The sequence below is a fragment of the Buteo buteo genome, chromosome 1, assembly GCF_964188355.1.
Source record: "Buteo buteo chromosome 1, bButBut1.hap1.1, whole genome shotgun sequence".
Classification (NCBI taxonomy): domain Eukaryota; kingdom Metazoa; phylum Chordata; class Aves; order Accipitriformes; family Accipitridae; genus Buteo; species Buteo buteo.
Genome location: NC_134171.1, coordinates 28,642,209 through 28,786,387, shown reverse-complemented (window position 1 = coordinate 28,786,387; position 144,179 = coordinate 28,642,209). Strand labels below are relative to the sequence as shown.

Here is a 144,179-nt window from a genome sequence, read left to right as displayed (position 1 = left end):
ATGCCTTAAAGTGAGATGTTTTTCTACATGGTAATACTTCCTTTCATTGCTGCTTTACCCTAGAAAACAGAAGCACGGTGACGTACAAAGATTGAATATAACAATTTTAGACAGTCAAATAATCCACTACTGAAGTTAATACGAAAGTTTTTTCTTCCATTATAGCTATTTATGCTGATAGAGTTGCCTTGGTAGAATATCATCCTTTTATACATGAATGTCAGATCTGTCTCAGTAATTTCAAAGTTAGTATGTCTGCCAGACAAGAGCGATTAAGCACTTCAGAAGTCTGAGAGCAAACTAAAAGAAATGTTCTTTATATCCTTTCTGATTATAAGGATTAACTGTATGCATCCTTTCCTTTATCTCCTACAGTCATACTGCCTTGATGTGTGTTGTATGGATTAGCAAAACAGCACAGCCTCAGAGGAACTGTGCTTTGCTGGTTAAGTTTTAGGTGAAACGCACTGTGGTCTTTTGCTGTTGGTATCCATCCTCTCATTTGTACTGAGGTGAGCTGAAGCACGCAAGTGGTCTCTGATTGCCTGATGCTGGAAGAGATCACTCCTGCTTCATGCCAGGTGACACCACTGCTTTGGGGAATATGTTTTTGTTGTTGTTGTTCAGTCTGCCTCTGGCTAAAATGGGGAAAACCCAAGTTATGAAACTGCATGCAGCTAGTCCAAAAAGAGCTGTGAGCACATCTGTGGTGAAACACATCACCCTGAGACACTCTTGAACTCTTAAAAAGAGTTGGGCAATGGGAAGTTACACTGGGTAACAATCCATTCTACTTAAAGGAGCTATAGTTATTTATATTGCATAAATAACAGAAAACAAATAATAAATGCAATAGAATATATAGTAAATGTTAATCATGCAGATGGCTGATGAGATTGTTTAAAGAAATAATCAAATATCAATGGTTACATTGGTTAAAAACCACGCAAAGATTCTCTAACATATCTGAGTAATAAAATAGCTTCAGTCAGAGACATAGCTATTATTAAACTTCGATTATAAATAATCATGCAGAGAGTCAAGTAATTCAATAGCCAACCCTATTCTGCAGCAGGGTGATAGCTCCATCATGTATGGTGTGGTAGGTAGGTTACCAGTTGTAGGAAAGGAAGCTGTGAGGCATTATCTACTAAAATTAAGCATTTTCAAATCTCCATGTTTTGACAGCATATACTTGGACCTTTTAAAGGAACTCAGTAAGAGTATTTTTTTTTTATTATTCCAAACTACATTTCTTCAGCCACAAACCCATGAGTATGTTAAAACAATACAGCTGGGTACTATTCCCCTCCCCGCCCCCCAAAAAAACAACCCCCCCAAACCCAACATTCACTAATGCCTGTGACCTGACCAAGAAGAAAAGAAAACATACAATTGCTGAGAATATTATCCCAATCTCCACCAATAGGCCTCCAAGCCAGACAACGTTCCCTTCTCTACTCCTATCTCCATCAAAATCCAGGACATGTAGGCTGAAGTTAGAAACCTCTAGTTTCAAAGAGGCAGGGTCCTTCATACAAGGATAATTCAGTGTTTCAAAAGAGTAGCATTTTGTTTGTACTGGCCTAGATAATTATAGCTTTTTTTTGACTTTAAAATGTGTGGGTTTATGAATTCTAATTCTCCTTCTCTTTTTTTTTTTTTTTGAGGATCCACAGGTAAAATGCGTATTGCACTCAGCATGTTTTTAACATTTTAGCTACATAACAAAACAGTAAGTAGAACTGAATGTCCTGCTTCAGTTGACTCTCCAATGTCAGCTCATTGCCTAGGAGGGTCTGGAGGAATTTACACATTTTATTTATTTACTTATTTACATGAACTTTCAAAATTTGGTCAGATGGCAGGGTAAGTTAGGAAGGTTGTATTCACATTGTTAAATAATAGTGAGAAACCTCTGCTTGGGGTCCTTATATGCTCAGGCTCAGAGCAACTATCACAAGCTTCTAGGAAGCTGACTTCCCTAAGTTTGGCTGGCAGGGGCTTTGTCTTGAATCTGAAGGTAGTGGGGCTTCCATTGATGACTTTTGGATGTCTCGTTATTTCCTTGCCTTAGGCATTGGTCTTGTTTGTTGCCTGAAAAACATCTGTTTTTGTATTCATCTAAGAAGTGTAAAACTTCTGCATAAATCAAATGACAAGGCTCAGTATAGGTGCATCTGCAGGAAATTATGATGATCCATGACAGTGATTACCCAAGTTTTGAACACACACGCATCACTGTGAAGCTTTAGATTTACTTGTACTCTACCATGGAAGTCATAAAGAAATGAAGAATTTGTACATTTCATTATTTAGTAAGCTGTAGATCAGCAGTGATCTGAAGGCGAGACTCCAGATGTAGATAATGTAGCGGCTTCCGCTTTGTTTAAGCTCTGTGAAGATGGTATGAAATTGGAGTTTTCTTTCTGTCTTTTGTTTAGTCACATTTTTATTAGTTGGCTGCTTTCTACCCCTATTTCAGTCTTCTTTATTATCCTCCTTGCCATTGCAAGAGATTTCTGCATAGATAACTAGACTAAAATTGCTATTGGTAAGAAAATTTGCTGCTCGAGGACATTCTTTCAAATGCTCCCATTAATATTCTTAGAGAGCAAAGAAAAGTGACTTCCTGAAACAAATTCATTCAATTTCTTGACATTTTGTAGAAAAAAACAGTACTGAACCATCTTTGATCCTAAGAGCTCTTTTTAACTTAGCTGTAGTGTGTGTGTGGGAAGGCATTGAAAAATATTTATTGCCCGAGAGACAAGAAAATATAGGAAAAGCTGTGATCTAGTGCAAGAGTAGAGAACATGAATCATGGTGGTTTGGTTGTTTGTTTTTTTTTTTTCCCAATCTATATGAGATATGAGAAACCAGACAGTCTTATTGTTAAAGTCTTTGGACAAACTTCTTCTGAGTGCCAGGATTCCAGGTAGTTCTGTAAAAATTACTATGGCTTGAAGGATGTGTGGAAACACTCCATGAGTATTTCTATATCTCATTTGACACAGGATAGAAAGCTATCCCAGAATGACTTCATATCAACTGATGTTTATTGAGACATTGTTCCAGCTAAGAAAGGTGCATACAAAAAAATGAGCTTGTCGTTTTAACAAAATATTGTCCTTTCTCATTACTTTCACTGTTCACTGAAGTATGTTACAGTTATGATTTTTTTTTTCTGTTGAAGGTGGTAGTTGACATACTAAATTATGGAACTGATCTTTAGATGGTGTGATCAAGTGTTTTGTAAAAATAAGTCTGCCAACTGTGTACAAGCTACTTTACCTTGCATGCTTGATTCAGATATATTTTAATCTAGGTCCAGCTAAGTGTGAATGCTTGACTACATAAACTCTAATTGACTGATGCATGTAATTATATTCCTGGATCACTGATCAAGGGCAATTAATTACTAAAACCAAAGTCTTGCCTAATTTGAGTCTGAGACTCTAAAACCTGTTGTGACAGCAAGCCCTGCCCTCTGCTGTGCCTCAGTGTGCAGCTGGAGCTGTCAGGTTTACAGCCAGCGTGCAGGGAGTTGGAGACCCTCAGTAAAGATGTATACTCTAACCAGAAGAGAAACAAATTTTTCAGTCATTTTGGAAGAAAACTAATATAGGAGGAAAGCTAGGACTTGTCTGAAGCAATTTTTTGTCTGTGAAATCTACAGCATACTTGGTGCTTCAGTGGCTTGGGTAGTAAATACTCTTTTTTTTTTTTTTTTTTTTTACTACTGAATAAAGACATCTTTTATGACACCAATACTACTGCCTGTGAGGCTGATGGGAAGGATACCATCGTGGTATCATAGTACAAGAACTGTTTTGGTAATGTTTGATTCAGGACCCTCTATGATTATAGTTCTGATGCAATGATGTTAGTGGTATGAATTTGGTTTTGGGGCTCGTAGATGACTGGAGCCCATTCTGCAGAGAGGTTGTCTTCATGAGGAGACCTCACCTTTGGCAGAATGGTTGCTCCTGTGAACCTCTGCTGAACTCAGGGGAAAAATGGGAGCTTTGCTGTACTGAGCTCCATCAGAAGGTTGCCTGATACTCCACACCAGCAGATTTAGTTTTAATGAAAATGCCTGTTACAAATGTTTATTCACCTTCTCTACTTTTAAGCACCAAAAAAGGAATCCAAAGGAAAAATATGCTAAACTAACATTAAGGGTCTGATTAAACCTGGGAAATGCAGGGGTAAGACTCAACCAAACTATTCTCGTTTTTGTGCTAAAGTATTGTACCTCATTTAGTGTGCAAGATTTCCTTCCTTGATAGACCATAACAGCCGCAATAGCAAACCTTTAATGAGGTAAGGACTGTTTTAGCCTTGACTGTAAATGATTCTTACTTTATGCTCCCCTGCATCAGCTATATCCTTGAGGTGCATCCTTTCATGTAAAAGAGGTTTAGAGAGTAGAATGAAAAAGAACCAACTATAAAATGTACATACTAACAGGACTTTAAATTTCAGCCTCAACTGCTTTGCTAGTATTATGGTTGATGGAAAATAATACTTGAGCACTCTCACTGCAAAAGTGCTTTTTGACTAAACAGAATTTTTGTATGAAAATAGGTGCTTTCCTCAGGAGGAGAGGCTGACCTACAAAGGACAGCTAAAGAATAAAGCACTCAAATTTTCCTGAAAAAGCTACAGCAGTGTTTTCAAACTTTGACCAAAATATCTGGATTTTTTATATTCTCTTCATCCATGTGTATAATCCAACATTTTGTTTATGGTCACCACCTACAAACTGAATTCATAGATTCATTGGAAAACATAAGAATGAAATACAAGAATGCATATACGTCATCAGAAGCTAGGTAGCAATGAATTTCATTGGAAGTGACTGCTGTGCACAATACTTTGTGCATTGCTCAGAGAGGCTGTTGGAGGGCAGATCAGATTTGATAGTGAAAGGCTGGAAATGCTCTGAGTGATGAAGCTATCCATCACCAGGATAAAGTTCTGGGTATGTGTATTGCTCTGATTTAATAAATGGCACCAGACTATGAAACTTGCTCCTGCAGGAGCTGTGATTTGTCGCAGACTTCATTTTGCTTCAGTACAAATGTATGGGGAAATCAGCTCAACCTTTCTTGATAACTCAGGGCTTGTTCATCTTGTTAGATGAGTAAGAAAAGTTAGCACCTCACTGATGTTGTGTTGAATGGGCTCTGACCCAGCAAATCAGCTTTGCTCCAAAGGCCGTTGAACATTGAAATGGGGCTATGCTTAAGCTTATAGTCTGTTGTTTTTGTCTTATCTGTTTTCCCATCAGAGATTTTTCTGGGAATATTTTTTACTCTTCTTGAAGACAGCCCTGACCTTCTGGCATTCTTTTGTAGAAAAGCCAGCAAAAATTTTCTGCAGGAATTTGTCCCTTAGGAATAGTCGTAGTAATGACTTTAAAGATACCAAAATCAAAAGCTGACATTATGCTTAATGACAGTCAGGAATCATGGAATGGCACTGTTGATGTTGTAAAGATAAGTGAAATTTGTTATTTACTGTAATGGCCCACTTTTGCATAATAAGCTTAACAGACAATATTTAAAGCTTACTGAATTAAGGAAAAGACTTCAATTTTTTTCAGAAAAAAAATTTAGCGAGTGGTGTTTGTTCACTGTATATAACTTAAAAATGAAAAGTCACAGACTATGGAGTCATTCTAGTTGAGGGTAAGTGGGGATTTATGTACCTGTGAGAGGTAGATTAATCTAGATGATTTCATGGGGTCTCTTTTACGCCTTCATGTTCACAGTTCCTAGATGCTGACAGTAAAAGCACATTCCATCAGTTGAACATGAAGCTAAGTAAAAAAAAAAACAACTTTTTTTTTTACAATGCATAGGTAACGTCTATCAAGCATTGCCCCAAGATATCATTGCAGACAGATGGTAAACAGGAGTCCAAAAAGTCTTAAACTTTTATACGTGTCTTCACAGTATTTACAGTTGCATTAGAAGTGGGAATTATAGAAGGGTTATAAACATTCATACTTCCACTTGTTTACAAGATGGGAAGACAAAATAAAACTGGTTAGTTCCAAATTTTCTTTTTTTAGAAATCTATATGTTGTCCTGTATGAGACAAATACTCAAGGTTTGTGTGCCAAATTCTGCAATCCTTAATTGAGCGATGGCTTTTGCCTGACAAAGGCTTATGGAATTCAGCCCAGTTAAGTTGTTTTTTTTTTCATGCAGGGCTGTGTGCTGTAAATTGGGATGCAGTAGTACGACAATGCAAGTCCTAAAAAATTCATCTATTTTCATGGGTAGGAAATTATATCTCTCGCCCATCATTAACCAGCAAACAGCCGCTCCCGTTTAGTATTCTAATCACCGCTGAATAGTTTGACACATCTTTAAACAGCCGTTTTAGCATGTTGGGTTTAAAAGACTCTGTGTTGCTGACAGAGCAATTGCACAGCTGGCTGGCTGTACTTTGAGCACTAACGTAGTTGGAGCACAGCTGTGGTGAAGTAAATCATGCAAAAATACTGACTTTTAAGATTAGTCTGGTTTGTGATAGAATGAAGAACATGTTCCCACAAATTTAGGAAGACAGAGATTTGTATTGCTGCAATAGTAAAACAGTACTAGAGTTCATGGAAGATCTACAAAAATTTTCTGTGATGAATGCTTTCAAACAATCTGTTCTGAATGTTGCTGATTTACACTACTGAAACGAACAAATTTAGAGGTGTCTTGTGTATACATTATCCATAGCACATTCGAGTACTGCATATGCTGAGTACCAAATTGCACCAAAAACAACAGTGCATTGCTTTCTTGGTGAGATGCTTTGCATTAAGGTTAACACACACTGCTGAGAGAAGGATTATGGTTGTTGGGAGGAAACGGTGTGGACAAATTGGATGGGGAATAATAGATTTTTAGCCCAGGGCTTATTGTAAAGAAAAAAAGGAGCCAACTGTTTCTTAATGTACTATGTTGTAATAGAATACACAGTATGTTTTAGGCTTAAATAACTTTATATTTTCCAAAGCATGTAATAGGTTTGATGATTGTAATGTGTTCCCAGTGTTTTAGCTAACTAAATTGGTATAATCTTTTCAAATCCCTCAGGGCTATTCCATCAACTTAGTGACTATCCCATGAATCAGTCGGGGAATGTGTGAAAATATATCCAGATTTTGGAACAGAGAGAAGCTCCAACTGTAATTTCAGAAATGCCCTTTGGAACTTGGGAACTGTTCTTGAGTCTAAACAAAGTCCTTCTGGTTTTTTTGCAGTCTCATATCATATTTGGATTTATTTATTTTTTTATTGTGTTGTAGATGACCTAAAAGGAATAGAAATGCAAGGAAGTCTGTTATAGGATGACGTACGCCTCATTGTGCTGAGGACGGCATGCCACTGAAATCTGGTTAGAAAGCAGAAGAGTGCCCCAATGGGCTCTAAACAGGTAATAAAATAAATATTTTTAAAGTGGAAAAAAAGCAAAAGTTTGTGTTGCTCTTTTAAGCTTCCATAGGAGTACTTCAGCTGTAGAAAAAAAATGTCTCAGCTTCTGTGGTTATTAGCCCACAGAGAGCTGTCAATCAGCTTGACTCCTGTGAACTACTCACTGCAGACCCAATTACAGTAGTTGCCAGTGTTGTTGCCTATACTCCGGGGACACAAAAGGGCTTTGGCTTAAAATTAATGTATAGAGTTTTGCAAATTTTTTCAGAAATATTCCCTACTTCCGATTTGGGGTTGGTTGAGAGGAAAGAGGAAAACACTGTGTGCATACAAACACTGGTGTGCAAAGGCCTCCACAAAAGCGTGCCCAGCAAATGCTTCTGTAGCTTTCCATCTGGGGCATTGTCTCTCCTAGTTGTACCAATATAAAATGAAATTATCTTCCACAAATGGAGCAACTGGTTACTGTGAGAGGTTTGGTGAGAGCAGACAGCAGAGGAGAACGGGAAGTTTCAGGAGGGTCAGGAAAGGGGTTCAAAGTAAGGATAAAAAAAAGAGTACCACCAGGGCTGGTATACATTTTAGCTAGTCAACTAAACATTTGGCTTCCTGCTGCTTGATTTCTCACCAATAACACAAAATCCCATGCTCCTGTTGAAGACTGAAGACTCTTTTCCTCAGCCTGTTCAGGCACCCATCCTTCTGCCCGTGGCTTGAAACGCATCAGGCTTGGAAATGCTCCTCTTGCCATGGGGGTACCAAACACGTGGCTCTGGATCCCACTTTTGAAACCTGCTCAAAGAGAAATCCGAGAGAGGCAGGAGACTTGTTTTACTAACTAGCAGTGCAGAAGGCATGGTCATTTATCATTAGCTATTGTAACTACAAAAATTAACTGTAAGAGTCACCAAAACTCTGTCCTTCTGGCTGGAGCAGAAGAAAGCCCTTCTTGGCCTTTTGTAAGAGAACCCCTGTGTGAGATATTGATGGATTTGGCTCATTTGTCCATACCTTCATGCCTTAACAAAGCACTGTGCTATGTTCAGTACTGTTTATAAAGCACTGGGATCCTGGGATGAATGTAGCTGAATAAACATTAAAGGTATTTCTGAAAAAGCCAAGTGTTTCCATTTGAAATGGCTGGTGTTCGGTGCTTTGAAGTCCCTTGAGAACATGACTGTGATAAATATTGGCATCATTAGAGTGTGAGGCACCTTTGACGAGTGAGGCAAGCAACCACCCTAAAAATAACTAAGATTTTCTAAGCTCACATGGTGAAGATATCAGAAGGTGGGATGACATTGACAGTACAGCACCTCTCTGCCTGACTTTGCAGGAGAGATGGTAACCAAAGTGTAGCCAGTGCCTGTATTTACATTCAAATACAAATATTTTTACTTTATTTGTCTTACTTGCTAGTACTTACTAAAAAAGATGTATATATTTAATGAACTTGCTCCACACTTTGTTTCTGTTGATCATCTGTAGGCAAATAAGTCTTCTTTGTAGATGTATGCAGATTAAATAATAAAATTCACAGCATTGAACAATACCTGATGCCAGACAATTTCACTGTTGGAGTTATATATGTATATTAGTACTGATAGTTTGGTGCTATTTGCTTTACTTGCATAAAGAGTCATTTGTACTAAGTAGTAATAATTACAGTATTCAAAGCCTCAATTATTTTTATTAGGAGAGGAGCAGGAAAATGTATCATTAATGTAGATGCTGAGAAGTTAATGCTTGTAGTAGGGCAAGTCTGCACATCTTGCTGAAAAAAGAGTGAAAATTTGTCCCTAGAGATGGAAAACTCCCTAATAACTCCATTCTTTAAATTTGCCATTGACTATGCAAAGTAAATGAAGTAAATCAGGAAGAATTTTCCTGCTATTCAGATGAAATAATGCTCATAACAAAATAAGTGCTTGACACTGAATATCTTGTTCCCAAGTATCTTTTTCTAGTTCGTTATTTCATAAAAACACTCTATTCGACAACAACAACAAAAAGGTATTTGAGCTTAAAATTCTAAGGAGTATTTGTTTTTCATAAAGACGTAATGTTAAAAGACCTATTTTTCTTACAGCATTTAATAATTATTCCAGGCATATGAGACTCTCTTTACAAACAAATGCTTAAAGAGCCTTAGTTAATTATATACACTTGAGTTTTATAATATAAACCCTACTAAAATATATATGCTTTTTTCTAGTTTGAAATTCATCAATGTATCTAAGTGGGCACCTATTTTAAACTAAGGCAACTTGTGCTTGAATACTTTCAGAAACCTAATTAGTTGACTATGTCAAACTATTGAAAGAATTGGCAGAATAAGTGGAGGTAATGATCCCTGTAAATGACCTTGAATTGTGAAGCCATAAATAGACCATAAATGCCATTTCCAAAATATGACATGAAGTTTTATTCTCATTATACAGCATGCATGTAACTCCCAGAAGAAGTGGTTCAAGCAGAGATGATACATCCCTAGCCTATACCAGCTTTACCGTGAGAACAGGATGGGAAATGAATTATAGTTTCTTCAGCTATAATGTCTTAACTAGATATATGTGATGAACTGATTTATATGTGGAAAACTTAAAATGCTGACTTGTTCCACTTATCACTTGAACTGCCAACACTTCATATTTTCACATTTAATGTTTTCACATAAACTAGTAAGGTTTTCAGTAATCCCTACTGAATCTCTTTAATTGCTATATGGAAGAAAAATAAAAATGTTACTTCAGAAAGAGCTGATAAAGCACTACTGTTCCGTTCGGGTTCGAATTTTTCCATCTAGGAACAACAAAATTTGCTTAACGACCATGTAATTGGACTTTGTTCTGGTAACAAACAGTACTTGGCAGGAAAATGCTGCCATTATCCTAGCAATGTGTGGTACTCAAAGGCTGTCCCTTCTTGGCTGCTTTTTGAAGCCCTCAGAAGAGCCATAAGTAGTAACTTTTTTCCTTTTGGTTTTGCTGCCAGGTCTATACAACCTCAGGCCACTGGATATTTCCATGCCCTTTTCTTGTCTTGTCCTAAAATATAAGGTGAAATGAGGTGCTGAATTAGTTGCAACAACTTCACAAAACTCGAGGGACCTCAACAGAAGGCTACAAGGAAGGCTGCATGAGTATGACATGAACAAGAATAGGAGGAAGGGGAGTTTCAGTTGTTTTCTTTCTGGACAGCAAATGTGGTAAGGCAGCCTGATCATGAGATAATTCAAGTGCAGTCTATAGCAGTAATATCATGGAAACCAAGAAAAAGTGCTGGGTTTTGGTGTCTTATTTCCTCAAAAATTACTGAAGATTTTGGGAAACAAGGTATTGCAATTTTATGTGCTTGATTTTTTGTACAGGAATGCGCACACATTCCTTAGCAATTTATTTCTTATATCCTTTCTTGAGTTCAACACTACTGGAATAACTAAGTTTCCTTCAAATATATTATCTCAATTAATGATTTCCTGCTCTATGTAGATACAAATAAAGACTCACTGACAATTATAAGTATGAATTGCCTCAAATCTTAATATAATTCTATTTTAAAATGTGGATTTCAGTACCCAGTAACTTGTTTCCTTACCAACAGTGACTGGGATCTCTCCCTTACAGCTTGTGTGTCTGTGTATAGAAAGACAATATAAGTCTTCAGTAACAAAGCAATGAAGAAATCAAAATGTGGAGAGATGGCTTGAATCGTACTTCACTCTGAGCATAGCTGCAGCAGTCTGCTCTTATGCAGCAGGCTTTGATTATAACTGTAATTCCATCTTCATAGTCTCCATCCTATATTAATGTGTCAATTCAAGTACTCTTTACTCTTGTCCTACATTTGATTAAAAAAGAAAAGAAAAGAAAAAAAAAAGAAACCCAACATCTGGGCTACATAATTTTAGAATAGGCTCCATTAGTAATGGTGACCTTGGTTGACCTTATTTTTTGTTTTAGAAATGTGCATGCCACGTAGTTGAGTGAGCTAAAGACCTATTTTCTGAGAGAACCTAGAAATGAGAAACTAATATTAGTGAAGAGTGAGCCTAATCTGAAATCAGTGTGTAACATGCAGTCATAGAAGAGGGCAGGGAGAACAGGAGGCATGTGTAATCCAGCAGTTGTGCCTAGTGACATGCAATATTCAAAAACTTCTTTGCAAGTAGTATGGATAGATTATCTTCACTTACCCACGTTTCCCCTCACCTTGCAATATATTGCCCACCCAAATTGACGTGTAGCTCAGCGTAATGATGGGGCTGTGTAGGGGAGAATTCAGATGGGAATTGGCTGATATAGTTGCCAAGCCACTCTCCATGATATTTGAAAAGTCATGGCAGTCAGGTGATGTCGCCCGTGACTGGAGAAAGGGAAACATTGCACCCATTTTTAAAAAGGGTAGAAAGGAGGACCCTGGGAACTACCGACCTGTCAGCCTCACCTCTGTGCCTGGGAAGATCATGGAACAGATCCTCTTAGAATCTATGCTAAGGCACATGGAGGACAGCGAGGTGATTTGAGACAGACAGCATGGCTTCACCAACGGCAAGTCCTGCCTGACAAACCTAGTGGCCTTCTAGGATGGAGTTACTACATCAGTAGATGAGGGAAGAGCTACAGATGTCATCTATCTGGACTTCTGTAAGCCTTTGACATGGTCCCCCACAACATCCTGCTCTCTAAATTGGAGAAGGATGGATTTGACAGATGGGCTGTTCAGTGCATGAGGAATTGGTTGGATGGTCAACAGCACAATGTCCAGATGGAGATCAGTGACAAGTGGTGTCCCTCAGGGGTCAGTACTGGGACCAGTACTGTTTAATATCTTCATCAATGACATAGACAGTGGGATTGAGTGCACCCTCAGCAAGTTTGCAGATGGCACCAAGCTGAGTGGTGCGGTTGACGCGCCTGAGGGATGGGATGCCATCCAGAGGGACCCGGACAAGTTTGAGAAGTGGGCCCATGTGAAACTCATGAGGTTCAACAAGGCCAAGTGCAAGGTCCTGCACATGGGTTGGGGCAACCCCTGGTATCAGTACAGGCTGGAGGATGAAGGGATTGAGAGCAGTCCTGTGGAGAAGGGCTTGGGGGTACTAGTGGATGAAAAGCTGGACATGAGCTGGCAATGTGAGTTTGCAGCCCAGAAGACCAACCATGTCCTGGGCTGCATCGAAAGAAGTGTGGCCAGCAGTTCGAGGGAGGTGATTCTGCCCCTTTACTCTGCTCTGGTGAGACCCCACCTGGAGTACTGCATCCAGCTCTGGGGTCCTCAGCACAGGAAAGACGTGGACCTGTTGGAGTGGGTCCAGAGGAGGGCCACAAAAACGATCAGGGGGATGGAGCACCTCTCCTATGAAGACAGGCTGAGAGAGTTGGGGTTGTTCAGCCTGGAGAAGAGAAGGCTCCAGGGATACCTTATTGCAGCCTTTCAGTACTTAAAGGGGGCTTATAAGAAAGATGGGGACAAACTTTTTAGCAGGGCCTGATGCGATAGGACAAGGGGTAATGGTTTTAAACTACAAGAGGGTAGATTCAGACTAGATATAAGGAAGAAATTTTTTACAATGAGGGTGATGAAACACTGGAACAGGCTGCCCAGAGAGGTGGTAGATGCCTCATCGCTGGAAACATTCAAGGTCAGGTGGGACAGGGCTCTGAGCAACCTGATCTAGTTGAAGATGTCCCTACTTATTGCAGGGAGGTTGGACTAGATGACCTGTAAAGGTCCCTTCCAACCCAAACTATTCTATGTTTCTATATGTAAAGTGTGAGCCAAACTTGCGCAACTGTGCTGCTGCAACATGGGAAAAATTGCACTGGGACATACAGTCTGCTCTACATTTTTGTAATTCCTGAATTAGATCCCTGAAATCCTAGGCTTCTCATTCCAGGATGCTAACGATCATAAAAGGTATTTTGTATTCAAATGTAAATGATTGCTTTCCTGGTCCTCAGAAAAGAAATACTATCCCCAGATGTGAAAGTGCGAGGCACGTCTTCAGAAGCTGTGAAACAGATTTTCTCTGGGGATGATTATAGAGGAATGGTTGAGGGTTTTGTTTTTATTTTCCTCCTCAAATGAGTCTAATCAGACTTACAGGACTTGGAAATAAGAGGCAAACATAAAATCCAAAACAAATGCCAGGTCCCAACCTTCCTAAATGTGCAGCTATTGTTTGTGGACTCTTCTAGGTAGCAGGCCACCAAAACAGGCTTCTTTACTGATGTGTGGGAGACCTTCATGCACTGAAAAAGTTCTGCCTTTTTCCTTTTTGAGTAACTTTAACCTTAGCAAGAAATTAGTTCATTAATAAATGAAGAGGAGTGAATTAATTATGAATTGAAAATGGCAAAGATTGAGATTCCCTGCAAAATTTCTTTGTCATATGTGCACACACAAATTAGAAAGAAGGTAAGGTCATACAGAAATGATTTCAGTGGAGGACAAGGGAGCAAGTGAGGAAACACTTGAAGTAGCAGAGCCTGGGGGAGTTGCTGTTCTGGAGAATTTATGGCATGCAATTTTGGGGGGAACCCTTAACCAAATATATGTATCATGAGCTATTTTTGAGGAGCCTTCAGGGACAATTTAAGATGTGGACTGGGCATGAACTGCCCACTTTGATCTCTTCCTCTGCCTCAGTACCTGTGTCTCTTGCATCTTGCTGCAGGAGTGTGCACACCAGGCCTTGCCTGCTTGTGGCACTGGAATCCCAGAGTACGGGAGTGGAAGTGGCTCTGCAGCCAGGAGAAGGTGCAGCAGCCCCTCGCACTCAGTTAAAATGGGAGAAAACACATCTAGCTGTACTGATTCGTGAGTTGGGAGTAGAGAGGAAAGGGCAGGGGGGAAAGATAGTCACTGGACTTTCTTACATTTAACTTCTGCTTTTAGAAGCATAATAGAATAGTAGGGAAAAATGTGTCTCTAAACATATAAAAACACTTGGAGCAGGAAGTATCATGATTCTTATAAAAGTTGTTTTTTTAACAGGCATGTTTTTAATTGTTCTTTTATATTGAAAGTACAGTAGAAAATCAGTGGCTGTACAGACTGCAGCAGATGAAGTGCCTTTGGATTTCATTTCAGAGTTTTATCTCACCCTATGAAATCAGCTGACAAGAATTAATTCACATTTACTTGAACAAAAGTAGTACCACTTGTTCCAAAAAAAGGGCTGAAAGACTACCAGTTGTATTAAAAATAACAATATGTCAAACAAGGTAGGAGATGAGCTATTTTAGGGACTAATAATTTAGCAGCTAATGTAACATATTTCTTATGGAAAAGGTAAAGCATATCCATGAGTTTCAAACAGGCAAAGTAAGTAGCAGAGAAAACATTGATTTAGGGTCAAACGACTGGATGCACAGGCAAAAAAAATATGAGAGTGCTGATGTGGAGAGATGTCTGTTAAAATGGGTGAAATAATTTTGTAGTTACTGTAGACATGGTAAAATATATCTTACTCCTCTCAAGAGTGTCTTTAAAAAGGAATAAAGTGCACAGGAGAATATTGCATAAAAGAAAACCTGTCCAGAAATAGGCTTCTCTATATGCAATTTTGGCCTTAGGGATTGTATATTTATTACGTTAATTCCACAGGATTTAGAGAGCTTTTTCCTAGAAGTGGAATGCTTTGGAAAAATATCTTTAGGGGAAACTGTGAAGTTTTCCTTCTCTGAACTGTCTTGACTAAAGATTTCATCATGGAATCTGTCCTTACGCGGTTACAGATGAATCAGACTTTACTGGAGAGCAAATTACCAGATATATAATTGGCTTACAGGTGAAGAAGAGCAACAGAAATAGAAGGACTGACATATGGAAAAAGATAAAATGGCGTTAAAAAATGCATAGCTTGGCTTCAGAAATGACTTTGGCTGTGATGGGCTTTGACGATAGTTTGCAGCTATTGAAAAAGTGTGAAATAAAAAGGAGGAAAAGAAATTGTGTGATACTTAGAGTATTTTTGTTTACACCAAGATTGAATTCAGCCATATGTTTTCTGTAGAGGTGGCTGTACATTCCTTTCAGCCTATATCCACTAGATCTTTAACCAAACAGCTTGCGCTCTGTGAATAAAGAGGATATACCGACTTAATATTTCATTAGTTCTTTGCCATCCGTATCTCTGTCCAGATCACATCTTTACAGGACACGGAAGATAGTTATCTTCATTTCACAGCTAGGAAGGCTTCTAGTGTGACTGCAGGAGCATGTACGTCTCCCAGGGCAGGCTTGCACATCACCTGCAGGGCCCAGTGGAAAGCCATGCCAAGGCTCTCTGAACCAGGGTCTACTGGAAGGAGCAGACTTGCCTAAAGCAGCTTATAAAAGTTTACTCCAGGAGTGGTAGGGCAGAGAACTGAAACTGCTTGGCTTCTCACATTCCATGCTAATGATATTGTGCCATCCTTCTTTCCTCCTCCTTTTTAGTTAAACATGTGGTTCTCTTCGGGGCTTGGCATGACCAAATGGAAATACTGCCATGGTGTGAAAGGAGTCCTATCCTATGAACAGAAATATCACTCAAATAAGCATTTTTACAAACAGAAGTGGGTAAGCGGTTAGTCAAAGGTGGAAAGTATCCTGTTCTTATGATGGTATCTCATGTTCTCCAGTAGGAACACAGATTTTTCAGCAGCTGGAAATCAGTCCATTTCACTGTGAAAGCTGCATTGCAAATACATGAGGCTGTAGTCAAAATTGAATTAGTTTCAAATAATGTCTGCAGTGTGGCCAAGACCTTCCTGCAGCTTTACCTTCAGGCTTCCTCTCTTGCTGCTTTTTCCACTCAATAATTCTAGCAATTTTGTTGGTATGTGCAACTGGCTGTTGTTTTCTTTTCAGTGGTGCCAGGTGGTCATCTTTCCTTTGTGGTAGTTTTATTCCAAGCAGTTGGCTTCCTGATAGCTGGATGTCTTTTCCCATTAGCTGGCTGTTGCTTCTTAATGATTGAGCTGCTGCTTCTTGTTTACCATTTTCTTTTCACAGCTCTCAGCTTGTTGCTTCAGTTGACATGTCAGTAGACTCCCTGACAACATCAAGTATCTCCTTGTGTTACCTCTCTTCCTCCTGCTGCTTCTCCTTTTTGCTATACTTGGCATTCTGGTTCTTGTTAATCAAGACTGCTGTTTGGAATAAGGATCAGCATTTCCTTGCTGATTTTATTTCTGAGTTTTTGCTGATCTATTACTTTATTTCCCATTGTACTGTTGGCCTCAAGCTCTAGAATTTTACTCAAGACAGTTGGTTTATTTTGAATTCTTGTATTGCATATTTATTGTATGTACTAAGGCAACAGATAATTCTGGGTAGGCCACAGTGGCTGACTTCTGCAAGTTTTATTTGTGCAAAGGCTTTGGTCATTTTTAGAGTTTCTGTTCGTAAGTGGCTTGCTGTGAATCATATTGGGTAGTGGCGTTAACAAAGACTTAAATCTGAGACTGGACTTTATCACCTATTTCAGAAATGCAATATAGGTAACATAATTAAGGTTCTTGTTAAGGAACCAAGTTCTGTTTTTAATTGAAAGATATAGGTTAATTAGCATGGAATGTGGATCAGACACTGAACAGCAAGACCTTTGTTCTTCAAACTCTGTTCTTCAGAAGTCAATGTGTGCTTTTCTATCGACTATGCCAATGAATGGATGGATGGGGTATTTTTCAAAATCAGACTTTAAAGTAGCCTGTTAGCAGTGTTGAATCATTTAGAAAAAATTGAACCCAGAGTATTTACCTCAGTGTAGAGCATTAGTTATGCATTAATGGACTTCTCTAAATTTTTGTACCTGTGTCACACAGTTCCATTTTTTTGTCAGAAAGGGCTCAGACTGAGCACTCTGACTACCCTCTGTGAGAAAGGAGTCACAAAACTATGACTGCTTCATATTTGTTTATAACTATTTCTGTTCAAAGAAGCACATAACAAACATTCTTAGGCCACTAAACATTTTTTGCCTTTACATGCTTTGACCATGTTTGTGAAATGAAATAATTTACAAATAGTAGCACAAGAGAAAATGCTCTGGGGTATAGTGATACCTATTTTTTTAATTTATTTGAATTTCATTAGTATTGTATGTGTGCTTCATTGTATTGCCACTATTTTTTAGTCATGATATGCCAGCAATGGCTGATACTAAGTTATTACAAACCCCAGGTTTACAAGGGGATCTGCAGTAGCAGGTTGATACAGAAGACAGTACAGTCTCCGTTGCCCCTTGCTTTCCCATCACCACCACCTGACTAAAAGGTTTAAGAGCATTAATCATGTGACATGCAACATTCCCAGCCAGTGCAGCTGGTGGGACCTGGGTGACAAAGCCATCTTTGAATGACTGACCCTCAGTCTTCAATTAGCCATTAAGTCAGAATGAGTCTTGTGACTTATGGTGGAAGCCAGAGTGTTTTTTTTATCTTGAGTTGGTGGGTACCAGGCCATGACTTGGGCATTGGATGCTTGTGTCCCTCTCACCTTTTTGTGTCCCTTCTCATGCTTCAGACTGCTTGGCTCTTCCTGTCCTATGAAAAGTAAAATCTCAGCTATTCTTTTGTGCTGTTCCAGAGCTTTACCAGGACGCAGGAGCTGTCAGAGTGGTCCGCAGTCATTTGTGTGGGAGGTGTGTGAGGGGACTTACGCATTAACTGTGCTGAAGTAATTACTGTATTTGACTTGACTAACAATCAAGTGGTATTTGTTGCCAAAAAAAAAAATCCTGGACAGGGGATAGAGGAGTATTTTACTCATTAATGTCTGTACTCAATAATTCCACAAAGATGAAAATATAAAATGCTTTGATGAAAAGAAGCAATTACTTCTAAAAGGCGTAGGAAGCACTATTTATGAAATAGGCACCATTTGTTATGATTTTTTTGTGCAAAATTTAAACTCAGAATACCAAAGTCTTTGGGGAATAAAATGTTAAGTAATTCTGCGGTCTTAATTTTTTTTTGGATGCTGCAGTTTCCCTGTGTTGCCATGGTAACATACTTTCTGTATAATTGCCAGGCTGCCTTACAGTGATGCAAATAAGTAAAGAAGTTGTCATATGGCATGACCCAGGCTTATATTTGAGTGGGGATTTATTGCGCACAGAGCAGCAATAACACCAAAGGTATCTGTCACCTGCAGGATAAGGAATTACTTGTCGCTGAAGTGCTGCAGAAACAAATGGCAGCGAACGGGAAGCGCCAGGCCTAGGTGTTATGCAGGAGGACTAGAAGCCCACCCCCAAGCCTGCTCCTGCTGAGCTTATTTTTACTCATGCTTTACAGGAGTGTAGGATCTGAACTTCTACAGCTAACACCAGCCCTAAGCACGTTCTTTAGGAATTTCATTTGTCTTGGAGGTACAAGAAGTCTGGAGGAAACAGATTTGCAAAGAAAGAGAGTCATAGCTCTGACACTTACCAGCAAAATCTGGCCCCTTCTCCAAGAAGAATTAGTGCTGGGATCCAAAGAATCCCTCTCAAAAAAAAAAAAAAGTGAAAAAAGGGGGAAAAAAATGGGGGGAAAGGGGAAAAAAGGTAAGAGAGACATTAAAGTTTTCCTTAGTTGCTGTTTGATGAAGGCAGCTCTTACATCTTGCACAATTCTTCAGGATATTTTTTATGAGAACCACAAATCTCAGTGGTTCCTGGGAATATCCACTTGCAGGAATCCTTCTCTTGGCCATGCTTTCTCCCCTCAGTCCTCACTGTATTTTGATGTGTTGCTCCATAATGATGAAAGCACCTGGGGTAATTTTTTAGTGATAAGCCCTGGCCATTTCTGATAAGCAACCTGTGAGTGCTCATCAGCACATTCAGTTCAGGCTGAAATAAGTTTGTTGAAATACAAATTTTAGACATAAAAGTCAGAAAAGAAAAAAAACCCTGAACCAATAACCCCCCAAATGCAGTTTTGTGTCAGTTTTGGCACTGCAAGGTTTTCCTAGTTGTTCTAAATTACCCAGTGTGAGGACACAGCAACTAGCTCAGCTGTTGTGTATACGACTTGCTCTGAGGTCTTCCTCTCTTACAGGTCCTCTTTGTTCCTTTGTAAGGATGGATTCTATTAAAGCTCCCTCTTTCACTGCCTCAGCATTTCAGCTAGGATGAGTGCTGGGGATTACCCCATTCTTCCCCATAACACAGTTTTTTATTTGCTTGATTTTTTTTTTTTTTTCCCCCAGCTCTTTCTCTAAGACCTTTTTTGGTCTTTGTTAAAACTATAGTGTCCCTAGGCTAAGTTTCTCTCTGCTCTTGGTAGACTTTCCTTCTTGTTTTTTTTAAAATATGGCTGTGAAGTTACTTCCTCCCTTGTGAGGCTACTTGGACATTTGTAGTAAGCTGGATGGTTTCTCATCCCTTGCTACCAGGAGTTAGGTTTCTTTTCTCCTTCCCTCCAAAATGAGCCTCTAATTAACTAGAATTGAGGTAACCTCACACAGATATTTCCACTGTGTTTCTTAACTAGTTTTTCTGGCTTCTGGCTCTTTCTGCAAATTATTTTAAGACTATAACAGACCTTTATCTTCCTAGATTAGGAGGAGGATTCATTGCTCATGCACAACAGAGGGCTTATGACTTCCAGCTTACCGTTAGCTTCTTTCTCAGAGATCACACGTCACAAAACAGGAAAAATAAAAAATCTGACATTCAGAGTCTTGTTTTTCCAAAGTTACTCTTTCCTGCTTTCTGTCTGTCAGGGAAAGTTCTCGTCATTGCAATATGTAGCACTGTAAATTGTGAGTTAGTATGGACAAATCATGACTGGTTTCTCCATATGAGAAGCACTGTAGAATAAAATAATAAAAGCACAAATTAGGGGAGCTGCTATCCATAAAACTAGAGAATAGATTCAAATTGCATATAGCCCATAGCCTCACAGGAACCATAATAAACTTCTTTTTACTTTTTTTTTGTTTGTTTGGTTGGTTGATTTGTTTTTTTGGGTTTGTTTTTGTTTTTGTTTTTAGAGGAGAAGAGTATGGTAAGTGAGTGGCCATATTTCAAATCATGACTGGATTTCAAGAGTGACTTTTTGCCTTCACAGTATGATTGGTCTTTTTTCTGCCTTTCTTGCAGGAATGGATTATCAGCTGGAATCGCAGGATACAAAAAGCAATGTCTGAGCATATCTGATAGAGAATATTACCCAAGAAAAACTGTTATCCATCACTCCTCTGCAGGAACAGTGAAAGCATCACTGTAAACATCCTGAGCATGCAAGCTGAAGTCCATAGACTTATGCCACTGATACTCATGGCAGGATAATTTAATTTTTAATATTTGGGACACTCAGCTGTATCAAAATCAGATTCTTTCTTTTTACTTGTCCTAGAACTCTCATGCTTACAAAAATGTTACTAATTGCCACTAAATAAAAATGACTATGTCCATATTAATTCTCTACTAAGGTTGCTTTAAAATTCTAGTTATTTTAGATGTAAGAATTAGAAGAAAAAATTGTCATTGAAGTACGTGCCATCATTCAGTCAGGAAAATCACTGCAATTCAGAATGGTTCTCATTATAACATTTTACATATCCCATTAAAAAGAGCATGTAAGTTGTTTGAAAGAGGAATGATTTTGTTGTTGTCTTTATAATGGCATGTTGGTCTATTACTCCCACCCAATGCTAGTAATAAAAATAATAGTCTATAATTGGGATGTCCAATAAAATGCTTTTAAATGGGAGCACATAAAATTATTGTGTGAAGGCAATAACCTTGATAAGGTAGATGAAGACTTGCTTATATGAGTCTGTTGGGGAAAAAAAGGAGAGTATTTTGAATATATGTGATACAGGAATTTGAAATTACAAGCTAAGTTCCTTTTCTCCTTTTTCTGATTATATTCTGCTTCGTCCCTTTTCACAGTCTATTTTGTTTTCCATCCTCTGTTGCTCAAATGAACCACTGATACTTAAAAGCCCAAGGGAAAATATGAGACATTTTCAACTCATGCCAACTCTTGTCTCATCCTCAAAACATAAGCAAACAAATACTCTTCTTTTCTACTATTTCTGAAAATAAAATAATTTGTAGCTTATTTTTTTACTTTGTGAAATCAGCCTAAAATTTCCATTGGTCATAGCACTGAAAATCATGAAGGAAAACTATGGATTTCCAGCCTAACAATTACACCAATATTTTTTTAGGTATCTTTCCATGGGACTTCAGTGTATGTGATCCACCCTTAGGCAACTGAACGCCCAGACACACACTGAAGGTGTGTGTGTGCTTATCTCCCATGTCACTCTGGTTCTGCCACTTTTGACAACATGAATGCAGAACAGAAATCCAGAACCTCAGGAGTTCTTGCCCTGCTGCTCCTATCAAAGTGCTATTTAGTCTTGGGCATATTACAATGACAGCTTGTTTCCAGAATTGTAACCCCTTCTGTAAACCAAGTAGGAGACTATTTCTTACCAAGTCATCTCCCTGGGGTGTCCTAAGGATTAATTGCTGTAAGTGCAGTTCCTGGAACACATAAAGTTCCCTATAAGTATCCATTATTAAATGTTATATCCCCGCAAGTACTTATTCACATTAGTTTTTCTTACTTAAGTAGCCCCAGTGATATCTGTTTCTATTAATTATTTTTGCTGTTTACCACTCGTCTTAAACAGAAGCTAAATGGCTTTGGCTGTGGGAAAGCAAATTCACCAGACAGCTGCTTTCTTCTGTATTTAAAGTATACATAGCACTGTCTTTTTCCATTACTTTATTCACTTATGTTTACCTTTGTCAACAAATTTTTTACTCCAGTGTTTTTCTGACTCTTGTTTTCCCTATTAGGGGAAGTACTTAAGAATATTGGAAGTAAAAAAATGCACAATCCAATAGCAGAGAAATAAAGTAGGAGAGAATCAAGAAGCATCATACATCCTTGCAACTTGCAGAGGTCTCACAATTTCTGTAACAGTCTGAAGAATGAGAAAGGAGGAAGTGGCAATGAAGATTTCAGAAAGCTATGACTTGAGCTGGCATGCAAAAATAGGTATGTTTTTAAAACCAGTTCTGTTAACTTCTAATTAGTTTGGCATCCAGTTAAAAAATTGTTCAGAAGGCTGTTCTTAAAACTCACATTCCTTATCTGTCATTTTTCTGCTCCTTCCGTTCACTGAAGCTGCCTCCTCTCTCCCTGTGTAGTCTTACATATGCAGACATAGAAGATCTCTGTCCTGGAGCCCTGTAGGGGCTGTATTTTCCTGATTTCCTAGTAGCATCCCTAGTGTATTTACGGAAGTGTCTAAACATAGTTAATAAATTTGACAAAAACAAGTCAACCCATCCTCTTCTCTCCACCATCTTTCCACTGAACAAATGTAGTGACTCCCTCCATTAAGTAAACAGAATTTAAACTGCTCATGCAGTTTAATCTGCAAGAAGAAATAGGTGGAGAGACCTAATGTGATGACTTCAATGAATTCTTCACCAGCAGGGAAGTTGCTGCTTCTTTCTGGTGATGTGGCTGAATTCCTCTTAGGGGTTTTCTTGGTTTCATTTTCCTTACCAACTTATTTTGTAGCATTAGTAATGTCAGGGTAACTGCAAATTTAGGAGTCTTGTTCCTCTCCTTATTTAAAATAAATAGGTACATAAATAAGTGTCATCATGAAGCTGGTTAATTACTCAGTACATTCATGGCTAGGCCAAGATAACCCTGGCTGCTGCTGAGTTTGAAACTTTTGAACCAAAGTGCACTCAATATCTCCCTTGCCTTAAAAAGTGCTTAGCAGTATTAGAAACTAATTAAGGCTGAATTCATCATTATGCCTAAGCATGTTCCTTAGCTGGGGGACACAAGCAGTTCTCCTGACTCCATGTTCTTATTTGTTGGCTTAAATTTGAGTGCCTTGCTGAATCAGAACAAATTACGAAGATGGTAAATAGGAAAAAAAATTCATTTGCTCTAAGTGAAAGAATATAAAACACATTTTGATTTCAGAAAAAATATGCAGTCCTCTCCCACTCCGCTGAAAAAACCCAACATATTCCACTTGCCAAGCACCAAAGTGATACTAAGGCCTTACTACTTTCAAATTTAAAATCTATCTTTGATTCATCTTAGTTCAAAACCTTGGAACTGTAATAAATTGTTGAATGCTCTTATCTGGCTTCTGGTATGTCCTTGGCAAGGACATATATAGCAGGGAAATTAAAATCTTGGACTTTTCATAGGAGAACTCTTACGCTGGGATTCTGTAAATAAGAATCTTGTCTAGGAATTTAAACTAGCCTAAACTTATATATCAACCTGTTCATGTGCCAGGTCTGACAAATGTTGACCATATGAATCTGCCCAGAAACCAGCTGAAATTATGGGTGTTTGGTACACCAGTGATCACAACACACACCTTTCTGTACAAGTAGTGATACATAACTATGCAGCCAATGCCCAAAGTTCCATATTATAAAGCAGAAGGAGAACCTCCCCACCCCCAGAAATCACACAAAATAATCAGATTATTTCAGCAGTTTTCCCCACACTCCATCAGCTGCTTAAGACTGTTTTTTACCTGCATTCCCTCCCTTTTTCCATTTAAGAGTATCCCATATTGTAGCAAGGGCAGTCATCATCTGGTTCCGAGTAGTAAAGAATGCAAAGCAGATGGAAGCCAGCAAGTTACCAAGGTCAGCAAGCGTTGGTCTGGGTGAAAATAGGCACAGTGTCTTGTTTACGGCATGGTAAGATGGCTGTGCCAAGAAAGTACTAATTATAGATGTGCAAGATGGAAAAATCTGTGTCCTTCATGCCTTCTGGAAATCTTATGCTTTGCCTTGAGCTGACCATTCTCCTCCCAGACCGACAGCCTTAATGACTCACACAAGACCCTGAAATTAATCTTTCAAATTCATCTGTAATTCTTCCATGAAAGCTTTAAACTTGCCCTATATGTACAATTTTACTGCTCTTAGATCACCTTGTTTGAGTGTGGGTGTGGTTCTCTTGTGGCAGGCTAGAGGTTGATCAAAAGGGCATGCAATTCACAGTTCTTCAATAAAATTTTAAGCTACAGGTTAGTGGCAAATCTGGGATCTCTGGCTAAATTAGATTTTCCAGTAGGAACCTCTATGCATTCCAAATATGTTCATAGATATTAGCAGAGGTGAAAGATGTTGGGTAAAGATTTTAGCATCATGAATTAGAATTGCTACATTATTTTTGAGTTTACTGTTTAAGCCTGTGCTCTTATGCAAATTTATTAAAGAGTATTCTATTGATTTTGAAGAGCACTGTAATAGGGTGATCTGTTCTCTGTACATCTAATGCCATCTGGGACCAGCCAAACTTGCCCAAGACCTGCCATTTCTAAGCAAATGAATTCTGGGAAGGATCAGCAGTCTAGGCTGGGATGGTAGAAGAAAGAGAATACAGGTTTCTTAATGGTGTGATTATCTGGCCATAAAAGACATGTTTTTACAGCAGAAGGTAGTTTAAGATCAGGAGAAAACTTGTGATGAGTTTCCTTTTAAAGTACTTCATGCATAAGCCACAGCAAAGTTGGATTCATAGATGATGAATTATCTGTATTCTGCATAATGTACCTTTCTTTTTTTTTAAAAAAAGTTTTATAAGTCTTGGTATTTGAAACTTCTTTTCCTCTCAGTCTTTATGACTTACTCATCATAGTGGTTCACTAACTGATGACAATGATTGTATGTCACCCTTCAGGCACTGAGCCACTCTGGAAATGTGAATTTCCTGGCTTCTTCTCAAGAGAACAATGTATTAAAAAGGCCAAACAGAGAAGATGGGGTAACAGCTCTTAACAGTATATTTCTTAGGATATCAAGAGGAGACAAATTATGATTGTGATGCTTAAGGTTGGCATTCCAAATAACTTTGTCCTTACAAAGTATTAACTTAGTCTCTGAACATCTGCCTCTGGGGCAGAAAGGACTTGCATTAGGAGTCTTAGATACTTCCATCAACAGCCTGATAGCCTTAACAAGCCCAGTGAACTCAACTGTTGGCATTAACAAGGAAGTACAGACAGATTACACATGATTGCCCATTAGGCTAAAAATTCCTAAAAGCAAGCAAGCAAAAAACCCCAGGTGGCTGATGCTTCTGAATAAATAATAAAGACAGACTGTGGACAATGGTGGTCTGGCTGTGGTCCAACTATTTACTAAGTCTACAAAAAGTGGATGTCATGGTACCCTTGGGGCACACAATCCCTCCTGGAGAATGGACTTTTTTTCTCTCGGGTGCGCTGGAAGGCATTCTATCCTGTGGCTTTTCCTGTGGCAATAGATAAAATAAGCCCTTACTATTCATGGTTTTTTTCCTGGCTTTTGTGTAAGAGTGGATTTGCTGCCTGTATCTTGATATACAGCTTTCCTCAATCTTGGACTCCATTCACAAATGCGTTCCCTGGGCCCAATAAAGCAAACATAGGATAAACAAAGCCAGCAATGAACACATTCAGATTATGAATGAATCCTGTTTCTGCAAGGTATGGAGCCCTTTCCTCAAGCTGCCAGAAGTACATGAGTCAGTGGAAATGCAGGATCTTCCTAGGTGAGGTTCTGTCCTGCTACCAGGCTCTTATCTATCATTCTCAAGAGAAAGTTCACTGTGGCTAGCAATTGGTTAATGAGAAACAAATCCTCCAGATAAAAAGTAAAAAATACGACTTGGTAGGTATGTTCCTTTTTACACAACAGTTTGTGAACACATAATTAAACACTTACTCGACTGTGGGCTTGATTTATGGCAGACCAACTCAGGGATATATAATCAAGTTCCAGTCTTGCCTATTTAATTGATCGATGGGAAAATAACTTGCTGTAATTTAATAAAACTGAAAGCATCAAATGTTTTCAGAGTGTTGTTATTTATCTTGGGAGATTGATCACAAAATATGCAAGATGACCCTCACTACTTGCTGGATCCAAAGGTCCAAGCTGCCTTTTATGCTTGACTTTTTTTTTTTCCCACAGCACATCTAAAAGCCTTGTCTTTCTCTCTTTTTCAACATAAAGGCTTAACATTTTCAGGCCTGAAGTCTTATACATTGTGAGCACTCAAACCGCTTTATTGTTTTTTTTCCCCAAGATTCCCATCACTTTCTCCCTTTCTCCAGAAAAATATAGCTGCTAGTGTCATCTCCCTGCTCTGCCTCTATTAATCTATTGCTATTACTCTTTCCTGGAATCCCCATATCCACTGATCTCCATATCACCATCCATAGCAATTTTTTAATGGAAAAAGTAGCAAGGAGAAAAATCATTACTGTTGTTCATTTCTTAAGATATTTGTAAATATTGACTTAAATCCTTCATGCAAGTATTTTACTATTTATGTATATAAGTAAGGCTATGATGAATGAAGAAGTCATTCGGTCAAAAGAAGCCTCAGAGCAGAAACCATATATCCTCTGGTGACACAAAACTCATCGTGTTTTTTAAGTGAACATAGCACAGTATCATTAGGGCTTTGTTGCAAAATGTTGCTGTATGTTGTTCAGTTATAGAGAAGGAATATAAATATTGTATCTAGAGAGAAGTAGCTGAAGAACATACTCTACTTATGCTTGCTCTTAGAGAAAGGTACAGAGAAATATGTTTGCCACTGTTATTGCCTTTTGAAAGGGATTTGGTGCTGAGCTATTAATTTTACTTTTCAAATTTCCTCCTCAGAACAAATTTCATTGTTAAAAAAACCACGGTGGTAGAGGACAGCCCTTGTGCTGGCAGCTTTCTCAAATCAGAATGGCTGAGTGTGCCTCATATGTCTTGGCAGTGAGGATACCCAGCTATAGATGCTAGCACGCAATGGAAAATTAGCGGCAGCAGCATCTATGGTGGGAGGTGGTAGGAGTGGGAAGGCATGACTAGGGAAATGCAACAACCCAATTTCCAGACGAACTTAAAAAGCCTTTTTAGGGAAAGATCCAAACAAGAGTGACAATAAAATCTCCACCGTGACGGTTGCAAGGATTAGCATTGCCTAACAGCTATTTGTTTTGGCACTATAGAGATATAGGAATTATAGCTGTGTGGTAAACCATGCACAGAAAGCAATTAGTCCTAAAGGATAAAAATAACATAAATCCAAGAAAGGTGGTTGGAATCCAATCTTACTTTAAAAAACTGTTCTTCCTCTAACTAGCTAAATTGAATAAGCTATTAATAATGCAGTGACCTTCTGAGAGATTCAGCCCATAGGTGTGATTTACTCTCGATGTGCCCAGAAAGCAGTGTTCTAAAAGGCTAGGCGAAAGTTTCAGACTACAGAGTGTTTTGCTGCTTATGTACTTGCGGATCCTTCACTGGAAGGGGAGCAGCAGGTGTATGCTGGGATCTTACTTTGATATGAGGTTCAACATAACCCTGGATATACATCAGATCCTGAGAAGCAGAAAGTGCTCCAGTTTCAAATTGATCCATCTGCCTAAGTCTATTTATTAATCATATTTTCAGGTCTTAAGGAATTAATATTGCTCCCCCCTACAGGGCGGAAAAAAAAAAGTATCTGTTCCTGCTTGTATCATGATGTATGTAATAGTAGACCTTGTTAGGTCCAACAAAACTGTTGAATAAAAATCTTCTTGGCTGCAAGTATGGCTGGAAGTACAGCTGAGCCTGTCAAATAGCTTCTGGCTAATACAAAAGCCAGTCCTTCTCCACTTTCTGCCTCTCAGTTAAGCACTTTGCTTTTTGGTTCCAGCACAGGCTCATCATAATGGGGTCCTGTTCAATGGTGAATTTTTTCAGGGAGCTGAGCCAATGGGAGTTAGGGTGCAGTTGTGCTAGTTTAGTGTTTGGGACTGGTTCACTGCAAGTGAGACGAATGATAAGGAAATAGCATAAGGGAAATGGTGGGAGCACTTGACTGCAGCTAGGGGTTAGTTTTCCTTAGCTGCAGTATGAAACTGCATCTTAATTGTACATAAACATATATGCATATACAAAGATACAAATCTACTAACAGACTTTAAGGAAACAGCTGTATCAGTAGAACTGGACATTAGATGGACATAGCTTCTCTGCCTTTATATTTACTGACATCCGCTGTCATTTCACTTTTGCTGTTTTCTTCCTCTTCTCCCCTGTGACTGGCACATTTCCCAGCAGTATGACCCAAACATTAGATTGATGCCCTAAGCCAACTGATCTCTGAAGAGTCTGGGGGAAAAAGAGGGAGTCCTGTGCCATCCACAGCAGAGGTGGCTGTTGCAGAAAGGCAGGCATTTGAAGACGGTGACTTTAGTCATGGTCCTGTGCGGTGGGTGTACGAGAGCAGTCCTATCATGCCTCTGTTTTGCTAAAAAAGAGGCCCAGAGACTGAGATCAAATACTGGTCTCCTGACTATCTGCATTACTCAACAGCTAGCTTGCTAGCTGGCCCTGTTTTGGACCATCCGATCTCACTTTCTGAGGCTATGTCAAAATGTCCTTAGTCATGTGGACACATGCCTGTCTGGCTTTTATTTAGCAATACAGACATAGCTTGTGTGATTCAGAGAAAAATCTCCAGGGAAAATTGCTCTGCATATCCCACAGCCGTAATTTAACCCCAGCCCTTTCAAACAATAACCACCTTTCGTACTCCCTCTGATGAGTCAAGTACTTTGTTCAGTGTGCAGGACTTGGGTGAAGACTCCCTTCCCCACGTCTTGCAACTGATGTGAGTAGGTCTTGCTCCTGCAGGCACGAGGTCTCACCTGTCCATCCATGAAGAGGCTGGGTTCTTGGATGAGGACCCAAGTCACAGCCAAGCCCAATTTATACATGCGGAGAATGGGAATGTTGCTCAGCCAGCAATTAGTTAATACTCCTGATTTTGGCATTCAAATTACATTTACTATCAGGTCTGTGAATCTGGCTGAAGTTTGGGATCAGATCATGGAGTGTGTTTCCATGCTTATTTTTCTTCAGGCGAATCAGCTACTGAAAGAAAAGGGAATTTTATCTAAGTCATTGCTAAATAAACCCTCAGGTCATGTTCTGGAACCCCTGCATACTAGGCACCTCTGTGCTTGTCCAGCAATCCTACTGCAGTTAGATTAGTAATGAGGACATGACCTCAGGAAAAATAAAACCATCTGGGTCCTCATGAGTCTTTGGAAGTGCAGTTCTCTGAGGTAAAGGAGCCACTAAATAGTGAAAGTGCTAAAAACTTTGAAACAGTATTAAAGGTAGTATATTGTCTCTTGTTCCTTTTGTAAACCTCCTGGATAGGATTGAGTGAAGAAGCTAACTTTGGTTTGAGACATAGCAGAAGGCAGTGTTCCTCTGATGTTACTTTAATTACAGCAGAACGAAAAATAGCAATAGCAGAAAGTACTTGAGTAGTAATTTCAGCAGGTGCATCAGCAGTAATAAGAAATCTCATTCTTGCTTATCATTGTCAACAGGGGGGACATTGTTCCTTCAGCCCTTTGCAGCGAATCACCAGATTATCACAAATCAGTCCCTAAGTGCTATTTCAATAGCATGAATTTGGGAGACCAGCAATTTTCTGATGTACTTTCTATCTGTTCATTTAAAAATGGTTCTTTCCAGTAGATAATATGGGAAATTAACTTCTTATGTCCTCCTGGTGCCACCATAGACACATTATTTGTGGGGAGCAATATCTCCCTGACGTACACAGTGCAGTGCTGTTCAACCACTACATGTCACCATGAAGACTATAATGCTAGCCATACTAATTCCTGTGCAATAGTGAATGGGAAACAAGAAACTTGAGATGAATCTAGAGGTCAGAAATATTTATTAATTGTCCACGTTAAAAGGATGATGATTTAGAATGGATAGTAATTGGAGCTGATTGATAGACACATGATAGGACAGTATTTCTTTAAAATTCATTTGTTTATCCATTTTCTTTAAGATGCCAAAGCACATATCCATGATGAGAGGGAGCTCAGACTGGTCACCAGAGCTGAGCATTAAATAATGAGGGCATGCTCCAGGTTGGTACAGGCTTTAACAGCAGCCAAGCACAGCAAAGATACAGGATCAAAATATCTTAGGCGCCTCTTCAGATTCTTTTAAGATTTGAAATTGAAATTTCAAAGGATTGAAGTAATCTTCTTTTCAAGCTCTAAAAAAATGATAAATCTTCTTCCATGAGGAAAAAAAAAAGCTTTGCTATCCTTAAGGGTATCCTCGCAAAACATATAGGGTGTAAACTACTTCAGCCATACACTTACACTTCTGCATAGCATTCCCTATGTCAGAGCTGTCTAAAATTGAAGAAACAATGTTAACAGTTAGAGAGCCCTTAGTTTTTTAAAGTTTTTTAACAACTACAGTGTCTAGTATGATCTCTAAGCACTGGGATCCACTGAAATGAAATGTTTTATCAGAAGTTTCTTTGATAAAGCACTTTCAAGATGAAAAATAATAACTAATGTCAATAATTCAACATTCCTATGTTCCCATCTCTTTTCTGGTGTTGAAGCTAAAATTATATTTTACAGAAAAGGTAGTGCCTTTTGAGTAGGACAATGACAGTAAGCAAGCTGTTGATGCATTTCATAGAGCAGCTGATATTGCTGAAAAAGACAAACTCCTGCTCATACAAATGAATTCCCCTTCCTCCCCTGTCCTGGTGCCCAAACTTTTAATAGACTCAGCTGTAGCTATTGTGAAGTGTCAATCAAAAATGTTAAAATGAGATTATTGCAAATGTTCTTTTAAATCTCTTGAATAACAGTGAGCAAAATAACCCAGGCTATGCTTTTATAACATAGCATAGTAATAAAATTGGATTACACGTAACTCAGATTTCTCTAACCTGTATAACTAGTGTCATCTCTGCACAAAAAGCAGTGATTTATTTGTTCAGTGGTGTCCATGAGATGGAAAGAAATATTACATACCAGGGCTGAAATGTGCAGTCCCTATCACAAGGGTTCACTGGCGAAGATACCCATGAGATGGAATAGCTGTCATTTCTCCTGAAATCAAAGAGAGAAAGATTCCTGTTGGGCCATGATGATTGAATTTACTAAATGACTTTTCAGTCTACTTAAATAAATTAATACTACAGTGACCTTTAAATATTAAGAAAGTCCCTAAATGAACACAATTTGCTAATGTAGCTGGTTTCAAATAAAATCTGACATATTTGTGTCCCTGGCTTGATGAAATTTAAGAGTTGTTTAAAATCTAGCTGTCTGTTTAAGCCTTCATTTGGATTGGAATACTTATTAAAAAGTTCTTATTTCTTTTTCCCTGCCTTAAACATTCTATATCACAAATACATCACAAAAAACTTAGAGGTTAATAGCAGAACTATATATATAAAGTCAGAGCAAAAGGAACACAGCAATTGCTTAGTTTGTCTCTTCCCACACTTATTTTAAAGACTGATTATTTAACACACTAGTTTAACGTTATTAGGCATATTAAAATTTTACATAAAATCATATGCACAGCATCTTAATGTATTAAAATAACAAGGGATAAAATCTGTTTGAAATGGCTGGGGAGACATTTGCTTTATATTCTAAAATGAGTTATTATGAAACTCCTACACGGGAATGAGAAGTTGGGTTAACAGCTCTTTTAAGTACTCTAGTGAACTAGTTTTAAAAACTAGTGCTTACTTTGCAATCACCTCTGCATAGCACAGCTTGCATTTTCATGCAACACCTTCCTGGGTCATGTTGCATAAGCCACTGGATTTTGAACTTTTTCTCCAAAAAATGTTTTGTGTGACTTGGGTATGAGGCACCTTTGGCAATAGGAAGAGAATAGTATTTCCCTGCAGCACAAGAAATTCAAATACAAATGCCTTTATTTTATAGTGTATATTAATTTGAGGTAATGCATTGACTAAAAGGATCTGCATCAATGGGGAATGGAGTCTGTCACATATAGGCAGAAGCTTGGAGGTTAAGTTCAAGTAAGCATTTACAGATTTTGCTGTTTCTACTTTGCTAGCTACTTACACACTTTCTTCTCTGTCAAAAATGGAATAGATGCCGAGCTTTTATGTACAATTGGAGCAACTGTCCTTGAAAATCCACAAAAACCACCCACCACCCTTCATCCAAATTAGACAATTCTGAAGCATATGGGGAAAAAGAAACAGTAACTTAACTATTCTCATAATTTTTTTCTTTTTTTTTTTAAAGCAATTTCTTCAGGAATGTGGGTGAGAATTGCAGAGAATAAAACCTTTTTTTTTTTCTCTCCAGAACACATAGCGTCTGGAAATAACCTGTACAAAGTTTCTTCAGGCTGACATCCGAACCTGTCTTGTTCACAAGGCTCAGGAGCCTTCTCATGATCTCCATCCCCGGTTGGGATCATTCCTTTTGTTTCTACATAATAGTATGGGGTCCTGTAATTGCAGTGGTGTTTGTTCTGTTGTTGTACAGTGATAGACAAGTTTCGCTGGTGTCACATGGAAATAGGACAGTAACTGGGGTGCCATCATGGGAGAGGTGGGTTAGAATGTCTTTGCCAGATAAATAACTGCTTAGAATGTAAGAACCAAGAGCCTTGGTATTTTCTAAAAATAGATTCCAGCTTGATTCTTAAAGTAGTTGTAAGCTCAAGAGAAGATGTGTGTAACTACCAGGTGGCTGTTCTGGACCTTGTTTGAGCTCTGTCTTTCTCCATGCCCTATGTATTGAGCTACCTAACACGGGGTCTAGATTCTGCTTAAGTCCTGTTTTGGATAGAGCCTCAACTGCCTGTCTCAGGACAGTGCACCTAGGACCTGATGACTGTGCACACACCAACAGCAGGAATAATGAGGGACAAGTTGGACCATGACAAGTCCATTTTCCTCCTGGGTGACATATCTGAGGTGACAATTGCACATGCAGAGGGGGAGTTTGCTCACCAGAATACTACTCCTCTGTCCTTAAAGAACGTGCATAGAGTTAAATTGATTTCTTGAGTTTGTTGATACGTTTTCCCTTTCCAGACAGGAACAAAGAGACTCTAGCTGACTGAAGGAAGAATTCTAAAAGGTATATCCCTTTAACATGAATCACCATTGGCAAAGCTCTGATGATGAAATACAGAATTCTATTCAATATATGTAAGCCAATTTTCACCAATTTAACGCTGTTTAAATGGGAATTATATCCTTCTGCCTCCAGGCAGACCTGTTAAAACAAATAGTACAATTAGAGCTACAGGACACATTTGCTGGTTGGTTGCAATCAAGAAATGCTTGGACACTATGGTAGTTTTTAGTTTGCAAAGTCTATGGATTCCTCCCCTAAGGGTCTGAGAAATGGAACCATGAAAAGTATTTTGTTAGTAGGCTTAAATTCACTATATATCTCCACTGGGAGGTTTTTAGAGGTCTGCAAATTGAAAAAAAGGTTGAAACCAAACTGCATTAGGTCATTATATAAAAGGAAGGACAGCAGGATGATAAAAATATGTATTTCAAAGCTTTATTTGGAAATCTGGGCCCTTTATTGGAAGCACAAAAGTGTAGAAGTTAGAAGGATGATCACTGTATTTTCATAGGTATCAGAAGAACTAGTGGTCCAGTCTGCACTTGTTAAATGAAACAGAGAATGCTTAGAAAGGGCCAAGGCTTGCCTGGCGGGTAAGGGAGGTAGAGGAAGTAAGAGGAAGGCTGGCCACTGGCTGATTACTGGTGTCAGCCTACCTACAAACAACCTGAATACTGCTGAGATTTAACTGTATTGTAATTACTGTATAATTAATCAATTTAAGCCTTGGAGAAGTGCCTTTGTAATTTTAAATCTAAAGAAATCCCCTCATCCATTAGGGGAAAATGCAGTATTTTTGGGGTGTGTGTGCATTTTTTGAAAGTGAATCTCCAGGTGGACAGCTTTCGTGCTGCAGTTTAGTATCAAAAGCAAAACTCTCTACCTGGCAGCAGCACTGCCCTGGAGGTGCTTTTTCTGTATAACTAACGCAGCTTCTGCTGGGCAGAGAATGACTCAGACTTCAGCAGTCCCTCTCCTGGCCGAATGTGTGAACAACTATTCCTTGAGCTCCAGGAGACACTTTTATTTTATCCTGATGCTTAATTGCTTTTTGCTGCAGAAAGGCGTATATTCTAGCTTCAAGCTTTATAAATGCTCTACTACATTTATCACCATATTTTCATCTTCAAAATAAGGGTATTGTGTTTTATAAATAAGAGAATAACATTTTGCACAAAATTTTCTGTATTTCTGGTACTTAATTCTGGATAAGGAACTGGAAGTGAGTTGATAGTGGTTGCAAGCTACTCTGTTAACAGCATCCCATGTAAATAACAGCCCAAGGTCATTGCAAACTTTGTTCTCTGTATTTAGTCTTACCTATTTATCTTATTTTAACTAATCAAGCTTGAAAAGAAGGCTGTAGTCTTCTTTGGGGAATACATCCCTTTGTAAGAAAAGAAAGGAGGGGGGATTCCTGACCGTTGAGAATGGCTTTGTCAGATGATCACATATTAGGAAATCTGCAAATGTTAAATCTGGCTTTAATATAGCAAAACAACAATATCCAGCCCAGCTAGTAAAGAAGCTTTTTAAATGAAGTAAGTACTTCTGTCCCTTTTCCACCTTTGTAAAACTGACTTGTCTCTACTAAAAAGCATTTGTGTTCTACATTTTCTTGTTTCAATGACATACAATTCAATGTCCAGGTATCTCTGAACCTCTGGTTTCTACTTTTAGCCTTAGATATCGAAGTTCCTAATTGAATTTGTGAGATAATTTTCTTTCCTTATTATGGTCTTCCATTAACCTTCTCATTTCTCTGAGATTTATTATCTATTCTTTCCTTCCCAGTGGCTGGAATATATTTGCCATTTGCTCTTGAAAGGTCTGCGTATAGGAAGAAGGATATGGATTCTAATCACATTAATTCTTAAATGACTTTGCTAACCTTTTTCATTCATTTTTACTTTCATAATCCCTTTTGGGATGGAAATGAACAATGCATATCTGCTTAATCAAAATCTGGCCTAATCAATCAGTTTTGTAAAGTGTGTATATATGTGTGTGTGTGTATATATACATATAAAAAAAACCATGGCGCGCTCTGATGGAGAAAGAATAAGGGAGTAGTATTTAAAAGAAATTAAAGTGATGTCATAGGACCCATAATTCTTACTATACAGTAAAATTATAATAAGATGCTATATTATTAAAAAAATGTTTTAAAAATGCTTTGGCAGTTTCATAAAAATACTCTCCCATTTGGCAGAAAAGCTCCACACTTGATCTTCACCAATGCATACATTTTCAGGAAACTTGAGAAACTTCATTTACTTCTGATTTATGTAACCACTTCTTTTACCCTTCCAAGGTTTTCAGAATATATATTGTTAGAAAAAGTACAACTGTGTTGTCACTGAATCCATACTGAGCATTAAGGGGAAAATCCTAAGCTTATTAAACAAGGGAATAAGCTGTGGTCTGTTCTCTATGTCTTTTGGGAGAAGTTAGAAATTGTCCCAACCAGCTAAGAAATCTTAAACAAAAAAAAAGAGTCATTCTACATTTGAAAACTCTAGAGTAGACACAGTAAACATTTAGCATAATAAAAATGCTTACCTGACATATTTTAATACTACATCTTTTCCTGAACCATAACCACTGGCAGAGTGAGGTTGCATGGAAAAGAGCAGGTTTCATATGTATGTTTGAGATGGAATCAATATACATTATTTGTTCTACTAAAATACAATTGTCTGCAAAGACAGCTGTGTCCAAAAACTGGACAGAGGTGGTATTTAAATACCTGTGCAATAGAAGTTATCATTGTTGGCAGACTGACATTCATCAAAAGTGTCTATAGGTTCTTATGATAAAGTGTGCTCCTCAGTTTTGTACCATGTTACTACTATCATTAACTAGTTTTTATTTTTATTCTACCACCAAGCAATAGTGCTGAAACATTTAAGATGTATAGAGGTAAACCACTTTGCTCCTGCTTAAAGCTTCCCCAGTCAACACTCTCTTTCAGTAGACCATACCGGTGAAAATGATGAAAGAGGGGTTTCCAGTCAATACTTTCAAAGTTTAAACAAAGAATGAGAAACGTGTCACAAAATAGCAAACATCCAGGAAAAGGAGATCTCTGTTCAAACTGCTCTTTTGCTCCTTTTGCTTACCAACTATTGTGTTTGTCCCTCTCTCAGTCTTCCGTTGCAGCTGTTCCACTTTGCTAGAAACCCTCTAATTTCTTGGGTACATCTATTCAGGACCTGTGGATACTCACTCCTTTTGTCCTTCAGTGGCAATATCTCTTTTTTGGTGTTTTCTAGAGACACGTTATCAGAGTTTCTTTTCTCTCTATGCCCCTCCTTCTTCAGCCTTTGCTATAGTAGGCACAAGAAGACAAGTCTCAACTTCCTTCTGCAATACAAGTAGCCCTGTCATTTCAGTGGCCTTTTTGGACACATGTTCCAAGTTTCAATTCCTCCTTCTGAAACACCAACTTAAAAGCTGATCCTTATTATTCCTGACAGGGTCACACAAGCACCTTATACAGAGGTACCAAAGCTTTATTTCTCCTGCAGAAAACTTCCTCGTGTGTCCTAGGATCACATTTGCTTGACGGTGCCACTTTACATCAGTGATTCAGAACCAACTTTCTTCTCTGTTTCTGATTAATGAACACGGAATTTAGCAACACTATAAAAGGAGCTACCTAACAGACGTGGGACTTGCTGTACACTGAAGACCCTGCCACAGTGGAGCAGACATCAGGCACACCACCTGAGGGGAACGCAGAATGCCTGGACCCCTGCACATGTTCCTTCGACAATCTCACTGCATCCATGGCCCTATTCACAGTGCAGTAGTAGTGGTCACTGAGTAGACTTTGAGGATCTTGAGGAATCTGGCCCTTCTACGAATACAATGAGAGCTCTTCCTTTCTCTTTCCTATCACTTTGTACACACAAATTTATTCCTATTCCTCTTGCCTTTGATGTTTCATGCCTTCTGAAAAGAATACAGTAAATCACAAGGTCTTAACTACTCAAGGCCATAAATGCTGCATTTTAAACTGTTACCCTTAAAGTCTTTGAACTACCCCCAATTCAACATTAATTTTCCTGGGTTACTTGCCTTGAGTTAATTAGTTCTCTGTACTGTCTGCCCACATCTTTGATTTGTTTTAGAGGTTTCCTTACTTGCACAGAAAAAGATTTCTTCTTTCTGCATGTGAGTGAAGTGAAATAATGGTCTTCAGTATTCTGCAAGATTATTAATTCAGGAAGTTGAAAATCATATTGTCATTCTCTATGGGGAAACCTATTATTATATCACCATTAAGTACTGATTAAATATACATTGTCCTTGTATAAATATATTATGCTAATAGTCCTTCCATGATCTTATAATACTTCAGGATTATTCCAAAACCAATATATGTAGAAAATCCTACTTTTTTTAATTGACAATGTATTAATTTTCCTCTACATAGTCCATCAGACAACAGGTATAGAAGAAAGATTGCGGAGCATAGGCAAAACTTTGGATTTGCAGTATGTTTCATAAAAACTGTATGAGCATCATGAAGTTTTTAAGGGGACTCATCTTGATACAGCCAGTATAGAGTAATCTGCAGACAAACCCAAATTAATAGCACTAAAGCCATGGTTAGCTGAAGTTACCTCCCAACATGCCATCTCAAAAGTGCTAATTTTATTAAGCAACTTTTGTTGCTCATGCTGCCAAATTCTACGCTGTTAACAGAATCTGAGCTACTTCAAAGCTTCTTCACATTTCTCTCCCAAATAACTGCAGTATAGGGATGCTCTCACTCAAGCATAACTTCACTCAAATAAATAGGGCACAGGTATTTGGGTGGAATAATGTGCTAGTCCCTGCCATTCTTCTGTGAAATATATCCAAAGGACTCACCTTCAAATCAGTCTCTGAAGTGAAAAGTCTTGGAAAGAATTACGGGCCCTGTGGAAGTCAAGACCATTGGTTGGGATTTTAACACGACAGCTTGGTTTGCTGAATGACTGGAATGCACAGATACATAAGAACTTGAGGAGACATAGTAACGATGTGCAGTTGGATGCATATGATTAAGAGTAACATTTTACAAAGTGCATTTATGAAAGGGTTGAAGTATAAAACATACAAAGTCATGAAAATTGCAAACAAGCAGAGTTTGTTTAAATAATGTGTTGGAATAGTATCCAGGATCAACTTACATTTACTCTTTCATTTTCAGCCAAATTAAACCATGTTGTGTCATTTGAGGAGAATTACATGGCTTTACAAGTAGTGTTCACGCGTTTTGAGACATGTTTTCAACACTGTTGGTGTATTATTTAAGTACAAAATTCTTCATTGCAAGAATATTTTTTCAGTTTCTTTTAAGTGATGGAACACCAAGGACTAAGTATTGAATAACATTTAACTTTGAAATATTCATTTTTCAAATGTATTTATGATGTAACAGAGGAGCAACTTGAAGCCTGCGATTTCTTTTTTAAGATGGAACAGGCTGGTAGAAGATGCAGGAAGCTGAGAAGAAAATCACCCTGAAGAAGGAAGGCAGTTGGGTAAGAGAGACATATTTAAAGAAAAAATTCTTTATGGTCTCTCTGAATAGCTCGATGAATCAGATTTTTGTTTTGCAGGTTGTTTTTTTTTGTTTGGTTGGTTGGTTTTCATACAGGATAAGAATGAATTTGAGGAAACACTCTGTTTATACCTGAATTAAAGTTAGACCTGCTGCTGTGCAGAAAAAATGAATTTAATATCCCCCATTTCCTGAATGTACTCGTGAGGGGCTGGATTAAGCAACATAAAACCAGGGAAGAAAGCTGTTCTCTGCAATCCAAACTACTCCAGTAAAAATGTGTGAAAGCTACAAGTCTGCCAAATTGAGTTGCAGGTACATCTCTAACAGAGTCATATAAACAGTGCACAAAGACTGCTTTGCATATTTTCTTCAATTTTTTTGCATGTAGTCTGTTGCTGGGTTTTGGTAGACTGGTGTCTTAGTTGATTACTTATTATAATGTAGTCTTTAGGCTCAGAGCAATAGAAAGGTCCTTATGCAAACAGAGCTCCCTGCTAGTCCTTTAAAATTTCAAAAATTAAATAAGACTCCATTCAGCTACAATTTTTTCTTTGAAGAGGAACTGCGGTTGGGAATCGTAAAAGCCATCCACACTTCTCTGTGGAAGTAATCCTGCTGGGCAAATGCATAATTCAAAAAAGCCACAAATAGTCAAGGATATGATGATATGAGGTTCCTGATGAACTGTTCCCTGTAATAAATGGGAAGCAAAACAGAGGAGTGGGAATTCTGTGAAGAGTGTGGAGTTGGAGGTTGGAGATGTGTGACTTCGCAAATTAGATTAAAAGAAGACTTTTTTTCTCTGTGTCTCTCTGGTCTCTTGCATCCCAGATCACTGCACCTCTGTCTCTGGTGTTTGTGAGAACAGATTTGGGCTTTTAGGGAGGGCCAGCACTGGGAAGGATCTCGCCCTGGCTAACAGGCGTGTTTGTGACTTCTGGCCGTGCTCATGCCTGCTTTTCCATACAGTGGCAATTCAACACAAACAGTGGCTAAAAGCTTCCTTCATCAGATGTGGTACTGCATTCCCCAGGAAGGGGAAGAGGGGGAGGAGCTGCCTCTATGTCCCCACAGCATCCCTCAGAGCTTCCCAGGGAAAAAAAGGGACTTGGAATGCACGAGATCAAGCCCCTGAAGCCAGATGGCGCAGTGAGAAAATTGCATGGAGGGCCACCAGGGAAGAGGGGAGAGCCTGTCGCCACGTTCCCAAAATGTGGCACACAACTTTGTCCACCCATGCCAGGGAGTGGCCAGGCCAAGGTGAGGACCTGTCCAAGTTCTCAGTTAGACAGTAGGGACCATCAGCAAGAGCTCAGAGCACAAAGCCAGTACCACACGATCAATTAGAAAGGACATGACAAGTTCCCTCTTCTCAAATAATCTTGGTGATGTTTCATAAACTCTTGCCCTGGGCACCCCTTTTTGTGTGGCAGATTTGAATAGCACCATCCAGAGCTTTTGGGTAACACAGCACTTACTTTGTAGACAGCAGCATAATATTTTCCTAGCAGCTGCTCAGTTGCTCTCTTGTATCAGGCAGTTGCTACCCAGATGCTCACAAGTACAATACTGTGTTGACATAAACTGTCTGCCATGTGCAGCTATTTATACATTCTCACTATGTTAGTGAGATATGAGGGCAGCTCTGTTTTTCCTTAAAAATCCCTTTGCACTTACAGGCAGTTTTGACTCAATGTCGTGGAAATGAATATTAAAATGCAGCCTAGTTTTCTCCCCCTTTAGAGCATGAACGGCTACTGCAGACTCACATGTGAAAGAGAAAGAATGCTTTGGATTCCCTCAGTGAGTCACCTCTATTTCACTGGTGATTCCTTGCTTGAAAGGAGAGGAAGGCAAATCAGGCCTTTTTACACCAAGTGTCATCCATTATCTGGTTATTTATTTATTTATTTTAGCCCAGGGCATACTCAAAGCAATGGAATGCGGCTGGACTGACAGCTGCCAAAGTCTGATGCTTTTTCTCAGGCCCAGGGCTGTGCTTGGCACCTGCATGTATGGAATTGAGTAGAGATGAAATGGAGAACCTTCATTCACCTAAAGATCTCTTGCACTGAAGCATGGAAGAGTGGGGGAAGCATTCACACTGCCAGCTTAGGTGCATGCTAGGAGCGTTTTGGATTTGTGCATCCTTGGTTACTTCAGTCTCCTCCGGGAGAGCTGGCTGCGAATCCATCTAACCAGCTCCTCAAGAGCTGGGGAGGTTCTCATCTGCCTGGCTAGGGACTTCGTGATCTCTCTATCTGTTGGTGCAGCAAGGGACAATTTAGGAAACAGCAATACAGACAGCAGGTACTGAAATCTAGCAGTTTGTTTATGCAAATGTCTTTACTATGATTTAATTGTCATCCTGCATAATATGTCACCTGCAGCATGCAGAAAAGCTAAATTCTTCTTTTAAATGTATAAAAATACTATAATGACAATTATTTAACCAGATATGTTTATAAATAGCTCAATGTTTTTGCAAAATGTGAACAGATTGTCACAGGCTACAACTACATCATAAGCAATTGTGTGGTTTATGTTTTTTTCTAACAAACATGGGACAAAGCACAACGTTCTTCCTCCTAAATTTTACTATCTAGACTCCATAGACAAAGAAGCTAGATTTATGTTGACTCAGTATGAAGCAATGTGATTATTTTGTTGTTCTTGTTGAATCTAGGCAAGACATTTCATGTTAGAACTGTCTTTGGATTATTTGTTGTTAGTGATAGAAGAACACCTTCGCGTGTCTTTTAGCTAACATTAGTCACAGGCAGGAGGAAACTCTTTGATGTCCTGGGAGGCAGAATCATTTTTAAAATGCAGATTTTTTGCCACCCAAGATAAGGTAATCTTGGATCAGCAACAAAAGCTTTCCTGACTAGGAGCAGTTATTGAGCAGACTGCTAAATGAATTTTGGCCATTCTTTTAAGCAGCACTGAAATTAGGGCAAAGGCTGAAATTTTTTATAGGACTTCAGAAAAACATCCATTTTTTTAAATTCAAAATTTCAATGCCTTCTTAGTAGGAATAAAAAAAACCCCATGATTTTTTCTGCTCAAACCTGTCAGCAGCTAATTTCAGCAGTTTTTAGGCAATCTGAAGGTCTGTATCATGCTTTTTGTTCTAGAGTGACTTGTGCTTGTTCACAAAAGACAGTACCTTTTAAACCAGTTTGTCTCGGAAATGCATCCCTTGGTAATCCCCTTGTTTGTCACGCTATATTCCATTTAACTTTCTGCTTGTTTTTACTAATTGTTCATGCTACTGAGTCTCCAGAAGCAGATTTTAATTAATTAATTAAATATTTTAGACACAGAAATATTCACTGCTCTGTTGCATCATCTGCCTACAGACTGCATTATGATGGGGGAAAAAGATGTGCAGAAGCATATTCTCTCAGAAGCTGTCTGGGGCCTTAGGGCTTAGGCAAATTCATTGGTCATTGATAAATTCCTGTGCACTGAACATAATTTAGTGTGGCCAATATTAGCTAGTGAAGAGGGGAGATGAGGTCTTTGCAGAAGCAAAGACAGCTGTTGACGAATGATTCCTGGTATTTCCAGATTCCAAAGTCAGCACATGGCAATTTTGTGGGCAACACGAGGTGGCAGAAGTCTAGTGTCTCTCCTTTCTTTGTATTCCCGGAAAAAAGGTCAATCGTAAGTGGCCCTATGTCTGTAAAATTTTCTCTGAATATCAATCTCATTGTAGCAATAGAAGAGAATTTGTCTTTGAACTTCAAAGTATATTCAAACAAAATGAATCTCAAAGTAGTTCTGTGTTGTGATGCTGATTTTTAGAAATGCTGTATATTTCTATCCCTCTAATAAACAAGCTCTACTTGCTCCAAGCTGGACACCTGGAACATGAAACATCACAGATCTGTGTTGCTTTACGTGAAAAACATCTTCAGAGTCCAAGAAATACTTGAGTGAACAGCTGAAAGATAAAATAGACTGTGTTTGTACAAGTAACACAAATGTAAAGATATTTATGAAATTATTTAGCATATATTTGCATTTTCTGCATTCTGTCTTGTCTCCCCAGATCAAAGGTCTTGTTTTGCTGTAAACTGACTTTCAGCCTGCTGTGATATGTGAACTCCCCATAGATGTGAAAAGAAAACAGGAATTTGCAGCTGAAGCAAACTGTTGCTTTTATAAAAGCAGATCTGCCCTTCCTCTCACTCAAACCAAGAGTTATGAGCCAATTCTATTTATCTGAGTTTTCCCGTCCCAGCTGGTGCATGTGTTGCATTGCCCTCTGCTGCTTGCCTTATGTTTGTCCCATCAAGGAAGACCTACTCTAAAAGGATGATGCAAGACTGCAAAGACTCCGCTCATTCTTTCTGTAGATCTCGGTGTATCTGGAGAAGACTAAAAATCCTCATATGGTTTTTAAGGTTCAAATCTGGGAGAAGTATAATCCTGGGAAAGAAAAAACACTCATCAACACGTAAGATGGGAAAGCTCATTTTAATTTCCTGTTCTGCTGAACTTCCTAGTGCACTTCGGAAAGTAACTTAAAGCTGATTACACACACTTGAAATAAAGGCGGCACTGGCCCTTTACTTCTGCTCTTCAATCAGGAAGCCTGTATGATAGTTAAAGCTTTTGAACAAGCACAGCAACTCTTCCCAATCTGGGAGTGTCACAGCTAGATGGAAAACACTAAAGATTAAAAGTTGCTCAGGCGCTTATAACAATGGGTACCGCCTAAGGCTGTAAGATTTTTCTTGCTTTCTTGTTTATTATACCAGCATCTGTTGTTGAATGGTGCATTTCAAAATAATTTCACCTCTCTGAGGGATTTGGGGTGCAATCTTGCAGAAAGTCAGTGACTAGAAGAACTTTGGAGACCCGAGTCTTCTTTTCTTACAGAAATCTTATTTCCATCATCATTCAGTGGGGCATAATGTGGAGCTGCTCCTGAAAGGAGCCAGTTCTTCCCTTCTTTTTGCTCAGATTAGCATCCATGTAGCAGTATGATGAACCAGTCTAGGAACTGACTGGGTCAAAAATTAATTCCCCCTTCAATTATTTATTTTGTCATTATTCACAAAAATAAAATAAAATAACATGACATACATGTTTAAAATTACATAGACATTGTATCTTGATTACATATCTCAAACACTTGCATTTATACATGGGTGGTTAACTATTTCATTAATATAAATAGAAATTTTAAAAGGATAAATAAAATAGACTTTCCAATAATTAACATCATATGGATTGAGATGTGCTTTATGCCTTTTTAGAGATTAAAACATTTATAAAAAGCATTGTTTATACTAAAAAAAATCCACTGCTATATCATATATAAAAATTTCTGATATATCACTTCGATTTTCACATATATGCATCACTTCACTGAACTCCAATGATTATTGTTTTTATGCTTACAGCTAAGAGTGTTGCTGGCCTAGATATAAGGGTGAGGATTATTCTCAAGCAGCACAAAGTATATGATGATTACCTCAATCTGCCAAAAATTTTTGTCTGGAACTGGTATACTGCAGAACGTACCCTACATCAGCATTCTGCATTAAGTTCTGTTTGGCATTACTTGATTATGTCCATGACAAAAAAATGTTTACTGCCACTTCCCTAGTGGCTACAAATCAGAGGTACCGTTTTTAAGTAATTTATTCTGCCTGAAGGATGGTGTAACTTTGTTATCTAAATGATTCTTTTAAGCAAAATGTTAAAGGAAGCATTCAATTTAGTGTTTTGCAGTATGGACAGTGACTAGCCTGGGCTTAACCTCTCCTGTGATTCTATTACCTCTAAACTGGAAGAATTGCTTAAGCAATGTCCCATACCTGCCCTGCTATTCAATTTGTCCTCACAGAGGAAGTCATTCCAATCTCACAGAGGTATTGTGAAACACTATTTATCAGCATGTGCAGAGCTTTGAGATCCTTGGCAAGGGGTAATAATAGGATTGTAGGGTCCTTTTTTTAAAGATATTTTTAAATATCAAAAAAGGGATTGAATTCTATTTATATATTTTGGCAAATATAGCAGAAAAGAAATAAACCTTTTTGAGTAAAATAATTTGGTTATACTTTGAAAGTAACAATTTGTAGACCTGCTGCCTTCCAGTGGACTGTTTCAAGTCCTATTCAAACCAACGGCATGACTCCCCACCTTCCAGGGCACTTGCATCAGGACTCAGGAGAGTCTCACAAACCCAGGTGACACGTTGGACGCCGCATATGACTCAGAGCTAACTGAAATTCAATAATGAATGACAGCATTCAATACAATCCGCAAATTATAAGGCAGAAGGGAAGAGAGAGTTCACTGTTGATTATGCACCTGGGGGGCTCAAGCGCGCCGTTTCTAACCAACAAGAGCTAACACATCCAGCGTTTGTGAGCCATGCATGTACCTAACCCAACAAAACAATAAAACCCCAGCAGTAGCACACTTTTCTCCTCAAATGCCTTCTAGTTCATCAGCAGCATGGGTTATAAGCGTATGGGACTAGTATAAAGACCTTTCTCTCTGGTAGTAATTATATTGCTTCTGATCTCTCACAGCCTCAGTAGTCTGTCCCTGTACTCCGCTTCCCTGTGATTTGGGATGCCCCATAGGGCGGTCCAACTTGTCTGAAATGGGAATGAGGGGTTATTTTCAAGTTTCTGATACTTTTAAGGTATGTGGTTTATCTGAAGTGTGACTTCAATGCATGAAGCTATGGTAAATCTCAAAGAACATCACAGGTAATAATTGTGATTAGAGCCTAAAACCCAGCACATTTTTCCGGGGGAAGGCTTTGAGCACAAGCTCATTATAAATACATACCTACCCCATGTGGCTTTTGAAGAATGACAATATGCTATCACATAGCTCCTTGTGGAGCTACTGTGACTGCTTTCCTTAACAAATGTGTTTTTCTATTTTTTGATGCAACTCACATACAAAGACTAGATTCTAGTTTGGTATTACGGTTACTTGAAGTGTCTTTTGGGAAGGAATGCCATGAATACCTGTGGAAAAAAATTATTCCGTTTCTATTATGTAATGTACTTCACATTAGAATACATCATGAAGGCTCTTCACTTTTAGTGATTTTTTTTCTGCATATTGATATTTGTGAAGTCAGTCTATCTTAGGACAAGTAGTTAAAACTAGTTTTCTTTACTGTGAGTGTTGATTCTGCCTTTAGTATCAGTTGTCAATTCTGCAGCTGTTAATTCCTAATACGTGGGAACTTGCAGGTAGATCCAAAGAAGACTTGAGCTTGACCACAGATGCTTAACTGATCAGATAACGAAGAACTGTAAGCAGAGGAATTTTTTCACATCTGGAAAGGGAAAGAGAAGGGCCTCGTACCTTAGGCACGTCCAGAGTTAGATGGCTGCTGAATGCTGAGTGTTTTTGCACTTCTGTCCTTACCATTGTCATTTCCCACAGTTTAGGCTGTCGTGTTACTCGCTATTTAAAAACAAAGAAATCCAGCTTGCTCCATCTCTCTTCCCAGTCTTACTGCAAGTTATGATATATCTCAAAGTTGGAAGTAGCAGATCATGCTGACAGCCCAAGCACTTTTCCTCCTTTTGCCTCTCATGCTCTGCCGTGGAATCATTAAGCCACTAGAGAAGGAAAACAAGGGGACCTCCAGTTGCAAGCAGCAACAATTAGGAAGCAGGCAACAGAGGAAAAACAGCAGAAAGGAGAGTAGGAAAAAGAATCCTCCAATTTTTATAATTGATTCTATAGTTAACCGAAGAAAATATTTTTTTTTTCTTCTTTTTTTTTTACCCACTACGTCTGTGCATGCAACTTCACATGTTCATTTTGGAACGGGTCATGATTCGGAACCAAACTTTAGCAAAACAACTTCAGTCAAAACGCAGTAAGCAGGTAGGCCAGTGATGTTAATAGGATAATTGAGAGCTGCGTTTTCTGCAATTAACAGATTGAAGGGAAAGGAGATGGATACAGATTGGTTTAAAAAAAAAAAAAAGAAGCTGCAATATTATTGCTGGTGTTATTTAATTATTTCCGAGTTAACAATGCAAAATGAGGGTACACTAAATATAAACCCTTATCTTTAATTGCCAAGCCTGTCCTGATCTACTTGCGCCGGAAAACCTAAAATCAACGGGAATGAATCCCGGCAGCGGTCCAGTTCCTACCAAAGAAGGTCTGCGTCTAAGAAAGGAGGGCGACGTGCTTTAAAAGACAATACAACGGAAAGTAATGCAATCTGAGCAGAAAAGCAAGGTTTGTTTTCTTGGCTGCCTGCATCCTGAGCTCACTTTAAATGACAGACTTTTCTTCTCTCTGCATTTCAATTAGACTGTGCCAATGGGCAAGTGGGGAAAGGAATATTAATGAGGGAGCCTCGGAGCGAGGGTGGGAGCCGGGTGCTGGCGGCTGCTCCCGCAGCAGACCGAGAAGCGCGCAGGGTGGTTGGTGGGGCGATGCCCCGCGGAACGCGCACTTCGCAAGAGGTGACCGAAAGGCTGAGAAGGGCCACGGAAAACGTGCTGCGTCGGCCCGGCCGTCGCTCGTCGCCCCCCGCGTTACCGTTCGCGCCGCGGCCAAGTTACCGCGCCCGCCCGCTCCGCGCAGGCTGCCTGTCTGTCTGTCTGTCCGTCAGGCCCCACGGGAGCCCCCTCGCGCGGGAGCCGCCGTTTCAGCAGGGTGACTTGCATCTTCCCCGCCCCGCACACCGGCCCGGGGGCAGTGGGCGCCGCGCCCTGACGCGCCCCCCCCGCCCCGCCGAACCGCGCCCCGCCGCCCGCCGGCACGCGCGGCTCCCCGCGCCGAACCCCCCCCCCCCCCCCCCCCCACCTTCCCGGCCCGCCCGCCCGCCTCCGCGCAGCGGCACGCGCGCTGCCCGCCGCCCCCCGCGCGCCCAGGCACGCGCGCGCGCCCGCCCGCCGCTGGGGAGCCGCTCCGTCCTGGCCGCGCTCGCCGCCGCCCCGCGCTCCCCGCCGCCTCCTGCCCCCCGCTCGCCGTCAGCGCCCTCCCGCCGTTCCCCCCCCCCACCCACCCCCCCCTTTCCCGCCCCGGCCGCCCGCTCGCTGCTCCCAGGTAGGGTCCCCGGGGGTCCCCGCCCGCCGCGGGCAGCGCGGGGGCCGGCGGCGTGGCCCCTCACGGCCGCGGGCAGCGCTCGCCCGTGGCAGGCGGGCAGGGCTCCGCTGCGGTCCGCAACTTGTCGCCCTGCGGGGGCTACCGGCCCCCGCCGCCCCCGCCCCGCGCCCCCGGCGGCTGTCGCCGGTGTTTTGCCGAGCAGCTGTCAAACGTGTTGGGCGCTCGGCGGCGGCGGGGGGCGGCTCGCCCGCGGTCCCCGCACCGAGCCCCTGCGAATGGCACGACGCTCCCTCGCCGCCCGCCCGCCGCCCCCCCCGGCTGCGGTGTGCCGTAGCGAGGCGAGGAACGCTTAAACCCCGGTCTTTTTATACATACAGGTTTTTTTGGTGGTTGGTTGTTTTTTTTTTTTTAATTTTTTGTTCCTTTTCGTCTTGGGGCTTTCAGCTTACGGAAAAGGGAAGCATCTGATGCGTCTGCTCACATGCCACTTTTGATCATGCGTTGCCTCTTTGCACAGAGCAGGATCGTTGGGAAAGATGGAGATACAATAAGTTGCTAGTAGTGAAAAGTGCTGCAGAAATCCAGTGGTTTCCTTTCTCCGCTGAAGTGACATATTTTTCCTCGGGTTAAGTTGAAAGCACTGCTTGGCGGAGACTGGCTGTAGCTGAGAGTGGGTTTGTGTTTTTCTTGCACGGTTAGGTTTTGCAAAGAGCAGCGATGAAGAGGAAGCTGGCACTCTCCGAGATGCAGTTGGTTCTTCTCGTTTTATTGGTGTGGCTACCAACAAGGTGAGAGGATGTTTAATTTTGTTGTTCACTACAAACATGTATGTTACGATCTGCTGAGGGTAAGCTTGTGTGAGGGGTTATAAAAGTATAGTATGTAGTAATGTAATAAAAAAAGAAATCTTTCATAGCTGTTTGAATGCAGTATTACATAGTTTCCAGAGCAAATGCCATAGAAGGTGGTCTAGGGACCGTATAAGCCTAATCTCTTGTCCTTAAACAGTTTGTGAATTGATGCTTTGTTTCACCATTAAAAAAATAATTCCTTTAAATGCCTTACTGGATCTCTTAAAGATTTATTGGAGTTACTGTATCACTGTGATTCTGTACTGTACGGAACAGTTAAGATGGAGAGGTAGATTATCGTGAAGTCAAACAGCAAATCACAGTCTCTAAAATACTGCTCGCATATTTTTTAATACGGGCATGCCTTTTTTTTTTGGTCTTTTTTTTTGGTCAACATAACAGAATTCAAAATGATACTTAAGCTTTAAACCTCTAGGTGGAGATAGCATACAACTTCACAATCACATACAATAAAACAATAGCCTCATTTATTAATCAACTTTTCTCATGTTGTTTAAAGTTCCCCATTTCTAAAGTGACAGCATAAGAGAAAGTAATTTTAAACACATAATAGTTTTGTGTTGCTCACAGTCCCTAAACATGCAATTAATTGTAGTTTGTAACTTCGTTTTACTTATTTTGGGTCTGACTGCAGTAGGTCTTGTCCTAATATGGTAAGGGTCGTAAGCTAAATAATGCAAGTTTCCTAATGATTTAAGAAGTCTGCATTTATTTTTGTCTATTTCCTAGTGAACAAAATACTTCCTGAAACTATGTTTCCCATTTCACTTTATGCCTAACTGCGGTGCAGTATTAGTTGAGTCACAGTGGGCCTGATCCTGCAAACCCTACTCAAGTGAGTAATCTCACTGACGTCAAAGAGACTACATGCGTAATTAAGGAGTTTATGCCCGAGTAAAGTTTGCAGGATTTGACCCTAATTTGATCTAATTGTGTGATCTAATTTTTAAGTGGTATCTAGAGTTCAAAAAACTGTTGTGTCTCAAAAAGAAGCTTAAAAAATGGCAGAGACTTACAGTACAGAAATAGATTTTAAAAATGAAAAATGAGCCATCCAGTAATTTAAATTAAGAAAAAACTCTCACATCAGTAAAATCACACATGAAATTTTGGTGTGTTCTTTATAAGTTATCTGATTTTGGTCGATTCGGTGGTTTATGTGATGGAAAGCACAGACCTGCAATGATTTACATTTAAATACTTCCTCCATGCTGTTGAATTGGGGACCAACATAAAGCCCTGTCTTTAATCATTTTCTAGCTTGCTTTAGAGAGAATGTCACCCAAACCTGCTTTTGTTTTGGAGGAGGAAGGAAAGATGCTTGTTTTTATGGCATTCGGAATGCCTTGATCAGTAGTTCATTTAGAGATGATAAATACTCAAACATTTCAGGTTAAAAATTTAGGTGGCCAAAAAAGGTATAAATGATAATGCGTCTAACATACGAGGCTTACTTCCTTGGTACTAATATTGCGGTATTAAGTAGGTAAGTCTGATGAGCTCACACATTTCACATGCACGGTGCTTAAAATTGTTGGCACAGTAACACTTGCATGTGTAAGGCTTTCTGCATGGGAGTGTTTCCCTGGTATACAAAACCTTTGGTCTGGGTGTCCAGGTCCCAGAGGACTGCTCAGCACCACGGCTGGCTGGGCAGCAGATCCGTGTTCCAGCCCCTAGTGTTTTCCACAGAGGTATGACCCGTAAAGGCTGTAACATCTCTTTCTTTATCGGGCAAGTTTGAAACGATCGATGATCTAGAGATTCTTCTTGACACTTCATTTATGATTTTTTCTTCTATCCAACTTTTATAACGTTTGTCTGCATCTAGTGGAACATCAGAGAGTGCTTTTTATAACAAAACAGCATTTTAGAAACGTGAAGGCTATGCACAGCTATCCTGCAGCTTGCTCGTCAGCATTGTTGTTCCCACCCACCAAGCACTGACATCAGAGGACTCCCTGAGCATGATCGCTGGAGTTTTCCCTCATGTTAGTTCTTCTGGTCATGTACGTTACATGACCATTGGGTGGAAGCATATCCACAGGATTTACCCAGAGACTGAGTATACTTAGGTGAGGACAGATAGGGGAGAGCTGGCAGGAGACAGTTTTGCGCGTGGGAGCCCAGGTTATCAGTCCAGGAGTGACGCGCCACCGAGGCCCGGGAAGCTCTTCTAGGCTTTTGCACCTGCACAGCTAAATGTGTTAGTGGAGCTTGAAGTAGCGCTCACGGTGATGCAATGTTGGGCAGAAGTAGAGGCTACTGGAAAATGACTTCCTGGAAATTTTAAATAGTATATCGTCAACTCTTATGTTTCTGAACATGTTACATATAAATTGTGTATTCATATACTCTTAACTACACCCTTCCTGTTGGAGGGCAGCAAGTTAAATATTCAAGGCCAGCCTGCAAAAACTGCATGTTGAATGTACTTTGAAACATATCTAGCACTTTCTAAAATGTAAAATGTCCATTTAGATCAGTGCTGGCTGACTCCCTGGAAGATGAAGCTAAGAATAACATCACCATCTTTACAAGAATTCTAGACAGACTTCTGGATGGTTATGATAATCGTCTCAGACCTGGATTAGGAGGTAATAAAAACAATTAAAGATTGATTTTTAAAAAATCAGTTTTAATGTTCAGATTTTATGCAGTGATATTCTTCCTTCAGTTTTTTTTTTTTCCCTAACAACTGGTATGTATCTTGATAAATTATTTATAACTCTATATTCACCCAGCTGAATCATTTGAAGTTTGAGGAAGATAACATCTATGAATGGAAAGGAGGCACTTTCACACATTTATCTTAAGTAAAAAGAAAAACAATCTGGTGATTTAACATAGTAAAACAGAACGAGAACAAAAATAACATCTAAAGCTGTTATTCCAGTCAGGGAATATTGGTTGAGCAAGGAATGCAGGCTTGATTCCCTGCAATGCGATGAGTGTATGTTTTCAGAAATCTGCACAAGTGTTTTGTGTGGTGTGTGTAAAATCCACATTTTAGATTCATTCCTTGTCCCAGTGAATTCAATGGGAATGTGATACTTTTGACTTCCTTGGAATTAGGGTTTCACTGGTAATTAGCATTTTGTTTCTGTGTACCTTGCATGTATTTGGGCACTTGAAAAAAAAAAGAAAAAAGGGAATATTGGAGGACAGAGGTCACTGCATTCTTGTGCCATGACTGTCAGTTATTTTTCAAAATGTCAGTTCATATTTTCATTTTAAAGCTGTATGCCAGCTCATGTAAGAATGTAAGCAAGAAATTTAAATAATTTGTTTGGTGTTCGAAGTATTACTGTACAAAAAAGATCTCCATGGTATGGGGAGGGGCAGAATATCTTGTTTTTGATAGTATTTTATCTACTATTTTTTTAATCTGCTATTTATACTATGTAACATAAATATTTATGTATCAAATATATCACTGCTACTATTATTATTCGTAACAGTTTCAGTAATTGTAATTTTCAACCTGGAGACTGTTTCAGCTTGCTAGAACTAATTCTAGTGCAAAATCCCTGGGAGCCATTCCTGTTCCTGTTGATTTCAGTAAGATCAGGCCCAAAGCTACAGACCTGCTCTAACTTCCATGGAAATTACTCTAGCAAGTCCATTTGATCAAATTAGGAATTAGTTAAAGCTCACAATTTTTAGCCAACGCTCTTCCATCCTGACCTGTGGCTCTGCTGCTGTTCTGGTTCTGGAGAATCTTGTCTTGCATCTGACACAGCATAAAGTGGGAGTTGGTGCTGGCTGGAAACAGCTTTCTCATTATACATTAATCTTAACCTAGGATACCTTTTCATTTCCACTTCTGGCCTCTTACAGTGGAGACTTGTGAAATATTTTATATTTAAGGACTTTTTAATTTAGATGATCCATAAAATGAGACATACAGCACTGCTGATGTGAGAATTTATATAGTGATGTTTTACATGGAGATTCAGTTTATTTGCAAAATACCCAGATTTAAGAATTTAGGCATACTAAAAACATACAATGCCTTGCAGGTGACTTGCAGAAACATTTCATATCACAAAGCTTGTGTTTAATTGGTAGGACTTTTAAAATCATGTTTTTTATTAGAAAAATAATGAAAAATTCTTTTCTTGTTTACAAAAAGGAACGTGCCATTTAATGAGAGCAGTCTGCAGTTCCTTTGCATATCATGTGTTCTTTTTCATATTAAAATTTATATTGTTGAAAACATGAATTTTAAAAATTATTTTTCTAATGGATTTTTATTTTAGATTTGCCATTAAATCTACTTCAAAATACCTCCCTCTTTTTCTTTGCCAAGCCTCCTAGGTCATTAAAATATACTTTGGGAGCATAAAAATGAAAGAATTAACATCTGTTTGATATTGGCATACATGGCAATCAACCCATGCAGAACATGTGTGAAATGAAACCGTATCATGCATATTAAACCATAATGATTCATGATACATTAATCTTAATCTGCAAGAATACTTCAGTTGTGGATGGATGGATTCTCATAGTTTAAAAGAACTCTTGTAAAAGCCAATTGTGATAATTCATGATGTGAAATATACCAAACAATGCTTTTGTACATAATGCTTAGTAATTGTGGAGTTTCATATTTCAGGAATTTTGTAGCACTTTATTCCTCTTTCTCTATTAACCTGTACTCATAAAAGAAAAACTGAAATAATTAATCTTTTTTTTTAAATACTATGTGCCTAGTGAGTACTGATAGTTTTTAAAAATGATTTTGTATAGACTATTGCATATTGACCATGCCACATGTCATTAATTTAATATACTTAGTCTCAATTCTGTTCTACGTGCATTTTTATGAATCTGAAATAATTCAGTTGAAACCAGTAGAGCATTTACTTTAGCATAGCAGCTTGCATTATCCTGCTACACTACTATGACTGAGATCACAATCTGGCCTAACGTGCTACAACAGAAATAGTCCAGGGTCTGAGATGGATTCTTTTAAAGTCTTCTGAAAGCAAGAGCTGTTCACCAGCCCACTTTCACCTGTTGTGAAAGACATTTTCAGAGATGTCTTACAGCAAAAATTCAGCTCATTGTAGATAATTATGCATCTCAAAAATGTTTTTAATAATGAAAAGTGTTAGCTTAACACTGGCATTTTAGCTAGCTATTGACCAACAAAATGGAAACGTATAGGCTCTTTCAAAGAATATATATAAATCCAACTAAGTAAAATTGTCTGTCTGGGAATTCGTTCTTGAACTTAGGGATAGATCTATGATTAATTTTACTGGGAGACTCGGTGTGAGTACTTACAGTATGTAACTTGATGCTTTGCTGATACATAAATACACTTCAGAACTGAGTACTATTTTCTATAGGCTGTTAAGGCAGCTTTAACTTTCACTGGTGATGCAGCTCTGTTGTATAAACAGGTTTTGGCTGTTGGCTAATGGCTGTCCTAGCAGCTGGGATCCTTGAATGATGTTTGAACACTATAGTGATGAAATAGCCTGCAAAATGGGTGTGGGTAGGGAAAAGAAGACACTGCACTGTCCCCTGAAGCCGGAGACATCTCATATGACTTAGATAATACCCCGACCTACTGTGTTGATACGAATAGGCATGAGGGTATTCAAGGGGAGATAAATTTTGCTCTGTACTCATTTTATGCTAAGCACAGGACTGCAGCTGGAACACTTTTGACAGCACTTTCAGTTCTGACATGAACTGTTTTACCCAAACATTGGATGTCATTTCTGTTTAGACATAAAAATAAATTACAAGTTTGGTTTTAAAACAAATTCCCTGTGTCGTTAGCACTAATTTGTATGAAATACAGCCATGCAAATGACAAGTCATAAAAGAGTTTGATTGTTTCTGATTTTCTTCAAAATCATGAAGGTATTTTCTATTTATTTGCTGTAATGTTTGCAAGACACAGGGTAGCACTTTTCCATAAATCCTTTCATTTTTATTAGCATATAGAAAAAGAAATCCACAAAACAGTGGACACTAGCACTAAGTAAGGGACCAAAAGAGAACTTAGATCTTCAAATAATGAGACAACAGAATGTTGAAGCTGAGATACAGGAGTATTCAAACCTGGAAGTGATTGAATTATCTGTCTGCTCTTTCTGCTTTCCTCTGCCCCATGCACAGACATTTCCTTTTCTTAAAGGAAAAAGGGACATAGATTAAGGCAGTCCCATCTTTTAATATGTTGATGTTCTTCTGTATTAGGTGCATCAGCAAAAACATACATATTTTTTAAAATGGTAACTTCTTTTTAAAGATGAAAAAGAGGAAGGAAGGGAGAAGGAATGGAGATAGTGCTAGGATTTTGATACAACGTTGGATACTTCAGTAGTCTTACCATCTCCATAAGCTAGTCAGCCTCCTTTCTCACATTTGAAATTGATCATTTCCAGCAGCTATGGAATTTCTGTCAGTTCTACTCTCCCAAATTTATGGAATATAATTGAATAGAAGACATAGAAAATATAAAATTTAAATCTTGAAAAAAACCACAAAGGGAAGTTACAAGGACAGAGGACTGGACTTCATAGCCGGAAGGCCAGATTTTCAACTGCCATATTAACATTGAAAAGAGCTATGCAAATTTATACAATTTGAGGATCTTTCCACAAACTGTAATCAGTCTCACCAGCTTCAGGAACAGCATTCTCATTGTAACCAAAGAAGTGAATGTTGGTTATTAAAAAACTGAGGAAGATAAGACGGTAGGTAGGTGAAAACTAAATGCTGCTGTGGCTCCATTTTGAAGGATCTGTCTCTGCTGCAGGGTGACATTTAGATGTTCTGATTGCTTTAAACAAGAATCTCCATTGCGTTTCACTTGTAGAGATACCAAAACCCTTTTTTCACAACATTTTGTAAGTAAAATTGAACTGAGAAGGATTATCGCTGATTATTGCTATCAGAGAGATGATGAGCAGTGAGCGCTTGCAGGTATGATCATTCATCTTTGCAGCCCTGGATATATTGTTGCATAGAATTGGTGTAGTAATGTAGAGTGATTAGAAGTTGTATGATGTGCTCACCAATATGAGCTAAAAGGGAAAACCCCCATTTTTTCACAGAAAACTCTATTTCCCGCCCCCCCCCCCAAGATCAGGACAAATACATATATATATATATATATATATGTATGTGTGTGTGAGTGTGTGTTTATCAAAGAGTTGTGTGTCTTCAGTTGCCAGGAAACAAGGCCATGATCATATGCTGATAATCTGGAATATGTTAAATTTAGGGCAGTGTATTTATATATCTCTGTGATTCAGAGTTTTTAATCAGCTTTAGAACAGTTTGTAGCTGTAGCAGTCCCCTAGCTGGCATTCAAAACTTAGTGGTGTTTGTCAGCTTCATCATGCTTAATACACATTCAGAGGATCCTAGAAGAAAGTTCTTCGACTGTTTTTGCTGCAGAACACTACAGGAAACCTTTCACTACTGTTTTTAAAGGAAAAAGTGCAGTTCCCCTGCTCAGTTCTGGTTGCTTCCTTAGCCCTTCTTTGTTCCAGTTTCATCTTTTGGAAATGGCAATGTCTCTCTGTCAGTGGTAGTGCAGAGCAATTCAGAGCAGCACTTGCATTTCCTGAAAGCCCATTATCTGTGTAGTTATGCTGGGATACAAAGGAGTAAACTACTATATGTTCTTTCTTGGGCATACCTGGAAGGGTCACGTGGAATCTGGCCATAATAGTGCTTTCAGAGGAGTCAGCGGGAAACTCAAATTAATTTATGTTAGAGTTGTGGATAATGTATATTGGCAAAAAGCATTCCTTGTAAGAAATGGAAAAGAAATAGAGAGGAGGGTATGAAAATCTCATTTAATTAGTTGTCCAGGGCGTGCAGATGGTGCGAAAATCCAGGAACAGAGCTAACTCAGTAGCTATAAGCATTCTAGGGAATGAATCAGTAGGAAAGGGGAAGGGTAAAATACCCTCAGAAACTGTTGTGATACTGAAGAAAAAAACAGCAAAAATGATGTAGGATAGGATAGTGACTAAGGAGCTAAAGGAAGCTTGCTTGCTTATTTATTTATTTATTTATTTATTGAAAGTCTGTGGATGAATTAACAGTGAAGATACCAAAATAAAATTCAAGTTACAATTGTGCAGAGTATTGTAATCGGGGAAAGTGTTGCACTGTACAAAGTGGAAAAACACTGTGCTTCACAAGAGTTAACAAAAATCTATGTACTTTACAGTAAAGTTAATATGCCTGTAAAGGAGCTTGTCTGGGAGGATCTCCCAGTTCACTGAACATATATATTAAGTATTTTCTTTTTTTTTTTTCCTGGCAAACCATCAGCATTGCTTCTAATGCTAGAAATACTGCTGATGACACCAAGGCTGAATTAAGGCTTTGCTTACTTTTATCTCAGCTACAAGGAAGACATGAAAGCAGATATTGCAGATTTCTGTGGAGCTCATTGGAGCTCATTGTAAATCAGACTGACGGGGTGGTTTAATTTTTCAGCTGGATTTGATGGGCTAAGACAAACATCGCCTTTTTTCAGCGATACATTTATTCTGGGTTATTTAGAAACTGGCTGAAAAGCAGTGGCCTTGCTGATATCCAAGGTATTCTACTCTTGACTGCTTCCCACTAAGGCCTCTTATCATGTTACATAAATATTGCAATGAGTTTGCTATCCGAAATATAGAGCTGCTTCTCAGCCGACTCAGGCTGACTAGTTTTAATAGCCAGGTACCAAAGGATTGCAATACTATAGTTCCAAAATTTTTATTACCCTTGTGAAATGATACAATTTGTGTAATGCCACCTGAATTGGAAATATAATTATTATTTAAATAGTCTAACTCCAAAACGTTTTCAGAAATATTTAAGCACATTAGAAATTCATCCAGGATATCTTTGGGGGATTTTCATAGATTTCATGGATTTTTGGTAGTGGATTTTAACCAAGCAAAAAGTGAAATTAAAATATAGAAATCAATGTGTGTGTTGCTTACAATGAAAAAAATGTTAGTCATTCTGTAGCAACAGAGACACATTTTGTAATACAAAATTAATAGTATTCTGGGTTACACTAAAAGGCGTACTTACAAGCAGTATCAGGGAAATCCTTTAACGTTTACTGCTATGATGTAGCCATGGAGTACTCAGTTTTGTATATTCTTTGTATAGGAGACACACAGAAAGTTATGTTTCAAATCTTCTCTTTAATAAGGTATACCAAAAAAAGAGTGTTAACTAAAGAACGTAAGAAGGAAGCTATAGAGATCTCTTCATTCAATTGTATAATCACCTAAAGGTATTAAGAAATTTTAGGTGACGAATTATTAAACCAGCAGTTAATAAAAGCATTGGCGCTCTTTGAATTTTGGGTTTTAGATATATGGGACACAGATGATATTTGGAATACACCGTCCTTCACAGAGCTGGAAAAATGGACCTTAGGAGTATGTTTCGTTTAAGAAAAAATGGTAGTTACATCATACTGTGATAGGAGTAGGCATCACCGGTTTAGTGATGGTTTCTGGTCATGTGACAACAACCAATATTTAAGCAAATAGTCATGCATAACCTTCTTTCAAGACAATTCATTGTCAAGTTTTGACATTTTATTTTCAATGGAAACTAAAAACTTGGGATTAAATGGAGGTGCAGAACTCCTTCAGCTTCTTTGTGTAGAAAAGATTAGGGTTTTTTAACCTTAGTTATTGCAGTGTCTAGTGGCAAAGATATATTTTTATTTCCTGTATTTTAGCACCCCATAAAGAAAAACTGCCATGAGACACACCTCTTGCTATGTATTTATATTCTGCATACCATAACAGGCTTCTACTCCTTTCAAGGCCTAATTGTGGTGAAAACAATATAACAATATATATAATCTTTGTTTATAAGACATAATCTAAAATGATAAAAAAAGAAGAAATATTATTTCCCCCCCCCTCTCCTTAGTTTTACTAGGCAAGCTCATAACTCTTAGGCCAATGATGGTAGTTTTCAACACAGTCACAGAGGTGATGGTTGCTCAGAGAAGTGGTGGAGTCTCCATCTTTGTGGAGACACGCAAAATTTGGCAGAATATGACCTGGGCAACCTGATCTGTCTTCAGAGCTGGCTCTGCTTTGGACCTTCCAAAGGTGCTTTTTAAACTGAATTATTCTAAGATTCTGTGACTTAACAACTAGCAAAACATTGAAATAATGGCAGAAATTTTCCATCTTAATTAGCAACTGTGAAAAAATTAAATTTAGAATGTCAGTTCTGGAAGATACAGCTGAATAAAAATACCTGTGTAGACGAAAGGTTTAGACTGCCTCTGGACAGCAGAATGCACAGTGTTGTACAATTCTTAGGCTTATTATTAATAAACAATCCACTGTGATGAATAGAAGATTTGGGGTAAACGGGAAGGGTCTGGAAAGATGCAGAGGACATACCCTTTTTTATGGTCTTTGCCTTGGATTTTCTAACATTCCTCAGAAGCTGGGAATGACTAACGGACTAAAAGTGACTCTAGCCACATTTTTCCCGCTATCACCGTAACCTGGAGTCCTGAAAAGGGTTAAATATGGAAAAAGACAGTATTTTAAAGGAGAGGCACTGTACTTCATTGAATCATTCCCAGTTTGCTTTGTCATCATTAGATAGGCAGTTTACAGGGAACTGAAAAGCTGTAGAACACTGTGTATCCTAGAGCTCAACACCTCCTCAGGAAGCACCCAGGAACCTCTAAATCCTGCCCTTCTGAAGAATCCTGCCCTTCTGCCCTCTCCATCCTGCCCTGACGGAGGTCTTCCCTTTTTTCTTCTTCTGTCTTCATAGTTGCCTTTTCCCTTTCTAAATACCTATCTATTTCATATATCCTTCTAGAAAACACCCAACTCTTTTCTTTGACCAAAATTCCACGAATTTATTTCAGTCCATCTAAATATAGCTTTCCCCAAATCCAGACCAGACATGCCATGTAGATGCAGCTGTCTAATTTTGCAATTTTTTTTTTTGTGGTATGAAGCCCAGTCTTGCCTTATGCTCCTCCCAGGTACAGTCGCTTACATCCAGCTGCCTGAAAGATTTCATATCTAATGAAACTGAATTGGGGAGTTTGAAATGATGTGAAGACAGACTCCTGGGTAGGTAGAAAGCAAAGATCCTTCTCTACCCACGGATTCTATGGCCTTCCTTTTGTGCCAGTACAATTTTGTTGGTGTTGTTGAGTGGTCTGAGATAGATCTGTTGCTTCTGGCAGTATTCCTGACTACACACTCCTGCTTCTGTTTTCTTGGAGTGCCACCATTTCGTGACCATTTCTAACAATAACCTTTTCAATGCATAATCTAGTGCATCCAATTTTTAGCATTAGTAGTGTGTAGAGAGAGAGGTATTTCATCAACAAGGATCATGCAGAAGGACACTGTAATTGCCTGTACATTAAAACTGCATCTGCTTTGTTTTTTACGGTATTTTGGTCTGTATTAATTGTTGGTACTAGTAGCTGTTATTAGTGGCTACTAGTAGTATCTAACAGTAGCTTCTAAAGACTCCCAAGAGACAGATACGAAATAGAACATAACACTGTTTTTCAACAACCTAGCATTAGGGTAATACAAGCCAAGGTGAAAAACCACTATGAGCAAGGAACAGGGGAAAGGGCAGGAGGGCAGGACAATAGAGATGGAGAGCGAAGGAGGGAGGTAAAATGGTGATACTAAACATTGGGCACTTTTAAACACTGGCAGATTAAGACAGCTGAATGATAGTTTTTTCAAATACCCTTTGGAAACTTGAAAGTAGAATAACATAAGCAGTTTTATCATTATGGTATATGCATGTATTTAAATTTCTGACATTAATGTTTTTCAACAATGAGTCATCTGTCTCAAAAAGCAGCTATAGAGGATATATTGGATAACATTTTGTGTTGCTGTACAATTCACCAGCCAGCTAAATTAAAGCATCAGCAGAAGATTTTGAATTAATACTGTCAAAAGTCTAATAAATTTTAATGATAAGAATCAAAGCACTTTAATATGCCAAGATTAATCTTTAAACACATTTTTAGGTCTTTTTTTTTCAGGTTAATGCTTGAATTAAATTAATCACAAGCTAAAGGAAGTTTTGTTTACCACTGTCATCCTAAGAATAGTTTGCTTTATCATGCAGAGTATGTCAGCACTAGTTCTCTGAAATTGTCTGTACATCAGGAAGGTATGATTCTGCTAACCCTCTGGAAACAGTGGTGCTATTTGGGAACCATTTGTGTGATTACTTTGTAGCACATGGCTCTTGATTTACATTCCATAATTCCTTGCCATATGTTGAGGGCTATTTAATAATTAGAGCAGTTAACTCTGTGAAAGCAGTGTAAATCAATTTTCCTTTTACCTGGGATTATTGTGCACATCAGAGGACATGAAACATTTTAGTGAAGTTGTGTAGCTGCAGTCAGCAATTTGATTTAGTTGCATCTGACCAAATTTTTTAATCTAACATTTATTTTTTATGTACATACATACATATTTGGTCCTGCACATGCATTTTTTTGTTGAACCAGTAGAGATCATGCATCTTAATCTGCAATTTGTTTGGGAAAAACATGGATGCCCCATGTTCCATCTGCTTAATCTGTCTCTTCTACAAACTGTAAGTTAAGTATCTATCTTGTAATCTTGTAGTGTTATGACTAATGGAATTGATTGCAATCCAAATTCAGTGCCATGGACTCCTGACCTTCACTATGTTCTGACACATAGTTCAATAAGAATCAGTTAAAAACTGATGTACACTGTAAAACCTACGTGTCCATTATATGTGCATTATGGCTTTTCTCACAGCAGTGACACTGAAAATGTATCAGAGACCTCAGACTACTTTGCAAAAGGGGTGACTTTTATATCTGAGTAAATAGAAAAGGTACATAAGGGTGAATAACCAGCAGGTATGATCCACCACTGGTAATGGAACAGATCCATATCTCTAAGCCCGAGTACAGTGCTCTGTTTTACTGGTCACATAATTTCTAATACAGATTTGACCTGAGTGGAGAGGTTTATACAGAAGATATATTCCACCTGGAAAGATGACTTCTAAATAAACTAGTTTTTTGAAACTCCTAATTTTTTTCTTGCAGTGTTTACAGACTGCTTGCATTTGCAGTCTTTCATGTGAATGCAGTTTCCTGGAGTTACCTATCTGCATTTAACACCTTCTTCTGTTTTAATTTAAAAAAATCATATCCTTTTGATCCCTTAAATACCTTAATGTCAGAAAAGCAATGTGTCTTCTGACTGAAAGATTGCCCTGTCATTAAGAGTTGTTCTTCTCTTTGTTGGTCTCCATTGCTTGGTGCTGATTCTTTCATCCAAGAGAAGTAATGTCTTCCAACACATTCCCTGCTTTTTCTTTCTTGTATCCGTTCTCAGTTGTCCTAAGATAATAGATTCTTCAGACCACTTCTATCAGGAGATTGGGAGTTATTAGAACCATCCTTTTCCATTCCTTCAAGTGTGTGAGCCTTTCAGCACAACACCAGAGAGCAGAAAGGGAGTGGAGGGGGAAGGAGAGTCTGCATTTATCTTCAAGAATTTAGGGGTGGGTTGAAGGGACAATTCCTGCCCTGAATACACCAGCCTAATGTTCTAGATATTTCCTTCTGACTGACAATCTAAATGCTACTGCAGATGTCTTTTTATTCTTATTATTTGAAGTAATTTATATTTTTCACAATTTATAGGCTTACTGAATGAGGCATAAAGTCCCTCTGCATGAGAAGAGGCGAGGAGCAGTTGTAGTGTGGAGTATATAAATGAAGAAAACCAGAAGTTTGAGCCTTAGATTCAGTGCTGTGTTGATAAAACCCTTCTGCCATCCTGAGGGCATGGCATCTCACAGACTGTCCTTATCAATGTCTATAGTATTAATTGAATACCAAACAGTGAACTCCTTTCTACTAGATCTTTAAATGTGAACTTGGTACTGCATTGCCTCATGCAGTTTCTGAACAAAAGGGATGATATTTCCTCCTGGAAAAATAAATAATAAATATGAGAAGGGAGAAATACAAATGTCTGTTGTTTGAGATAAGGGCGTGGTCACATCCTTAATAATCCCTTTCCATCTGCTGGGTGCTAAAAGCTGTCAGAGAATTCTTTTATTTTTTTTACCAGGCATTTTGTCTTTAGTTGACCTTAAAAAAACCAGAACAGATAATCTTGTTTGCTAATTCATAATATGCTATTTTTAAAATAACCAATTGTTCTAAAATAATATTCTGTGGTAGATGCTGTCTGCATTTTCACAAAGCCATAGTATCTGCTTAGAAGAATATGCACTTTAAGAAACTGGATTCTAATTAAACTCATATTAGGCATTGTTTCAAAGAAAAAAAATACTGTTTTGTATTTTCTGCCTATAAAAAAACCCCTGTTAATTTAATATTAAAAGCAGATCCTTGTCCCAAATATATAGCCTTTCCACATATAGAAGTCTGATAGGTTCTGAAAGTCCCATGGACAGCCAGAGGGGAATTCTCTTGTCACAGGCAACCATAAAAGACAAATTTGAGGCTGCTTAATCCAAGCTCTGGGAGCATCCTGGGAGTATGTTTTAGAGGAGATTCTGGGAAACACTGCTATCTGTAAAGTAGCTTGGAGACATTCAAGTGACTCAGACGTGGGACTTTTGAGTGCTACAGTACACTTCTTGTAGGCACATTACACAACCTTAATCTAAGGCCTTTTTTTTATTATTATTAATGAGATAACAGAAGAGTAACTTAGAACTCTGTAACATGTTAAAGTGGGATTTAAAAAAAGATTGCCCCATTACTGTCCATGTTATTATTTTTTGCTCATTTGGGGAGTACTTGTTCGATTCAAGCCATGAGCTCGTCATTTGTCAGGACTCCTGTTTAGCAAGAAGCTTATTATCCATGACCATCCCATGGGTTGTCTTGCCAAACAAAAAAAATGTTAAGAATAAAAAAGAAGCAGCTTGGCATCCAGTCTGATTTGTGCTGTGTCTCAAACCCCATACCTCTATTCCACCTTTCCCTGCACTTCAGCAACCATGGGGATCAGGGAAGTGCACAAGAAAAAGTGTGTCTACCTGTTCTTATGCACCCAGGGTGCATAAGGGTATTTAGGGTGTTAGCATACACACAACCTCCAGCTGATTTTAGTAAGTCCTTGCTAGCTTTTTTGAAAATATTAGAGTAGTCTGGATAAACGTTAATTTCCTGTACTTCATAGTTATTTTACCTGGCTTAAAATAGGAACTGCTGGCTGGTTGGTAGAAGGATTAGAATGCTGTCTAGTTTTTTTGACAATGTGTCACAATCTTCTGAAATGCTATTACAGAATTTCATACAGCGTTACCTATTAAAAATATATTCGAGACTCCTGCTGCAAAAAATGCATTAAGAGTGCCCACTAATACACAGATCTATTAAATAAAGGCACTACCTTTTCCTTCCATTGGTTCCTGTCATGCTTGAATGCGAAGTACAAGGCTAGCAAAAGATAAAAGAACTGTAGCTCCATTTTTAATGAGTGTACGATCCAGGACTGAGTAACCAGGCACTATATGCAGACAGTAAAATTAATCTGTCTGAAAGGATCATAATTTTCAGTGCTTTCTGAAGTCTGTTGATCTCTAGAGGACCTCCATCAGCCTTTGGGACATCAGAACATGTGAATTTCATACTTCATACACATGAAATTTCATACATGAGAAATTCATATGTAGCAGCAAGCCTTGGGAAAATGCTGACCTCTGGCAACAGTGAGTGTTTGCCGCAGAACAACCAAGACTGTTCTTCCCAGAGCTTCATGCCGGTTTCTGTCAGCTCCAGGGTGCCAACTCTTTTTGCCATGGCTGACCACACAGACAGGCATTCTCCAAAGTCTTCCTCTGAAGTTGCCCATCACCAGGGGAAGCCTTTTTCACTGACTTCAGTGGGTTCTGGCATGCTACCTAAATCTTCACTGAATAATTAACAAGAGTAATAAGCACTGTGACAGTGTCTGTTTTAGCTTAGAAGAAGTAGTGTGTAGCCAAAGGGTGAAATCCTGTATGTATTATGTATATATTATCACAGTTCCTTGATCGTTCCCGTGTGACTTCTGTGGCCATTTCACATGTCCTTGATGTGGAAGGACTTTGATCTCTGGTGTTCTTCCAGGGAATTATGAGAATTTATTTTTTTTTTTAATGTTTGGAATGTGGGAAGGTATTGAAGGAGAGGTGCTTTTCGTAACTTGTACTTTCACTGGCAAGTTGACGTGTTACCAGCGTAAGCCAATGTGGCACCTGAAATCTGACCTGGAGAAAATCTAGGCTGAGTGATCTTGGTTAGAAAAACATCTGGACCTCTGTAAGAGGAGATGAACAAGCAAATAACCTAGCAACTAAAATCAAGGGAGTCATGTGCAATAAAGGCATATCTTAAGAAACCCAGACTCTGCCACTTCATGACTGCAAAGAAAAACTTGAAGGTGCTGCTTTTTTAAAATGATACTGCTGTTATGGGGAGATGTGTTTTGGAGTACAGGAGGGGCTGGCAGAGTAAGTGTACCAAATGGGATGATTTATAAATGCTGCAACTTGGAATAAAGTACAGAGATTAAACCTGAAATTAGTCTAGAAAGGTAATGCAGCAGAATTTGACACGACGTTCTATGACTCTTAAGTACCGAGGTCAGAAAATTCAAACATTTAAAAAAAATAAAGAGAGAGAGAAAGGCTTCTGAATATAAGTTTCTAAAATCTGAAATAATTTTGGGAATTGTTCTGCCTTACCTGCATGTTATGGTTTCCTTTCTAATAGCACAAGCCTCTAAGCTGAGTAAATGGAAATACGGTTGCATGGGAATAATAACTTTGCCATCCCTACTTGTGTGATGACACCGATTCAGGTCGGTCCAAATAATTACTGCTCCACTTTGTCAAAGTCTGCTCCGTTCCATTTCCAGCCTTGTTTGAGTGCTCTTGTTTTCTTTGTCTTCCTCTGTCTCATTTTTTAGACAGTGTTGAGGCACTCTGGTTCATTTTAGCTTTATCATGCTCATCCAGTTGATGTAAACAGTGCAGTAGTCCCATTTGTTACTCGGCCTGGTTATTATATACAACCTCTTTGCATCATGATGGAAGCTGTAGTGTCTAAAGGGATAAGGTTTAGTGCTGATGTTTTATTTTTCATTTGAATGCCATGTAGTTTTGGTTTGCTGCCAAATGTGTTGTGTGTTAGCTAAGTTCATTTTACTTCAACATTTTAAGTAACCCATCTCAGTAAGATCACATTTTTTCCAGCCAAACTCAACCACATTTTCACTTTCATGTTTCTATTGAACATTTTGTGCAACTCCAACTAAAAATGACTCACATTTGTTGTTTATTTTAGAGCTGAATGCTTTTTAATTCTTTTTTTTCTTGGTGTGTGAGGATGTAATGAAAAGGGAACAAATTTTGATTTGGTGGATTTCATGGTAATTTGGCTTTATGGGAACAGATTTCATATTACCCATGTGCTTAGAGTGCCCTTCCCAATGATTTCATTCACTCCTTCTTGTTTCTATTTTCATCATTTTGTTTCTCCCTTTGTTAGTTGTACCATAGTCAAGACTACTGTTTATAATTACTCAGTTGTCTCAAATGTTTATACAACCAAAGCATCTATGTTGTATTAATATCTTTACAATGAACCTGTAAATTGGAGGAATACTCTGTTTAAAAGATAGGGAAAAAAAAATCCAGAAAGATGTCTAGATAGTTAATTGCTGTCTTACTCACTTGGCAGCTGATACCTCTGAGATTGTCAAAATGTTGCTTGAGGTGCCAAAAGTCTATGAATTCCAACAGTAATGACCTAATGGCTGAGAGTATCTACATTTCTTCTTTTCCCCCTGCAAAGAACCAATTAAGTTATGCACTGCTGGGTTGCTTTGAACTCTCTCATGTTTAAATTCTGGCAGGATTCAAGCTAGACACTGGTTGATTGGTTGGCCCGATGTGATATGGGCTGCACCAGTCAGTACAGTAGCCTTCTCACCAGGGATGAAGTATGTTCTAGCTTAAACATCTTATTTATTCTCTACCTGATTTGCAAAAGGGATCTGAATCCATGTCTCCCACTTTCCAACTCTGTTAACTAGACACAGGGCTTTTGATTGTTCTGGAAGAATGGTTTCTTTCACTGGAGATGTTTTACTTTGTATAAAATATCTACACATTTGTCAGAACATGGACTGAGACCTATGTTTTGTACTGCTGGACTGTAGAGCCATTCACAGTCTTTAGCCAGTCAGCCCCCTACAGACTGAGGCCTTAGGTTTGGCAATACCTACATCTCCTGGACCCCATGTATAGTGGAATTCATTGCTTCAAACAGTCGGATCTCCTTTGTGGAACATGGGGAAAGCTAGACTTGTTGGCACACCTCAGAAATGGTGTAGGCATGGCCTTAACTGTCTGCAAAAGCGGTTCATAAAGTCAATAAACTAAGTGGGGATCTGTCAAGCTAACTAATTAAAAACTGCTGAAGAGAGGCATGTAGCTGAATCCTTTTCTTACCAACACAGGTGAAACATCCAAGTTTGGGTGGGAAAACATTACCAGTCTCCAATTCATCTGTTCAGAGTGGTGTGCCCCCTCTAGAGCTCATGCCATTCCTCCTTTCCTGAAAAGAGCCATGAGAGTAGCTTGATAGCCTGGGATGATGGAAACTTGTGAGAGAGAGAGAGAGAGAGAGAGCACCTCTTGTCAAGTGCATGCTTTGATTTAAAGCAGAGACATGAACTCAAGTTACTGTGTGTCAGGGTCTGTCTTGACCACGAAAGTGAATTTTCTAAGTTAGGGCATGCTTCCTCAGTCTTTGGAAGGAATTGTTCTGCTTTGTGTAAATAATTAGATATTGAGCAGAGACTTCAATTTATGTCTGCTATATCCCATGAGTACTGCTAGGCTGTGGAATCAGTCTCTTGCTTGTTTTCTTGCTTTCTCTCTCAAAGTCTTTCTGGCCCAGTAAATTTGTAATTATTTATAGTTTGAAGAACTCGTTGGGACTTGGTTGAGAGCCAGTTCTTTAAGCTGCTTGGCAGCATCAGGATATTTTTGCCTTAAGGTGGAAATATAAGCAGCCAGGGAATTTTAGGTACTGACAACATTAGACAGGAATTTGGGACTAAAGGGGATTCAGACAAATATAAGTGCAAAATTTAGTCATTATGATCTGGACCACAGAGACATTCAGATTAACTTTTATTGATTTAAGTGGAAACCTGGAGCTTAAATAACTTTGTGGAGCTTGTCCAATATACTTAAAGAGATAATTGGGCACCAAAATCAGTCTTTAGCCCTACCCTTGAGTGACTTTCTCAAACTTGCAGAGAAAGTCTGTAATAAAGTTAAAACTGCACCTCAAGTGTCACTTGTATCCAAGGCTCTTCATTCATAGGACCCTTTGGAAAAGTGTTTAATTTTGTTACCTGAAGTAATAAGGTTTGCAAAATAAAGCTCTCTTGGTAGAGATAGAGAGAAGAAAAAGTAGTAAAGATAATGTCTGTGTATGTGTACTGCACTCTTTTCTTCTTCTTGAGTGAGAGTTAAACCTCAAATCTGTCATAGGCGTGTGAAAATCATCTTAGTAACATGTAAATATATCACTCAGCACAGAGAGAACTTTTTAATTTTCCATTTGCTAGCTGAAAGCAGTGCTCTTACAGTTTGCACCGGTGTCTTTTACGTACAGCAGAAATCTGAGTAATTACCCAGCTGTGGAGATACATCACATTATTTGAGTTGCAAATATGCCTGCATTTCATTTTGTGAGTAACCTACACCTAAAGAAGACATTTGTTCAGCTAAAAACATGTCTGAAAATGTTTCCCCAAGTCTTCTGCTACAGAAGAAAGGATGTTGACAGTTAAGCTAAATATTTTTTCCAGGTTAATGTGTGTTTTTTTAATGGTCAAAAAGTCTCACTCATCTCTAAAGATACACCTACTTTTAAGTGAAATTTTGTTTTACAGTAAATTCTCCCTCAAGTTTATATTTTCCTGCTATCAGAATAATAAATACTACTTTTCTGAAGTAAAAATTCCAATTCAAGAATGGGCTTATACACAGGACCAGGTATTTGGTTAGTCTAAATGACGTAATGGTATTTGTTTCAAGAGTATGGTATTGCTTTACAGGGTTGCCCAATTCTGTGTAGGTCTTTGGAGGGTCTCTGATAGTCTTTACATGGAGCTGCCTATTTAGTGTATGATATAATATCTGTTAATAGATATAAGCTCTTCAGAGGGAAATCAGTTGGGGTCTGTTAGCCTACTGGCTTTCAATTCCTGTATCTTTCTCCAGAATATTTTCTCCAGAATATATTCTTGTTTCAGTCAACACCATGAGAAATCAAGTACAGCACCAGATTCAGGTCTCTTTTACACCAGAGTGAATCAAGAGAGCAGCTGTTAACAGTAACACAGGTATTACTAGGTCTTACTGGTAAGCTTACTCTACCAATGCTTCATTAAAGATGGAGATTTGAAAGAGAAGTTTACTTATGGCTCTTATTAAGAAATTGTCTTGCCAATAGATCGAGGATAGAGTGAGGCTATTGGAAGTGAAGCGCTAATGTCAAGGAGGGAATTGAATTTATTTCTTCTCACAGTTGGCTTCAATTTACAAATTGGAAGTGTATTTATGTAGACACATGTGGCTTTGAAACGGTTGTAATTTAACAGTGGATAATGAATGAAGATGCTGAGTAGCTGGATAGATAAAACTGTCACCTAAAGCACCAAAACCAAATACAGAGAAGAACTGGCAGAACCGTATTTTGAAATATCTGCATTCTTATGGATTTTACTGCCCTTACGGCTCCACGTTGCATGACCTACTCTGACCCCCATTCCCTGCCAGCCAGAGAGTGTCTTGAGCTGTCAGCAGACACACTAAGGAGCTTGTCAGATAAGGGCAGTGTGTTGAGTTGGAACAGTGTTTGATGGATTAAGACCCTGGCTGTTTCACCTGTGCAATTCCTGCGTTGTATTATGAATGACAATTTCAAAGCCTTCGGGCAACATTGCCAAGCATGCCCTTGGAGACCATATTACAATGTCAGAACAATGTCAATTCCAGCTAAATAATTTTTTATAGCAAAATAATTAAAGTAACATCAGGCTTTTGACAGCATTTCCACAAAAACTCAGAAATCCTCAGTTAAGGCTCCCACAGCACTGCAACTTAACCTCCTCTTTTATTTTTTGTTGACATAATTAAAGAGCAGTATTTTCTTTTCTTTTTTTTTTTTTTTTCCTTCTGTAGCAGCCCTTCAGTTATAGCCTTGCAGTATTCTCCTGGGTACTATTTACTCTACATGTAAAATAATGTTTGTAAGAAATTGTTTCATGCTATGCATTAGAACTGCATATGTACATTTTAAAAGCTCTGTCCCACCAAGAATACTTTTGATGTTTTTGGATTACTTCAAACAGATTGGCTTTTATTTTAGCTGCCCAAACCCTGGCTTTACAGTTTTATTGACTAAAATTTAAAAAAAAAAAAAAAGTCCAACACAATCTATTAACCTGTTTTCTTGTGTAAATAGCCTTGACACAATGGATAATATAGCCAGCTTCATGCAAACAAACATCTGGAACCTTGTTGATGGTCCACTCTGAAGACTTTGCAGTGATCGCACTCCTTTCTTCTCTTCTGTTAAACATACCTAGAACGAGCCATGCATGTTTTGTCCCTACTCTCTGCGAAGAAACGATTGTAGATTATTTCGGTGAGAGGAGAGAAGGAGGGAGCAAAACACAGATAATTCTCAAATTTGATAAATATTCAGAAAATTTATTTCAAAAAAAGATAATCCTGCCTCGGAGTTCTTCAGGAAAGGGAGAGCTCTCAGGTGTGCTCAACCCTGCATGTCTAGCTACCCCATGTCACAGACACTGGAACCCTGTGTACCCCTTCAAAGATGCAGGCAGCTGAGAAGGGGCATTTGAAAGAAAGCAGAGAAGTTTTGAAAACTGCCTGGCAGGCAGCAGTCCAAAGGAACTCATTCAAAATTGAATTGCCTCTGTGGAAATTTCCAATTTTGACAAATTGGTAAATGCTGATGAGGAACCTTTTCATCTGACTTTTCTGACGATCTCCATTACTCAACCTGTGATTGATTTAGACTTCAGCCACTGCAAATTCTCTGCCAAGCAGCCTACTTGAGCTGAGCCAGCTCTTCTACTGAGGAACAAGTCAGCAGGACTCAGACCATCAGAGAGGGTATCCCAGCATCATGAGAGCTGGCATAATGGAATGGACAAAGGCACTGATACCAACTCTAACTAAGCTCTGAACTCCTCTTCTAATTTTTGACAAGTCAATGATGTTGACATTTTCCAGTGTGGACACTTAATGTTGGACAGCTGAAGCCAGATTTGGTAACACCTGTCCTTCACATTACTTACACGTCATTTAATCCTTCTGCCTCAGCTTCTCAAGTACAGAAAAATTAAGTTAATAAAGTTATTATCTTCAGAGAGAGGTTATTATAATTAATGTTTGTAAAATCCTAAATGTAATTAAGACACACAGTAAACCTTCCAGCTAAGGATAGATAAGGATCTATAAATCTTCTGCAATTTGCTATATTTATTGCTTTTTCTTACTTTCTGATTTTTTTTTCAGTATTGATATCATGAAAGTTCAAGTAAGGAAAGGAAATCAGGAGAAAGCAGTGCTTAAGAATCATGTGAAACTTGATCTTAATACTTATTGCTTTTACTGCTTCCATAGGATGTGTTTTTCTGCCTCTCTTTATTCTTAACTTTCTTGACTTTTTGTCAGTTTACCTTTGGCTTCCATTTTCTGAGAAATTGGCCTAAGCTAAGTCAGATAAGGCTTCTCTTTTAACTTTTATGACCATGCCTTGGTCATCATTAGAAACGATGCTATAATAGCATTTGCTGAATTTCAGAGCACTTCATGTGGTGATGGCATCTACATGTCATATTCTTTGCCTGAGATTTTTTCCCCTAAAAGAAGCATCAGAAATAGAAAGTATATCCTTACCCTTTCCTGTTCCTGTTTCTTTGTTTAACCTTCAAAGGCAGTGATTCAGAATAACTTAAGAGTTCATGACTATAAATGAGTCAGCTACCCGTCCTCCCAACAGAGGGTTCGAGGGTTCTTCTTTAAAAACTAGACAGTTTTTCAAAAGCACTAGGCCTCTGTTGTTTTAAGCACTTTTGAAAATCAGGCCTTTTAGTTATGCGTTTACATGTCAATTGAAGAAAAAGATTTTATAATTCTAGTAGAAAAAACTTGTCCTTAATTTTTCTCAAAAAACCCAGACTCTAGATTTGTACACGAACACATGTTGTGTTGAACATTTTTTAGCTGAGTACATTCCTTTGGCTTTTCCAGAAGCGCTGATGATCCAGAACTGTTTGAATCTCCAGTGGGCCAAGTGTGATGACTTGTGCTGTTGTTGACAGAATGTGAGTTATAAAAAGCCTTTAACTGTGATGCCTGCTGTATGAATTCTGATTAGAGAGTCCATCTGAAACTGTGCTTTGTGCCTCTGAATTGTTTTCAGTAAGTTACTGGTGGGACAAAGTAGAATGTTTTAATAGAGATTTTATTTGACAAGCATGTATTCTTTCAAAGCAATAATTACACTATTTGTTGTAAAAAAGGAGTTCAGTTTTTTCTTTTTGTAGACACTGATTCTGATACCCTGAGATCAAATTTGTAATTCAGAGGAATCTATACTATAACACTGTGTAAAGTAACAAGGAAGAAACAGACACAAGGCTCAGGCTGCTAACACTAACAGATAGTAACAGGAATAATTCAAGATTTATTACATTTCAGCTTCTTTTGTCTTTAAGGACCAGTTTCCTTGTATGTAGGGTATGAGCAGAAACTTAAAAAATATGCAGAATTTTGAGAGAAAATAGGAGGCAGAAATCAAAACCTGCCAGCTCCTCTTTTGTGTACTTTCTTTTTTTCCTGCCTTCCTTTGTTCTGTTTCCTTATCCTTTCTTTTCCCTCAGTCTTCTCATCTCTTGCAACTTTTCAGCTTCCCTTGTCCCTTTCATACTCTGTTTCAAGACATTCTACCTGCTCCCTTCACTCTCTGCCTCAGTGTGGCTCTCACCTGAGGAGAAGCAGCCTGGTGGAGTGCCTGGAGTGCCTGCCATCAGGATCAACCCTCACTTCGGGGGAGAGCAGCTGGTTGCATTGAAAGTCACTGGTGTCACCATTGCCTGGAGCTATGCTGGTTTAAGGCACTTTTGGCAAAAAAGAAAGAAACGCGCATGATTAATTTGCATCCATTCCCATTCCTGAGGCTATCAGGGATGAATTTGCCCCAGGACTTTTTATATACATTGAAGTGCTTATCTTAATTATGAAAACCTGAAATGAAGCTCTTGCAGCTGAGGATCTGTGGATAGCCAGCCTCTTCTTCCCATCCATCCCCCCTCCACTCCCCAAGTCTTGATCCTTCACTCCAAAGATGTGATTTGAAGTGAGTAGTGCACACCAACAAGGGGAATCTACAGACTGTTGTAATAGCATTCAACGATGTGTTACAGTCAATTTGTTCTCAGCTCTGTCTGCTCATTTCTGATGGGAAGATGGATCCAGAAGTATATAAAAATGATATGATAGAATATGGGACTTTTTTTTTTAATTAAAACTTAAAATGGAAGGCAAGCCTGAAGATTCCATGTCCTGTAGTTTACTATATGCAAATTGTAAAGTCGTTCCCATGTGTCAGTATGTCAGATGCAAACAACTGATAGCAATAGGGTGAGGTTACAGAGGACCATGCTTCCCACCATTTGGGAGGGGGGTGTGTGTGCAGGTTAAGATTTTCCAAGTGACTTTGTTGCCTATAGTAGGGTTCCTTCAGATTATACCAGTATAATTGAGATTTGCCTTGGTTCTCTGCTATCAGGATACTTGATTGTCAGTTATATTTTTGTAACACCAGTGTTTTTCATGGAATTGTAATTAAGATTTTGTGTTGTCATTATAGTGCAAGCCAAATTTCACAGTACAAGCCAAATTTCACACTTAGTCCCTGCAGCACTGTTTTATCCCCTGAAGAGTAGCTCTCTTGTCACTTTTCCATTTCATCTCAGCCTGTGCCAGGTAACCATTTGGAAAGAATAATCTTTTTTTCTGGAGAGTCTCGCACAGGCAACATGCAGTCACTAGTCTTCTGAACTATAGCTGTGGTTTCTGTATGATATTTCAGCCAGACCCATACTTATATCCTTGTTGAATACTAACAATGTAGACTCAGCACCTCTTGTCCCTTGATTTAAAATTAGTTTGTAAGATGTTTGGAGTAGAAATCAACTCAGCTTGTGAATGGATGCTGCATATGGATTTATAGAAGTCTCTATCACACAAATAAACACCTCTCAGGATGTGCAGGGGTAGTGTGCTTTTGAACTTCCAAGTGACACATAGTAAGAGTCAGCCTTTATTTATTTGCTTAAAAAGCAGAGATGATCCTGGAAAGAAGATTGTTTCAGGTAGGAAGGGCTTTACAAAGTCCTGTATTCTAGTAAGCACATGTCTAGTGTTCAGCTGGAGAAGGAAATTCAAGTGTCCTTAAAGATGAGAGTGCAGGAATGTGCCTCCCCCATGCTCCAGAAGTTCTCTGAAAGTACTGTATGACCCCATCTTTCCTTTGGGTGCACCTACATCCCTTTGAAAATACACTGATCCCCAGTGCACTGCTGATTTCTCCCAATAGAAAGCAGTGATTATACTTTTTGCCTCAATACAATTAAAAGTAAAATCTGCCTATGCCACTTATTTGTCAAAAGGTAGCTTTTAGGAATATAGAAGCTATTAACTATCTATATTAAATTGTGATTAAAGATGGAAATCATAATATGACAGCAGGATCACTCACATAACAGGCAGCTGTATTATTTTTAGGAATGGGAAAATTTGGGGTAAGTCAAATTGCAGCTAGTTGTATTTAGATATTTATTTTCCAGCCAGCAACTGGCTTTAAGGCAGAGAATTCCTTGTGTTGACTGTCTTGAATGCAGACGGTAGTTGGCAACTGCTGTAAGAAATTTCCTGCAAGTGTGTGCTATCCCTCTTAGTGAATATTGTTCCATTTTGAGCCTAATTGGAAACTGAAGATAGAAAACTCAGTAATTATTTTTCCCTGCAGTACAACATTTAATATTCTGATTTCATGGCTGTCTAACTACAATGATTAGGAAGAACATTTTCTTATAGTATTTACAGTACCACAACAATGTATCAGGAGCATCGTCTATCAAGGGACGGAACTATTATGTTAAAATACGTGCCACTTAAAAACCTACCCAATTAAAAAGTAGGATGCTGTTGAGTGTTACATTTGGTGTACTCAGTAATTGCTTTGTAAGTTTTTTTTTGTCTTTGGCTTTGAAAAAGCTCTTCAGGATGAAGAAAACAGCCTTGAAGTAGAAGGGTTTTAATAGGAATGATCTGCAACAACACAGATAACACCTCTGCAACAAAGGCATTTTATGTTTAGAACTGTACTACCGTGTTAAGTCCAAGACAGTGTGGTTATTTTTACTGGTGGAGAAGTGGGAAATATGTGTGTAGTTGCTAATGGTTGTATAGTCCTTTAACTGAAACAAACTACTCAGTGGGACGAACTCTCATCTGATAACCTCTATGTTAGGTCGGGTAGAGACTCCCAGTATTTACAACAGGATACTGGTTAGGAGAAGTAAATAATGACAGAAACTTGTTCAAAATGTCCCATAATTTTGCACAGAGAGTTTGAAGAAGTACTATAAATTTAAAATGTTTGCTTTTTTTTTCTTTCTTATATCAGATAGTATTACTGAAGTCTTCACTAACATCTATGTGACCAGTTTTGGACCTGTTTCAGATACTGATATGGTGAGTTTCTGAATCTTTTGCATATATAGTAAATGTTGTAAGATATATACATTAACGTCCTTTAAACTTGTGTTCTGCTTTTACTTATTGTAGACAAATTGGGAATAATTTCAGTGAAGTCAGGAAGTGCCAAATCCCAGTAGTTCTACAGATGGAAATTGGTTTATAAACCTTACATGATAAGTACACTTGTATTAGCTGTTTAGTTTGGACCAGTGACTCTTCTGATTGTCCCCACTGACTGTATGTTGGTTCATATTCTGGAGCAGTCTTGAGGTGGGTGAACTGGATTCCTCTTGGATGAAACTAGAATGAAAAGTGCACTGTAGGAGCACACTTAATGTTGGCAACAGTCCGAGGGACCTGACTGGAGTCAGTCTAAACTAAACTTGTCGCAGGACATAGCTTGGAAGTGGGGTCATCAGCACAATTGTGGTGTTCTACAGATCTGTCCTTCATAATTTGCACTATTTAGTAACCATTTAAAGGAAGTCAGTGACATGAAAAAGAAAGAAACTGTCAGATTATTGCTCTGGATTACAGTTTTTCATGAAAACAGCAATGGAGAAAACTCTGAGGCAAGGGATCCTTTGTAGGCTCGCTGCAAATCATACACAGATTAGGAAGAATGTGTCACACTGGGGAGAAAGATCTTCATGGATATGACATCTCTAAAAGGAAAGAAGGGAAGGACACTCTGAAAGTTACTTTAGCTGCCATTGCTGTTCCTGCAAGAAATTACTTCCTGCAGGAAATTATTTTCTGAAGTGTTTTAACATTTGTGATTATATATGAGACATATAAAATACTACCTATGTGTATCTATAGGTATTAAACCCCAATATTTTTTAAAACAGGCAATATTTACTTTTTCTGTGAGAACTTTTGGGTTATGCATCATACAAAACAGGAAGCATCTTGATGTTACAAGCTACATTGCAATGAAAGTAAATATTTCATGGTATGTTGTACATTTTGAAAGTTAATTGCTCACTGACTAACAGGTAGTCATAGCTTTGGAAAATCTGTTTTTTTGTGTTTGTTTTTTGTATGTGATAGTTTCAGTTTTCAAGCTTTGTTTTGACTGTGATGAATATATTACTGAGGCTTCACATGAAAAGTTGTTTCATAGGAAAAATAGACATTTATTTTCTTTTTGTCACTGTATATGTTACTGATCCTCTTGAGGTGTTTTTTCCTAATGATGTTAGTTTTTCTGAAATGATTCTTATTTTATTACCAATTATAAAAAACAAGTATCCACAGCTATATACAAAGGTGATATGAACCTCTTGACCTTGTTAATCTAGTATCTTGTAACTTCACAGTGTTGACACTTACAGTATTCCTGTGAAATGGGGTGATGATATTAACCCAATTTTAAAGAGGTGGTACTGAGGCAGAAGGACACTTACCCAAGGCTGTGCAAGTCATCTGTGCTTAAATGGAAATTTAATTAAAAGCTCCCTAAGCCTAATCCCTAGCTCCTGAAACACTTTTGACATCAGTGCGTAAATGTGTGGAGAACTCTGGGTGTCCATTTGCACGGACAGATATGATGGCACAGTAAGGGGTCACGTCATTTGATCCTACAGTGCTAACAGCTCTGTGCAGAGGTGTTAATTGAAACAGAGTGCAGTGCATCAGAACGGCAGCTGTTACTGTAATGGGTAGGGCTGTTTGCAGATAAGTAGATAGGTAAGTAAGAGCAGTTTAATACTTACTACTACAAGCTTCAGGGTTAATTTAGCTTGTTCAGTTGATAATTATAAAATAATTTTGAAATGTATGAGCAATCAATTAGAAAATTTCAACATCTGAGTTTTGAAATAATAGCTTCCAAACTATCACATATTCTGTCGAACATGAAGGTGACATTAGAGTTTTTACCATGAGTACTCTTTCATTTAGGTATCGTGTTACTGAATTGATATTGTAAACTACTATACAGAGGGTTTAATGATACTTTATTCTGTAAATGTTGGAAGCTCTGGAATATTCTCATTTTATAAGCTTCCTCCTTAAAAGGCCTCACTGGGACAATAAGTTTGACTCTTGCCCATGTCCTCCTAAATCTCCAGAGGATCTCAGGCTGAATCTCGGATCTTTTCAGCGAGGTTGGGTCCCAGCTTCAGAGGTCTTCTGCTTTCACAGTGTGAGTGGTGAGCCCTTCAGTCACATCAGATTTTTAGGCTGGTCACTGCTGTTGCCCAAAACTCTCATAGTCATTGCTGCCAGTAGAATTCCTTCCCCTGGGATTTTTCATAGAAACAAAAGTCAGCAGATGTATGACTGCACTCCTTTGCATGATCTATTTGCCAGCTTTGGTGTTTTTCCCCTTGGTTAGCATATTGTGAAGAATAACAGTGCTTTGGAGAAAAGCCTGTTGAAAATGGAAAGGGGACTCACTGCTATGGGAGATGATTAATATGTGTTTATAGTATGGAAGAGGGAGGCGGCACACTGAAAATGATGGGTAGATCGGAACTAAGGACACAGTTGTCGCATAGCAGTGTTGATTCACGAAGTTGATAAAATGCCATTCTAACCTTTGTTGTTGAATTGATAGCAATTTGTGACGTTTCTGTTTTCCTCACTAAGTATAGTAGTTCCCATTAATGATAATATAGTATCATGTGCAATCTGTGACTCAGTACGATTGCTAGAATGTAGGTTTTTATTCATTTTCCCTGTATTTTTCCAGTATCACAATTTTGCCAAAAAATAATAAGTCCGGGGGAATTTGCTCTTTGCCTGATTTTAGGCTAGCTGATGTTTGTTGTTGATAAATTTAGGAGGTAAAAGCAAAGATTGAGATTTTTCTCCAGATGTTTTAAGAGTCAAAACCTTTTGATCCTTGTTGTGGTTTAACATTTTGACTAAGTTAAAAAGATGCTACTCTCTGTTCTGCCCAAAATCCTCAGCTACCAAATCTGTTGACTCTTGGCCAGAACTCTGTTGCAAACTGCACTTCAAATGGACTGCTGTGACTAAAATATTGGTGTATCTATATTAGCTGTGTCATAAAAATGCTATTGTATGTCAACCACAGTATTTAATGTCAAAGGAGATGCCAATATACAACAGGAATTTTCAACTTCATTTTGCAAACTAATGAGAATCAAGGAAGGCAAATCTAAACATGGGATTAAACAGATTTTACTTTCACTGTTCTGTCTTTTTGAGCTGTTATTGCTCTGAAATGTTTAAGTTCACTATTATGATGCTCTGCCTTATAGGCTTCCAACCAGATCAGTGATACAAATTTATTTTGACATTAGCCCGAGAGAAGAAAAGCTGCCTTGTTTAGAAAAACAAACAAACCAAAAATTGAACAGAACAATTGAAAAACAGAGCATATCTGAAATTATGATTAAAGAGGCTAATAAAAAAAATGTAATTAAATTAAAATATTTAATATTTTAAAATTCTGAGGTGAAGGATAATTCTGCTTGGATTATGATTTGTAGGATAACAAAATGGAAATAATTTCATTTAAACATTAAAACTGATTATTTCTCTGCTTTTTCAAAATTAATTATTTGAAGTCTGGTAGATCGATGTGTCTTTATAAATATATATGCTGCTAACTCTGATTTTAGCACTGCAAGCAAGGTACTTTTACAGCTTTTTCTCAGACTTACTTTCTTTCCAGGTGCTCTTGACACTTTGGCTTCTAAAATTTCCCAGATAGCCATAAGTGCTGATGTTCTTGATAGAAAAAAATAATATAAATAATAAATGAGGAACATATTTACTCCCCAAGCAATGGTTATTTTATGTAAAACAGAGAATATAGGCACTGAGAACCTTTATATGAGGTCTGCTGTGAAGCAAGCTTTGCCAAGATTTTGCCAAATTTTGGCTCAGAGCAGTCTTTTTAGTTGTCACTGGAAACAGTCTTTTCCTGCTTTCCTACAATACAGTAGGTGGCAAGACCTCAATCAGTTTTGCTTGAATATTAAAACTAACAAGTATTCTGAAGTTTTGTGTTTCAGCTTTCAACCTTAGCTTTTCATTGTCTTTGGGGAGTTTTGTTTACTGTGATTACATTTTTGTTTTTCCCTACTTGTTTGTACACAACAATTTTTCCTAGTTTCTTGATGATAGACCTCTATTTTTTTCACTCTAGAGTCAAGAAACGTGAACATTTCTCTGCAGAGATGGTCATACCCAGCTAGTTCATCACTGCACTCACTTCCATCTTGTCAGTTTTCGATTAAACTTTCAATAAGCATTTCTGATTTTTCAAATATAGCCAGAACAGAAATTTTCAATGAAAGCTGAAGGTCAAATCCAGAAATGACCGAAAGGATTGTTACAGCATCTCTCACCACAAATGAGGATGGTTCTTTAGAGAGAGTGTCTGAACTGGGAACCGCGTTTCTTTTTTTGTGTCGGTTTTTCAGATTTCCTCATTCCATTTTGTATTTCAGATTTTGTATTTTTTCTGTGAAACTTATTTTTTAGCTGTTTCAAAGTCTAATTATTAGCTATGGTTCCTTAACTGGAGAGAAGCTTTACAGGGGTTGTATGATTTGTAAGTCAGGACACAATACGGGAATGCATCAAGATGATTTTTTTCACAAAGATTAAAAAAAGTACTACAATTATTTTGCTGTAGCTTTTATTTTAACTCAGTAACAGAAGACTAAAGAGTAAAAGGCAAACAGAAATGATAAATACACTTGGCCTTCTTGGGTGTTGGGGAGCATCTAGGTTGTCTTTTTATCACTGATATGTTTCTGAAAAGTCAATAAATTGATTGCTGTATTCCCTTTTATTATAGGCTCAGGTCATTGCCTTTGCAAGTTAAATCCATGGGCTGAAATTTTGAGGAGGGTATCTCACATGATCTCTTGCAGAATTTCTGTCCTTTTATTCTGTTGGGAAGGCTTGTTCACCTGTGCAGCATCAAGCCAAGTGGATCAATATTGGAGATTGATTTGTCAGAGTCTGTGTCCAAGCCCTTCGCTGACATTAGCTCTCGGTGTACCTCTTGTTTGGATTCCTGTCCCTGGCACCAGGCACCCATTGTGTTTCAGGGTTGTTCTTTCTCCATGTCTGAATAAAAAAGGTAACAAGAAGTGTTTGTATTTTCAGTAACAGCAGCATGAATAATATTCTGTAGTCTCTTTTCTAAGTAATCCCTATTCGTATCTTTCACATTCCTCTCTTATCCCTTCTCAGTGCTTTTTTTAGACTCAGAGTTCATTCTACATCAGTTCTATGGAAAGAAAGAGAGAGAAAATCATTCAGCGAAGATCCTTTTCATAAATGGGTATGAATAGGAAGACATTCTCTTCCCTAGACACTATCATTCAAACTGGTTAAACACATTTTTTCCAGATTTTTTTCAAATACTTCATGTTTAGATTAAATGCTTAGACAAAAATGACTGAAGATGGCAGACGAAGCAGAAATAAAAGGCTTGAAATGAGTTCTTCAAATAGAGGAGAATCATACTACAATTCCCTAGGAATATACCACATGTTCTTTATAGTACTAAAGGTCATATATTTCTGGCAGACATTACTTTTTATTTAAAAGTATTTAAAAATGAGTACATGTTCCTTTGAAATGCAGTGATGGGATAGTGTTTAAGTTTTTAACAGGGCTGTTAAGGATTTTCATAATAAATAACCAATAGTGTAGTTTCAGACCACAACTCTCCTTCATAAGGGAGTTTATTCAGAATATTTTCAAGAATTCTATTCATGGGTGTATAAGATCTGCACCTCCCAAAGACCTGAAAGGAATTTCTGGCCATCTGCTATTTCCTTCTATGTTCTGTGTTTTGTACACATCAGAAGGTAAGTTTTGGAAAAGAACAAATGGACTCAGTTTATACATCTGTGCAGTGAGATTTGATGTTAGATAGACAGCTAGTGAAGTACTCTTACAGAGTGTGAGTAGTCACTGTTTGTGATTGGACCGTTGAAGGGTTTTGGGGGAGAGGAGAATTGCATCCTGAACTCTTTTCAATACTGATACTGTTGGACAATTTTTTTTTTAATTTTTTTTTTTTTTAAGAGAGAGATAAGTAGAAAGTGAGATGGAGATGGTAGAAACATTGTCCAGTCTGGTAGACAGGCCTAGGTAAAGCCAAGCCATACAACAGCGTACTTCAAGAACTATGGGGTTTTGCAGACTGTTGTAGTGTGTTAGCCCTTGTGTATGCCATTTGCACCATGCACAAATCTATCCCACAGAGAATGAAATGACCAAGACAACAAACTTACAATTTGAGCCTCCCACTGTAAAGCTAATTTCAGCATTCACTAAAAAACTAGATCCAAATGCTTAGTGAGGAAGTTTGGTAAATTAATTTGCAGAAGTTCCATCACAAACTTGCACTTATCAAGCCCACAAATATCAGACTATAGCAAGAATGCATATACTGGGAAGATTATTTTGCTTTGAATAATCACATTTTTTTGAGTCTCCTGTCTAAAACTCCTTGGTTTTCATGGAAGTGGTTTTGATACTTAGTTGCATACCAGCCATGTTAGTATTCAACAGTACTAGTTGCATACTAATATTGTTAATGTTTTTAAGCTAAACTGAAAGAAAAATTACACATTGCCTTAAGGTAGATAGGACACCAAGAATGTGCTTTTTAAGAACTAAAATTAAGAAGTTATAGTAATGGAAAAATAAATATTAATATGAAGCTCCTATATTAGGTAGGTGAGATACAGGTCCCTGAATCTTAGGTGTTTACCTTGTCAATATATCAACCACAGTATTTCTGACTGTCTTTAAGGAATCAATAAAAAGGTATGTGTGCCTTTTTCCCTTTCCTTATTTTTAATTTTTGTATTTGCTTTTTTGAAGTTTTATATTTTACAGTATTTTAAATTTGCTTTCATGCTTGTATATGTGTGTCCGTTAATGGCTTTAACAGTGGTCAAGAAAAAGCCAAACTTTCTTTAGAGAATTGACTGAGAAGAATCTTTACAAGTAGGGAATGAGGAACTCTGGCCTGAACTATTCAGTAAACAAAATGCTGTGTTCCAGAGACGGATTAATACAATGTTCAGTCTGCTCCATGACAATGCTGCTTGCTAATGGACACTCACAATTTTTGAAAGGTTTGGAACACTTCCATCTTTAATCCAGATGCAAAGACTTCCAAAATCTGCCAACCATTAGCTGAGAGGATGAGAGTACATTTTTTGTTGTTTGAACTTTTCCCATACAAATCTGGCCTAGCAAAAAAGAAGACTGCCATGTAGTGAGGAGGGATTGCTTATACTCAGGTCAGTTAAAGCTTCTCCCAGAGATACTAATGTATTTTCTTCTGTGCATACGGTTATGCACAACAACTGCATATTAAAAGAAGAATGAAATTCCTTCACCGTTTTATTCTTCTGAACATTGAACTGGCAGAGGCTCAAGTGCTTCTTAACACTGTGGTAAGAATCTCATCATCTGTACCTAAAATTTCATGTAAGCTGGTATAATACATATTTGAAAGATTATGTTTAATTGTACTGTGTTAGAGCCCAGCTGTGACACAAATCAGGAGGAAGCATTTCCTTGTCTAGAAATTATCACAGGAGTCCTTTGTAGTCCAGGAAGTATGCTCTTGTGATTTTGTGGAGATACTGCACTATATAGTGGAGAGTGGTTTGATAATGTCTAAAGACAGCACAGGTTTTTTCATAAGGAGAATATCTGCAGAGTGTATGAAACGACTATCAGATATTAATTTGAGTCTTTTTTTCTAGAGTCCAGGTTTGCACTTCTAACAGAATGTTAGTCTTGCTTAGAAAGTAAACATTACACAGCATTTACCACAAAGTGATACATATATGGAAGAGGAAATAGTTACAAAATCTTTATGTAGCATCTTTTGATAAATGCTGGCTTTTTATTGCATTGATTATATTCAAAATACTTTAATAGTTTCCTCTTTTTTCATTTGTTTTGTATGGTAATCTTCATATTATATGAATATGAAGGGATATTCATCGTAAGTAGAATAGATTTGGCTCAGGAGGGAACATGGGATCAGTGAATATAGCACTGGAGTGCAAAAGGCATGGATTGTATTTTGCTTTTCATAATCACTCTGTAAATGGACCGGGACAAGTTAATTTCATCTCTGTGCCTTGGTTTCTGTTCAAACAAAATTGAGATCCCAATACTTCCTTTGAAAAATGCACTGAGGTATAGAAACATAAGTTATTTAAGAACTATGATAGATTTTATTACTGTTGTGGTAAATGGAAGGAGAAGGTGTTCATGATCATTCACACCAAACCTTGGTTTATTCCCTGTTTCCATCTTCTAAATGGTATGTTCTGCAAATAAAGATTTCCAGCATGGATTGGATGGAGAGATTAGAATTACCTGTGGATCAGTCAGAGATTTATTGGTGGGATCTTTCAAGGCTGCAGCTCAGATTCTATCCTGCTTATTCCACTTCCTAAGCAGTTGCCATGCATCAGATGTGGTTTTTTTGAAATGTTGCTGTTTTGATTTGGTGGCATTTCATGTCTGCTTTTTTTTCTATTTTATCATCTTTCATGTAATTCTTTTTTTATATGTTGGAAGACAGTGAAGCAGCAGGACCTTTGAAATTCTCTATTGATGGAAACATTACAAAAACTTAAGATTTATATTCTAATCATTTATGTGCAGGGATATTTGTCAAAGGAACCTGTAGGACTTACCAGTCACTTCTGCTGAATTTCAGCGGGATTTCAAAGTCTTAATCCCTCAGGCTCTTTCCACTTCCTTATACCTGAAACATCAATCTTATACATAGCAATGATTTATTGGCAAAGCCCCTCAGACAGAAATCACAAGGATGCTTTTAGGGCAGTTGTTTCCCTTGAATTACCTGGTATTTCTTGCCAGATTTCATATATTCCCCCTGCTTCAAGCACACTGTTCCTGCTGCTCCTGATCCTCTGTGATTTTATGTGTTTTGTGACTTACCGTGGTCTACAACGGAACTGATAGATAACTTGGAATTTGTAAATGGGATTTTAAGTCACACAATATTTAGCAAATAAAACAACATTACATCAGCAAATAAAACAGGATAATTGAATGTGATCTATCACAGAGAAATGGGCAGATTACTTGTCACGAAGCAGTGTATCTGGCAGTGACGAGAGACAGTAAAAGATTAGGTATAATGTCAAAGAAATACATGTTTTAGAAGTGCATAATTCTGTATTTCACAGAGATATTTACTAACATATTATTAGAGAAAATAGCAACTGGTGTTAAAGAAACCCAAGCAAATTAATTATCAGTGTACTGTTTTGTTAGTTTTATTTAATATTTGGTGGAGTAACAATAATTTTAATTAGAAAAATGACAAAATTGTATTGTAGTAATGTAAGACCTCCTGATATAGCTAAAAATTGCACCTGTGGTTTTTGTCAGGTTAGTTTATAAGTATCCTATTACATCGTTCCAAAAAGATCTCCCCAAGCACCTGACACAGTTCCTAATGACTGCTTTCTCTCCTGCCCCTGCCATGCTCCTTCAGGTAACAGAATTCTCTTTCCTTTATTCCACATGCTTGTCTTAGCCTCTGGCCCTGACCTGGAAAAGGTCCTCACAGCTCCTTGTCTCAGACAAAAGGAGCTGAAAAGGGCTGTCGTTTCTCCCTGTCTACTCAGCACTCCTTTTGTACCGCCTTATGATTGACTGAGAAAAAACTTAAGCCTTTTTAATCAGCCCACAATGGAGCTAGCAGAAAGTGATGGGGGCTAAGTTCCTTGAAATCACTTTTACATAGAAGTCACTTGAATATTTTATACTGGTTGAATTTTATCAGGACTTGTCCATTCAAAGATAATTTACTCGAAAATGGTTTACATAAACTGTAGCATTTGCAGAGTAGTTGCAATAGTACAGACTGTTGTAACATACTAGTATTTTGAAATCATGGGTCCATTTTGCACCTGTCCAATAAAGCTGAAGTTGCACCAAGATAGCATTTGCCAATACACAGAATATAGTTTGCTTCCAACAAAGTTTTAAAGCTCTTCCATTTCCAATTTACATGCTGTGCTGACGGTAGCAAACCACTAAATCCATTTACAGATCCAATTTGAAGTTAGTTGATGAATTTACATTATCAATGTTTAATCAGTATCTTTTTTGTTTGTTTGTTTAGAACAGCAACAAAACCCAGCAGATGGGATACCCAGCGCTGAGTGACACAGGCATCTGGTCTAGGTCATCAGTCTGTTTTTTCTTGCATCATTTTCTCCAGAGTGTACTTCCTTCCCAAGACTAGGCATCAAAGCTCAGCAGGCAGTGTGTGTCACCTGTTAATCATCAGCTATTGTTCCCTGCCTATGTACTTTTGTTAATAAAATCCATACCACTACAGAGCCTTACTTTCCTCTTTGGAAAAATAAATCTTCCTTATGCCAGTCTGCCTGGATATATTGTACCCTTTATGGGTGGCCTCGTTTCCTTCCTTTCAGTTTCAGCCATTCTCCGTGCTCTTGAAATGCTGGGTTACTCTCCTTCAGGTGCATCTGCTGCAGGAACTATTTAATATCCTTTTGTGTATTTTTTTCTTACTTCTTAACATAAAATAGCTGTGTTTATTGAAATTACCCTTGTCACACATACTATGTGTATCAGGTACAGAAATCTAAATATTGGAAGGGTTTGATATACAAACAACAGCTAACGGTCATGAAGAAGAATGTCATACCCTTAATAAATTGACTTCCTGTTTATTATTCTCAGTGTTATACAATTTTATGTGATGTTTGTTCTCCCTTGACAATTTTACCAAGAGAATTTTTGCAACCAGAGCTTTTCTGTTTTGGCCCTCAAAAAACAGATGAATGTTTCATTGTGTCAAAAAAAAGCATATCTTTATTCCATTGCAGGAATACACAATAGATGTTTTCTTCCGTCAGAGATGGAAGGATGAGAGATTAAAGTTTAAGGGCCCAATGAACATTCTTCGATTGAACAACTTAATGGCCAGCAAAATCTGGACCCCAGATACATTTTTTCACAACGGGAAGAAGTCAGTGGCTCATAACATGACAATGCCAAACAAGCTTCTACGAATCCAAGATGATGGGACTCTCTTGTACACCATGAGGTAAGTCTTTTCATCTGTCTCTACTCAAGCTATTTTCAGGTACTTTTCCAAATAACAATTAAATATGTTTCCAGGAGGACTCTCCTTTGTTTCATTTCTCTCCCAGCGGTAAGAAAGCTAGGAAAACGTAGGTCTTGTTTCCAGTTCTGTTACAAGTCTGTTGGGTGATTATGAGTTAGATCAGTTTTCCTACTTCTTCCTCAGTTTTCATACCTCTATAATGTAACAAAAGATACTGACCACCTGCATAAAGTGCTTTGAGACCTTCAAATGGGAAGCAGTGTGTAAGAATTATTAAGAATACTCAAAATTTACCAACTCCATCTTAGAACAATTAAAATAGTATATGACTTTTGCCTGTTACTGCAGCGATTGTACTGACCATGTGAGCCCTTAAGCAAATATATTAAGATCAGTGGCAACAAAAAATAAAGAAGAAGAAGAAATAAGGCCTCAAATTCTTTCCAGCAAGAACTACAGGGAAAATATGTCTTACTCTGTAATAACTTTCTTTATATCTAATTACAGTATTTTACTTAGCTTTTTAATTTTTGCATCCTGTGGATGATTAGCAGCTAAGAGAAACATTTAGCTGGTAAAATGTATTAAATTTGCTTAGAAAATAATTTATGAAAAATTATAAGTATCATGTACAGGCATAAGCAGCACTTTTTTTAAGACTGATTTCTTCTTTGATTGCTCTTTTTGCAATAATGTTACCTATATGAGTTTTTTGGAATTTTTTTATCCAAATTTCCAGAAACTCTTGATTTAGTTCCTTTTTTCTTTGAGGATATTTAATAAATTGCGTTTGTGAATGTAGACTTAAAATCCCCAACCTAAGTAAGATAGAAAATGTGAGCTCTAAAGCAAATGTGCAATTTTTTCCATGCAGCCATGCCAGCATCCCTTAAGCCTGATTTACTATACAACACCCAAACCCTTAGAGTATTGAGTGTTGATGGGTAGACTGCTAATAATATTGAATGGTGTGGTGGTTGGAGAGGTTGAGAAAAGTTTGCTGGAAATAAATTGAGTATTTTTGAATATATTTGAAGTTGTATTTGTATAAACTGACTGAAATTCTCTCCCTGCAGAAGATATTATAATCATATGCTATAAATAATAAGAAATACTGTTTGAAACCATTATGAAGGATTTTTTTAAAGAACGTAAGATGGGTCATGTCAGCTAGAATTAACTAAGCATTTTCATGACTTTAAGTATGTTGGTTCTGAGGGTATAAAATTAATGTGTAAACTGTTGTTCATTGTCTAGATTTTAAACAGCCATGTTTATCTCTGTCTGTTTAAAATGATACTGTGATTTATATCAGAGGCTTCTGCAGGTCTTTCCTTTGCCTTCAGCTGTTTGGTGACTCCTCTCTCTCTGCCCCTTGACTTCAGAAAAACTTTCCTGGGGAGTGTGGGAATAGAAATATTGAATATTTTTGTGTGGAAGAGTGGGAGAACATAGTGGGGAATACAGTGACTATGAACCACTGGGAGTACAAGAGAATGTAGCTGATGTTTGAAGCTGGTTGAAGAGGAACAAAGACATCCAGACAAAAAATCTCTACCCAGAGGAGAATTACAGAATAGGAAGGAGAAACAGAGCTGTGTTTGTTTTTTGTTTGGTTTTTTTTTTAATTAAAAATAATGGGAAAGAAAAGTCTGTCAAAAAGTTTCTTCAAACTGTTTAAAATTATTTTTTATCATATTAATCCTCATATTTGATACTGGGATATTGGTGGGATTTTTTCACAAAATGAGCAAAAGTGAATGCATTGTTAATATACTGTCATGCTTATACATAAATACAAATAATCACAAGTAACATGGAGAAGGAGTAGCAGCAATCTTTTGAAAGAACACAAATGTTTTTTTTCTACGTCTTCCATTCAAACTGTAAAAAAAAAAAAATATTCAGAAAACTATGGAGCACAGTCCTTTGGCAAATTAACTGTATTTTATGTGCTTTTGTAATGAGCCTTTGAGAGTCATATAATCACACATGTACCTCAGAACATTATGAGAAGAAAATGAGTGTTCTTAACAACCTGCAGTTACATAATTTATATTTTCATTTAAATGGCCTTTGCTCACAGTTTTGAGGTCAGCTCTTTTAGGTTTTTGATGTGATAAGTCAATGCCTTCCAAAGGAACACATAAAAGGGAAGAAGCAAGAGCTGATTTAAATTTTAATTAGTTTAATATAACATTTCAGTTTCATCTCCTAAATCAGCATGAACTCTGTTCATTTCTGTGGAATTGATTTTCTTGTCCTGCTAACTGACTTAAATCCATAGCGGTCTTTTGCCTTTTAGGCTTACAGTCCAAGCCGAATGTCCAATGCACTTGGAGGACTTCCCTATGGATGCTCACTCATGCCCACTGAAATTTGGCAGCTGTAAGTATATAAAGAGAAATATAGCCTTTGGTTAGTGAATATCTAACATTGCTCAGCATGACTTTGTTTCAGTAAGTTGTTAGATGAGAGGTTTAAAACACAAGACGGTACTTTCTAAAAAATGTGTAACCCGACACATTGAAATCTCTTTTCTCTATTCACTGTTGCATCTTCTAATGTATTTTAAAGCTTTCTTGACTCCAGTTAACAATAAATGCTATGCACCTAATTCAGCACTGCACTGAGCTACTTTTATTCCAGAGTGCAATCCACACCGATGAATGCAGACCTGGGTGCATGTAGCCTGTGTAGTATTAATGAAGAGCAGATTAAAGACTTCAAAGAATGTTTGTTTTCATTTATGAAACATTTATTTTCTCTTTATTGTTAATGATATTTGTTTTTACATTCTTAGTCAATGAAGGCAACAACAAGTGGCTTCTCGTGATAAAAAATTTCGCTCATTAGCGCATCTGCGTGTTATAGACAGGTGGACTTTGATCTCACTAGTATTATTTTAACAGCAGGATAACTTCATTTACCTATATTACAGCCTTTCTTCTTCTTCTTCGTGAATTAGGATCACATTATATATATTTCCTGGATTTTGTACACTAAAAGGTTTTCTTTTTTTCTTTGGCTGCAGCCTGTGTTCTCTGCTGGGCCCAGGAAAGGGAATGTTTTTTTGAGGAAACCAGTTAATACCTTTAAATTCTGACTGATTTTACATTAATTGCAGCCATTACAAACCAGGTGATACGCTGCCACAAAGGACATCATGAAACAGATGAACATTGTCAGAGCACCGTGCACACTCTCCCCATAATCCTGACATATCCTTTTCCTTGGAGTTTGGAGAAAACTAAACCAAGCCTGTGTTTCTGATGATGTTTCCACACTAGAGGGAAATCTTACCTATGGAGATAAAAGATCATAGAATTAATAATTGTATCATGTAGCCTTTTTTGCCCCCAAAATATTATATTTATAATACATAATATAGCTTAACTAACACCAGAGATGTTAACCAATATCAACTACTGACTAAGAATAAATATATATATGTACACAGCAATGTATGTTTGATTTATAAGGTGTAGGAGGAAAAAAGACTCATACATAGCCTCAAAAAACCTGAAAAAAACACGTAATAATGAAGCTGATACTTAGGCCAGGAGGCTACTTTATAGTATGACTTCATTTGCATTCCTAAGTCAGAAACCCTTCTGACTAGGTATATTAGACTTTGTGTGAACAGTTTCTTTTTATTTTTTCCTCCGTTTATTGGGGTTTTTCTTGCTTGCTAATTTGTTCTTTGTTCTTTGCCCGTGGTTTCTGATTTTCTAGTAAAAAGGAGAATTCAAACTGTGAGCAATGTGATTTTAGAAAAGCTGCCTTCCATTTCCCCCATAGGCACCTGTGCTCTAGCCTGTTGGCACATCCAGGGGACTCCTGTTCATTTTGAATCGCTTCACGCTTATTTTATTTCTTTACTCAGAACTCATTTCTAGACTACTGTGCATTTTTCAGCTTATATTCTAGAATTTGAATGATGAATAGAGGTGAAAATAAGCAGGAATCCTGAGGACTTTGGTTTAGCTGAGGCAAGTCTGCCAGTGGTATATATTTGTCACAGCTCTTCGTATGCCACTAATCTTACATTGCTAGGAGGATCATTGGCCTGTATGAATGTCTCAGGGTCTTTTTTATACATAAGAGCAAAGCCAAACTGAATGTATTGGAGAAGCTGTAGCTTAATAGATTGCCTTTCTTTATCCTTATCAAAAAGTCTAGCCAACAGCGGGGAGGGTGGGGACAAATCAGCAATTGGCAATACTGCTGGTTTGCATTAAAGCAGAGGTCTTCTTGTGGGAAGCTAGAAAGATAGAAGAGAAGTGTTAAAAATCTCTACATGCTACCCACCTGCTAGATTTTGTTAGTCATGCAATTTATGGCTAGTTGCATGAAGAAGCTTCTTTCTGGGCCTCCAGAGATTTCTCAAGTGGAGATGTTTGCAGCCGAAGGAAGAATGTTGATTTTCTTTTTCACTTCACTACAGTTATGGTATAAGACTTAAAATGTACTTGTTTCAGTCAATCAAAATGAACATATGATTTCTCCCATCAGTGGTTTACCCTTTTCTTTTCATACTCCATTTGTTAGTAGAGTATTAGACTGCAAAAACTTGCAGGACATACTCAATTTTTTTCTTTCTTTCTTACTGGAGAGGCATTAATGCTATTTAAAATACAGTGTTGATTTGCTTTTGTTCTAGTTTATTTTGACAGACCCTAGGCTAAATGTATATTTGATCATGAATGCACTGAGAGAGCAGCCTGCTTAATGTCAGCGTGTCCCACAAAAAAAATGCCAATGAGTGAAATTTAAGAGGGTACACTGGGCAAGGCACAGAGCCACTGCAAGTTTGTTAAGGGCATTGCCACTGAACCTGGCTTCCCATTTTTAGGTATGAATTTAAGCTAGTAACAAAATGCTTGTGATGATGCACTCCCAAAGTCAAAAGTGGGGACAATGGAAAGTCAGAACAATATAGGAATGAATTTTCAAAAATGTTGTGTCTCCTAAATCTTGCAAATTGTTGTTCTTTTCATCTGGCTTACCATAAGTTTTAGGATACATATAATATCTAATCTCTGACAAGTTTTTTAACAGTGTAGAAGAGAAGTTGGTTGTAATTAAAAAGCAATAAATTGTGGTTAATAAGATCACAAATAAGTGCCCTGTTCCCATGCTGCAATAGGCATTTACGCTATAGTAAAGCTATTTTAAATGGCCAAACATATTTTTTACTGTATCATTTTAAGTTTTTTGGGTTTTTTTTTTTTTGAAAAATAAGTAGCTCTTCTAATTCTATGAGTTTTGATGGAAGCTGTTTCATTTAAATTGCTGACAAAATACTTTATCTTATTTCCCACAGATGCATACACAACTTCAGAAGTGACATACATTTGGACTTACAATGCTTCAGATTCTGTGCAGGTGGCACCAGATGGCTCAAGATTGAATCAGTATGATCTTTTAGGCCAAACAATTGGGAAAGAGACAGTTAAATCAAGTACAGGTTAGTAAAAGCTATTTTGAAGAAAAGGGCACTCACTCGGCTATGAAGACCATAAGCATTGCTGGTGGTGTTAGGCTACTGAAAAAAACTGCTGCAAAATGTGAGAGATTAGGCATAGTCAATTAATGTATGGTACTAGTAGTGCATAGCAGCGCTTTACTGATTCTTTCAAGTTAATAAGTTACTGGTGATTGCAGAGGTGGACTTGTCCCCAGTGACTGTTTTTTAATGCTATCTGGAGCTCAGTCTTGAATCCTAATGTTTGTAACCCAAGACTGGGATAATGATTTAATTTCATATGGTAAATGACAGTTTTTGTCTACTAAATGGTGAAGCATGCAGGTTTCAACCATTTTTTCCTTCTATCATGTTTTTGGCATTAAAAACTGGATTAGTCTACCAGACTCTAGACTGTGTTCCTATGTGTGCCAGGCTGTGATGGACCCTCATGATTGCCTTCTGATGGTAGATTAAGTTCTCAGGGTGCCTTCATGTGAACGCAGAGGGTTGCTTATGTGCGGAACTGAAATTCTTGTCAGGGCATACAAGAGTTCCTGTAAGTTCCTGAACACTGGTCTTTACTGGAGTTCAGTGGGAATAAGATGTAGTTGTACTCAAAAAACTTTCTTGGATGCTTTTGACTACAAAATATGGTCTATGCAATTTAACCCTAGCACATTTGGTTCACATAAATGTGTCAAACTTTCTTTTACCAAAGAAATGGATTTTCTTAAGATGATAACCTTTTCTTTCATTGTACTTTGTTTGTTTGTGGCACCTAGGCGAATATACAGTAATGACGGCTCATTTTCACTTGAAGAGAAAAATTGGTTATTTTGTCATTCAAACTTACCTCCCTTGTATCATGACTGTCATTCTCTCTCAAGTGTCATTCTGGCTGAACAGAGAATCTGTACCTGCCAGGACAGTCTTCGGTGAGTATACTGAGTAGCATTAGCTTTGTTTGCAACAGCTGAAGCTGTTAGGAAGCATTTCTGAAGTCTGCTTGGTAAAGGCCTTTTTCATTCAAGTTATCATGTTTGTAGAATGTGATACTATTTCTAGTCCAAACAGCTTTTAGTGCAGCTTACAGATCTCCTGAGAATCCCAAAGTTTTTGGAAACTAGCACATAGGAAAGAACTGTCCATATATCCTTGCTTCTCTTAAAAGGAAAAATTTTCACAGAATGGAAAAGATTATAATGTTTCTATTTAAAAAGTAGTTTTAGATTATTTTCTGAAATGTCTTACCTTGATATTATCCAAATATTTTGGTACTTGGTAGATGAGCACGTTTCTAAATATATTAGTAAATTAAGCAAATTAAATTTGAATTTGTTGAATTATTTGAATGTGTTAAACTTTGCAAGCTCCGGTTCTTTGAAAGAAATTATTCTGGGGGTCTGGGCAAAACTTTCTCACTAATTCATATTGGAATGTATTATAAGGCAGCAAACAGCTTCAGCAGTGCAAAATAATGGTGTTTCTCTTACAATAAGGTTTTGCTCTCTTTATTAAAGCAAAGTAACAAATGTCATTCTTATTTGCATAACTTAAAGTACTTTTAATTTGTTTGCTTTTAAAGAAAAACAGACTAGCACAACAAAATGAAAGTAATGTCTGTGTGGAATCAGCCATCAGAAATGCTGCATAAAATTGCGTGATTAGTCATCAGTAAACACAATGCACTCTTCAAAAAATAGGCCAAACTCAAATGCATATTAAGTATGATGCACAACAAAGCACTTACTGTCTCTCCTGGTAGAGAAAATGCCACGCAAAACATCATGAAAATTGCAGGTTCGAATATGAGCCTTATTGAAGTCAGATGAAATGGGTCAGTGGTTTTAATGGGACCAGAATTCTACCATGTTTTCCCAGGCAGTTATCAGGGAGATATTTTTTTTTCTTTCTTCAAAATCTTGTATGAATTTATCCATTTCTGCTTATCGAAATGCACATTCCTGTTTTCCAGCCTTGCAAGTACACTGTCAAATCCTTCTATATGTCTGTCTTTGCCCTTTTCTGTACCCCCTCATATACATTTAGGACAGCGTAACTGGTTTGTCAAAAAAAAAGTCTTACATCTTCTCTTCCTAAAATGCACTTTCTGTTATTGTGTCATTGGTAACAAGGTACTACATCAGTAACAAGGCACTAGGATAATTTTCCTGGAATGTTGTGTCCATTTGTGCATACCTCTTTCTTGTTCTTGATTTAGTTTATTGTTTAATTTATGTTTTTTTTTGAAATAAGTAATATCTGCATGGCAGCCTGCTGCTTTACTCTCCTGGGGGTTTAGCATATACGGATAATGAGCAGTGTCCTGTTTCAGGATGTCTTGAGGGAACGGGGTAGGATGGCTGCAAGAGCAGAACACCACCACCCAGTGACATAAAATCTGAAATCTGTTTACTAAGCACAGTGAGTATATCGAGGAGATAGCAATTTCTATGATAGTATTTTATTTCTGCCACACAGACATGCACCTCATGGACCACTCAGGGCTCCATCCCCTCCAGGCCATCTTAGATGGGCACCCTGAACCCAGGGGAAGAAGACATGTTCAGGCTCTGCCTCATGGAGCAGCCTAGCCCCTGCATGCAGCAGTTGCACCTCAGGCTTAGCCTTCTGCATTGGGTTGGATGTCAGCAGCCCCAGGCGAATCTCCCAGTCTTTCTCCATACCTACTGGAAGTGGTTGTCACTGGGATTTCTGATACCCTCTGGTCTTCTGCCTGCATGTGTTACAAAAATGTGAAGTTAGTCAGTTTCATAACAAAGTTCATCTATTGCTTCTTACTGTTTTCTGGCTCCTACGGAATTAATCTTGACAGTTAGAGCTGGGCAGATACACTCAAGGTCTCACTTGGGTGGTACTTACTGGTAGACTCCACCCAGTGACACATGAAGCCCATACTACAGCTAAGTTAATGTCGTGGTTTAAAACAAGCTACTTCCAGCATGGAATATAAAAATTGCAGGAGGTTTTGCTTTACATTTTTATTGATCATACTTAATTTTTAGTTTTTATATGGCGTAGTCACTTGCTAGATGTTCATCTTTGCATGGCATAATAAATATATCAATATTAAAATATGATTAAGTAGAAAGTATTAGTTTTGATAAAGTGTTTTTCAGAATCAGTGAGGATTTTATTTCAAGTACCTTCTTGAGAGCTACAAACTCCTGGAAAGGGCTAACTACTTTCCTTTCAAAGAAAGATAACTCCCAGTTATTCAAAGCACCAGTTAGCATTTATTATTTCATGTTTGAAAGAAGTTACTTTTCTTCCCCCTTTCTATTCTCTTGCAACGTAGTTTCAAGTTCTAGGTTAACATTAAGGGCTTGGTATAATGAGGCTTCTTTTTAGTTGAGCTCTTTAATCCCTTTCCTTTATGGCATCTATTTAATATTGTTGACCTAAGCTATCCCACATGAATTACGGCCTAATGTTATATTGTTTCAACTTTGCTTTAAATTATTGGAAGAAGAAAGTTTTATCATCATTAATTAAATAAGTCTTGAATGTGTTTTCTCTAGCAGATGAATTTGAAAAGCATTTGATTGCATTTTTAACGAAAGAGAATAAGCCTGGTTCATAATGCCTTCATTTAGTGCAAGATTACAATCTGTTTCATTTAGTAATGTGTTTATTGTTACGCATTTAGTGTCAACAATATTAGCAAAACTAATCTTGTGCAGCTTATTGAATTCTCGCTTCATTTTTAATGGGTCATAACATTTAGAAGCATCACATATATTTGAATAGCAGCATTAGATGCAGGTGACAGAAAAATCAGAAATTAGTTTTCTTCATGCTACAGTTATCTGTGTGTTTTAACTCACACAGGATAGGAATGAGAATGTTAAAATGAATGTAGTTAGATACATATTCTTTGATACCCGAAGCAGGCAAGAACAAAAATTAGTAGTTGTCATGTTTTTTAGTACTTTGTCCAAGATGCGGAATTTTAAATTCACATAGCTATGTTCTTTTGTCAGGACTCTGTTCTCTGTGATCATTGTATTACGCTGCATTCCTGTACCTGTGTTTTGCTTGTTCTTGGTTTATCTTTTCTGAACCTATGTTAATTAAAGTACATTTTGAAGTAAAAAGCCATTTAGACCTGAAATAGGCAGACTATTTTATTGTGCAACTACAGGAAGGGGAACCCAAGAGAGTTCAGATCTGTCCTCTGGTTATTTTTAAATGGGAATTGAATAATGTAGACCCTTCCTTTTGAACAATTCTGAATATACAAGGTACCTTCTCCCATTTTGTTGAAAAAAATCTCAGCTGTCTGTATTTACTTCTCCTTTTACATGCTGCAGATTACCTTTTGTGATATCCCACCACTCACAACTTTCAGTCTATAATTTCTTAATTGAGAATTTCTGCTAGCTGTAGGCATAGCACTCTAGTGGTAGGCACTGGGCAAGCCTACTGGGAAAAGTGTAGCCCTTAGTTAGAGACTGAGCTGGCTGCAAACTAATATCTCTTCTCAGCACAGTGGTGTGCCAAGACACTAGCTCATGTTCCAACAGTGGCATAATGACATGCAACTTTTACTGGAGCTGGGGTAAATAACACTTGCCGTTCAGCTTTGGGAATTAGCCTGGCTGTCGATGGATGGGGAGCTCTGTTTCATTGCTCAATATTTGTACAGGGAAGCAACATGAGCACCGCCTTCATTATATGTATATGTAGCTTAACTGACTGACTGGATGTAACTTTTCTGGAAATAGACTATGTTATGGTCCTTGGCCTCCCATGCTATTTAAAAAGGCTTCTGGCCTTTTGTGTTATTCTTTTAGTAAAAAGGGTAGACACAGCACTTGAGCTATTTTCTACAATCTTTCTCTCAATGGTTGTTCAGACTTACCTCCCAGTATCTAAGCAGAATCAATGTATGCTCCTTTTGTCTTGTATTCTCAGGTAATATATACTCATTTCATAAGTAAAGAAGAAACAGCATGGTGTGTAGCCAAATGTTATGCTATAATACTTTAAAATTACAGTGTCTCCAGAACTTTTAAGCTTTTCTTTAGACCTCCAACTGTTTACTCTTGGCATGAAAAAATGAAGTAGTAATCTGTATCTCTGTGAAAGGCACAACAGTCTTTTCTTTATGCTTTCTTTATTTGTATTTATAAATCTATTCAGCTTTTGGACCAGGTTGAGTGATCTAATTACCTAATTTGCAATTATTGTTTAGAAAAAAGAAAAAGTGAAATAATAGAGCAATGGAATTAGCTCCCTAATAAAAAAAGTAATAGATCAATTCTTTTGTGATATGTTCTTCAACCATTTTTTGTATCTTTGCGAAGTGCTGTGATGAAAAGATAAAATTGTGGGGGGAGTAGCATGACATTATAAGAAATGGAACACATTTTAAGCATTTTGTACAAATTATTTGCAAAACTGAAGTAGCTCTTTTGTTACAGAAATGTCCTTTGGTAACTCATTAATTGGGCCTTTTACTTCCATTTGCAAAGGAGATGTACACATTCTAACACAAGAAGGCTAGGACATGACTTAGTTGACTAAAATCTGTTCAGATTAGAAAAATCAGTTGATACACAAGAGTGAAATTAGGGTCCAAAAGAACTTGTCCCTGTCAAGGAGTGGCCTGACTTTTGCACACAAATGTGGGCATAAGCTAGTTGTCATGACAGATTTTAACTAATATTTATGTACTTGCTCTTCCAATTTCCGCTGTATGGTTTTAGCTAGGCATTTCTGTTTTTTTCAGTTTACCTCTTCGGCTGTTGCGTGGCAGTGCTCTATACTGTTGAGTGACAGAAATTGTTTGCCCAAAGTTGGCTGTCTAATTAAACACATCTTGAATGGTATCCATCTGTTATGGAATCCAAAATATGACAGAGCTGGTATTTTCCACATATATAAGTTTAGTGCCAGTGAAAAGTGTTGAATTTACAGCCCTAGAGATGGATATCCTCTCTTCAGTGAGCAGATGCTGTTTCAAAAACAGCACCATAAAAAAAATCCTAGGCAGTCAAATGGCTCCAGTCTTGGCCTGAATGGATAAACCTGTAGTGAAAGAAGATATTTAGCTTTTATAGGCATGCGATGCTAAGAAAAAAAGTTGTAATGATGTAGAGGTATATTTACTGTCAAGTATAAAATGCTTGGTCCTCTTTGGAGAATGGAAATGCCAACAGTTTATTTTTTGGATCCTTTTTAAAGACAAACTGATGACTGCTTATGATTGCTTACAAGATGATACCTGTCCATGTCCTTCTGGCACCCGTTCAGTGCCACATCTGCTGGGTGCTGGGCTATAGAAGATAGTTCTTGACCTGTATATAAACTGTGGTCTTTCTACATCATAGTGAGATATCATGCAGTCTTTACGTAGCCTCTTAAATTATTTAGGCTCTTCAGAGTGGTACATGATTTAGGAGAGAAGATTGTTTTCCTCTAATATTTTGACTACCTCATTGTAGGGAGACAATCTAGTCACTGATTTTTATACCAATTTTAGTTCACTAGTGTTATGAATGAGATAATGCAATGAGGAATGTTTTTCATCTGGTCCGTGTATGGGTTTTAAGGTAAATCTTTGAGAAATAAATGTGTTTTGTTTTACAGGTTGACCATATTCCTCCACATTAATAATTTTGCAGTCCTCTCAGGTTTAGCAGTAACAAGGAGTCAGGTTATTTTCATTCAGTCCTTTTTTGTAAAGAAGACTTGATAATACTGATTTTTCAAATTAACTATAATGTGCAAAATCATCTATCTTTTGTCTGAAGAATAGCAAGTATAAAAATACTAGAAATTCTCAAACTGACAGGTATCACAGATTAAATTTTCTGTCCAATTTTTTCCCACTCAATTCAGGTTAAATGACTGTGGTAGCTTGAACATCACTGAATTTATAGAGTGAAGGGATAAATAAAAGTGCATTGGCAATTGTCTGACAATGTGCTGTTTGATTAGCATTTGGGTCACAAAGTGGTGTGGCTTGCTGAACATTTTAGAGAAGTTGTCAACTGGTAGCAAGATACAGGATGTAAATTCATGATGTTTTAATTGAGACTAGAAAAGGTCAGCAGTTAATCTTAAATTAGATTTCTGAAGAAGCCAATGGGGCTTCCAGAAGATTAGTTTATTCTAAAAAGTAGGACTTAAGCAGAACAGTACCTTAGCAACTGTGTATATTTACATGTGGATAAGGTCACCTTATCTCTGAGAAACAATCACTTTACTGATACTTCTGTATAATTAAAATGATTTCTCTGCAGCTCAGGACTGGTGTTAAAATTTGCATGTGATAATTTTATATGTATGATAGACTGCCGTTTCCCTGAGGTGCTGAAAATAATTAAGCCATATGTTGTGTAAGTGTTATGAGAGAGTAAGTTCTTTACGAAATATATTGTCTACACATTTTCATACAATATCATATGATAGCTGCTTCCTGTTCATTGTATAGGCTAGTAGATCCCAATACTGTCACAGCTGATTCCAGACCAAATCCACTTCTTCAATTTATGGAGGCTGAAAAATAGCAACTAGAGAATTGTATTTGCTATGGTGCCTGGATACTGTGTGACTCAGGAGGATATTTCTGTGCCTTGTTTTCCCTGCTGCACAGGCATTTGGAAGTGCATCAAGGGAGAGTAGTGCTGAGGCTGAGTCCACTTAGCTTTGCTCTGTCATCCTGTGTAGCACCCTCAGAGGTGGAGATTCTTTACAGGAGGGATGGAAATTGCAAAGCCTGAAGAGGTCTGAGTAGGTGTAATTGCTGCCTCTCTTCCCTCTCACACAGCGGTTAAAAATGCTTCTCTTGTAGCAGAAGGAAAATCTGAGCTAGGTCAGTCCTGCAGAACCCAAGGGACAGATTACTGACAGTGGAGGATCTGGTTTAGGGAGAGTGCCTACTTTCTCTTGAGCATCCTCTTACAGCAATTTTATGAGTGTGTAGTTGTTGAAGCTGTGATATGCTGTTACTAATATTTCTTCCATGGCATCTCCTTTGCCTGTCATAATGGAGTGTAGGTTTGCTGATCTGTGCTAAGTATATCACTTTGCGTTGCTTTTCATTCTGGTGAAGTATTTAATGGTGTGCCACAAAGGGAGTAGTTCAGTTTGTCTAAGTGTGATTCAGCCTGAGGTGGGAAAACTGATTTACTTAAGGAATGGAGACTGCATTTGTGGCTGTGGATTTCTGCTTGCTAAAACTGATTCAGAAAATTGTTCTTCTCTTCCTTTTCTCCCGTTTCTTTTTTCTGATTTTTTGGAGTATAATTCCTGGCTTCCTACTGGGTCTTCATGATGTACAAAGTACTGTAAAATGCTTTTAATAACTGCCACAGTGAAAGAACAATCTTCCCAGATCATGAAGTCTTGTTTTATGATACATAATACACAGTTATAATAATCTGGCATTTCAAGTCAATATGCTGTTCTAGAAGAAATCTATGTTACCTGAATGAAAACTTAACCTGTTTATGTCTTCAACTATGTCACCAGATGGTTAGTGAGACAGCTACTGGCCAAAAAAAAAAAAAAAAAAAATAAAAAAATTCATTATTTCTAATAGCAAAGGTCAATTTGTGTGGTACTGTCAGTAAAGATGGGTGCCAGACCTGCAGCCACTGCAGTGAAGCCAGCCACCAAACATTAACATATTAATCATTATTACTGTAATGCTGCAAAATATTATGATTCCATTAAGGAATTATTAATTTTGTCCCTTACCTGTCCTGATAGCTAAAAAAAAAAAAAAAAATAAAAAAAAAAATTATCTATCACTTGTAAGTAAAATCTTCAGCTGATTGAAAAAGAGTTTAGACAACAAAATTGAGCTAAAATACTTCAAGGGAAACTGCAGATGCAGGCTCTAATATGGTTCTGGCAGTTTGTCACCAACTTAGATAAGCAAATTTTCATTGTGTTTCACAAACATACTGTAATAATTTTTGGTTTGTATTTTTGTTAACAATCAAAATCCAAGTAAAATTGTTGATATTCTGGTTTTTTGTCCCCTTGCAGGAGTAACAACTGTGTTGACAATGACAACACTGAGCATCAGTGCTCGAAATTCGCTCCCCAAAGTAGCATATGCAACAGCTATGGATTGGTTTATTGCCGTTTGTTATGCGTTTGTATTCTCTGCATTAATTGAATTTGCAACTGTAAATTATTTCACAAAACGAGGATGGGCCTGGGATGGAAAAAGTGTAGTGAATGATAAGGTAAGTCCTAAGGAAATAGCCCTATTTCCAGTCAATTGCACTAAACCAGCTGTAATATATTATTTTGATAAAATTGGCTATATAAAAAATAATATGTGATGCTTCAAATCAAAAGAATGTAGATGTATTTTCTCTTCTGAACAAAAATATATCTGTCCTGATGTAGCTAATCTCACTTGGTCTCAATAATCCAGATTTAGTTATAAAGCACATTGTTTTTTTATGCTGGGAGCGGTCTGACTTGTTTTTTGACTCCTCGGATACAACTGTTTATTGGTTATTCAGAAAATTTAATCCAGATTATATTGGTTGATCAGTTTTTTATTATATAATCCAATTGAATTGGAAATAAAAAAAGACTAGAGAAAGATAAAATGTATACTAATTTTCCTAATTACTAAGGATCAGAAAAACAACGGAATTCCCCTATATGTGAAAACTATTAATAAAATCTAGAGGTTTTGAACATTTAGAGTATTTTGAAACTTATCCCTAATGATATGTAGACATTAATTTTTAAACTAATTTAAATAGCAGCTGTACAAAATTCTGAGTACTTTTTCACCTATAATGTATTGGTGCTCTGAATGCGCAGAAACAGTCGTGCCTTAATTTTCTGGTATTAATAGTAGTGTAGGTGTGATAGCATAAAGAAATTTTAACCTGATAGAATTTAGTATTTGGTGAACAAAATGAACTGGTGATACGCCTAAATTTGTGTCAAGCTTTACAGTTTATAATTTTAATAACACAGAACAAATGTTAAAGCTGACTTCTTGTTTTGACTGACTTACTATATTATATAATTTTGTCCTATCCCAGTCCCTGATTCTACCAATGGAAAAGGATTTCTTCTGACAAAGGATACTCTGATTTCTGTGGTTCTCCTTAAAATAGGATAGAATATTATTGGCTTTCTAGATGATTATAGTAGATGTGAAGCAAAGTTTAATTAACTGATGGTTTCTCAGCACTTTGAATGCATAAAGCACAATGCATAAAGAAGCATTTTCAGTTAATGGTAAAGGAGAACTAGAGGAAATGAGTACATTGCTTATAATTCCTTGTGGCTTCTGGAAGGGCATAAACCATCCATAGCTTCAGGATCTGTTCCCTCATGCTAGAGGAAGATACCGAATCACTACAAGTTTATCAGCATGTCATGAGTGAAGCTTTTCAGACTGGTACATTGCCCTGGCATTGTAATAACGTAGGGAGCCCTTACAAACTCTCCAGTCATCCTTTGGCTGTTCCTTTAAATTAATGAAACAGTGTTGTCTCATGATCTTAGGTGGGGCAGCTGTTTAACAGCTAGGTAGTATTCCTTCCCTAGGAATGACAAAATCAGCCATTCTATTTTAAGATTTATATACTATTCACGTGTCTAGTTCTCTATTTTCTTCAAACTGACTTAACAAAAAGCTAAACTTCTAACTTATTCATAGTTTCTCATACAAAAATATGGTTCATTTTTATTATGCAGGTCTCGTTAATGATATTACAGATACCTTTTAAAAACACACTAAGTCTGTCTGAAAGGAAGGATTTATAGATCAGAGTGTTCAACTCGTAATCTGTTTTGGTAATTTGCTCTTATTTTTGCTGAATGCATCTGTGCACCTAAAGCCAGGCTTACCCTTCACCAAATAAAGTGAAATATGTTTCCTCAGTGACAGTCATGTGTGTTCATGTTATATGGAAATTCCCATCTTCAGTGCTGTCAGCATGGAATTTGTCTCACAGGAAAGCAGGTGCAGGGACAAGCTGCATATTTGATCAGCCCTTTTTCATACTGCAGTCAATAAGGAACAATGCTGAGTTCCCACCCAATCCCAGAGTTTCTTTTTATGTGACACCATCTCCTGAGACAAGGTATTTGGGGCACAACATATAACCACAAAGATCTTAGCAGGATTTGTAGATGGCCCTGATAAATATTGAATTGGAGCTAATTTAAAACCAAAATTGGAAATTGGGTAGATGCCTCCCAGTGGAAGTAAAAAATTGGAATGCACCTATATAAGAAATGTCATGAGAATGCCCTCACTTGTGCCACTTCCATTAGAATAAAAATCAAATCAAACCAACAGCTGATGATTTCTTATATGAGCCAGAAGTTAACTGTTTCTTCATCTGTTTAATTCTGTATTTTGTGGAAGAGATGGACTGAATCTGATATTTGCATGCTTCTAAATTATATATGGAGACCCTTGCTTCCTGAGCAACTTGAATCCTTCTATTCTTTCCTGTAGGTTATTAGAAGTTCCTTAGTTTGGGATTGCTGCAAAACTGTGAATCAATCTGTACCATTACAGTCTTACTGCAGAGCTAGTCTGTGTACCTATATATATATGTCTAAAAACTCATTACCTATACATCCCTGTATCTATCTATAGACATAGCCTCTCCATTGGACTGCTATTGGCTGAACTTTAGCCATTTGAAAACATACACAATCGTGTAAAAACACAGAATTACTGAGGTTGGAAGGGACCTCTGGAGATCATCAAATTTAACTTGTCTCTACTCCAAGCAGGGTCAGCTAGGGATGGTTGCTGGGGTTCATGTCCAGATGGCTTTTTAATATCTCCAAGGATGGAGACTCCACAACCTCTCTGGGCAACCTCTTCCAGTGCTCAGTCACGCTCACAGTAAAACAAGGGTTTTTGTACATTTAAGTGGAATAATCTCTATTTCAATTTGTGCCCATTGCCTCTTGTCCTTCTGCCGGATATCACTGAGAAGAGTCTGGTCTGGTCTTACTCTCTCCCACCAAACATTTATATACATTAGTAAGATCCCCCCAGCACCTTCTCTTCTCCAGGCTGAACAGTCCCAGCTCTCTCAGCTTTTCATATTGCAGACACTTCAAGCCTTAAATCATCTTTGTGGTCCTTTGCTGGACTCGCTCCATTATGTCCATGTTTCTCTTGAACTGGGGAGCCCAGAACTGGATCCAGCACTCTGGATGTGTCTCACCAGGGCTGAGTCGAGGGGAACGATCACCTCCCTTGGCCTGCTGGCAACACTCTTAGTAATGCAGCCCAGGAGGCTGTTGGCCTTCATTGCTATGAGGCCACATTCAACTTGGCGTCCACCAGGACCCCCTGGGCTTTTTCTGCAAAGTGGCTTTCCAGCCCATTTTAGCCCCAGCCTGTACTGGTGGATGGGGTTATTCCTCTCCGGGTGCAGGACTTAAATTTCCCTTTGCTGAACTTCATTACATTTTTGTCATTCCATCCCATTTTTCTTATCTTCTCTTACTTTTTAGGTTCTATTCCCCATTTTCATTACTGTTACGCATTTTTTGAACAATAATTTCTGAAAAACAGAAATAGTTCTTGGGCTAGTTCTCAGCTCACTTCTCCAAGTACCAGTCTGGAGTATTTCTTTCTCTTATTGCAGTCTCTTTCTGACCTCTGTGTGTGTGTCTATGCATATATACATGTAAACACACACATGTTTCTCCAGAATCTCTTAAAAATGTAGACCATTACTGAAATTCCTTTATTTATTGGTGGTATATTATGAGATGTTCAAATAATAATGATGCTAGATTTATGTGGGAAAGATGGCCTAATTTTAATTTTATTACAATGCCAGGTAATCTTTTTTTGTTCCAGTCCACCCATTCACTCCTTCTAGTTCTCTTAACAGAGAACACTGTAAAGATCTTGCAATTCTCTTGTAAGGAGCTGGGTACAAAGCAGCTCAAGAAAGACCAACTCTTTTCCAGTTATCCTTAAAATCACAGTAACAGACCCTGCCTCATATAACTTCAGTAAGGCATTTGATGGTGCAAGAGTCCATGTTTTTAGAGCATTCTTATGGTACCTGTACCTACTTTTTGGATAGACTGGAAGTGTCTTTCTTTATATTTGAATTTATCAGTATGGTATTCCTGGTATTTATTTTGACATACTCACACATACTCATTTGTTTCTTTTACATTTGAAATGATGTTTTATTAAGACTATTCTGGCAAATACACATTAAATATTTAACTTCATGCTGTCTTCCAATAGAAAAAAGAAAAAGCGTCTGTCATTAAGAAAAACAATGCCTATGCAGTGGCTGTTGCCAACTATGCTCCAAATATTACCAAGGACTCAGTGCTACCAACCATCTCCAAGAGTGCTACAACTGCAGAACCCAACAAGGCAAAACCAGAAGCGAAGCCACAGGAAGCAAAGAAGACATTCAACAGTGTTAGCAAAATTGACAGAATGTCTAGAATAGTGTTTCCAGTCTTATTTGGTACTTTTAATTTAGTGTATTGGGCTACATATTTAAACAGGGAGCCTGTCTTACTTGGCTTTGCGCCATCAACCTAAGAGCTGAATTGCACTGAGGACTTAAAGCATCATTCTAATCAGATAGGTTGTTCGCTATGTACAGTACGACTAATAACTGCTAATCTGTGAACCATTATGTACAGAGTGTATATAGATGTCTTATCTGTGTATCTCCAAAGGAGGGACACAGTGTTAATTCATGGGTCTGTAAACAGATAGCACCCATGGCAAATATAGCCAGCTCTTTAAAAGTTATACCCAGGGGAGTTCTGTTAAACTAGGATTCAAATATACAGAATTATATTCTCTCCGTACAATGAAATGAAGATATGGTCCTACATAATTATTTAGGAACAGTATTTTTTTAATTTAAAGTTAAAATATTTTTCTATAAAGTAACTAATTCTACTTTAATGAAAGAAACTGTCATTTAAAAAAGTGATTTTTTTAAAAAGGTGTAATTGTTTCATACAATAGCAGTACCCATGTACATAACAGAGTACGGAGGTCGTACAGTTCTACTGTTCACAAACATTCTGGATACTAGTTAGGCTGAAGAGGTAGTAAAGACTACTATATGGCAAAAGCCACAAGTTTCTTACTTCTGTCCTGTTTGAAGTTGTTAATAAACTCTTCTAATTGATTTCAGGGAAAAGCAAGTCTTAATCAAATTTCCAATATCAACCAACTTCCGCTAGTGAAATTCTTATTGTTTTCACTGTTTTATTGATTTGATGTTGCTAAGCCAGGTTGTCTGGTTCAGCAAAGTTGAGGGTTTTTTGCTTTTTGATTTTGTTCTTAATTGGATTATTGTCAGGTTCATAAAAGCATTCAGAAATTTTTCAGGGTTAAGTGTATCAGTAATAGAATACACGGTTTTTCCTTGCTTAATGTTATCCTAAAACCTGCCTTTAAAATATTTACCTGTATTTGTCCCAGAAAGCATTGTTTTCAAGGGAAACAAGAACCATGATTTAAGTTCAGGAAATTGTCCATATAATAAAATTTACTGCTGCTTTTGTAAATTGCAACTTTACATTTCGCTGACATAACTTTACAACTTTGTATACTAGAAATGGTTTTGCTAAGATTTGAATGTTATTTTTTTAATAAAAGGTCATGCATCATCAGTAGGTATCAACTGTATTTCATATACACAAACATAACAAAATTGGAGCTGCCATTTGCAATTTTATATGAACATTTAATACTGATCAGTAAAATTGTTTTTCATCTGAGCCTTTGCAAAGATCCTTTATGCCCCTAAAGGCCTGGTAAATCATGACATAAGTAATAATTGTGTACTGTATTTAGATTTTAGTATACTTGGCCAATCAAAAATATTTTGATTCACACATACATTAGCAGTTATTAGTTGACCTTTAAAAAAAAGATACACCTTTATGATGATGTCTTCTATTAGAGACATATGTAGTCGTATAGTGTCATTTATTGCAGTTTTGTACAGTACTTGAGTATAGTGCATAAAATAGATATGTTCAGAGTTTAACAAAGTTGTACAAATATTTCTAAAATCAAATAAAAGAGTATCTTAAGACATGGAAATGTGCTAAAAACAACAAAGAGAAACACTGCTTTCATTTGCTGTTTTATTTTCTTGCTTTTTCTTTGCTTTTAATGTGATTCTGTTTTGTACTGTGTGTGACAGTAGAGATGCCAAGGTCACAAATGCATATTATGAATAGAATTAATAGTTGAGACAGAGTTGACATCGGTAAAATAAAGACATTTCATAAGTTATAAATGAAAGGGAGAAGCATGGACAAGGTGTGTATCCCTTGAAGTCCCTCTAATTAAACCGTCAGATTAAACCTTTCTCATCAACAGTAGTTAAAAAATGAGCACTTTATTCAGAACATTAAAATAAAAATATCCTTATTTTCATATATATTTATATATAAATGTAGATCTTCCATGTAACATGGAGACGTGTGCAATAGTGTGATTATGAGCATAAGGCTGGAAGGCAAGCAATAAAAAAAGGCTTTTTCATGGTATAATTATACGTTTTTAAAATGTTTCGTTTGTAAATTATAAATTATCCCTTTAACATCACATTGTCCAGGTATGAATAAATATATAAATATGTACATATGTACAAATAATTGTAAATATTAGAACTGTAGAAAAATCCCTTCACTTTTAACTCTGTTTTTGGCAAAGGGCTCTGACTGTATAGTTTAATGGAGGCCCATGCTAAACTGCTTTTGAACTCGAGTAGCTCGACTATGTTTTCTGTAGCTGAGGTCTCCTTCCTGTGACCTACTGGGAGTTCTTACCTTCTGTTCACATCAGCAAGATCTAGGGACTCTCTGAACCTCACTGAACTGGTGTATGAGAAACAGAGGTTTTTGTTTCACCCTTGGCCGCATCCCAGGTACTCCAAACCCTTCACAATGTTTAAACAATGTTGTGTATTGCTCCATGCAATACAACACTGTATAGTCGGAACTCTCCCCACTACAAACATGAGTGTGCTCAGGGGCACGTTGGATTACCTGATAAGGAAGGATTTTGCATCATTATCCAAGAACGGGACCCCTCAAAGGTTTTTAACAATACAAGTCTTCAAGACTTCTTCTCTGGAAGATAACATCTGTGTAATTCAGAGCTGCATGCAAAAAGCATATCTTCAGTTTGCACAAGAAGCCTGATGCTGCCTCATATTAGTCAGCTCTGCTGCTACTGCTTTTATTGGGTGCAATTATTTTTTCATTCGCTGACTATTTTCTCTATGCTTGTGTTATGCTTAGAGTCAGTCAGACAAAAAAACCCAGGTGTTTATCACATGCTAAAGATACCTTTATCACACACTAATATAGAAAAATAGGCATACTATATAAATTCACTCAGTGAAAAATAATACATTTTAAAGATCCACACGCAGTTATTGTGGGCATCAGCAAGGCTTTTGAGCGCGTACGCTCCAGAAAAGTTTCACTTTTACATTTAGTTCAGTTGGTCCGTGTTAAAGCAAACTCCTTCTGTGGGATGAAGGAGTCTGCTTTATTGTTTCACTACTGAAACACTTACAGGGGCTAAACTGACTACACATAAGTTGCAAATTTGTAAGACTAACAACTGGATAAGTGATTTTGAATGTAAAGATTTAAGTGAACACAAGCATCGTGCAAGGAACAACGGAATACAACAGTTAGGCCTTCTTTCCATTTAGCAGTATAATCCATGTCTGGGATTTTAAAACTGTTCTCACACATTTATGTGCCAAATACCTAGAAGTTTCATTTAATTTGAGTAAAATTTGCTGGTCTTAAATACTTAAAGTGGGGCGAGAGAGCATGAGTGAGCAAACGCAAGTCACTTCGCTAGCAAAGACTTGCACATGGAATCTACCAGTGAAATTTTTGGTTGACATGTTAATGTAATTTATTTTTCCCATTATTCTTGGGTCAGGGTGTCATATTTTATGTGACTTAAGAAATGAATACAATGAATACAACGATATAACACTGGTAAGCTTGGATTGGAATTACCATAATTCTGAGCGAGGTTTATGAAGTAGGTTTCCAACATAGTACTGGGGCACATACTTCTGGATGCATGTGGTCAGTAATTTAACAGTAATTTATAAATCAGCATGAAGAATATAGAGATCAGCAGGGTTTATCAGCCAGAGTTGTCTGCTGGAGACTTCTTAACAGATTACTTTTAAAAGAGTGGCTTCCAAACTTCTCAATTATGTTGTAGCCAATGAAATCACCTTCATCTTCCAATCTGGGTTAATTCAACTCGTAACTGCTGCATTGTTGAGCATCTTTAAAAAAATTATTATGGTAGATGTTCTGTGATATAAGATTTAGCTTGGGAGACTACTCATACCACTGAACGTTATGCTAAATTGAGGAGCTAGTCTGCCTGTATAGTCACAAGAGAGAGCGTGAAAGAGCTTCACTAGACACCAAACAGGAGCCTTGCTGAATCACCTTCCCTTCCTGATAACATACGGGGTGGTGAGACTTTTTGGAAGCAGAGTGACCATAAACTCTCTGCGTGAAAGCAACCAGAAGCAGCTGGGAGGATGTAGGGATGTATGGGGGAGGAAAAGGGGAAAGAGAAGAAGCAAATGGCTTTGTTACTGTGTAGGTGGATTGTGAGATGATTGAGGAAGAAGCCATTGAGGGAGGTAATGTGTGGTTTTGTTTCAGCTTCAGTTCTGAGCCTTCATTACCATATGTGAGTTGTGGGAAAGTAACTTTTAGAGCACATAAAATTGAAATACTTCTTGTATAATTCTGCTGAACTTGAGGGATATGAGTTGTGCCTTTGAAACTGAAAGGCCTCTGCTGACTGCTTTGTGAGAGCCACGCAGTGTTGTGTGCTTCCTGCTGTATGGGACATCTAGGGCAGAGGGGGAAAAGAAGCTTCAGGAATTAAGTAGAACTTTGTTAATTCTAGGTTTTGTTTTCTGAAGAGATGTGACTTTCACTTAAGCACAGATAGTCAGCATCCATCCTCCATACCTCTCATTCCTATTCTGAAAGCTTAGTGGCGCACAAGTTTTTGTGTTGGCCTTTTACAAAATAGATGAAGTCTGTGCTTCTGAACATTTCCATTCCTAACAAATTTGCATGAAAGATGATTTCAGTATGGATATGAAGCTATCATCAGTCTATGCCCGATTATGTGCAGACACATAATGCTAAAATTTAGAAAGCAATGCAATGGGTTTTAAAGCAGGGGAAGAAAACATTTTAAAATGAGCCCAGAAAGTTAAATAGCTTCATTTAAAAAACACAGAGCATGATAAATGTACAGATGTCTAAACACATCTAAATAGAATCTGAGTGTGGTATAATTTGATGTCATATATAAAGTTTTTGTCTTAAAGACTTTGAAACGTTAAAGTAATTAAGTGAATTTATATGAAAGTCAGCTCACGCTTCAGCCTCCAGTAAAGGGAGTGGTTCTTTAGAAAGCAGAGTTTTAGGATTCTTTCCACCTCTTCACAGCGACAGTGTACCTGCTGCTAGAATGCTGTCAGTTTGCGATATAACTTCAAGTTATATCCCTTTAACATGACCTTCTCTTGATTTTATTTTTAGTCAAGCAGACCTCCGCTGCCTCATTTCTGTAGATAACCCAAACTCCCTAACAACCAGAACTTTTAATTCTATTCTGAATCCAATTGTTAATTCCAGCCATCTGAGAATCAGTGAGGGACTTCACCACTTTAGACCTTTAGTAGTAGAAGTTAAAGGCTCAAAAGTTTGTTTCAATAAATGGCAGGTGTTAATCACATAAAAAGTTTGTTTTCCTCTACTTTAAACCATTTAATTTTCTAGATTCAGATCCCTCTAGGTGAATCCTTGAACTCATGTTTTGGAGTCTGTGATTACATCTTACTGGAAGAGGCTAAACTTTGAGGGCTTGATGTCTCTGACTGAGATCAGGGCAAAATTTGCACTGAATTTAGAATAAAACTGATTAGCATCCTCAGGATATTCGCCTATGTCACTGAAGTCAGAAAGGATTTTTTACAGAAGGGGAGTACACCTGAGAGGGCACCCAGGCTCTCCTTTGGATGAAGGTGCTTAGTTTTTAACCCACAAAAATGAGCCCTTAAAAGAAGAGCCAACCATACTGAAATACAGGACTTGATGTCTGTTTCATTCCTGGTATATATTAATGCCTTTTAAGAATATTGTGAAAGTGCTACGAGTTAGGAGTAGGTGATAACACTCACAAAAAGGAATTTGTAGGATGTTTTAAAACATGCAAGATGATCTATGCTCTTCCTCTAGTGTTGGTGTCTACATAAATATATATGAATATATTTTTATTGTTGGATGATTTAAAGGTTATATTTTGCTTTCAAATTTTAATTCCTTACATAATGTTGTGAATACTTCACTCAATCAGGTAGCCTGGAGCGTGTCTTTATGCATTCCAGGTTTTTAATGATTGCACTGAGTGCTTTCATTCATCTGATATGCAAAGAGGTGAGCTTCAACAGGTTAAAGTCTTATATTTGTTTTCCAGTACTTCATCCATCTTTCTATGCTGTTGAGGATGGATGGAAATAGAGAACAGAACAAGATATTGCTTTGATCAACTGCTTTTAATATTCTTTATTAGATGTTCATTTTGGCTGAATTTATCAGTTTATAGGCTACTGTAGCTTAGCATTAGCACGGAATGCAATGTAGTACTTTACATCTATTAGAATACATATGTACAATATGCACCGTATCTATAAACTGTTAAAAAATCAGTTCCTAAATGGCACCCCTTCACCCTCTTCCCTCCAAATAGTCACTTTAATAGGCAACATTTGAAGGCACTTTAATTTTAATGGAAGTGATTACACTAAATCTTGTTATACTTGATTTAAAAAAATAGTTAAAATAATGTGGAGTCTGATTCAGACATTGTTAGCAATTTCTCAGCTGGGCTGGAGTCAGAGAGCATTTATGCATTGTATGACAAATCTACTTTAGTGAGTCACTTAGGTGTGAAAATATATAGGAGTTTGAAAATAGATGCTTCCAGTATATTAACAAGAAATAAGGAAACAGGAAGAATGGAACCAATAATTTTAAAGAAAATTAAACACCAATCAAATATGCACAGTAAGAAACTGCATGATAAATGTAAGTATACTTAACCTTGAACATCAGCATCATATAAAATCTTCTGGGTGACAGTTCACTTATTTAGTAGGTTTCATAGTTATAAATAATTAAAGAGGATGATAATATTCTGTAATTTGTGACCTTGTTTTAACTGGAAAAAGTTGTTACTTTTCTAAAATGTAAAAGAAATAACTGGATTTATGTTTGAATGTGTCACTGCTTGCTGTTGAAGAATATTTATTAACCACATGCAAAATATTGCTTAACATTATCTTTTTGTACTTCTTATTAAAGTTAATTTAAATAGACCACATTTTGTATTTTTGTTTTTAATGCTTTGACAGCACAAATGTTTGATTCCCCTCATGGCTTTTCTCTCAGGATTTGTGTGTAAGTTTTTTGTTTGTTTATTTTTGTTTGCTTGTTTTTAAGCAACCCATTACAGACTCTATGAAAGTCCTTTTTTATTAAGGATAGAATTTCCCAAAGGAAGCAAACAATATACTGGAAAGAAAATATTCCTTTGTTTGGTGAGAGTTTAACAGGGTTTTCTATTTATATAATGAGAATGTCCTCATGTATCCGTATTACACATGGCAATGTTTCATGTTTTCAGAAGTTTATAAAACATATTGCTGCAGGGCGTACACTAACCACCAGTTGATGTGGAACGTAAGAAACCTCCTACTAGACAACTTGGTTCATCCATGGGAGTAGATGGGGTAACGAAGCTTACTCGGAAACAACCCCAAATGTATATACTGTTAGTAGGGTTTGGTTTTTTTGGGGGGTTTGTTTTAAAATGAGTGTTCTGTGTTCCAAGTGTTTCAGTGGAAAGGCTGTAAGTATTTCAGGGAAGGCCCTTTCTTTTCCTCTATGGCTGCAGCTTCTCATGACAAATACATAAATGTTATTCATGGAGGATGGAAGTAATTTTGCTTATCAGAAGGGATTTGGGGCTCCTTGTATCTGGGCTGCAGCTACGTAATGCTCTCCCGGAACACCTGGGAATGCCAGGACAGCGTGTGAGCAATCTATGTTGCGAATAGGTAAATATAGTAGACTTGTAATTATTTCCATTGGAAAGGATCTCTGGAGGTCATCCTGTCAAATTCCCTGCTCAAAGCACAGCCACAGTACATGAAGTTGTATGAGGCCTTGTCCAGTCGTCAAGGATGGAGATCACACAACCTCCCTGGGTCCCTGTTCCTCTGTCGTCACCCTCATGGCGTAAAAACATTTCTTTGTATTTGATTGGAATTTCCTATGTTCAAATTGTGCTTGTTGCTAGTTGGTCTATGACTTTGGACTTCTGAGACAAGTGTCCCTATGTATATGTCCAAGCTATAGCCCTAAGTGGTTTGGCTTCACTGGTAATTTAGATTGAAAACTCTATCATTTGGGCCCAGGCTTCACCACAAGGAAGATCACTGCTTAGAATCTACTGGCTTGTACCACAAAAGAGATATTTGGGCTGGTGGATGACAAACTCTACCTGCCTCTGTGAATCAGGACAATATCCTTTGTGTGTGTACGATGACTTCTGTCAATTAACAAGATACAGTATAAGAGCCTTGCTATCACATATCCTCACATAATCAAATGGTGATTTTGCACTTGCTTTCCCACAGTAAATTTTCAGGTACTGATGTGATACAAAATGCGTATTGTATCAGGTGAGGAAAACCCTGCCTTTTATACTTTGACTACCGTTGGTCATAAGGTAAGGGTTTCATGTGGCTGATGGACTTAATTTTTTAATTTCAGATGCATGTAGATACTTGACTATAGAGTGCTATAGATCATGTAGCTGCAACCCTCAGCTCAAACAGTGGCATACCTCTGTGCTGGAACAAATGTGTGATGCTTCATAGCCAAATGTCTGCCCCGTCAGCCTTGGAGCCTCTTGCATGAGAAGCCCTGTAGGAGCAGGATTCCTCCATTAATAGGTGCTGAAAATGTATGGAAGGGTTGCTGTGCTCAGACAGTGCGCTCTTCCCTTGGGGAAAGGGTCCTATATTGGTTATGCAGCCTTTTGGTCTGGAAAGCCCTGTGCTTCAGTGCCAGTACCTCCCTGTGGGAAGCCAGGAACCAGTAAATGCAGGGCTGGGTAATTGCACTTGTGGTCTTGATCCCGAAGTCCCAGAGAGCCTGTTTTACTGCGTTAGGGAATGGCACCGAAGTACAACACTCTCAGCGGATTCCAGTTGTACTACAGCGCTGTCACCAATACTGTTCCCAGGGAAAAGCCTATGAACAGCACACACACTGCACATTGAGCAACACATTAGGCAATGTGTGGGCCTAATTCTTACTGCCACTTCATAGCTTGCCATTTCTTTGCCACTGCTGCAAAACAAACAGCCCTCCCTTGAGGTGGTGCTGAGAGTTTGGCCAGCCCATGAAACATGGGATTCACACTGGGATGCTGCCAGCCAGAGGCTGGACGTGGTTGTTCAAACACACTGATAGGTATGTACTTGTGTTATTTAGGCATTGCTGCCTGCTGTTCTCTAGAGCTGTAAATCAGTAACTTTTGAGTACGTGCCAAGAGGGTCCAATCTCAGTTGTATGACCAGTACATTTCTTATGTATCTATCCAGGGTATTTCCTCATTGAAAGATTTACTGATTTATTAGGACACTGCAAATAACACCTCCTGGAGACACTGGATGAATTTGACTTCCTTTTCATTTCTTCCCCTTCAGAGAAAATGTTGTAATATAAAGCAAGGCAACATCCTAGTGCCAAGGTATAAATAAGGATGAAGTTATTGGTGAAGAAGCAGTCTGTTCTGCTTGTCTCTTTATACATTTCCTTCTTTATGGATGCAAAAATCTATGCAGACAAAATACGCTTGGAGGGCAAAATATGCTTGTAATGCTCTTTTATTAGCAATTGTCCAAAGATAGCTATTGTTCCATTGGAAAGTGTTTTTCTTCAGTTAGATTTTTTTTCCTGAATATTTCACCAGTGTCAAAGAGTATTTTTATAGTCTTAAGAAATTCTGAGGGATTAATAGCAATGCTGAAAATGGTCTGTAATATAGTATACTTTTTCAGGAAACTTTTAATCAAAAGATCAGACTGTAATGAATGAGGATTTCTTTTCAACAGTATGTTTATGTACAGATACGAAGTGAACAGGAGACCTGAGTAATATTTGCAGAGTTGACAAATCATATGGGAGAAGACAAGCATTTAACTATATCCAGCACAGAAAACATTTTGAACACTTGTCCGTTGCATTTGTGGTGGATAGGAGCCACAGAGAAAGTGAAAGATGAATATTCATAAAATTTTAAATATTGAGAAGGAACTCTGCTTTCAATTTTTTTTGCAGATATTTTGGGACCCTGGTATAAATTTTTAAAGAGGAAGGCATTCAATGTCTCTTCCACTTTCCAAAGACTAGCATCCTTTTTTTTGCTAATACTGGACATGAGTGGCAAGTGCAAAGAATATGACTGAGTTTTATGAAGATTACTGTTTTGTGCAGAGCAACTTATTTAACTGCTGCACTCCTCTCCCTCACCCCCAAGTCAATTGTTAATATTTTAAGATAGTCAGAACTGGCAATGAAAATTCCCGTAAGTTGTGACTTGGCATATTGCTGTTAAACCTTTCTGATGGAACACATTTTCCTTCAAAATCCCTTTCTGTTCTTTCTATCACAGCCACCTGACACTAACCAGATTAGTGTTTGCAGAAATGAGAGTGATGGGAGTTTAGAGTCAAACCATGCTGCATTATAGGTGAAGTTCAACTGCTTTTCCATGGGCTGTGCATGGTGGTCAGCGTTTCTGTTTTTAAAAAAAGAAGTCTGACAGCATTAATACACTAGAACAAGTGTCCAGTAATGAGCCAGTGACCAGGTGGTACTGCGAATATCAAAGACTAGATCCATCTGGTCACCCTGCTATTTACCAAAGGTGAGAGTGTCTTCACACTTCATGCTAAGAGACAGCGTAATAAATGAAAAAAAAAAAAAAAAAGGTGGAAAAACCCCAAAGAAATACCAGAGACTTCTGAAGTGCATTGATGACAACTTCCTGACACAGGTGATGGAAGAGCCAACAAGGAGAGACACACTGCTGTAGATCATACTTACAAACAAGGATGGACTGGTTGGGAATGTGCAAGCCTTGGGTGCACTGACCATGAGATGGTGGTCTTCAGGATCCTGAGAGGAGGGAACAAGGCAAAAAGCAGGGTTTCAGCCCTGGATTTCAAGAGAGCAGACTGGCCCTGGCTCTGATCTCCGCACAGTGCTAACTCCATACTCAGCCCTAGGCTGCTGAGGGATATGCTTGAAAGAATCCCTTGGTGGATGGTCCAAGAGAGAAAAGGGGGCCAGGGCATCTGGTTGATTTTCAAGAATCTCCTCCTCCACGTTCAAGAAAAGCCCAACTCAGCATGCAACAAGTCAAGCCAAGGTGGCAGGAGGCCTGCATAGATGAACAAGTTGGTCCTGGATAAACTCAAATATAAAAAGGAAGCATACAGGAGGTGGAAGCAGGGCCAGGTGACCTGGAAGGAATATAGACACACTGTGTGAGTATACAGAGACAGTCATGAAAAAATTAAAGTTCACCTGGAGTCAAATCTAATGACGGACATGAAAGGCAAAGTGAAGGACTTACATAAGTATCTAAGCAGCAAAGGGAAAACTAGGGCAAACATGGGCCCACTGTTGAATGGGGCAGGGACCCTGGTGACCAAGGATATGGAGAAGGCCGAGGAACTCAATGCCTTCTTTGCCTCAGTCTTTGTTCATAAGACCTACCTTCAGGAGTCCCAGGCCCCAGTCCAGTGGGAAAGTTGAGCAAAGACAGCCTTGATGGAAGAAGATGAGGATAGGGAACATTCAAACAAGCAAGACATACACAAGTCCATGCGTTCTGATGAGATGCACCCACAAGTGCTGGGGGAGCTGGCTGATGTCACTGTGAGGCCACTTTCAATTACTTTTGAAAAAATCACAGTGATTTGAAGTAGTTCCTGAGGACTGGAAGAAAGCAAATATTACTGCTACCTTCAAAGAGGACAAGAAGGAGGGTCTGATAAACTACTGGCCAGTCATCTTTACCTTGATTCTTCGTAAGGTAATGGAGCAAATAATCCTGGAAAGCATTTTCAAACATCCTAAAGACGAGATAGTGACTGGGAGTGGTGAGCATTGATTTATGAAGGGGAAATCACACTTGACCAACCTGATCCGCTTCTATGATTAGAAGACTAGCTTTCTGGACAAGGGGAGAGCACTCGATATTGTTTATATGACTTCAGTAAGGCTTTTGACACTATCTCCTATAACATCCTATTAGACAAGCTGATGAGGTAGAAGTGAGATGGACTGAAAAGTGGCTGAACTGCCAGGCTCAGAGGATTGTGGTCAGTAGCTCAAAGCTGACTTGGAAGCCAATCACTAGTTATTTACCCAGGGGTTGATGCTGCGGCCAATACTGTTGAAAATCTTGAATAATGACCTGGGTGATGTGACGGAGTGCACCCTCAGCAAGCTCAGAGAAAATAAAAAACTGGGAGAAGTGGCTGATACACCACAGGATTGTGTTGCCATTCAAAAGAATCTTGACAATTTGAAGAAATGGGTAGAGAGGAACCTCATGAAATTCAGCAAAGGGAAATGCAAATTCTTGCCTCAGAGGAAGAATAAGTTAATGTACCAGTACAGGCTGGAAAGCAGCTCTGCAGAGAAGTACCTTGGGATCCTGGTAGGCAAGAAACTGAGCCAGCAATGTGCTATTGTGGCAAAGGCTGCCAACAGCCTCCTGGGTTGCAATAGAAAGAGCATGCCAGCAGGTTGAGCTGCTACTCAGCATTGGTGAGACCATGTTTGGAGTACTGTGTTCAGTCCTGGGCTCCTCTGTACTACAAGAGAGACACGAACATATTGGAGCAAGTCCTGTGAAGTGCCACAAAGACGACTAAGGGCCTGGTGATTTCGAAATATGAGGAAAGGCTGAGAGAGCTAGGACTATTCAGCCTGGAAAAGAGAAAGCTCACGGGGCATCTTATCTGTGTGCATCAATATCTGAGGGAGTAAAGAAGACCAGACCAGACTTTCCTCAGTGATATTTAGTGAAAGGACAAGACCCAAAGGGCACAAATTGATATACAGAATATTTCATTTAAACACACAAACCCCTTGTCTTACTGTGAGAGTGACTGAGCACTGAACAAGTTGCCCAGAGATGTTTTGGAGTCTCCATCCTTGGAGATATTCACAAGTTGTCTGGACATGATCCTGAGCAACCTGCTGTAGGTGACCTGCTCAGAGTAGGGAGTTTAGACTAGATCATTTCCAGAAGTTCCTCCTAACCTCAGTGATCCTGTGACTGTGCAAAAGCTGACAAAGCTGGTGTTGGAAGGAAGAATGAACTTGCAGGTATTAAATTTCTTTCTAAGGATCCAAGCAGATCACTGTCTCTCATGGCACAAAATTAAGCAAGCTCTAGATTCAGTCTTATTTCCTCTTCTGTGAATGTGTTCTTGGCTTTCCACCTTGGAATTTATCAGCTCGAAGTTCTGTGTTAAATCTGAACTGTACAGATCCCGAAGATGGATCATTTCCAGCTCTGAAGATCTCTTCTTGTGGTCAGAGGACATCACTGTGGCCTCTTAGGTTATGCAGCAACACCAAATCCTCCTTGCTGGGGTGGACTGTGGGGCAACCTGATACTAACAATGGCATTCCCAGTAACACATGACTGCAAATTAATGTGCTCTTCCCCTCTTCACTTTCAAACCCCAAATCTGTAAAAATAGCAGCCAGGTTTTCTTCAGATCCCACTACCAACACAGGCTATATTAAGAAAGTGTGAGTAAATTAGGAGTCACAACGATAGCCCTCTAACTCTAGAAATAGATTGACTTGAATATAATTGTATTACAAAAAGAAATGAATACCTACCTTTTTAAAAAGGAGCCTATAGATACATTGAGAACTTAATGTATCAAAATTCCAAAGATAAAACTAGCTTTACAATTGAGCCTGAGGCAGTATATGTCTAATCTTGCTTTCTGTTGCTCTCCATGTGACCTAGCTAATCTGAAAAGTTCAGAATTTGGTTCTTGGTGAATTACACAGTAAGTTAAGAATAGTCTTGATTTAAGAAAAACAAACAAACAAACAAACACAAACAAACAAAAAAACCCCCACCAAAGGTAGGAAAGCTTATGTGGGTATACGTAAATGCAAGTAGGCATGCATATATTTCAATCTTTGAATTCTAAAACACTGAAAGAAATGGTTGTGCACAACAGAGGGATTATAGTCCATTTCTGTATGGGAACAAACACAGTTCAGCCAGCGATTTTCTTTCTCCTTTAGAAAGAGAGGAGCCTGATAAGAGGGGAGCATTGTGTGTGACCGAAGAGAAAGGATTCAGCACAGCTTTAGTTAACACATGCATGATGCTATTTTACCAAACCTGACCAAATTGCTAGCCTTCCACAGACTTTGGTTAGTACTTGCTTTCTGATCACACATCACACTGCAAACAAAGCATATGCAATGTCAATTGGCTCAGAAAACAGAATTTAATATACTCTGCTACAGCTGTAATTCAGTGTAGATCCACGTGCATTTCACTAGAAGAAACAGTCATACTTTATAAATATGATACAGCCTGGATTTTGTTATGCAAGTTTGTGTTTTTATGCAAGTCATGAGTATAATATCATGGTAAAATGTATTCCAACAAAAAATCTGATGCACACTGAACAGGGGATATGAGTTATACCTATTATTAATGAACCATGTGTTATTAGAGAAATGTTCTGCATAAGCTATGGGCCTAAGCCACGTCTTTATGGCAATTATATTTGTGTTATAATTTGTGAATGATGAATGACTAAAAACTGTTGCTTGAATCACATTTTAAAACACCTGGAGCAGAACAGCTAACGCCTCTTGAACCAAACTGTTACATCAATGAGGAAGTTTCCTAATATGGATAGATACAATGGTACAAAATGTTGAAACACCACTACTGACATTGATGCTAAATGCTGATTTTTCTTTCTTTCTTTATTTTGGGCCAGATTAGCTCCTTAATTTGACTTGTTGAGCTAAAACAGAGAGCAAGTGCTAGCCAAAAGGAAGGAATGGGAATGAGAATTCAGAGGTGAGGGAAGGGCTTAGCATAGCTGTGAACCTGCATCTTTCAGCTTTGCCTGGTCTGTTGTGGTTTGAGACCTTGGGTGAAATCCTGGCCTGATTCCTGCAAGTTGTGAAGCTCCTTTTGGCTTCAGGGTTTGTCCCCACCTTGTTACTAGCATATACTTTTGTTTATAATTTAGCTTTTTGGTAAATGTCAAACTTGTATGATATTTTTCATAGGAGGCATCTTTCCTGTCTATCAGCAGTTTCTTTATCAACTGAGTTCTCTTTATATTCAGTGGCATGCTCCCATAGCCTGCTTGGTTAGCCAGCCAGAAAAGCAGAGTTGGCTGTCTAAACTCCATGGCCCATATCCTGCTAGAGAGAAGAATAGCTTCACTTACGTTAGCAGATCCATTGAACTCCAGGGACAATTTGTGTGTGTGACATCACATGTCAAAATGCAGCATCAAGGACTGCATCTTTTCCAGCATTAGCTGCATGTAGTAGGGCATAACTGTTAGGGGAGCTAGGATTTTTGCTAATTCTGCACATATTTTTTTCCTACATTAAGCAAATTTAGGAAAAATTAGCTGGATGTTTTGCATTCACACAGCAATCAACACAGTAGGCAAACCATCACTATTGCCCTGTTTCTTAACTTGTATGCTGATGTCTCATTTTTCCTCAGAACGACAGCTTCTATTCCTTGCTGTTGCAAAGAAAGCCTCCGAGTTGTACGCTCAACATCAAAAGTTACAGCACTCCCGGAATCTGCAGACACTCCGACTCAATAGATCACTTCTGAGAAGTGTCATTTTAGTGTGTTGTGGACTAATCAGTTAATCATTTAATTAGTACTCCAATTAAGATCTTTTAAGTCATTCGAGCAAGGAAGAGATTTGTTTCCTCTGCTAGTCTACAAGTAAGGTATTTTTAACTGTCTATAGTTCTTAGGAGATGGGAAAGAGGAAATCATAAAAGAAGAGCAGACTGAGATTTATGCAGCACTACATTATCATGAATCAAACAGAACTAATTATTGCAGGTTGTAAAGCAAGGAAGAAATTACTTAAAAGTACCTACAAAAGTTATTAGAAAGCTATAGATCTTACTAACAATACAAACACTTGCCCTCTAATAAGGACCGTTTCCCATGGTGGGACACAGACTAGAAATGCAGCTGCACCTCATTTTGGCAGTGGTAGGGAGAATTCTTTTGTCCAACACAGAAAAGCCAGAGTGTGAGAAGGCTTTTCACATGTTTCATGTTGTTAACAGTTTCTTCTTTATTCCATGACTAGCTCTCTTATTACACTTTGATGTCTTATGTTTATTAGTCTAAAGTTGCGTGAAATCATCCTTTTTATGTTAAGATCCTGCAACTGAATTAATGTTTTGCCTGCTATTTGTTTTCCATTTTCACAATGAAAATTTCTTAACTGTCCATTCACTCTTGTAGACCATTAATGACAGATGATTTCCATTTACGCTGAGCTTATCACAATGTCATAAAGAGCTGACTACTTGAAATTACTGCCTTTTTCACTACTTACACATTACACGTTGCTAAAACCTAAGTATTCATGCCTGAAGTATAGTTGCTTTGTTGCCAAGTTATAATAATGGCAACACGTTAATTTTCAAGGCCAGTGAGTATGATGCACATATCAATATTGTTTTAATTATTTTACTGTTGATGAAATAGTGATCATCAATACTAAAGGAATAATCACAACCAAATGAGAATTTGCTATGAGCGGTATTTTATTAATTTTAGCAGTGTATTTAGGTTATGACAAGAAGTATGTCTCAGCTATTACTTCCCCCACTAACTCCCATTGCAACTCTTTTCTGTTCAGTTTCTACCTGGTTTTATTAACTGATTTTTTTTTTTTATAATGGTGGATAAACTATTCTCTTTCCACATATGAGAATTACTTCTGACATTTATTTTTTTATGGATGTTGGCATTTGATTTCTCATGGTAGTAATTACACCTGAATCCCTTACACCTGCTCAAGCACCAAATGACTATTATATCCTTGCATCCAATTACATTCGCCAGTAACAATTTCTTTTTCATTTGTGGTATGTGATGCAATCACAGATTGAATACTGCTGTTCAGAACATCCGTAAGTCTCCTTCGTCAGAATTTATTTTGATCAATGGTGAAGGAATCTTATAAGTTTTGAATCTGTAATTAATACACGATACATATGTTATTCACAGTGATTAATGGTTTAATTTGCAAGTTCACTTACTGATTACAATTTCTAAAATGTAGACCATATATAAATTTTGAAAAGAAAGGCTCAGTCCACCTATAGATTTCTTCAGTGGGGTAAGGGGTCACTGTATATCAGAATTACATTCCTGTATTAGAAGAAATTACCATTCAGATGATAAAGTCTGCTTCATATCTATTCCTTGAGGAAAACCATAGCATTTGATTTTGGAATTAAGTACAGCATTATACTGCAAACAACCAAGGAGTCCGGAGTTGCACAGACAAGTAGGCATTTTTGACCTGGTGAGCACTTGACTTTATGATCTAAGTGATGTTCTCCTATGTAATTGTCTACATGTTAAATTTCATTGGAGGAAAAGATCAAATCAAATATTATTGAGTACCTGTCCTTCTCCTCATGCCTCACCAGCTCAGACCTCTGTTTGAATTGGAGAGCAAACCCTCCCAGGTTGCAGCTGAAGAAGGCTGGTGTGGGTTGCATTCCCACCTTGCTGAACTTCAAAGGCTCCCTGCCATGGAGTCATCACAGTCTCTTGACAACAGTGACCAGAAAACTCTCCAGAGGAAGGCACTAAGTAGGCCTACATTTAAGGGAAACTCATAGTGACCCAAACGCAGAGCAGGATTCTGTTGAGGCAAAACCCTTTGGTACCCATTTCAGGTCTGATTTGCTCACATCGTGGTTACTTTCCTCAAGTAATCCCATTGAAATTAATGGAGCTCCTCCCAAAGCACTTTCCTGCCCAGGTGGGCCGCGAGGGCAGGTCTGGTCGACGTGACTTTGGTTTTCCTCTCCAGGTTCTCTGGTTCCCTTCAACACCAACAGGCACCTCATCGGACCACTGTAGGAAAGCAAAGCTTAATGGCTCTCTGTCCTACATCTTGTGGGGTCCTGGTGATCTGTGACAGTTTATTTGGTTTGGTACATAGTAAGTGAGCCACTGAAAACTGGCTGAGGAAGATAAGCGCCCTGCTGATCACCCTCTCATGGTGCAGGTGTACAGCAGGAAGAGAAGGTCCGCGGCTTTCTCTCTGCTACCTGACCTGCTCATTTGTAAGCTTCATTGCAGTCCCAGAGGAAGCAGGATGGCATGCAGTGAGGGTGAGGACATTGCTCTGTCCTCCCTTTGCAGTGATCCATAGTGTGGGCTTGTTGCAGGAAAGATAATGACTTTTTTCATAGGAATTGTACCGAGAATTGTCTTCAGTCTACCTAATCAAGGAACGATGCTAACAGTTAAGCCTGAAGGCATTATCTAGCCTTCAGGGATCATTATTGTTCATATTTTGCCATTTTGCATAAAAGCTCTTAAATATAATGCAATGTTCAGGCTGTAAAATAACCTGGATGCCTGTTTAACATCCCACTCAAACGATATCTCAGTGAATTCCCTACAAAAAAAAAAGAGGGAAAATGGTTTAAATGAAAGAGCAAAAAGCTACGGAAATCACATCTGTTGTATGGTACAGTACCATAGGGACTCAAAGAAAAGGAAAATGTGCAAGGAGGCTAAGAAAAGAATTACTTTAATTGGGAAATAATTGGAAGGGGGGGGGAATCATCCAAGAATACTACTTCAGAACATGACTCACACTATTTTCATAGCAAGTTACAAACAAATTACTTAGAAATTTGCCACACTGTTTCTATGTTTAAATATTTGGAGTGGATTTTAAAGGTAAAATCTTAGAAAATGTTCTTATTTCTAATCTGGACTGCCTCCTAGCCTGACCTACCTTTAAAGAACTGATGCTTTGCTTTTTTTTTTGCACTTTAGAAAATCTGACTACATAAAGGAACATGATTTATTGACACATTTGTTTTAAAAAGTAATTCGGTAAAAAGCACAACAGATATTTTTCTTGCCAAGCCAGAAGTATGACCATTTCAGTAATGTGTAAAATCAGGGTTAAAAATGGAGATGGCACGAACCACATTGTATACACAAGCATGAAAACAAAGTTTCTCATTCATAGGAAGCACCTATAACCAAAATACATGAGAAAGGTCTTCTATGAGAGATCACTGATGCTTTAAGCGTTATTTTTAAAGTAATCAATATTGATATTTGGAAAAGAAAAAAAATGTATAATTTTTCTATCCTCCTTGCTCATGCAACAGTATAATACTCCTTAAAGCATAAAAAATGTTTAACAGGCACCTAGATTTCAGTAAATTTCATGTGGGATGAAAGTTGTATTTTTCATTTCATGGCATATTTCTGTGGTGGGTTGACCCTGGCTGGATGCCAGGTGCCCACCAAAGCCGTTCTATCACTCCCCTCCTCAGCTGGACAGGGCAGAGATAATATAACAAAAGGCTCGTGGGTTGAGATAAGGACAGGGAGAGATCACTCAACCAATTACCGTCACAGGCAAAACAGACTCAACTTGGGGAAATTAGTTTATTACCAAACAAATCAAGAGTAGGATAATGAGAAATACAAACCAAATGCTAAAACACCTTTCCCCCACCCCTCCCTTCTTCCTGGCCTTAACTTTACTCCTGATTTTCTCTACCTCCCCCCCCGCCCCCAGCAGCACAGGGGGATGGGGAATGGGGGTTGGGGTCAGTTCATCACACGTTATCTCTGCCGCTCCTTCCTCCTCAGGGGCAGGACTCCTCACACTCTTCCCCTGCTCCAGCTTGAGGTCCCTCCCATGGGAGACAGTTCTCCATGAACTTGTCCAATGTGGGTCCTTCCCACAGGCTGCAGTTCTTCATGAACTGCTCCAGCGTGGGTCCCTTCCACGGGCTGCAGTCCTTCAGGCACAGACTGCTCCAGCGTGGGTCCCCCATGGGGTCACAAGTCCTGCCAGCAAACCCGCTCCAGCGTGGGCTCCTCTCTCCACGGGTCCACAGGTCCTGCCAGGAGCCTGATCCAGCGTGGGCTTCCCACAGGGTCACAGCCTCTTTCAGGCATCCACCTGCTCTGGTGTGGGGACCTCCCCAGGCTGCAGGTGGAGATCTGCTCCACGGTGGAGCTCCCTGGGCTGCAGGGGGACAGCCTGCCTCACCATGGTCTTCACCACGGGCTGCAGGGGAATCTCTGCTCCAGCGCCTGGAGCACCTCCTCCCCCTCCTTCTTCACTGACCTGGGTGTCTGCAGGGTTGTTGCTCTCACATATTCTCACTTCTCTCTTTGGCTGCAATTGCTGTTGCACAGTTTTCCCCCTCTTCTTAAATCTGTTATCCCAGATGCGCTACCACTGTGGCTGATGGGCTCGGCCTTGGCCAGCAGCGGGTCTGTCTTGGAACCAGCTGGCATCGGCTCCACTGGACATAGGGGAAGGTTCTAGCAGCTTCTCACAAGAGCCACCCCAGTAGCCCCTGCTACCAAAACCTTGCCACGCAAACCCAATACAATTTCCCTCTTTGTGAATTAGAAATTCAGTCTAGGAAACTGTCATTAGTTAGGTAATTAGGGAGTAACTCAAAGTTATCTCACACCAAATGCAGCAGAATAGGAATATCAATACCTGTATTATTTGTGACTAATATAAAATAAGTATTTAAGTGTTTAGGAAGATGTATTGCTAACTTCTGTGGTAACTCACATGCTGTTTAAGTCTTTGAATAAATGGACCCTTGATTTAATTTCTTCCCCCGGGCAGATGACAGTGCATATGTGTAGCTCTCACCTGGGCATGTTTCCCTCCGATATGGGAACGCATGAGGAAAGAGAAATGCAGATTCTTTAAAACTCATGCAAAAACATTTCTCTGTTTTTATGAGTTGCTCTTTCTTCTTCTATAGCTTTTTCTTCCCCAAAAGCTGGAGACTTAGATGTGCTTTTTACTCAGAAGCCATGCCACTGAGATTTTGGATGAGGGGGCTGTACTGAATTGTACTTTATACGGAACAGGGAGCTCTTGTTGCGGTTGACTTTCAGAAAACCTTCCTCTACTTCAAGTGCCTCCCTTTTTGTTCTTGAAGCCTTCTATCAGGTTACAAGAGGCTATATAACAAAGGGGAGGTTATGTAATAATGCACCACTTCAACTAAAATGTATTTCATATTCATTCTTCAGTACTATATATCCCTTTCATAGTCATACTTGATAGTCACCACAAATAAATTCAGGGTTAGATTGTACCTCTCAAGGTGACTTGTACAGGATAAAGGCAGTTGTTATTGTGTTTCAGCTCTTTGTAATGCTTGTAGAAGGCAAGGAGGGTTTTATCAAAAGAAAAATATTTCAGTTTCATGCTTTTTTTTTTCATAGCAAAAAGTCAGACAAACAGAAAACTATTGAACTTTCACTTTCTCAAAGAAAACTTGATGAGCAGTTGAGGGGGAAAAGCTTTTTAAAAAATTGGTTTGTTTAAATGCTGCTTCGTTAAGGGCTTTTTGTTTGGTTTTATTTTTTTCCTAGCACACTTCATCCTAGTGAATTTTTCCTTAGATTAGTGAAAAGAATTCTTTGTTAGCGTCAGGCTTTTCCAGATCTTTTCCAATCTTTTACAACTTCAAGCTTTTCCAAAATTGATTTGTTTACATTCCATTGGTTTTGGAGGCTTGGTGTCTGGGTTTTTTTGGTTTGGGTTTTGGTTGTTTTCCTAATGTGTTTCATTCTAGTGATCTCCTTCTTAGCTTAGTGAAATGAATTTTTCCTTGGCTTCAATTCTAAGCATCATATTTCTTTCTATAAAAGTGTGAGAGCTTACAAGAGCATTTCCGAGGCCCCCTTCTCCCCACAAACCCAAGGAAGATTAGATTCAATGCACGTTTTACTTCTGAGGCACAGAACTTTACGTAAGAAACATTTTTATTTTCAGAAACTTCTGCATGCATTGGAGAGAAGTCAATAACAGGCAAACCTCAACTACATAACATCCTTTGCAGTTAGTTGGAAGGTATGAAGGCGTAAGCATTTATAATGTATGTAAAGCCATAATCCTTTCCTTAGCTTTTCTGAATCAGCTGAGAAATCCTGCCTGGTTCCCCTACACTGGCTCAGCCACTGGTTCAGAGAGGGGATAAAGCTGGGGCTTTTGGGGCTGCAGGTGGGTGCAAAAGGCACGGCGAGCCCCCTGCTCCTGCAGGGCAGCAAGGGCAGGCAGGGGACCGCCACCGCTCTGGCTACGCCTGTGCGGCCAGGCTGTTTGCTGTCCCCTCTCTCCTCTTTGCAAGCTGACTTCAGAGTCTGCAGGACAGGGTGCAGATTAGTGTGTCCCAGCCTTTTGCAGCAGAAGAGAAGGCTCGAGCTAGATGAAACAACAGTCATGAAAGTTATTTCAAAAGTCTGTGGTGGAGGATTACAGTGAGTTTCCTGGAGAGACGGGGAGAACTTACCAAGACATAAAAGAGAACATGCATTTAAGTCAATTAGGGGATCCATATCATTAGATGTTTTTTCCTACAGAAGCCAAAATTTGCCCAGAAAGGGCTTAGAGATGATCCAAACCCTTATTAATTCCCAGCAAATCCCATGCTAGTACTCTATAATAAAAATGATCGAGCACATTTGTTCTGATAGCAAGATAGTAGGTGCCTTAGAAGTGCCTTTGAGAATAAAATTCCCTCTACATGTATCAGATGTTAGCAATCATTTTACCTGATGTATTTTGGCAAAGTAGCTAGCTATATTTTTTTCCATTTAGAAGCAACTGGGATTTTTTCAGTCTTGGAAAAATGTGGGAGACAATTAGAAACTGTAACAGGTATTAAATAGCCCTAAAGGAGCTTCTTGGCTCATAAAACTCACAATATTCTGACAAGGGATATTTAACTTAAGTTTATTTAAGGCATTTTCTACCTCCTCCAACTTGCCTGGTGTCTCAAATTATTTCTGAAATGTAGAGTGAGAGAGTATATTAATTCTTGCACTTGAATGCCTTGGACTGATCTCCAGGGAATTCTCTTAAAGCAGATCACATTGTAGCTTTTGATAAAATACAGCTCAGACTTTTACAATTTCCTTTCCTTCAGCATTTCCATTCCAATTCAGTTAGTCTGAATTGCATGAAAAATAATTTTATTTTGCTTGTCCTTTAACTTGCCTCACAAGAATTCTTCTTGCTTACTTTGCATGCACAAAGCACCCATCTGTACTTCCCTTTTTTGGCTGGGAAGGAAGAATGAAACTGTCCCATCATTGCCTTCTCTAGGAATAATAACAAAGAATGATTATCTTCAAAATCTTGTTCTCTCAGATATCTCTTCGTAAGTTTGATCAGAGGTTTATGAGGCTTTTGCTAACCCATGAGGCTCTTCCCTCCGCCACTACAGAGCTCCTAGGAGCCTGCCCACAGGCAGTGCCCTGCCGCTTGCACTTCAGCCCCAGAAAAGTAGTTGTTGGGGTAATGTGTCACAAAATGTCATTCCTCCGTTCTGTTACAGATTTCTATTACTAGTAAATTTACCTACAGAACTTGCTTGCATTTTAATTGTGTTTTCATTAGCACGAGCATTTTATGTTTATTGGCAAAAGGACATTTATAACTCATCGTCTGTAAACAGAGTTTTGTCAGGATGTTAGAGCTGCTACACAATATCCAGTCACCACGGCATCTTCAAGAGGCTGTGTTTAAAGCTCAGCTGGTAACTTTGCAATGAATTTTAAGTGGGAATGGTTTGTTTTCCATTAGAGCAGCCTTTACACATCAACAGGTACAGTTGGGAGATGACTAAGCAGTAGCCAAGTTCAGCGCTGCGTAGTGTAAATGATATGGGAGCACAAGCAGCCTTTTCTTATCTCTGGCACTTCCATTTAGAGTGTATGAAAAATGACTTGAGACATATATTATTACCCAGGTAGTTACTGTGCTCTGCAAGAGCTGTCTTCTAAAAGACTTGTTTGTCTACTGTAGTATCCAACAGTTATTTTTTTTTTCCTAAAATGAGTTTCCACACTTCGATGTCATTTCAGTCTTGAAGAACTACTACTTTAATCTGCTGAATGCTGGATGGTCCCTAAGGGATTTTAGGACACCACTTAAAGTCAGCTTTTATAGCTGTTTTATTCTTTATGACTAAGACAGCTATTTTGAAGTGGAAAGAATGCCTACAAAGTAGATACAGGGAAAAAAAAAAGTAAAATAATTATGCTTAGGCAATTCAGAATAGGGAAAGGAACAAGCAAACACATTAATAATTTGCTATATTTAATCACAAGCTACTGTATTACTCCCTTAAAGGGAAATTTCCTGAAGATATTCTCCTTAAAGATTATTGACTTATGTTAGGATGACAGATTATTTAAGAACTTCTGTGAACTGGAGGAATCAGACACATCAGGAAGGTAAAAAGACATCAATTCCCTGGAACGGACTTTGCGGGGGGGGGGTGTGTGTATGTATTTAGGGGGCTGCTATATTTAAAGATACATTATAAAAAATATGCTGTGGTATACAAAGTGATTTGTTGTTCTTCAGTAACTGTGTCTTGGTCTGACTGGCTGTGATTTTTACCAAGAATTCCAGAAGCTCATTTTGTAAGTACTTACATTTGTAAGTATTTTATAAACACTTGTTTTCACCAAACTGCCTCTAGTAGTGAAAAACTATAATTATCCCCAAACAAATATTAAAGATATAAGGAACTTCTTAGTCTGATTTTCTCACTTACATCTCAGAAACATTACAATTTTAGATAGAAGGCTTCTGCAGTCAGGAGGAAAGTAGGGCTTTCTGCGCAAAGGGAAGAGTTTGGCCTCCTCAGGTGCTCTGTGGGAACATCAGAAGAGGAACCGTGTCTGGACAAGACTTAGACAAACCAACCCTCCAGCCAGCCTGCGTCAAGGTGGGATTACCTGGCCACCTGCAATTGCAGCACCAAGAGCATGCAGACATTTCAGACATGGCCAGGCGGTCAAATGGTGTCTGTATGGATGAACTGAGGGTACAGTTAAACTGTTGGTGTGCGACATGGGGCTTCTTATTTGCGTCATTTAGGAAGCACTGCTCAGTGACTGCAGCTAGTTAATGCTATGAAGGCTCGCTCTTTTAGCTCTTGCTATCCCTGCTTGTTTCCAGAGTATCAAGGGCTAGGGGGCAACCATGACAGTCTTTTCACCAAATCGCCACTACTCTTATTTTGATTGTTGTGGCATAAAAGGTGATGAAACACACCTACTCACTAAGCTCTCATATATACACAACACTTCATTAAAAGAAAAGCTATCCTATTAATCTGCCTATGATTACATTGGATGTATGTCTTAAGAAGCAACAGAATAAAAGATACCTGAGATATGATACATATCTTTAAGGAGCAATGCATCCAAATTACAATCACACCTCAACGGTGGGGTACCAGACTAAAAGCTCTGCAGTGTATGTGGGCTAAAGAAACACACTTCATGCAAAGTTAAGAATTTATTGTTAGTCCAATTAAAGTATTAGAAATCTAATCAAAGACTTATTACTAATCTAATTACAATGATGCTAACACATACAGTGAAAATTATCCAATTACAGTTATTTCTCATTTATAATATAATTGTTGAACACAGACTTCCTAGTATTTATCCTTGTCTCTTTTATGCTCACCTTTTTATTCTGGGTCAGTAGACTGATGGTGTTACTGTTCCTTAAGCAGAATATAATAGGGGAGCGGAGTTATTCTGAGGATCCAGCACCTCAGGTACTTCACTGGCAGGAACATGGTGGTTGTAGTAGTACTTCTTCCTCCTCATTTCTGGTTTCACTTGGGGTTATTTTTGAATGTTTGCTGACAAACTTATTTGCTCTTTCTTCAACGATCTGCAAATACCATGTTATCATTGGGTTTTAGTATATATAGTGTGGTTTTCATGTGTTGGATACTTGTCTTTGCTGTCTTTGTAATCCCTAAATCCAGTACTACCCTGATCTGCAGCCCTAAGGCTTCTGGTGTCATCCTGCTCTTGGACTTTCAAGGCCCATTCTGTCATCTTGTGCCTGAATTTTTGGAGGCCCTTGTTCTTCAAAAGGCTTGGAGCTGTTCTTTCCCAATAATGTAATTAGCATTGTATTAGCACATCCTAGTCAAGCATACATCCTCGTTCAAGGGTTATTCAAGAGCTCATTCCATAAAAAGAATGCTCCACAGACACTTCTATTTGTATACTGATATGTTTTGGTAACTACTTGTTATTAATACCTATTAGTTACAGCAGTATCACTGGTATCAAAATTGCTTTACAACAGGAGGGGTTTCAGTCACTAGAACTGTCACAGCTATTTTAAAAAGTTTATAGTGTGTTACTTTTGGTGACCATCCTAATGCATGTTTATAAACTGTCAGTCTGAGTTAGTGGCTTCTATTGCTCAGAGCAGATTTCAACAGTTGAACTCAAATCCTTAGTGTGCTTTGCACATTGTCAAAAGCTGTGTAGGATTAACAGTGGAGTAATTCTGTTTGAGTGCACTGCATATGCAAAATTCATTGGTACATAGCACTGGGATGAGATTCCTAACTCATTGATTCCAGGTCATTATTATTACAAACATGATTTAATTCTGGTTGCACACTTAACAGTTGTTTAAAACCCATCCATATTTTGCACAGGTAATGACACCACCTTAAGCAGGTTGGTAACATAGAACAAGGGCAGCCCAATATGCCTAGTACCAAGCCCTCTCCCATCCAAGATCAGACATTTTGACAGTTACATATCACAAATGTGATTTGGAATTCCTTACTGAAAACTGTGGACTGGCTGCATTAGGAGAAAGAGCTATAAAAATAAAACATCCCAGCTACCAGGAAAAATCCTGGGAAGCAGTAAAACTTGTTGCAGAGAAGAAGGAGAACTGAAAAGCAAACTCCTAAGAACTGTGTTAGTGGAAGCTCTTCAGGGGACAAGAGTTTGAGCTGATTTTTGAAAAGAATATTTGAATAAGTTTGGCAAGGAGTTGAAGAGGATTTAGTTAAAGACTTAAAGGTACTAAAACCTACAGCAGTGTCTGAAGACCTGGTGGCAGAATACTCCCCTGGTGTTTTGAGAATTCTGCTCAAAAAAGTCAACTCTTCTTCAGACCTTCAGGCACCAAACATCAATTCTCTGAGTCCAGCAACCAAAGATTCAGAGAGCTACTTAAACCTAAAATTCTGATTCAGAACCACATTGCAAATAGATCATAAAACCAATCTACTTCGTGTTCTACCTCCTGTAGTTCTTTGTTGAACAGGTGCTAAGTGCTCTTTGCTTTCAACTTGTCTGTTTGACAAATACAACTATGTTAAATCCAAAGCAACGGCACTTAATCTGTTTTGCTTGGAATATTTTCACAATTTTTTCAGACTTGGTAAAGACATCGCGTGCTTCCAAGCTTGTATGCTTTCTCCAGCTATTTCAGCTGCTCTTATGCACTCTCTTACATTTGTTTCCCTCAGAAAAGACAAAAGTCATCACAACAGATATATTTCTGGTATCCTGGGTGGTAGAGCAATATAGGGATAAGTTTGGACAATCTACATGCAGTGTAAGATTCCAGGCCTGCAAGCCTGAGCAATATTTTGCAGTCCCACACAAAAGCAGAAATAAGGTCTGAAATTCAAAACGAGACTAGAAGGTAGTGGCAAATCACCATTACTTAGAGGGATGAGGGCTACAAATACTTCTATAGCCAAGGATGAAGGACTAAAACTGAAAGTGGCAGAAGGAAACGTATCTATAATTACTTAGCTTGCACATACCTATCTCTGCTGTAGGAAACAGAGAGGCTGTGATCTACTGTCTATCTAGAGAGACTAGATGGACAGTTTCTGACAAGAAAGAGGAAAGGCATCCTGCAATGGGTAAAGAAGCATTCAGTCCAGTGAAAGCAAAGAACTAGACAGACACTTCACGATGAGGACAGAAAGCCTACTGCAGACCCAGTCTGGAAACATCTTCCAGTCACATAGACCAAAGGATTAATATTTTGGTTTAGTTTATCTATCAAAGATGATGATAAACATTGAGAGGTACCATGCTGTCTGTAACTATGGTTATTCTTGTAGCTAGCATGGTGATTTTATGATTTACAAAGAAGAAGAAAAGTAGCCACAGGCACGTGTATGATGAAAGTGGGAAAAGCCTACCCACCTTCAGAGAAATGATAGGTAGAGTTAGTTGGGCACATTAATCTATAACTAGGAGATTTTCACAGAAGTGAATCAGAAAAGTGTGGGGTCTCTTTCAGTTACCTCTATTTGGAAAAATTCCCAATGATTACCATAGCATTAACAGCATGAGATCTGCAAGACCCTGATAAGCAATGGGGTTTTTTTTGGCTCTTACCACCTCAAAACTCTGAATAGTTGCACTGTGGAGGGAAGAGTGCAAGGCTGTACAATGGGGTATAAGGCAGAAGGGACACTAATCATATTGAGCTTCCTGGAATTGAGTGCACTCTACTGATTTGTCAGAAACAGTAATTACCAGTAGTGCCATCTACAGTGAAAAACATCTGAAGGAATGGGAGGGAAGGACTAGTCACACAGCTAAACTGTATGTTCTCTATGCAGCTGAGAAAGAGAAACTGAATCCTCCAAAAGGTAATTATCTCCCTCTCCATGGAGTACATAGAGATCCTGGGAAATCAATCTCTTAACCTAGGCACTTCAGAACAACATCAAAGTCAATTGTATGTCGCATTTATCTAGTCACTTGCTAAACTGGCATCTTAGTTGTTCACTTCCCAAATGTTTAACTGTTAAGATAGCTATAATATTATAAATATCTCTGCTTTCATGGACACAAATACTGAAAAAATTTTGAAATATTTTTATATGAGGTGGACCAATGCAGAATTGCAAATCAGAGAGCTTGACATAGTTATACAACACCGAGCTTTCTAATAGTGGTCACTCACTTAGTTGCTGGCAGTGTAAGAGTAACAAGAAATCATTTCTGCTGGTGTGAGATGGTAGCTCTTCAGTATGAAGAATGACTCTCATGTTTAATGTTAGTTGATGTATTTATCAGATTCAGAGACAGCATAAATGTCTAGACCAAAAAAATGAGTTTGGCTTTCACTCTCTCACATCCCATAGGTAGGAAGATACTGTGCAATAGGATTACATGTGCTGTACCTAGGTTGCAGGTAAATAGAAGTCCACAGTGCTACCATGATCTGTATGTCTGCACCAACCCCAAATATATTGGATCTACAGCAGCATACTCATTGTTTCTTGCCTTTTCTTTCTTTCTTAAAACCTCTACAAAAGTAAACAAAAAAGCTGCTAGATTAACTAGTTAATCTGTATAAAATAGCAGGAGGTTCAGCAGCATGATTTTTTCTGACTCTGATATGAAAATTACTATTAAAAGCCACCATCACAATTTACAATGTGAGAGTAGTAGTTGTGTGGATACTTTAGGATAAGAAATCAGTTTAGTTTTAGCTTAGTACTTGGCTACTGACAAAATTTTGCCTATTCTCAGGAGCATCTTTCCATTTGTAGACACTGATATTAATGAGGTCAAGTTGTGCCTTCCTGAAGATAAGCTATAACTTGGACTTAACCACCTTGCTTTCCAAACACACATACTTGTAAACCATACGAATGACTTTTAAAAATGTTACTTTTTTTTTCTATGAATAAATAAAAGAAATAAGATTGTTTCAGTATAGTGAATTTTTTTTTACCTAGATTATTTCTCCAAGGAAAATTTGACAATATTTCAGGGAGCATTCTTACAGGATAAAAGCTTATCCTGCTATCTTGAAGTGCTTCTAAAGAGGAACAAAAGACAATCAGAACAACATATATTAGGTGAGATTACATTAGGTGCATGCAGTAAGATGTCCTACCACTTTATATTATCAAAACTCTACGCTGCAGTTTAGCCTGTAGATTATTTTCAATACATTCTTAAACATCAAGGGATTGAATAGGATTAATGAACTCATCTATCCTCAACAGATGCAGTGTGTAAGGTCAGCAGGTTGTCACAAGTCTTGAAGATGATATGCTTGTGAATAGGCAGCTTACTCTGAGTCCAAACAAGAAATAGGTGCTGCAGGCTAGGACATTCATGTAAGTCTCCAGCAAGAATACTTGCTGCTAGCAAGAATCTCCATCATCCCAAGAAGGCAAGTGGCTTTGCTTTTTAAAGACAGTTTTTAGTGTTTACTCACCATGACAAAAATGTTCCGCAATATCTATTTGGCAGAGGACTACACTACTACTATTCAAAAGTATTTTGCAGTTGCAGTAGGCTCTGGCAATCCCTGGTATTTGTGCAGCTATGACTCACTTTAGCTGGGGCTTTCACAGGGACTACTGCTTGGCATAACGTGGCCGTGACTCAAGGCCAAGAGAGAGCATGAATGTGTCTTTTCCATTGGCGCTACATTTATTCCAAGGGGCAGATCTCATTCTGTTACGGACCCAGTCTATGGAGCTACAACAAAGTCTGGGGCTGGCTAAAAGCGAAGTCTCTCATTCTTACTATGATTCACCTAGAAAGTGCAGCTGACTTCAGGTAATGCTCTCAACCCAGGCTATAAATGTCAAAACCTGGAGGCAGGCCTTTATCAGAAGACAACAATTTACCGGAAGACGTGTAGAATGAACAAAGGCAAGCAAGGTTCATGATGGACACAAGGCTCTGCAGAAAGACCCTAAAAAGAGCGACTGCCTTTATATCTTTCTGTCTTTTTTTGTCTTTCCATAAGATTTTCCACTCTACACTTTGACTAAGTGGAGTGTGTGCAATCACCACTGAAATTCAATGAGATAGTTTAAGAAATTATACAAAGTCACTGATATTATAGTAGATACTTTGAAGAAATTCTGGGGTGAGAAAGATAAAAGCTGGAAAAATGGAAGTGGGGGTATGGTCCTCTTAAAATAATCTTTTCTTAGCAGAAACAGTGTGATCCAGGAGGAGCTGCAAACTCTCTTGTAAATAGACGCCCAGGTCCTGGTATTGATCTGGAAGGAACTGGGGTCTATGATAAAGAGCTGTGGAAGATGAATGGTGGAAATTCCTCAGCTATGGGACACACTGTCAAATTCTGCATGAGTGGCAGCTTCTACTCGACACCTGTCATAAGCCTGTGACACACTGAGACTGGCAGGTGTTAACATACTGCAGTCTTTGCAATACTTCCTAAAGAGGAAGGCTAGTTTCTGGGTGGACAACATTTTGCCAGGAGCTACTGAGTATTTAATGGTGAAAAAGGATTAGTAGTTTATAAAAACTATTTTAAAGTAAAGGAACTATGAAAGAAAATAGATTAGAAAATTAATTTTAAATCACATTTTATTTTATTAAATCAGATTAAATTCTAATGATATTTTTCGGACTAAATAAAGAATCTGTTTTACATGGCTAATACAGCGTGGTAACTGAGGTGAAGCTTCACAAAAACATGCAATGCTTTTAACAGCTATTAGGGAAATCAAAGACTCTAACATCCAGAATATCATCTGCAACACAGCTGAAGCAGAAGATAATATGAGTATCACCAATCTTGTCAGTGGAATTATTTTAGGAGATACTTTCAAGAGAATGGTTGAATTACCCCAGGGAAGGACCGTACTCAAGAATAATAGAGTCATCAATGATACAAACTGAAGCAGCTGTTCCATTAGCCTCCAATCAAAACGGTGAATTGGTATTGATAATCATAAGTGATAATGACCTTCCTGAGATGATATGATAAACCGTAAGATAATTCTTCCACTTTTAAACATAGTTGATTTCTATGTCATTCACTAGAATTATCTGTGCACAGCAACAATTTTTTGTCATGCTAGAATGATGAATTTTCATCATATGCAGATGCTAGAATATGCAAGTCAGTAATTAAAGACAACTGCAGAGTTTGTCTAGGAGCAAAAGACCTAAGACTAAGGGTGTTCTAGTCCTACTTTCTGGTAAAAAGAGAAAGAAATTTTTCTTTTGAAAGAGAAAAAAACACTCTTCTCTGGGACATGTTAAAAACAAAATCAAAGCACTTTTATATTGATGATGCAATGACGTAGTTTTGGAAACATACCATGAAATACATCTTTAAAAGATTAGCAGAATTCTGCATTTTGACACACTGGATAAATGCATTTATTCTTTAAGCTCTACACTATCTCAATGCTGCTTAATGTTGACATATTTGATATCACCAGCAAATGATTACTGGTAATTAACAGTATTTTCTTTACACAACCTAGTGAGAACCTGTCATGACAGACTACTTAGGAAGGTTGGGGTTTTTTTTCTTTTTCTCTCAATAATTAAGCTTGGAAGCAATGCTGGTTTTATGTGATGTATTTTGACTTATTCCTGCCACTGCAAATAAATCTATTGACCTGACAGCTGAGTTTACACCAAGCTATGTTGTAGGACAGTTCTGTTTGATTATGTAATGAATACTCAATAACAATTAAAATAATTTGAAGCTCAGCCAGACCTCTGCTTATTTCCCTAGTAAGCACAGGAGATACTGATGATCGTGATGTATTCAAAATTAAACATTTGTTTTTTAAATTGTCCTATAGTAACCAATAATGGGAAGATGGAAAAAGAACCTTAAGAAGAAAGATGGAGATGCAAAAGAAAAGGAGAAAATTAGTGCAACTCAGAGAATGTATACACTCTGTAAAAGGCAGAAAAACACAATCTAATACACCGAAAAGCAATCTCTAAATATCTCGGGCTTCTGTTACAATTGAGAGGTCTAGAGGTCAATTGATAACAATTACAGAAGTTCAGCAAGTGCCATAATATATTGCAGAGAGAGTGTTAATGTTCTGGACAGCAATTATATCACCCTTCATTTAGATTTGCTGTGGGATCCTGTTACCAAGTGTTTAAATCGGCATTCTGGAGAGAATGTTTTTCAATTATCAGACAGAGCAGTCTTATGAAGAGACCTTTTTATGTCTTGTGCTTTGCAGATTAAAAAACTTATACTCTAAGGGGGATTGGTCAGGATAGGGTATACTGAAAGCCACTTTCAACCTTCAACAAAGGCTGAGCCAAGTATCAACCGAATCTTTTTGAAACTGGAAAAAGTACAGACCACAGTCTTTTGCCTGCCCCATTATTTTTCATTTTCACATGTCTTTCTCCTCCTGATCTGGTTGGAACAGTAAGTGCTCACAGTAGTTGGGTAGAACAGCTGCCCTGTTAGACTCTAACAAAATGAGACTAGACAGATAATCAGATATTAGTCTCCTGAGAGCATCCTGTAAGCTGTGAAACAATTCTTATTCTTAACATTTGCAGGGAATTTCCATCCCACCTGGAAACAAGAGGAATCAGCAAACAGAAAAGAGTTCTTTGCTATATGATTTCAAAGTATGGGAGCACGTACACTGGCAGGCTGACTTGCCATGATTCATGCCAGGGTCCTGTGTTGAAATAGAAGCAAGTCTTCAGAGAGAATTGGTTGGCACTGAGAACCCAACACCCACAGTAAGTGTGTTTTGGGGATGTGTTACTTCAGACTAGCGCTAATCTAGTCCTGTAGACTGAAGACCCCTTAGTGCTGGAGCACAGTAGGTTGCAGCTCTGCTGGGAAGCACCTCCAAAATCATGCTGCAAGCATCTTCAGGTGCTCCAAGGCCTCTCTGTTACATCAGCAAAAGCTCAGTAGGTGGAGATGATGGGCAGGCTCACTTTGAAAGCGCTCTCCTCATTTGAACTGAAGTGCCAAGGTATATAATGAACTCTCTGTACATTTGCACCACTGTGGTTCACTGTGTTGAACTATGTCGCTTCCTTGCCAGGGAAAATAAAGCATATACTGGAGGAGTTTGAACCAGTGCTCACCTCCTACCCATAACATCGAGGTAGTTCAAGCTGGACTTAACTTCCTAAATGAACTAGAGTGCATCTTGGTGCCCCAGTCCTCTGTAAGAGTCCTTGCCTTGTCTGCAGCATACATGTGCCTCACACTTGCAAGTATCCCTCTTCTTGTTGGTGACCATATTCCCTAGTAAAGTCTGCTGTCTTCGAAGATGTGTCTTGGTGGATGGGATCAAAATGTATTTGTTTGCTGTTTTCTGACTCACGTTGAAGCTACTTGGAGGTCTAGTGAAAGGCAATGACAATAGTCATAGACCAAAAGAATACTTGTGCTTTGAAGTTATCTTTCTGTACCCAAACACTTCAGCCTAGTTACCATAGATCTGCCTACACTTCATTTTGTTTTTCATTTCATCATAGCTTAAACGGAGAAGAATGGTAACATGCTAAATGTAAAGGGGTATCGTCTTATATGCTCTAACCCTTCCCCTCTCCCTTGGATGCAAAGATGGGTGCAGTCTTCTTTCCTACATCCGTCGTTCTCTACTTGAGATTACTTCTCTCATTTAATTTTTAAGTGCCGCTAAAGTTGTACTGTTAGTAATCATTTTAATGAATAACATAAGTGAGTGAGCAGTTAAATCAATGTATCGGAGATGAAATCTTAATTAAAATGGTATTTAGCTATGGGAAGTGAGAGTTTTAGAATTTATTTTCTATTAAGATGTTGACTGTTTCACTGAACGCAATTATTTTGTGGTTTTAATCACAACATGAAAGCAGCACTGAAGTTATGTTTCTGCATCTTTCTGTTCTCCTCCTATGGGTATCCACCACCCTCATATTTAAAGGCCCATTTTAATAAGTCAGTGCCAAAATGTTTGCACTCATGGTCTTTGTTCTTGAGATGTTTTTTAACATCTATTGCATCAGGAGGCTACTGTGCTGTTTAGGATATCTTTCCTGAATTTTATTAAAGAGTAAACATTCAGGTAGGATTAAGCATGATTATGCATATTTAAAACTGCTTTTTCTGAATTGCCCTAAGAAGAACGGAACTGTTTTCATTTGGGCTGCAGGTTTAAAATACTGTGCAGATGACTCTGCACGTAACATTTGTGCTTACTCAAATGCAAGCACATAAGTCACATGGGTATACTTTTTGAAGATGTCCCTGCTCATTGCAGGGGAGTTGGACTGGATGACCTCTAAAGGTCCCTTCCAACCCAAACTATTCTATGATTCCATGAATCTAGGGGGTGAGGTATACACAGGAAATTCCTTTGTGCATCCACAGTTGAGGTCTACATATGTAACATCACCAAAAAAGTGTTATGTAAATTTGAATCTACCCTTTTGAAGACATGACTGCAATGGTCCTTGAGCTCTTGCTATTGTGTATGCCTTTTTTTTTTGGTGGAGGGCAGAACACTGCAATAATTTTCTCTTTCCTCTCCACCCACACTGGATGACTTTGCTCTCAGCAGGGTAAGCACGCCTCTACACAGCTCCGTGTGTGAGTACCATCAACTTCCCTCAAGCACAGTGAATGAAGATGGGCCACCCACAAAGGCTAGATTTTCAAAGTTCTTTATGCACCCAAAGTGGTAGGCAGGCACACAAACATGCCATCAAGTTTCACATGTTCCTGTCAGGAAAGTAGTTATGTCCAAGAAAAAATACAGCAGATGTGTGATGTCAGCTATGGAAAATTATATATGAGTGTTTTCAGGTTCCTCTGTGGTCCTGAACAGTTAAATTTTGAAGAATCAAAATGCTTTTCAATACTAGATGTGAAGGCTCCCAGGTGAAAAAAATAGCGATATTAGCTGGTTTGGGTGTCCCCCCCCCCTTCTATTTGGATTTCATTTTTAAGCATGAAAATTCTTTCTCATGTCATTTTAGATGCATTACAGATTGTAGGTACCTTGAAGTTGAATAGGTGGCTTCCAGACTGGAAATCACAAGCTTGTGCTAAGTGCCTTTGCTCCTTTTACAGTACCTGAGGGCTAGGTGTATCTGTATGGAATCCAAATCAATTCTTAGACTTTTAAGAAGTTAGGAAAGGGGTGATCTACCCTGGCTGTGTTTTAGAGGACTTTTACATTGCATTTGATTATGCTGTTACCTTGCACTCCTCAAACCTGGAGGGTAGAGAAAGGTTTCATATGAACTTGGGCGGAATTTAGGTGCTGAGCTGCTCAAACTAGTGCTCTTCTGGGTGTTTGTATGGGTGCTGCTCTACAGTCCTGGAGAAATTTCGCAGTTAACTGTAGCTTTCTCTGGATCTTCCACTATTAGGTAGCAGTAGAGCTGAGAGTTGAGATGTGATTTTACATTTAGGTACTGAAAATCTTTACGAAATTCAACCCTTGAATTATTTTTCTTTTCCTCTTTGCCAACATACCATCACTTGCCATTTTATAATTAATTTTCTATACTCTAATGAATTAATCAGCATTCTCTATTCTTTTCTAGAGACTTAACCAAACTGAAACTTTCATCTGTAAATTTTTCTATTTCTTGTCTTTAAAACCATTACTTCAGTGAGGAATCAGTTAAATAAAATGATCACAAGGGTGGATTCATAAGAACTCACGATTCATCTTTTTAATGTGGAAAGTTAACCACTCTGACAGTAGTCTCATGCAGTTTCTGAAAGATGGCATTATTGTCCTACTCACCCCATAACTATGCAGCTCCTTTAACAAATAACTGATAGACTTAAAAAGGTTTTGAAAGACAGTGAATTATGTAGCTCTGTTCTTCTATTCATAGACTCATTAAATATGACTGAAGAAGTTAGAGACAGTGGTTTTCCTTTGCAGAAGCCATTCTGGTTGGTGCCCCTTTAATAATAATAGCGATTTGAATCCTGCAGTTTTGCTTATACATCAACATTGTTCAATTTGCTGTTTCTGAAGTGATGCCTAGCAGGTCTGAAATGTCACTGTTGACCCCTTTCTTCACCTCCGTGCTTTTTTTTTAAAGACAGCCCTCCTACTCTCAGCAGGAGAAGATGATTTTAACTGAGAATTTAAATATTGTTGTTAGGCCAGCTGCTCCTGTACTAAGTAGCTGATGAATATCAGCAGACCTTGGTAACTCACTGTCCTTTAGTTTATTATCCTGCATCAGCACCTCCTTCTTTTGACACTCATCTTGGTAATTTCTCCAGCTTTTCTTCAATATCCTTTTTTTCCACTTCGCAGTTTTCCTTTATTTCTTCTTTTGTTCCTTAGGAACACACACAATCTGAGATGATTTCTTTTCCCTCAAGTTTTCTTCCGGTAATTTAAGAATTTTTATTATTTTTGTTTCTTGTTTGCTTTTCAAATTTTTTATACCTATTTTTTATCTAGTATTTTACTTACGGAATAATTTCTTCTCTAGTTTTGAGAGGGATGGATTTCTATTTTTTACAATAAAGTACAAGGAAAATTCAGATTTGGGACTATCTGAAACCGGCTTGTGTTGGTATCATCCTTAGCCTTGTGTCATTTGAGAAATCCCATTGGCTCCAATTTTCTTTTAAAATATTTTTAATGGCACTTTTATGTGCCTTAACATTCTAAACCCAGAAATCAAATGAAAAATTGTAGTTTCTCACTATTCATGCTACATGTTAATTTAGCTCTAATCTTCCACCTCTTTCAGTGCTAGCAAGTTGCTGGACCTACACAGGGGTGAAGTTAAATGTTTTTAAATAGATGCTCCAAACTGCTCATGTAGAAAGAAGATGTCTTGTAATCCTGTAAGTACCCTTCAACTTCTTACGTCAAACTTTCTCAGTAGTCACATTAATTACATAATATATTTTAGTGACAGGATGAAATTTTATAGACTAGTAAAGAGTTTTAATGGCTCCATAAACATCAGAATGCAAAGGCATAAGAAGAGTTCATTGCACATTTTGCAAAATGCAGTCAATTTGACAGATCAATCCATAATAAACCTAAGGACCATGGCTATTTTCAGGGCAAAAGGACTTCCCAGAGAGAAAGGGACTTGAGGACAGGCTGTGCTTATTTTCTTACTGAGGGGGACAGCGATCCTGCTCCTTGGAGCCAGTGCCACCAGCTGCAGAAGGGGAGCTGCTTTTGTACTTTGTAATAAATGCATATTCTCTTCTCTGAGCTCATGCCTCTGCCATCATGCTAGGACGCTGCCTGCTGCGTTAATCCACCAATAAAGAGACCTCAGGTCAAACGATAATATGTGCCTTTACCTTCTGCCAGTACCCCCAGGACCGGCTATTAATTTTCAAGTCGTTGAATTTTCACTTAATGTACTGCAGCTCTCTGAAGCGTGGTGAGTTTCTTTGACCGTTAAAGCAGCTGTAAGCTGTATACATAAAATAATAACCAGATGATGACGTGTAAAGAAGCAGGAGAACCCAAACCAAAACACTGCCTTTCATCAGGATAACCGCTGGATGGGGGAATTATTTACATTTCTGTGCAGTTACATCTTGACTCAAAGGATGATGATGATGACGACTATAAAACGGTTTCCTCCTTACGCTGAGAATCATGCAGCGCAGGTTACTCCAGGAGTGAGTGCCCCGGAGAGACCTGCAAGTGGGGACATCTCTGGGGCCAGGGA

General features: G+C 38.3%; 1 protein-coding gene across 1 annotated transcript; it reads left to right on the top strand.

Moving 5' to 3' along the window:
- Positions 1–48,735: 48,735 nt before the first annotated feature.
- On the top strand, positions 48,736–105,953 carry GABRA2 (gamma-aminobutyric acid type A receptor subunit alpha2). The gene is made up of 9 exons (XM_075041366.1): positions 48,736–48,806; positions 51,372–51,487; positions 75,736–75,803; positions 86,681–86,901; positions 89,228–89,310; positions 92,249–92,392; positions 93,175–93,327; positions 101,417–101,619; positions 105,645–105,953. Exons 1-9 carry the CDS (start codon positions 48,736–48,738, stop codon positions 105,951–105,953), a joined length of 1,368 nt encoding a protein of 455 aa, XP_074897467.1.
- The last annotated feature ends 38,226 nt before the right edge of the window (positions 105,954–144,179 follow it).

Bases quoted from the DNA above. Each gene is read 5' to 3' on its own strand.
- GABRA2 (XM_075041366.1), top strand. From the start codon at position 48,736: ATGAAGAGGAAGCTGGCACTCTCCGAGATGCAGTTGGTTCTTCTCGTT. The intron at 86,902-89,227 runs GTAAGTCTTTTC...TTTGCCTTTTAG, and splicing joins ACTCTCTTGTACACCATGAG to GCTTACAGTCCAAGCCGAAT. The intron at 101,620-105,644 runs GTAAGTCCTAAG...GTCTTCCAATAG, and splicing joins AAAGTGTAGTGAATGATAAG to AAAAAAGAAAAAGCGTCTGT.